General features: G+C 38.4%; 4 protein-coding genes and 1 long non-coding RNA gene across 10 annotated transcripts; 1 reads left to right on the top strand and 4 right to left on the bottom strand.

The window, feature by feature from the left end:
- Window positions 1-9,790: 9,790 nt before the first annotated feature.
- GJD2 (gap junction protein delta 2) lies at window positions 9,791-13,383 on the bottom strand. 2 transcript variants are annotated; one of them, XM_061463426.1, is made up of 2 exons: window positions 12,252-13,383; window positions 9,791-11,526 (listed from the first exon to the last, which is right to left on the bottom strand). In XM_061463426.1, exons 1-2 carry the CDS (start codon window positions 12,320-12,322, stop codon window positions 10,842-10,844), a joined length of 756 nt encoding a protein of 251 aa, XP_061319410.1. In that variant the 5' UTR covers window positions 12,323-13,383; the 3' UTR covers window positions 9,791-10,841. The 2 variants fall into 2 exon arrangements, with proteins under 2 accessions (XP_061319410.1, XP_061319409.1); XM_061463425.1 differs by having other exon boundaries at window positions 9,791-11,685; window positions 12,252-12,555.
- Window positions 13,384-38,074: 24,691 nt separating this feature from the next.
- ACTC1 (actin alpha cardiac muscle 1) lies at window positions 38,075-43,012 on the bottom strand. The gene is made up of 7 exons (XM_061463424.1): window positions 42,853-43,012; window positions 42,167-42,315; window positions 41,232-41,556; window positions 40,455-40,616; window positions 40,150-40,341; window positions 38,766-38,947; window positions 38,075-38,403 (listed from the first exon to the last, which is right to left on the bottom strand). The coding sequence occupies exons 2-7, from the start codon at window positions 42,293-42,295 to the stop codon at window positions 38,260-38,262; spliced, it is 1,134 nt and encodes a 377-aa protein (XP_061319408.1). The 5' UTR covers window positions 42,296-42,315; window positions 42,853-43,012; the 3' UTR covers window positions 38,075-38,259.
- Window positions 43,013-44,380: 1,368 nt separating this feature from the next.
- On the top strand, window positions 44,381-52,854 carry LOC133274766 (uncharacterized). 2 transcript variants are annotated; one of them, XR_009745245.1, is made up of 3 exons: window positions 44,381-44,504; window positions 46,561-46,758; window positions 52,778-52,854. It is a non-coding gene; the product is annotated as an uncharacterized LOC133274766 (long non-coding RNA). The 2 variants fall into 2 exon arrangements; XR_009745246.1 differs by lacking the exon at window positions 52,778-52,854 and adding an exon at window positions 47,553-47,607.
- Window positions 52,855-72,996: 20,142 nt separating this feature from the next.
- Window positions 72,997-122,399, bottom strand: AQR (aquarius intron-binding spliceosomal factor). The gene is made up of 35 exons (XM_061463427.1): window positions 122,220-122,399; window positions 121,287-121,343; window positions 120,072-120,112; window positions 118,981-119,016; window positions 117,313-117,433; window positions 116,634-116,774; window positions 115,890-115,958; window positions 115,311-115,411; window positions 114,582-114,658; window positions 113,339-113,403; window positions 110,982-111,098; window positions 109,906-110,019; window positions 108,972-109,075; window positions 108,063-108,165; window positions 106,813-106,933; window positions 104,488-104,629; window positions 103,615-103,793; window positions 101,614-101,781; window positions 101,017-101,186; window positions 98,571-98,812; window positions 97,430-97,576; window positions 96,790-96,859; window positions 94,083-94,193; window positions 93,141-93,250; window positions 90,369-90,504; window positions 88,593-88,802; window positions 87,654-87,791; window positions 86,787-86,858; window positions 83,207-83,394; window positions 81,477-81,648; window positions 79,075-79,245; window positions 78,275-78,360; window positions 77,321-77,495; window positions 76,080-76,193; window positions 72,997-74,050 (listed from the first exon to the last, which is right to left on the bottom strand). The coding sequence occupies exons 1-35, from the start codon at window positions 122,325-122,327 to the stop codon at window positions 73,802-73,804; spliced, it is 4,425 nt and encodes a 1,474-aa protein (XP_061319411.1). The 5' UTR covers window positions 122,328-122,399; the 3' UTR covers window positions 72,997-73,801.
- Window positions 122,400-129,644: 7,245 nt separating this feature from the next.
- ZNF770 (zinc finger protein 770) lies at window positions 129,645-138,166 on the bottom strand. 4 transcript variants are annotated; one of them, XM_061463429.1, is made up of 3 exons: window positions 138,031-138,166; window positions 134,150-134,394; window positions 129,645-133,617 (listed from the first exon to the last, which is right to left on the bottom strand). In XM_061463429.1, the coding sequence occupies exon 3, from the start codon at window positions 133,483-133,485 to the stop codon at window positions 131,308-131,310; it is 2,178 nt and encodes a 725-aa protein (XP_061319413.1). In that variant the 5' UTR covers window positions 133,486-133,617; window positions 134,150-134,394; window positions 138,031-138,166; the 3' UTR covers window positions 129,645-131,307. The 4 variants fall into 4 exon arrangements, with proteins under 4 accessions (XP_061319413.1, XP_061319414.1, XP_061319415.1 ...); XM_061463430.1 differs by having other exon boundaries at window positions 134,194-134,394; XM_061463431.1 differs by lacking the exon at window positions 138,031-138,166 and adding an exon at window positions 137,747-137,824.
- Window positions 138,167-144,179: the final 6,013 nt, after the last annotated feature.

Genomic DNA, 144,179 nt, shown 5'->3' with positions numbered 1-144,179 from the left:
GAGCATGATGTCTCAATCCAGGAAAGCAATTTAGCACATGCCACTGAAGGACAGAAGCTACTTTGCTGACTGAGAACTGGATCTAAGCCTGCTGACAGCTATTGCAGAAGAATCAGCTGAGATTGAGAAGTTGCTGGCCTCAGTTCTCAGTTCCTCTTCTCTGCAGGAGACTCATCAGGACTGAATTCCTTAAGAGATATGAAACCAACTTGCACTCAAGTTTCTTCGAAATACTTTCACTTAGTTGAGGAAAGAAATGGCAAAAAGTGATTGACTAGCTTTGCAAAATAAGAAAAAAACTTCCATATTCGCATTGCTCAGTTTCTTCTTTACAAAACTTACCATTTTAGTTAAAAATTCTTCTTCAGCAGTTTGAAATAAGTTACAGGACATTGCACAGATCCATCTGAGGCAATTCTAGAAGTTTCTTATCATGCATTTCTGCTCTAGGCTCTGACAGAATAGTAAAGTTTTTAAAAGATGCATCTATATCTTATTAAAGATTTGGTCAAAGCTCTTCTGCATACCCACAAAAAAGGACAGAAAGGGGACCAGGGGAGTCTTGGCCAGCTTTGGGGGTGTATACTTGCTCATTTGTGTGCAAGTGTGGGGTATACACCAGCAGCTGGAGAGGGGCTGCAACCTCAGGTGCTCCCATGTCCAGGTGACAGCAACTGGGGAGAAACCAGGATACACGGGCAGCTGCTGGGCAGACCGAGTGTTTGAGCCTAGCTGCCAGAGGGATCCAAGTTGCATGCATGTGTATATATACACATATATTTCCACTAGTGCACATCTATCCGCAGCAGCCAGACAGGGTAGTGGGGATAGGGTCCACTTGAGTGTTCTTGTATGTCTGTCTGATCCACGTGGCCAGGCATGTACACTCAGGATGTATGTGTGTGCACTGTGTGCATGTGCTTACTGCAACTACATGCTCAGTCTTGTTACAGGTTCGTTCTGGGGCACTGAGCTGAAACAGCTTCACCCATCTCAGGGCTGTCAGATCCAGCAAAACATGTATTCACCTAATAATATGTTAAATAGCTTTTACTGAGTATCTTAATTCACTCCCCCATTCTTTAAATGTTTAAATTAGTCTCCTCTGGCACTTGTTTAAAATTTTTCATGATAAATTCTATGTAGAAAACCGTTCAAAGTCCTTCTAGGGAATGCAGTCAACTACATATTTCTTCTTTCAAAAACTTTTCGAACTTTACGTTTTTTCACTTGTGGATATTTATGCATTTAAGTATGTTCATCTTCAGTGTTGAACTATCCTGGAGCTCTGAGTATGCTGAATGTCAGAAAAGGTGTTATAAAAAATAGTAAAAAAAAATATCAAGGGGAAAATTGCATATTATGCTCCTCAGAATTAAAGAAGGAAGATCTCTTTCATATTTAGTGGTTTATTTTAAAATAAAGGGGAACTTTTTAGAAAATTATGCTTTTTTTTTTTTTTACTCTTTCATATACATGTGGCATTGGCAGAAGTACCCTTGGATTTTCTTAGGTAGAATTCAACTTGAAATATGCTTTAATTTTGTAATATATCAGCATTTCTGGATGACTGATCCAACATAAAGAATTCTCTTATGTGTTCTTTTAGCAACTAAGACATTAAGCCTTAATTTCATAAAACTTTGTGTTTATTAAATCTTTTTTTTTGCACTACAGACTGAATGCATGGATTATCAAGCATTGCCTTGGCCATGATATAGGCAGCTGTCTTGCACAAGAAAAATGCTTGCTGTGTTGCTGAAGACAATGAAGCCAACCCAGCACAAGCAAGAACTACCAACTGCCACGGTCTTTCTGTTGCTGGACCCATTGTAGTTCCTACAAAGGCACCAGCAAGCAGGACAGATGAACCAGTACAACCACAGATCTTACCACAGCTGCTGGGTCTGGGGAACAACCACATATGCAAAGTGAGAGCTGCCTCAGAAGTGAGGACAGGGGTGAAAGCAAGGACAAGCTGCAATCACAGCTTTAATTCCCCACTTCTCCTTAGCAGCAGAAAACTGGCAAAGCCAGCTCTTCCTGTTCTCTCTCTCCTGTGGTGTTGCTTATGCTGCTGAACAAACCGGAGCCAGTTTTGCATTTTTTTTAGTTCCTGTGAGAATATGATCCACTGTCCTGGGATAAACTTAAAGAAAACATGGCTGCTTGAATGAGAGTTTTACCTCATGGTAGGTAATTGCATGGAGTCATGCTGTCAAAAAAATATTAAGAGGTTTAGCTCTTTTTAACATATACTCAAGCCATACAGTATCTTCAAGACAGGAACTCAACCAGTGGCCACTCAGGTGCTAATTACATTTAAATATTTGCACAGAGGAGTGGAGCAGCCTTACTGTAGCTGTCACAGCCTTGTAGTATCATTCGCAGTATTATGGCAGAATAGCAGGGGAATTTTCTGAGCAGAAGTCCTGTTTGACTAGGACTATCAAACACAGTTCCATTTCCGTATTTTTGTTATAGAAGATCACATATTTGTGAAGGAGAGAGCATGGTCAGGGACCTTATCATAGCCAGACCTCCCGACTATGCTATTGGCATGATTCCTTTTATTCTCTTATTCAAAGAAGAAGGTTATTGAAACAATCAGGGAGTGAATTCATAGACTTTTCAATACTGAGAGGATCAAATATCCAGTGCTTAATAGCTCTTTGGCACAGTGCATCATTATAAACCCTGCAATACTGCAAAGTGTAAGCTGCTATTCCAATGGTGTGACAGTTTCAATGTTTCAAATTTGACACCTTTTCAATAAAACAGGCTAAATTTAGATAACCATATGCTCATGCTGACAAGCTAGCTTCTCCCTGATATGTGTTTTCATGAAAAAAGTACAGGAGGGCCTCAAAGTTTGATTAGTTTAAAGTGAATTCAAAATATTGTATTAATTTACAGTAAAAAGGTCAAGTTGTTGAGCAAACAGCAGGGATGAATATTTTCTGCTTAATACACTATGATTCAGCTGTACAACTCCATCAACATTAATAGGAGTCATGCTGCCAAATTCAGAATATCATACTAAAAATATTTTATCCATCTACACTCTTACTGCAGTCTAATAAATCTTATGCAATTAAAGCCCCTTCACTCTCGGCTGTGTGCTAGTCAGAGTTGAAGAGTACATGTGTACAAGCAAAGCAGTCTCTTATCAACAGAGATGTATTTATCATTTGTGTTTCAGCAGCTTAAGAAGATGGGCCAATTTCACAGTTACGTTCCAATCTTTGCATCATATTAAGGGATTTTAAGTGATCATTTGAGAAATTTAGAAATTAATGAGTTTAGAACAAAAACATCTCAGTAGTAACTAACACTGACTTTTTGTTAGTAAGTCTGAAGATACGTTATCTATTCATTTATGTGTGATTAAACCTTGAAGACTGATTTCATTAAGTATATGTTATTTGTATGATCAACAGCGCTCTAAAATTCACTTCTTTTTTGGGTTTTTAATATATCCCACATAAAGAACAATGTGATTCCCTTGGTTGTTCATACACGATGGTCTTTGGTCTTACTGATATAAAGAAAGCCAGAATCTGAGATGTACACCATGTAGCTGAAGGCAGAGAAAATCTTCAGTCTCACTTACATAAAAATTACATTAATAAATGCAAGAGACACAATTTCTTAAAATGGAATAATAATTAAATAAAAACTTTCTTTTTTTTTTTTTAATCCACAATTCCAGTGATACATAACTGTCTGCCTGCCTCATTCAGATTTAACAAAACAAATACTGTATTTGCTGACACTCTTTAGAAATCACAATACCTTAAAATATGTGCAGAATCTTAGTTATGATAATTTTAAAAGAAAAACAGAAAATTGCACATATTGAAGACACAATCCAAATAATAACCAGAATATTAAATTGAAGAATACATGAAAAAAATTTGAACCATAAATGAAAACCTAAGAAAAACCCAATGTGAAATTAATGTAGAAAATTTGCATCTTCTTTAGAAATGTATTTCCACCCCTTTTATAAATAGAGAAAACTCAGAGTTTCAGGAAATAGAATTATGAAGTGTTTCACTTTGGAGAAATTAGTACAAATATATAGCGGATATATTTAAAATTATTTCCTTGCTCTTTCAAGTTATATTCCCACTTGCATGTGAGAAAATTCTATATGAGAAAATAGTGGTAGAGAGTTGAATGCATTATCTCTATATATACACAAACGAAATATTGCTCAAGTACACTAGCTTGTGGGCATTTAACAATGTCAGACATGGACTCTTCCCTCTGAGAAGCTGTACATACATAAACACCTGAATCTCTTGTATATCACATGCAGTGCAGATGTGAAAGCCCCTTTAAGTTCTTCTGACCATGCAGTAATTCCATTTATAACACATGTTCATCATAAGTCACCCTTTAATGTGAAGCTTTAAGTCTGATCACTCAAAATCTGCTAGATAACCATGTCAAGTACCAGATATGTTAAATTCACTGAAGTTGGGCATGGAGCTAGCAACATTAGTACTCATGATGGCTTTAGACAGTGTAATATACCAGAGTCTCCAAATAAAAGCTGCAAAATATTTGTAAACAATTTCTAGAATTGTTTTGCTTACATAGGAGATAATGCAACAGATCTTGTATATTTGCTCATGGATGTGTTCTAGATGTTTTTTTCTCCCTAAACTGCAAAATAAGTAGAAAAGGTAGGTCCATAGCCCACCTGTTTTTCCTTAATATCTACAAACCATTACTTTTTTCCTCATTTTTCTCTTATATATGCTTCCTTAATCTTATCTCTTCACAACCTGTGATTCTAAAATGTTATAAAATCCCTGCTTAATGTAAAATTTTCTAAAAAAAAAGTATAGATTTGACAAATAAAGCTTGTCATTGAAAAGGAAACCATCTCTGCCAGAGGCATTGCTGCTTTACTGGGGCAAATAAGTATTTACTTTAGAGCTTCTCCAAAAAAATATCTTTGTTAACAAATTTAAAGTATAGGATAAATTATCAAAACACTTGTTAAAAAGTAGAGGCTGAACCAATTTTAACCAGCAATCTTTTGACCTTTCTCTGAAAAAAAAAAAAAGAAAGTATTGATCATGATTACATCAGAAATGTCATAAAATATTTCAAGAATTAAATTTACTTTTAATGATGTACCATGAAATATATTTATAGCTACACCATATGCAGCAAATGATGTTTTCAGTGAAAGAAAATAAAAGTCCAAAATTGTTTAATCACTGCAGGATGTATTAATTATTCTCCAGTTACTGGCAACCTTTCTCTGTCCTTTCTGGCCACACCTCGTACACAAAAAGAGGTAGATGAGTAGAAAGTTGGTTTACTTTCACACTCTGTTGAACACAGGAGAAATTCTCACTTTGAGGGGACATCAGAGAGTCATTGTGGGTTGCCACAAGCTAGAGATCTGATTCATCCTGTATTTCAGTCACCACTAGTAAAAGCTGATAGATTTTAATGCAATGAAGACAAGTTTCTTGAAGTTTAGATACTGAGGTGCTCAGTTAAACTTGCTAAAGTAATTAGTTTAGCCATAGCCCTAGTTTCACAGGAAAAGGGTGACTGTTGGGGTTTTTTAGATGTCAAATATCTAAATTTATAAATTTAGAAACAAAAAATATACATAAATTAATATGTATATATATAAATAAAAAGAAATAAAAATAAATGTCTAAATATCATTACACATAGCTGTAAGAATACATGCCTGTGCATTACTTACAAGGTTTTTCTCTATTTTGTCTTCTCTATTTATATCTGAAATTCAATCTATAACACAGTAATATAATTTAGATAAAATTCTTTTAAATATCATGCATATATTTAGCTATATATATAAACATGTATATGTATGGTTTAGTATTAATGCAGCGGTATGGAATTGTCCATATCTGCACTTATTTCATGGTCTGTTGACTCTTCATTGACTTCTTAAGTACATTTTAATAGACATAATATGAAGCACTTCCTAGGGCAATTTTTCTTTACAGAGATGTTATCAGAGTTTCGTTGAGAGGATGGTGGGGTTTAGAATCTGACATTAGTAACTGGTACTAAGTTAGTACATTATCTGGAAGGTTACAATAAAATAGACTTTCTGGGAAATGTATCCCAAAATGTGCAGGGATGGGTGTGCAATACAGAAATAGTATTATCTCCTCTGTTAGTCTCATTAAATAATGGAACTAAAATTTCCCCCAGCTGGGAATTGACTTGGCCCTATGGGAAACAGTTTCATCCTTGAATTCATGATGAACAAGACCAGACCCTAAATGAGTAAAACCTATGCCTGTTTTCTCCTCAAATGTCTCAATTTTTTTATTCCCATTTCTGTATGTGTACACCAAATAAATCCTCTAACCTGTTTCACTGAAGGAATAAGGCAGAACATTTATATTAAAACAAAATAAAGCCAGAATTATGCAGGGACAATATCCACCTGGTCCATCCTCCTGCCCTACAAGAAATGTATTATTTCAGATGTGCATGAAAAGAGTTCTTCCTCACATTTAACCTTAAGATTTCACATGCACCTTTTCCTATTGTTCTACATAGCAACACATATGTCCTATCCTATTAGATATAAAGCAGGACAAGCACTGAGTCCACTTTGGTGTTTCCGAGTGTTTCTGGCTTTTCTAGTGTAAAACAAATTAAAATCCATATCGCCACTTCTGTGATACATTCATCCCAGTTGATCTCTTTGTTCTTTAGATTTTCCTTAAGAAATATGAAAACCCTCATATTTCTTAAAAGTCAACAGTCTCTGAAAATGAACTATTTATGGGAACAGTCAATTCAGCTTCCCCATATAAAAATTTATCTAGTTTTCACATTTTTTTTAAATCTTTTTGTAGAATTGCAGTTTACACATACCTAGTGAAATGGTTCATAACCCCTATGTAAATAGTTTTTTTAATTCACACAGGTTTGAGAAGCTCAAGATCAAGCCAATGAACAAAAGACATAATATCATTATTTTATGTAAATTTTAAAATTCCACAGAACCAATCATGTACTAGATTCTGTTGCAGTTTTCCACAAAAGCTTAGTGAACATAATTTTTATGTTTGCGTGTATGATGGCTTACAGTACTGTCCACCAGTACAAAACAGGGTATACAATGAACTCGGGTTTAATGTCTGATTCTTCTGTAGATGTTAATGAACAATTTATTTCACTGGAGCAGGAGCAAGTCCTAAGTACTGCATTTAGGTCTGGGCACTTAAGAAGAACGTGGAGCTATTGGACAGAGCCCAGAGGAAGGCCACGATGATGATCAGAGGTCTGAAGCACCTCTCCTGTGAAAACAAGCTGAGAGAGTTGGGGCTTGTTCAGTCTGGAGAAGAGAAGGCTCAGGGGAGATCTTAGAGCAGCATCTAGTGCCTAAAGGGGGCCTACAGAAAGGCTGGAGAGGGACTTTTTACAAGGGCAAGCAGTGACAGGACAAGGGCTAGTGGCTTTAAACTGTAAGAGGGGAGATTTATATTAGAAGAAGAAATTCTTCACTATGAGGGCAATAAGGCACTGGAACAGGTTGCCCAGAGAAGCTGCTGCTGCCCTATCCCTGGCAGTGTTCAAGGCCAAGGATGGGGCTTTGAGCAACATGGTCTAGTGGAAGGTGTCCCTGCCCATGGCAGGGGGATTGGAACTGGATGATCTTTAAGGTCCCTTCCAACCCAAGACATTCTCTGATTTTAATACACCCTTCAGCTTCGTGTTCACTCTGTTCTGTTCAGTTAACACACTCTCCATTGCTGTGACAATTTAGAAGCATTTATTCTGTAAATGAATAGTCAGCTTTGTGCAAACAGAGCATTAGCATTAATCATATGACTCTCACATGATCTCTTGACAAAAAATGTGTTTGCAATAATTTCCTTGGCCATGACAAAAAAGTAGTTGGTGAGAAATGAAAAATAACAATTGAAAAGGAAGGTTAAAAAAAGTGATCTCTTTATACCATTTAATTTCTCTACTGAAATATTAAACCCCTTATACTAATTAGTGTAAATATGAAAATGGTATTTCTGTTTATCAAAATGAGTCTTTGCCTACTTTATCACTGATCCTCTTACATAAACTAATATTTGTATTTCCTGATATATTTCTCCTTGGAAAATTCTGAAGAATTTTAACTTACCAGAGTCCAAAATGTGCAACTGCATACAAATAACTGAATAAACTGAATCATTGGCACTATTAAAAAACAAGAAAGAATACTTTCTTGGTCTTACCTAAACAGTTTTACGATATTGAAACTTTACAGCTTTCAACACATGCACTTTCACTTGAGTTTCACTGAACACTGCTATGCAGCCACTGGAACTAACTTGCAATAGAGCTCCTGCCTATCAGGAAATAATCCTGAATCTGAACCATAGCCCAGTGAATCCAATATGAGGTTTTTTCCTTCAACTTTAATTGGCACTGGATCAAGCCCTCTGCACATGATCTTCCATTTCTTCGATATTAAAGAGATGCTTATGACTGTCAAACAATGTTTTTCCTTTCAATATCTATTCAAAGGGAGATTTTGAAAACCATTCTAGAACTCTGCAAAATGAAAATGAGACTTGGATTTGTGTGTCAAATAATAATCTTCAGAAGCTTGTTATATTGCAGATGGAGATTTTAGCTGCCATGTTGTCCTTCTAAAAATAACATGCAGTTTTCCAGTGAGCATGCAGTCAACTAGCAAACCCAGTGTGCATTTATATCACAAAGAATCATCTGAGAAATCCATCTTTATAGGTTTCTACAAGCAAATTGGAAAAACTATTCATTTTATACATGAGAAAAATATTCTTAAAATCTTTAAAAACATGATACATCTCAAAGTCCTTTTATGTTTCACATTGGAAGAAAAAAAATACCACAGATGAAAGTGATAATGAATAAACTATCTAAGAACTAATTGACGTTTCTTTTAAATGACAATGCTGGCAAACCACAAGAATGGAATGTTAAGGAATTTACTGTAAGCCAAGAGGAAAAGGTTTATATGCATTATCTCCAAGCCAAAATACACAAAATCCATTTTCAGACTTTAAATAAAATACAATCAAAGGACCATTTGTGACTTTGAGCCCCTGCCTCTTTCTTATGTTATAAAGGAGCCCCAAATTTTCCAGCACCATTTTGGCCCTTTCCTTTAAAAGGCAGATACTGTTTAGTTAGGAAGGCACTTGTACAGTTTTTTAATCCTGATCCAATTCCTACTGTTGCCAGTGGGAAATTTTCTGTTGATTGTAATAGAAATAAAAAGATGGTCCTTAAATTAGACTTAGCATTCTATATTAAAATGGTTGCTGATAAAATTGATTAATCTGTGACTGTCCCAGTGGCTTATCAGTAAGTTGACGAGACACGGACAGTGTATTTTTTGAACCAGTTGTAAGGCAGAAAAGCTGAGGTTATTATTTGGATTCCCTGACGAAATGCTGTAATTGTTTCATGTATAGGTAAATGCATTCTAGATATTCCCAGAGTGACCTTGGCAGCCAACTGTGTTGCCCTTAGTGTCAGCAGAAAGAAGGCTGTTGGTGTCAGTGGGCTTTGGATCAGGCTTTAAGGACAGAGAAAGCTTGCTTAAGGAGGAGAACAGACATAACGAATAGTCCTGAAACCCCAGGTTTTGTCACTTACTTAGACTTTAGAATATCAACAAGACACTTTAAACCCTGGAGAATAATTGTTGTAAGTAAACGATTTTGACCTTGTATGTTTCTACAATTGTATACAAGAATAAAGAAGAACAAATCTCTCTGGCTTACAAAAAAAGCCAAGTACTTTATTTATCAATAGAGATTTTAGCTGCTTTTTACACCATTGCAATGACTAAACAAATAGCATAAAATAAACAAAGGAGAGTATAAAATCACTTTATTCCAGCTGGTATCCCAAGACAACCTTTTGATTAAGTACAGAGTTAGGTGTTTCAAGTATGGCACTTATATATAAATAAGAGCAGAGAGAAAGTGATATATTCACAGTTAAAAGCAATGAACTCTGTTCCTTTGGTATGTGTGTCATAGCTGATCGTAGGTAAATACATAACTTGGTTGGCATAAACCAACTCCATTTTATTCATGCACATATTAGGGAATAAACTGAAATGTACTGATATATTCTGCAGATCACAACTAATGTAAGATGATTAAGGTCTCTGGTGTGTGTGTGGACAGGCAAACAAATAAAATGGCAAAATTATATTCAGCGTTTATTGTTTAGCATAACTAATTGATGCACAAACTATGATAGAAAATAGCTAATAATACACACCAGGAATAAACTCTGTGATTTAGACAAGCAAAATAAGACATCTGTGAGATAGGTGAACGCAGATATCCTTATTGAGCTGTGGTCAGGCTCCTTACAGTGCGATTATCCTCCTTTTAAATCATGCTTACATCTGCACATTGCAACAGTTTCCCCTACCCCACCCCACATAGAGTATCCTTGCAGATTTTTAATATGAACATTCTACACATTTACAACAATTAGTCAGACAGTCCAAACTGTAAACTTATCCTAACAACGACCAAAAAGCTGTTCCACCGACACGTAACGCTGTCAGTCATTAGAAAGAAAAGTAGGAATAATAGTAGCTGTGCTGTAAGGCTAGATCAAGCATGGGTTTATAGCAGTTTTTTCAGTCTTTTACATAGCACTGCATTCTGCAGCTAGTTCAGTAAGTGCGGATCCAATACCTTAATGGCTTTCTTGGTGGTTTGATAAAATGCTTGCCTAAGCAATGTACCTTTCTCTAATGGTATCTGGGTCTGTTCCACCTGGCACAGTGTTTCAGTTCTGTCACAACCTCACACATAAGCTGAGTCACTTGACTGAGTCCTGCCAAAGTTGGGCATACTCATTCTTGGCAGATCCTTATTTCTGATTTCGTATATGGATTTCCTTTTTGCCTGTACTCCTCTCACTGCCATTTTGATCTTTCTCCAGCCCAAGTGGTTCAGTTCTGCCAAATTGAGCACCACACAAATCCCACTGACAGCAAACATGAATACCAAGAATACAGTCTTCTCAGTGGGTCTAGAGACATAGCACTCTACTTCTTTAATGCAAGGGTATCTGTCACATTCATACATGGAAGGGACATTGAATCCATACAGAAAATACTGTCCCACTAAGAATCCAATCTCTAGGGCATTTCGAAAGACCACTTGGATGATATAAAATCGAGAAATGCCTTCTTGCCTCCTCATCTTTGACTTTGTAGTTCTGATAGCAGGATTGGGGATTTCCTTCACTTCTAAGCAGTCTGGTTCTGCCTCTTTGGTGGAGTTCTCAGTGTTCTGCAGCACCCCATTGACAATCGTGTTCTTGATTTTCTTACTGTCCTCACGCTTCATGGAATCCTGGTCCCTCTCCAAGGTGAGGAAGACAGTGGAGTACCTACGTTCCCTCTGCTTAGCAGACTGGTGAACGGAGTATGTTATGAAGCAAAGGCTGGGAGTGCATACCATGATGATCTGGAACACCCAGTACCTTATGTGAGAAATAGGGAAAGCCTGGTCGTAACAAGCCTGGTTGCAGCCTGGCTGCAGCGTGTTACACACAAACATAGTTTGCTCGTCATCGTACACCGTCTCCCCTACAATGGCCACAATGAGTATCCTGAAGATCACCACCACGGTCAGCAGGATCCTGGAACAGAGAAGCCCGTCAGTGCTCGCCGCCGGCGGGAGCTGTCCAGTGCTGACCGGGCTCGGCTCGCGGCGCCCAGGCCCAGCTCGTCACACCGGCGGCGGCAGCCCCGCTGCCGCTCAGGAGGCGTGCAGCCCGCTGTAGCATCGCCTCGGCGCAGTCGTGTGCGCCCGTGCGAGTCCGCGCTGGCAAAAATCTGGGGCGGGAGTCAGCTCTGCCGCCCGCCCCGACCTCCCGCCGGAGAAAAATCAACCGCAAGGGCGGCGGTGGGGGGGCCCGAAAACACAGGAGGGAGCGGCAGGGGGTCGCTCTGGCCGCGGGACGCCGACGGCAGCAGGGTCTCCCCGATGCCCGCCCGCTGCACCGTGGGGACAAGGACGGCGGCATTCGCGTTGTCCCTAGGCCCCGGTGGCCTGTGCTGCAGACATAGATACACACACGCAAGGCGCACACCGCAGGAGCCCCGCGCGAAGGGTGCACCCCACAGCAGCGACCCGCGTGTGCCGCCGCCCAGCCCTGATACGGGGGGATCCCGCCCGTGGCCCCATTGCTCCCCGCCGCCTTACCTCCCGATCATAGTAGAATGCTGCTGCACGGCAGCTTCCAGTAGCCTCTCTAGAATAGTCCATTCCCCCATCGCTGTTCATCCGGAGACAAAGACTTTGGGAAGCGGAGGGGATCTCTTCACTTCTTCCTTCCTTTTCCCCCCGCCTCTTTTTGAGGAAGATCAAACAAAAGAGAAACGCCTCTCTACCGCCCGCAGTCCCGTGGCGGAAAGGCTGCTGGAGGCGGCAGCCGTGCCGAGGGCTCCCGACTCGGCTCGGCTGGGCCGGGCTGGCCTCGGCTGGACTGGGCTGGGCTCGGGGCCCCGCGGCGGCCGCCACCGGCCCGGCCCGCTCGGTTCGTGGGGCGGCGCGGCGCGACGGACCCGCTGCGTGGTGGGAGGAAGGCTGGCTTTTAGTGTCTTGCTGCCTCTAATCTGCCTTTAAGTACCCTCCGCTTGCGTCACTGACAGGTTGGTGGAGAGCAGCCAAAAGCAGCGCTCGGATTTTCTCATTTTTATTATTCCGATGAATGCAAATAAATAAATGTGATAAAACGAAATAAATGGAGGAGGAGGAGGAGGAGGGAGGGCGGAGGTAGAGCTGCCCCAGCCGGCACGAGGCTTGTCGTGCAACCGAGTGCCTCTCGCTGGCCGCAGCAGTCGGGACGGGCCCCCGCTGCCCCGCCCGCCCGCCGGAGCACAGCCTGGCGCTCTCCCGGCGGCACGGGCACTCCCTGGCCCGGGAGAGCGGCCTCGCGGGAGACGGGTGCTGCCCCTCGGCTCCTGGCTTGAAAAGCCGAACACCGCGGCCCCTCCGGCCACGAACGCCTGGCTGCCCGGGGGAGTCCCAGGGGCTGCTCTGCTTTGCAGCGACTGTGCTTTCTGCCGCTCACAAAACACCGGTGTCATACGGCAGTAACCTTACCTGTTAGAACTGCTTGTCCTTGGAAAGCGTAGGACTTAAAATTGCATCCTTATTGTCCCTCGATTGCAGGCGTGAGAATCACTCAGGAGAAATGAAGTGCATAGCTATTTCAGAGAATTCTGAGCCTGATACTGTGCTTAAGCTAGGAAAGACACCAAACCTTCATACAAAGCATCTCTAAACAGCACCAGAATTAAGTATCTCAAGTAAATCCCTGATTATAATCGATCCACATATTTTATTCTTATAGACTACTACACTGTGTTTGAAATATTTTTCATTTTACAGATACCCTTGAAGACTGTACCTGAGACACCACCAAACAATTTCACACAACATTGGCACCAACTGGAATCGACTGTTCTCTGGTGGAAAAGCATAAAATGTATTCTACATATTTCCATAAAGATCAAGTATAGCTTCCTACCTGCTGTTCATTTTGCTCAATTAATCTTATTTAAAAGCAACATTCTAGTCATTCTGATCATAATGCCCCTACTACTAGTAAAATCAGTCTCTTTCAAAAGCAGAACTGCTCAGGCCACCGTAAACAATGTAATCTTTTATTTTCTTTGCACCTCTCTTGTGAACTAATTCTGTGTTGCCTTAATGATGTGTTTTCTGAATAGATGGAACCACGCTTCATCTGTGCAGAGGACATCTGTGTGTTTTAGACACCCCAAGGTTTGCCATCTCTTCAGTTGTAGTGTGCAGATGGTCTCTGATTCACATGATATTGGGTAGGTTGCCTAGTTGGATCCCCAAATCTTTGACTTAGGAAAGTGTCAAATGAGAGAAGATCAGTGAATACCTCTGCACAGAAATTGGTGGATTTTTCATCCCTCTCAACCAAGAGTCTGTAAAGAAGCATTCAATAATCTGGATTGTTTTCTTCCCACACTGTTGCAAGTTACTGGTAAGACTGAATAATCACTGGTTTTCTCTAAAATTTGGCTGCATTTTCCTAAAATCTGGTTCTCACATTTCCTGCATTTGTGCTGCAGAAACACCATAACTAATAAGAAAGGTTGTTTCTTTTAAGAGGACTGTAGTATTTATCCAATGACCCTGACAACTGAGTGCCTCTCATATGGACCACAAAGTATCTGTTTGAAGATGGATATGAAAATGGGAGAAACCATACCAGTAAAGGAAGCAGTAATGCATGCGCAGAAGGAGAGAGGACAGGAAATATGCTAAGAAGCTAATGATGATAATTCTGTTTAGCAAACCAAACAGAGAGAGAAAGCCTGTGATTGAAATTATTAGGGAAAGAAGAATTTGGTTCATAGACAAATGTAAGAATTTACAAAGCAAAGCTGTTCTCTAGTGCTCAGACAGAAACCCCACTTATCTGAGCTTTTAGCACCAGTAAATAAAAAGGAATTAAATTCTGATCATATAAAAAAAAATGGCCTATTAATGAACAGTTAGTCAGTGTTTGCTGTGTGTGATAAATTCTATTTACTACTGACAGCCCAGCTGTGGAGACATGGAGGGGAAATACTATAAATGAATGCTACAAACATGTAAGCACTGTTATGAAATTACTTTTATTTTAAATATGGTTTAAAGTTAAACACTTTCAGGAGTTCATGCTTTTACAGGAGTTGCATCTCATTCTAAAATAGCTGGCCTCTCCTTTTTTAACAGTAACCTCATGCATCCCCCAACTGTATTTACATACAGGATACTTGGCCTTGGACTTGAAAAAGTTTAATGAATTTTAGACCTTAGTGAGTTTGGGGGAAAAAAGAATCGTGTCAGTGGGAGACTTCCTTTCATGATGTCAACATACATTTTAAGTGCCTGGAAAGCTCAAAGGACTTTGTTATATCTCAAACTTACATGTACAGTTTCTGGAACTATGATTTTCTATCCTTACTTTGAGCCCTGAGTTCTTTTCAAAATAGAAGTAATAAGAATCAATGTGATGTTCTCTGGTTAGTGCAACAGTGAAAGGTTTATGAAGAACATAATTATTTGCATTTCCATTATCCATTACATGTATAACAGCAACCTGTGGACTTGTCTGACAAATTGTCTAAATAAGAAAGTACTCATGTCATGTATAGTCATGATTGTAGACAGAGAATTGTAAACATAAGAAGATTTTCAGCTTCTGAAGGTTCATCTGAGGTTTTACACCATTCCCCTGAATGCTTCCGCCTATGATAAAGCCAGGATCTGCAGAGCAGAACACTGCCAGGAATGCTGTGAATGTGTATTACAGTGTGTGGTATTCATATTAAAAAACCATGCCTACATTTCACTCACAAGCATTCAGGATTATTAAAGCTCTCCTGGCTTACAAAGAACCATTTCCTAATGAAGCAGCAGCACCAGTTTGCAGTAGGACCAAGCCTGCCTTGTTCAATACTGTTATCAGTTGCATACAAAGGAAACAAAATCAACTTCCCACTCCACACATGGGCTTTTTGTGGGAGGGTATAATTTTAATTTGAAGAAAATGAGTATTCATCTACACACAGAATTCAGTATGAACTCTGTTGTCCCTAATAGGAGCTCAAATAAGCTTTGCAAAAAGAAATCTTCAGTCTGCCTGTGTTCAAAAATGCCACTGCCACAATATTAATTTTTGAGAAAATAATATAAATTAAGTTGATCTTGGATTAGGTCTGAGGAATGAGACTCTATTTGTCCTCAGTTTGGTGCCAAATTGAGGTTAATATGTTTCTAAGATGATGTAGGCCAGATTCTCTCTAAGAAGTCCAGCCCTTTTGCACTGGTCAGGTTTTGTGAAGGGTCCAAAAAGCAGTCAAATCTCGCAGGCAGCATATTCTTCAGTAGAGAGAGGATCAGAATGGGAGCAGAGATGCCACGCTTGGCTCTCCTCGCAGTCCCCCTGCAGCCTGGATGTAGATGGCATGATTGGGTGGGATGAAGAACTCACATGTCTAGTGCCATACCTGGTATAAGATAGTGTGCTAAACAATGTCATTTCTCTGCTTTCTTATTTTCTATGCTAAGGTTTACTTATGTTAAAACCTAATCCATACCTTGCACAAGCCTTCCCTATGTACAACCTCCTTTTAAAGTCATACATTTATCCTAAATTTATTCCAAATATTTTATCTTAAAATAAATCTACATATTTCAAGTACTATCCCATACGATCCTCATGACCTTCCTTGATGATCTTTTTCTGCAGTTGTTCACAATGGATCCATAATTGCAGCAAATAAATAAATATCATATTTAGATTCCAAACCTGCATGACAGATAACTATTTCATTATTTTATTATAAACCACTGTTTCCATAAATTGTACAAAACTGGGGGCAAAGGAAGAGCTTTTAATTAAAATCTGTGAGGTATTACTAAAGAAAATATTGGGTTTGTCTTTTAGAATTTTTTGTAAAACATGTTGCTTCATATCTGCTTTGTAACTGCATTTCTAGCTAATGCCACAGAAGATTTTTCAATGTTACTGTCATAAATCAGTAGAACTTTATTTGGAGAACTGATAAATTCTCCCTTTCTGCTAGTATTTGGTGTCATCCATGAAATCTAAGTCATTAACTACTAAACTGAAAATGCCTTTTTAAGACCTCTCATAGCCATCTGCTACTCTCTGTTTTCATTTGGTGCCATGTGTGTATTAATGAAATGATTGCATCAGATTAGATCTTTTATTCATAAAATCATCTAGGTCATCTGTTTCCACCTACACTTTCTCTCTCATTAAAATGAGCATTTATGCCACGTTCTCCCCCCACTATATGGGTACAACCCTAACTGCAGTCAGCTGCTATGTGGATCTTAATAAGAAATCCCTCTCGCTGTTTTTCTCTCAGATGAGATGCCTTCAAAAGACAACTTGAGTATTTTACACCACAGAAAGTGTATTTTTCCTACAATTTAAAGACTTCCGAAAAGGTAAGAGACCTGGATGTACTAATGACCTCAGTCCTTCACAAAAGAAAACAACATTTCAAAAATACTGTCATTTTGTTGCCAAGAAATAAGTAGCACACTCTTCACAGCTGGCCAACAGTGTTTGTGTCAGAGCTGTCAATAGCAGGGCAAGCACTTCTGTTCCTTGTTGCGAGGAAGAAATACAGCCTATATTTATACACTTCATGCTTGAGAATAGGAAGGTGTCAAGTGCACAGAACTGAGGACTTTCTGTAATGGGTAAGCAGACAAAATAGCCTAATAACCATATTAAGACTCGACTGTGTATCAGAGGTACGTATCTATGACTGAAGATTGCTATAAATGGAAAATTCTTTGGAAAATCAATGAATATTACCTGTAAAGAAGAATATATCTATGAATATTCACAAATTTTTAAAGTGAGGGCTTGTAAGTTGTATGCTGAATTTCCATAACTATTTTTTGCCAAGGTTGGCTAGTATAAGAAACGTTCTTGAGCGAGGCAGGTATTAAGTAAATATTCCTCTATGTTCTGAGCTAATGCAATTTAAAATATCTAAATGAAAATGCTTTAACTAGAAAAAAAAAAATGTGTATCATACTTTTCTAGTTACAGAATATTTTATTCCCTGGAAGACAAAATCGCTCAAGTTTCAAGGGGGACTCGTGTAGCAGTCCATGAAGACATTTTAATGCACAAGTTAACCACGCAAATCGATTTCTTTGGAAATATTTTGCATCTATATACTAGATAGCATTTGCATATACTTCTGGCATATATTCATGGGTATATATACACACACACACACACATATATATATATGCACATTCTTGCAAACTCCTGAGCATAAGCTCTGCTTATTTGCAGACAAGCTGCAGCTAGGAGAAGAAAAACATCATTGAATCAAGACTTTAGGAGCTGGCAGGCTTGGGAAAAAAATGTACAGAAGAATTAAAATATTCCAGTGGCCAAATCATCTGCTGCCTGTATCTTGATTTTCCCTTCTGTCTTTCACCATTTTCAAAAGAGCACTCACATTGTGCTAAAGTATCCATTAATGTAGCTTCATGGACTATGATGACTTACGTGTAAATTTGTGAGCAAATCTTATATGGATTCCCATTATAGTCTACTTTAAGATTCCATACTCACTAAAGAAAGAGCCTTTCAAAAATACCTTGGACATGGAAGAGTATGAAGGATTCCATATAACCAAATTTGGTACACACTGCAAGGATGCAAGGAAATATGCACATACTAACACACTAATAATGAATTTAATATGGGAATGAAAATGATCTTTTACTGATGAATAATTGATTTTTTTTTTCTTAAAGTCTTTTAAAGATAAATATTACAAAAGATACACAGCCCTATATAACTGATTAGAGCATTATGGTAAAATATGAGCCAATTACACAGCCACTATGTCAGAATCAATACAGAACACTGGTTAGACTCAGTTTGGCAAAACTTATTTTCATCTTTCCCTTACAATTCAAAAGGAGTTACCAATTGTAAGCAGAAGAAACTTAATTACATTTAATGATAATCATATATTTTTTAAAAAATTGTCTATATCATACTATTGTAGTAACTCTATGATAGTAATTTTTCATGGTACTAATGGCAAATCCCACTGACTTCAGTGGAGCTGGAATTTAAAGCCTTAAAGATGTTATTTACAACAAAATATTTTTAAATCTCTAACGGCAGAATACAGATTTTGAGAAAGTTACTGTGTGATTCAGAATACACAGAACAGAAAAAAGCAAGATCAAATAATAAGAAAAAAGAGTCCTCCTAGCAGCATTTTGATGATTCTTGTATTCCACAGGGAAAAAAAATATATATATTTTTGAGAGATCATGCTTCAATATTTCAGTATGAAGGCATTGCATGAAGGTGTTTTTTTGTTTTTTTTTTTTATTTTCAGACCTACTGCTTTGCTTTGGGTTGTCTACATTTGTCTTCATCTAAATGCTGAATCTCTGTACTCCCAGCTGCTTTCAGTTCAGTGTAAGGATTTACGGCAGAGTTGTTTTCCTTTGTTTTGATTGTTACACCACCATATGCCTTCAGTATTCCTGGTGCTCCTCATTCTCATCCTCTCCCTCCCTATCTCACCAGTCTCAGAAGAGAATTCACGTTACATTAAAGCATCCCTTCGGAGGTCAGGCTGAAACAATCCCTTGAAATAACTAGGGCAGTCAAATGATTGATTTGAAAGTAAACTATGTCAGTAAATAGGAGTGAAAAGCAGGATCTTAGTAAGAAATGCAGAGATTTTTTTTCTTTCTGTCAAAGATTCTATGGTTACAATAAAAATGTATGAAATATATTTGATATTAAATCAGTTACAGATAAGTAAGGTATAAATGCACATACACACATATGCATATGTGTGTGTAAATGCATGCATTTATGCATGAGTTATAATTGGTGTCTATTTGCATTACTGCAAAAAAAAAGAAATACGAAATAGTATTTAATAAGTAATTCTATAGTAACTCCTGTTCTCTAGAAGTCCTCAATAATCTTATTTGAGGTTATTTAAACAGCCTGTGTGGGGAGAATATATTTAAATTCCATGTGAATTTAGACTCAGGTAAATCCCTAGGTAAAAGCTGTTGAGCTATCTTTTCAGTTAGATTAGTATATGTGGATCAAAAGGGTATCTCATGGGTTTGAGAGAAGAATCTGACATATTTTGTAGACTTCATGGAATGTTAAAAAAAAAAAATCTTCTTGTGAATTTAAGTGTTATAAGCATTCAGAAGTGCCAATTTTTAGTCTAATCTATAGGTTTATATGCTCTCACTGGAAAACACCGATTCATAGACCCAGAAGAGTTTCCTGGAGCCATCCCAATCATGCACATCTGGAGTTTCACAGGTAGTGATTTAAACTGGCAATTTTTGTGAGTTCCACAACTGTTATTAACAAGCAGCATCTACTCAATGCTGTGGAGCATGCTTTCTTTTCAGAACACATTTTGTTAATCTTTCCTAAACAAAAAGTTTTCCAGGATGAGCTTTTCATTACATTTTTGTAATGTTTCTATACCAAAATGAAATAAAATCAAATTTGGACTATGAGAATTTTCTGTGAAGCAAAAGCCCTGATTTTTATAAAGTTGTGATTAGGATACTCATGGTTTTGTCCCACAGAAAGTTTAAGTAGTTACCTCCAGATTTTGCAAATACAATCATGTTCTGAAGTATTCAATTCATAACTATATTTTCCAGAATGTACTAGAGATGATGCTGTGGGAAAGAATTTGTGATACAGCAAGGCAAAAAGATAAATTCAGTCATTCATAAAACATTGTAGAAAACCAACAATTGTGCATGATCTCTTAATGTGCTTTTAAGAAAAAAAACTAAATCAGCATTATGCATAATGTTGCTATGGTACTGGAAGTTACAGTTTCTTTTTCTAGATAACAGTGAAACCCACATAATTCCTTGCACAGGTCAGAGATGCTCAAGGGCTACACTGATTTATACACATCTTATGCAAATCTGTCCTCATTTTAATCAGATACTTACTTTGCATTTTAGATTTAGAAATTCTGCTTTGTAGCTATTTGCAACCTCTTTCACACTTTCCTGTAAGAAAGGGAGGACTGTTTTCCTGTGAGAAACATAACCAAACTATCAGTGATTTATTAAAAAAAAAAAAAAAAAAAGAAAGAAAAAGAAAATTTCCTTAATCTAAAGCTGTGTCTCTTCTACTGGGTGGTAAACAGCATAGAAAGATGAGACTTTCATTACCCTATTCACACCTTCTTTAAGGCACTCCCAGGAGGCTCAGTGGCCCTGCGTGAACAGTCTGGTTCATTCAACAAGCAGATGTTTGAGTCATCCCTGGCTATCCTTCCACTGGTGCTTTCCCACCTCTACCCTGAAGATCAAGGGAAACTGAAAGGTTCCATTACCCACCTCTTGCAAGGCTGAATACCTAAAACAGACCCTGAACAGTAGAATTCACCATTTAAAATGTCTGTTGAAATTCGAAGGCTACAACAGAGTGAAAACAGTGTCATATATTTACACATAAATTCAAATGGATAAATATGTGTACATTTTAATCAACTATAATTTTGTATCAATTACTAAGATTAATTGCAAATACTACGTTTTCTGGTTGGGGTTTTTTTCAGGTTTTGTAGCATCTCTTATATTTGTCTGTATCTCTACCTGGGAACACAGTCAAAGAAGTAACAGAATTTTATTTTCTTCAGTCACCCCCTCTAGGATATCTCTGTTTTGCATGCACATACTTCAGGGATGTGTTCAAACCAATAAGGAGGTCATACCTTCTGACCCAAGACAGTAAGCATCTCTTTCCCCATCCATATTTACTGTCATTTTCCTTCTTCAGCATAGACCCACAATGAAACACAGATTTGCTGATGGAAAGTTGTAAGAACAAGTCAATGGAGGACTTGCCTTCTCACAGAAGCTTTACTTTGCCTAAGAAATCAGGTTACAGTGAATCAAGAAAACAGGACCACAGCTCCGAAGCTTTAAATTTAATAAAGGTTTTCACATGGTTAAAATAGATGAAAATCACACACAGCATTTTCTGACAGGAATTTCAAAGCCTCATGTCTCAGCATGGGCTATCTAATGTTTTCTCAAAACCAGACTTCTTTTGATGTTGAGGAATAGAAATGAGCAGATTTACAGCCCCAATTTCAACATAAGTATATCCATCTTAGATTTTCAGTAGGCAAAATACAGGCAAGTGACTTCAAATATTTACTGATCAGTACTTGACTTGCTTAAACATGAGGTCAATAATTAGTATATAAAAATACATGGATAGATTATTGATTTGTTTCATTAGTGTTGTTTGATGCATTTTATTATTTCATATATTTCCTTGAAGCAAAGGATCTGCCTTGGGGCAGAAATTGTGTTATAAAGAGAAAAAGCTTGCACAAAAGCTAGGGCAGCAGGGGAGAGAGAAAAATGATAGCCACATCCCCACAGGGATTTAATAAATATTTGTAAAGCATATTTAGTTTAATTACACCAACTAGTTATCAAAGTCCAGTATCATGCTACCTGAAATGTCAGTGCACACTGTTCTGGGCTTGAAGGCACTATGTACAGTGAAAATGAAGAATGTGTGAAATCCAAATATGACTGCCACAAAGGCAAACAAGGCCTGAGAGAAAACATGAGCTCAAAGATAGATCCATTAAACCGAAGAACACCAACTAGACAGGTGGGTGAGTCATACACACTGTGCAGGCAGAGTTCCTGTTGAACAGAAAGTACACTTAGTACAGCACGTTTCACTGTGAAAGACAATGTGGCCAACAAGCTATACTAAATTGAGTGGCAAACCTCCTGACTGTGCCATGATGATAGAAGCATCCTCAAGCAGAGAAGAGGGACTGAGCTTCCCCATTATAAGGTCCATCCTCTCATTCTTAGCCCTTCCTAATAATGTGATTTTCCTCTGTTTTAAAGAAGATTTTGGAAAAAAAAAAAAAAAGGATACTTTAAAGTAAAACATTGTTGCCAGGCTTTGAGAAACATGGTCTGGTGGAAGGTGGTTCCCCCTTGCCCATGGCAGGAGGGGGTGGAATTAGATGAGCTTTAAGGTCCCTTCCAACCCAAACCATTCTATGATATGGTTCTGTGATTGGTTTTGATGCAATAAATGGGAACTATCCTTCCTTTTCACTGGGAGTGTTGGTCAGAGAAATACATCAAGTGAATATATCAATATAATTAACTAAACATTATTTAATTGCTCTTTTCTCTGGAAGCAGAGGAAAAAAGTCTTTCCAAAACTGGAAAGTACCAATCTGCTTGCGTCACATTGTCCTGCAGAGATGGTATGACCTACCACAGCTGCTTCTGGAACAAATCAAGTGCACTGCAACCATGTCTATGAATAGCTTGTTAAAAAAATATTTTTGTTTTTTATTAAGTAAAGTAAGTGAATACGTAAATAGGAAAACTAAAGCACAGAACACATAGAAAAGGCAAAGCTAAACTAGCACATGACTCAAATTTTAAATGGTCTTCTGTGACTGCTTAACACTGCATTCTAAAGGGAGTACAAAAGTGCTTCTTATGTTTGATATTTAATATGAAGATCATCTCAGAAATCGCAGAGAGGAGTGAGAATATGTGAGAGAACCAACTCTGCAGATAGCAATGTCAGTGCAGAAGGAGAGAGAGGAGGTGCTCAGATGCCAGAGCAGAGATTCGCCTGCAGCCTGTAGTGAAGACCATGGTGGGGCAGGCTGTCCCCCCAGCAACAGAGTTCTTGCCAAGAATTGAAAGCAGGACTGACTGGTAACAGGTTTTTCATTATACACTCTTCAGTGCCATCTGCTGTAATTAGATGCATTCAAAAACCTAAGAGATAATCTAATAATCAGTCTCAAGAGCTCCATGACAGGGAAATTATCTAACTCTAGGTTTAGGTCTGTCCTATCAGAATCCCGTTAAGGTTTCAAGTGAGCATCATCACTAAAGATGAAGAACTTGGTTACAACTATGGCCACATTCTTTCAACTTTTTGCTAGACTTTCTTAAGGTGTAGCAAAATACCCTTTACATGACTTAGTACCTGTGAGAATTGCTGCTTTAGTACCACAGCACCTCCTCCAGCCAAACAGTGACAGAACTACACCTGTGAGTAAGACTTGAGAGCAGCTGACCATTTCATGTTCAGGTTGTGAACCCAGAGAAGTCAAGAAACAATATTTCCAAGGTCAGAATGGGAATTGGGTGCCCAGACTCCAAAACCCCAACACTGTAAGACAAGGACACAGGCTTTTTCTCCTCTATCACCGTTAAAGTTTTATTAGATTGAGAAAAAAAGTAGTTCCATTATGCACTTTTTTATCTTAATGTCTTTTCTGCAGTTATTGAAAATATAATAATGATGTTTTTTCTGTGTCTGAAAAGTAAATGCCCAATGTGATTGATTATATCCATTCTGTCCTCCGGGATTTAAACAGAGCTCTAGAACTCTTAAATTATGTCCTAGAGAACAATTTTCTGCTTGAGAAGCCATTTCTTCCAATAAGACTTGCAGTTTAGGTTGTTTGTCACAAGATGCATGGTATATTTTCCAGGAATATTTCCTAAACTTCGTGTACTGGACATACTTCTTTTTGCCTATGTGAATGATACATCATGATCTGGTTTTTATTAGCTTTAGGATACTCAAACTCTGATAAGGGCTTTATTACTCAGGGAGCTACAGACAGACACACAGAAATATTTCTTATACAAAAGACCTTCAGGTCTAAATAAGCAAAATAAAGGAAAAGCGTAATAAACTTTTTACCTTTCCATGCTGATGAATTCCTACCTAATAACATCTGCAATGCATTTCCAGAACATAGAGCGCTGTAGGTTTAGCAAAGTACCACCAGCAGTTTGTTGAATTTTGCACAGCATTATTTATCTGTTATGTGGCATTTGTGGCATTCTCTATATTTAGATTGGCAAATGCCACAAATACCATGACAAATTTAACCACTGTGAGTGATAAATGTCAAGCTTTTAATAGCACCCACTGTCTCTCTGTCACCATATGACCCTATTTGGAGATTGCTCAATCACCATCTCTGTATTATTACTTACAAACGAAATAGTCTTTTCAGCATTAAAGGGCAATATATTTGCTTTGTTTAATAAATACAGACAGAATGAGCAAAGGAACTCTGAATGCCTTTTGGCAGAAAGAAGAGCCTGCAGCATACTATTCCTGATAATTTCGTATGCTGTTTATTTACAAAAACCAAGGTCAGAAGGAGGTTTCCTATTTCTGTTTGGTGCCAGTGTAATGGGCAGAAGTCATGGTCTCAGTTGAAATGAAAGGGCAGAAACAAATTTGTCTACCTAGTTGATGACAACAACTAATGTTATGTTTGATCAGAGAGAAAAAACCTACAAAAGTCTTGCTGCAGCCATTAAATTACAGAATGTGACACCAGCCCTTGCAAACTTATTCTCCACATGACTTTGAGCACTTTTTACTCTTTCAGCAGTACGTGATAGATCCACAATATGTTTGAAAATCATACATTGGTGGCACTTTGACTGTACATTGTAAGAAGCAAAAATTATTTAACATTATCACTAAAAACACTTCAGTTCTGATCTTTTCCCAAAATTCCAAAGTTCTGAGGTCTTCCCTTGAGCAGAAAGCTAAATCAGAAATTAACTTCTCTCTTAGGAACAGGCTACAAAATATCTACAGTTTTGTATTGGTCAAATATCTCTGCGATGCTTCTGACATTGTCCTTCCATCTTCAGCTATGCTGATTTTCTAAGGGATTATTCATATGCTATGTCATACAGATGTGGCCTCTGAAACTTTAGATCAAGTCAGGGATACTCTTCTATTGCAAAGTTAAAGAGAAGACTGAGAGAAAAATATCTGTATGCATATATATGCACACATATGTGTAAATATATTTTTATAAATATATGTGTAGAATATATTTTTATATGTATATACAGACATGTACAAATACATATATGTTATACATCAAACACTTTGGAGAACCCAGAATCAAATTCAAGAGAAACTATCACCAGAAACAGGATAATCACTCATTTTCCTACATATAGTGAAGATACCAGTTCAAAGTAAGTCTCTTTCAAAGTCCATTTGATTTAGCTGCCAAAATACGTGGGCAAAAGATCAAAAGCTACTGCATTACTGCGGTTTGTCTGGTTGCCATACAGAGCTGAGCTACACAAGAGAGCTCCAATTCAATTGAAAATAAATCTAAATTTATTTCCACACTAGTAAGACTAGTAAGGCCTAAGAGAATTTTTGAAAACTCTGCATCACATATTAAAGGTTTTGTAACATATTAAAGGTTTTGTAACATATTAAAGGTTTTGGTTTTTACAATACACTACATTACATGTTAAAAGCATATCTGGGCATTGTTTAGTATCTTGTAATGGACTGTGATACTTAGTAATCCATAATAAACATAAATACCTACTATATGTTCATTTCTGCATATAAATACATTGCTTTTGAGAAATCATTGAACTTTTGTGAGAATAAAACAACAGATTGTGTTTTTTACAATTTGCATTTCTACATACCCAAACAAGCTGTCTGCTGTGAGTTCAGTGTTCCAACTATGAACAACACAATAATAAAAATGAATTCACAACCAATGCTGAATTAGTAACTGAATTGGTTTTTGATATATATCAATAACCATTTACTCAAATTGTCTTATTAATACTTCAGATAATAAAGTCAGAAGTTTAGCTCAAGAACGGTGTTTTCTGTTTAGCCTCTAACAGAAGACTGAGGAGGAGATGATTCCCTTTATTACACAAAGATTACAACCACAGAGTGCCCATGATTTAACCTGTGAAAAAAATTTTTTCTTGTAGGTGGTGTTCCTTGACAAGGCAGGATCCCCCAGCGTAGGTGCTAAATTCAAGACATAATTCATGTTACAGAAGTATAAAGTGCTTTTTCCTTATGACTTGTTCAGTGGTTTGTCTTTAAAATCTGCTGAAATTTCTATTTCTGCAAAAGTTCTTCTCCCTTTTGACTTACCAGAAAATCAAAGCATTGCAAACATACACACACATGCAGTCAGCTTTAAAACATTTTTAGTAACTAAACATATTTAGTAAAAAAAAAAAAAAACCCAAGGTACATATTTTTATTGCTTAAGATTAATATTTCTTATTTTATTTATGTTTGGGTTTTGGTTTTGGGTTTTGTTTGGGTTTTTCTTTTTTATAAAATAGAGACAGCTGTTGAAGACACAAGCCTGTGTCCTGAAAATAATTTATATAATCAAAATTAAAGAATTATCATGAAATTAACTGTCAGAACTCAGCTATAACATAAACATTAGAATATGGCTTGAATTCCCTAAACTTTTCTTTCATCCTTGATGACAGCTGCTGTAAAATCCCTGCACTTCTGGATGCTGTGGAAGCGGTCTCCACCCATACCGGCCCAGCAATTTATGTCTCCCAGTCCCTTTCCTCACAAGAATGAAATTAACTAGATTTTTCACCTGTGCGCATTCTCATCTCAGCAGAGTCAGCCACAGCCAACTACAAAGAGCTGGGGGAGAGGGAAGAGTATGCGGCAGCAGTTTTTATGCTGCTAGAGATACCCATTTCACTCTCTCTAGAAGAGCTGGAGCTGCAGGTCTTCACCACCATCCAGGAGGTCCTCATTTTCCCGTTGAACATTGCCTTTTTGTGACAGCATATCCACCATGTAGCTCATAACTCATTTGGGACCCCTTGGAAAGAAAGCTCATGTAGTCCTCATTATCACTGACAATACTCTTTCTGGTAATCTAAAACTGAGGGGCTTAGAGACTCAGAATTGATCTTTAAGCTCTTTCTGACTGCTGTATTACCTTGATTTTATTGGGCACCTTCCAGACTTAATATATTGCTGGCAGGTTATGAAGATCTACATCAATATAGCTTTATGCCACATCCACCTTTTCCTCTGCATATAGATATATATAGAATCATAGAATCATGGAATAGTTAGGGTTAGAAAGGACCTTAAGATCGAGTTCCAACCCCCCTGCCATAGGCAGGGACACCTCACACTAAATCGTGTCACCCAAAATACATATATATATATATATATATATGCACACATATCGCCTGCTAAATTAATTTTATCCAACATTACTCACATAGGACAACTTAATAACAAATTATTTCCATCTTTTAATTATATATCAGCATAATATTTTTTTTCCAACCATTAACATTTCTGTATGGTGAGTTTGCAAGTTTCAGCAGTTGTAATCATCCTCAGGAGTAATTGGTAGTACATTAATTGTCCAAATTGTTTCTTTCTTGAGGTAATGAGTGAGATTTCCTACTCACTCACTTTTATAAATGATTTTTTTTTTTCCTTTTACTTGTGTCACAGGATGCTTCAGGGTGGGACTGAGTTAAGCTCTTACTAGAAGAAAGTATCAGTCTCTGCCTTGTATTCAGTTTATCCAATCAGCAGAGAAGGGTTTTTTCTTTATTCTTTTTCTATTGCTGTGCTACAAATGTAGATTAATCTGTCACTTATATTTAGAGTCACCTAATAATTTTAAGTATAAAACTCTCTTATTCTACATTTTTAAAAAGGTTATCACTCTACAGAACTCAATTATTCAAGCTAAACATTTTTATATTGCTGCTTTACCTCAGGGTGACTTTTTTAAAGCTTTAGCTAAAATATCCTTTTTAGAGAAGATTAGTGCAAAGTAGACAACTCTATCAAATTTATGACTGTCTTACCAATTTTTTTGGAAGGAATGTTGAAGCATTAACAAGTGACTTCTGAAACATTTCCTTATTCCCTGTCAAAAACCCCATCTTTTAAAGCAGAATCACAGGATTTTCAGATTATTAGCACATACTCCATATAGATATTACAAGCTTTCTATCCTGATCATAATCCTATCCTTCAATACTCCTTAAGTGCCAGCATGCTTCTCGACCTGCAAGGAGAGTTTTCTGTAAGATCTGTGGATCAGGCAACAGTAGTAACACCGCAAAATGCTTCAGTCAGAAGCAGAAGTACTGGGCTGCCTTGTCCTGGCTACCAGAACAGATTTTGTCCCTGCTCGTCCCTGTTCTCTTAAGTATTTTTAAACACTTTTTAGACCTTACTGAATAAAGCCTCTTTCTGTAGCTTAAAATCATGCTAGACTGACTTTCACAGAATTATTTCCACTCCATTGTATGTAGAGAGCAGCAAGGAGCTGCAAAGTCAAACAGGACACTTTGGTATGGCAGATAAATGTTTTGCAATGTATCCACAATGCTTCTCAAAATCTATAAATTTGGCTAAACATTGTTTCCTTCTTCCATCCAAAGAGAATCTCATCAAAAACAATGAAGGTTAGCTGTGATCCTTTAGTCTCAAAATTTATGTCAATGTGTTCATTGGCTGAAGCAGTTCAGAGCTGAAGATTGATGATCAAAGCAGGGTTTGGGTACAGCTGAGTTTTAATTTGCCTTTTTGAAGAGAGTATCTGCAATAGTTTTACTTTTTACCAGATAAATGCTTTAAAGTTATTTTCTGCATCCTATTATATCTTCATTTGCCATACAAAATATATACTACTGTATATATTCTTGTAAAATGTAAACAGAGTAAAGTATAACAGTGGTATCTCATATGTGTTTTGAATACTAGCTTATGTGACTTAACACTCAAATTCCTTTCAGATTGATCAGTTGCATTATCCATATTTAAAAGGCCTAGTTTTGCTTCCATAAATAGTTATTAGTTATTATAATATTATAACTTAGGGCCACAAAGATGATCAGGGGTCTGAAGTGTTTCTTTTATGAGAAGCTACAGGTTGGGCTAAGAAGAAATCCAGAGCAGCCCTGCGGAGAAGGACATGGGGGTGCTGGTAGATGAAAAAATGAACATGAGCAGGCAGTATGCACTCGCAGCCCAGAAAGGCAACCGTATCCTGGGCTGCATCAAAAGGAGTGTGACCAGCAGGTCAAAGGAGGTGATCCTGCTCCTTTACTCTGCTCTCGTGAGACCTCACCTGGAGTATTGTGTGCAGTTCTGGTGTCCTCAACATAAAAAGGACATGGAACTGTTGGAACAAGTCCAGAGGAGGGCCACAAGGATGATCAGGGGCTGGAACATCTCCCATACAAAGACAGGCTGAGAAAGTTGGGGCTGTTCAACCTGGAGAAGAGAAGGCTGCGTGGAAACCTCACAGCAGCCTTCCAGTATCTGAAGGAGGCCTACAAGGATGCTTGGGAGGGACTCTTCATCAGGGGTTGTAGTGACAGGACAAGGGGTAATGGGTTAAAACTTAAACAGGGGAAGTTTAGATTAGATATAAGGAGGAAGTTCTTTACTGTAAGGGTGGTGAGGCACTGGAATGGGTTGCCCAAGGAGGTTGTGAATGCTCCATCTCTGGTGGTGTTCAAGACCAGGTTGGACAAAGCCTTGGCTGGCATGGTTTAGTGTGAGGTGTTGGAGGGGGCTTGGAACTTGATGATCTTAAGATCCTTTCCAACCCTAACTATTTTGTGATTCTATGATTCTATGAGGAGAGATTGCAGGAGATGGCCAAAGGGATCTCAAAGGCCAGGAGGATGGTGCCAGACTCCTTTTGGTGGTGGCCAGTGATGGGACAAGGAGCAGAGGACATAAACTAAAACACAGGAAGTTTCACCTCAACGTGAGGAAGAATGTCTTTATGTTTGATCAATTGCTGAGGTGAGCAGCTCGAGAGAGGACGCCTTCAACACCTGAGAGGGGGAGGAAGCTCAGGGTCCAGGAGTCTCAACTCATAGTGGCAACAGCCACCAAGGGAGCCTCAGGTCCTTGACAGGACCTGCCCAGGAGCCCTGGGACTAACAGGGGACAGAGCCAGGAGGGGCGGCATCAGCTGTGAGTGGTTAAAAACCTGCCCCAGGGAGCGCGAGTTGAGGCAGTTTGCGGGGCCAGGCTGTTGGGAAGGTAGGCATTCATCGTATGACTATGGTCCGGTCTGGGAGCTCTGCTCTGGCTGCCCCGGCGGTGGCCAGCGTAGGCACCCAGACAGAGCCGGTGAGAGGGGAGGCTGCAGTGCAGAGCTCGGGGTGTAGAGAGTGCCTGCACTGGTCTGGTGAGGGGAGGGTGCACAATGGGCAGGGCTGCACTCGGTGCTCCCTGGTGGAGGTGCTCCTGCAGCAGGGGCTGAGCTGCGGGACGGTGTCAATAGACTGCGAGATGTCAGGGAAGCTGAGAGGAAGCAGGAATGCTTGCTCCAGGCCCAAAATGTGCAGGGACCTCAAGCGTCCACTGTAGCTCATGGAGGGAAGAAATAGGCTGTTAACCTGGGAAGCTGGGAATTAGTAACAAAGAAACAAAAAAAAACCAAACAAAATATAAAACCCACCAAAAAAAAAAAAAGGAGGAAAAGGACAATTAAAAGCAAGCGGCTTCCTCCATAATCTGCTGTCCCCACCGCTTTGCTGTCCTGCAGGGGGCTGATGAGGAAACACGCTCGCACCAGAAACCGCCGGCTGATGCCCTGGTAAAGATCTCTACTGGTGCTGCTGGGAAAAAGCGGCGGGTTGTAGTGGGAGGAAACTAAAAAGCACAGAGGTACGCATCTGTAGGCCTGACCCATCTCAGGGGAGGTGTGTTGCCTACCAGGGGCACGGATCAGGTATGTTGCAGAGACACTGCCTGCTCTAGTAAGTCCCACTGACTACTACCCACTTGTAGTGATCGGTGTGGGTGCTAGTGATATAGATAGCAGTAGCCCAGAGAACATGCAGAGCCCTGGGAGAGGTGGTTAGGGGCTCTGGAGCTCAGATAGTCTTTTCATCAGTTCTCCAGGATACAGGGGAGGACCTGAAGAAAGCTAGGAGGATTGGCCAGGTTAATAAATGGTTAGTAAGGTGGTGCCATAGTCGGGGGTTTGGATATCTAGAACATAGGATGCAATTTAGTAGGCCAGGTCTACTGGGGGCTGATGGAGCGGCTTTTGTAGGAGGCTTGCCAGACTGGTCAAGGAGGCTTTAAACTAGATGTGTTGGGGAAGGGGGGCATCATTCCATTCCAACACACCCAGTCAGTTGCCAGCACCTATAATAAATGCTCGGAGCAATGTAGAGATATTCCAGCCACTCCAGCCAATGAGCCGGCTTCATTTCGAGCTCATCTCAGATGCCTCTATACAAACGCCCATAGCATGGGGAACAAACGAGGAATTAGAGATGTGTACATGTCTAGGGGGTATGATATAATAGGCATCACAGAAACATGGTGGGATGGCTCCTATGACTGGAGTGTTGGAATGGAAGGTTACAGACCCTTTAGAAAAGACAGGCCTGGCAGGCGGGGAGGAGAAGTTGCTATTTATGTTAGGGATAGGCTGGAGAGTATGGAACTCTGTCTGGGGACAGGTGAACAGTCAATAGAGAGTTTGTGGGTTGGGTTAAAGGGAGAACAGTGATGGGAGACATTACTGTGGGGATCTGTTACAGACCGCCTGATCAAGAGGACTCTGTGCATAAAACACCCTATAGACAGATAGGAATAGCCTCATGCTTGCAGACCCTTGTTCTCATGGGGGACTTCAACCACCCTGATATCTGTTGGAGGGACGGTACATCCTGGCACAAGCAATCCAGGAGGTTCCTCGATTGTGTGGACGGCAACTTCCTTCTGCAAGTAATAGAGGAGCTGACAAGGAGAGGTGCTGTGCTTGACCTTGTGCTCATCAACAGGGAAGGGCTGGTTGGAAATGTGACGCTCCAGGGCAGCCTTGGATGCAGCGATCATGAGGTGCTCGAATTCGAGATGCTCAGGACAGTCAGAGGAGCGTGCAGCAAGCTCACTGCCCTGGACTTCAAGAGAGCAGACTTTGGCCTCTTCAGAAACCTGCTTAGTAAGGTTCCACGGGACACAGCCCTAGAGGGCAGGGGGGCCAAAGACTCTTGGTTAATATTCAAGGATCACCTGCTGCAAGCTCAGGAGTGTTGCATCCCAACGAGGAGGAAGTGCAGCAGGAGGGCCAGGAGACCTCCTTGGGTGGATAAGGAGCTGCTGAGGAAAATTCAAAGGAAAAAAGAGGCTTGTAAAAAGTGGAAGCAAGGACAGGCGGCCTGGGAAGAGTACAGGGATGTTCTCCAGGAAGCTAGGGACCAGGTTAGGAAAGCTAAGGCTCAGTTAGAATTAAACTTGGCTAGGGATACTAAGGATAACAAGAAGGGATTCTACAGGTACATAGCAAATAAAAAACAGACTACGGAGAATGTAGGCCCCTTCAGGAAGCTCTCGGGAGAAGTAGCTACACAGGATTTGGAGAAGGCTGAGGTTCTGAATGACTTCTTTGCCTCAGTCTTCACTGGCAAAGGCTCTGACCACACCACCCAAGTCTTGGAAGGCAGATGCAGGGACTGTGAGAATGAAGACCTTGAGCCCACTGTAGGGGAGGAACTGGTTTGAGACCATCTTGAAAATCTGAATGTGCACAAGTCCATGGGTCCTGATGAAATCCATCCGCGGGTCCTGAAGGAGCTGGCAAATGAAGTTACTAAGCCGCTGGCCATCATATTTGAGAAATCATGGCAGTCAGGTGAAGTTCCCGATGACAGGAAAAAGGGAAATATAACCCCCATTTTCCAGAAGGGGAAAATGGATGACAGGGGGAATTACAGACCAGTCAGTCTCACCTCTGTGCCTGGCAAAATCTTGGAGCAGGTTCTCCTGGAAGGCATGCTAAGGCACATGAAAATCAACAAGGTGCTTGGTGACAGCCAGCATGGCTTCACTAGAGGGGAAATCCTGCCTGACCAATTTGGTGGCCTTCTATGATGGGGCTATGGAACTGATGGACAGGGGTAGAGCGGTTGATGTCATCTACCTGGACTTGTGCAAAGCGTTCGACACTGTCCCACATGACATCCTTGTCTCTAAATTGGAGAGACATCTATTTGATGGATGGACCACTCGGTGGATAAAGAACTGGCTGGATGGCTGCACACAAAGAGTTGTGGTCAATGGCTCAATGTCCGGCTGGAGACCAGTAACCAGTGGTGTCCCTCAGGGATCAGTCTCGTTCAATGTCTTTGTTGGTGACATGGACAGTGGGATTGAGTGCGCCCTCAGTAAGTTTGCTGATGACACCAAGCTGTGTGGTTTGGTTGATACCCTGGAGGGAAGGAATGCCATCCAGAGGGACCTTGACACACCTGTGAGGTGGGCTGATGCCAACCTCATGAAGTTTAACCATGACAAGTGCAAGGTCCTACACTTGGGTCAGAGCAATCCCAGGCACAGCTACAGGCTGGGCGTAGATGAGATTCAGAGCAGCCCTGCGAAGAAGGACTTGGGGGTGTCGGTCGATGAGAAAATGAACATGAGCAGGCAGTATGCACTCGCAGCCCAGAAAGGCAACCATATCCTGGGCTGCATCAAAAGGAGTGTGACCAGCAGGTCAAAGGAGGTGATCCTGCCCCTCTGCTCTGCTCTTGTGAGACCTCACCTGGAGTATTGTGTGCAGTTCTGGTGTCCTCAACATAAAAAGGACATGGAACTGTTGGAACAAGTCCAGAGGAGGGCCACAAGGATGATCAGGGGACTGGAACATCTCCCATACAAAGACAAGCTGAGAAAGTTGGGGCTGTTCAGCCTGGAGAAGTGAAGGCTGCGTGGAAACCTCACAGCAGCCTTCCAGTATCTGAAGAGGGCCTACAAGGATGCTTGGGAGGGACTCTTCATCAGGGGTTGTAGTGACAGGACAAGGGGTAATGGGTTAAAACTTAAACAGGGGAAGTTTAGATTAGATATAAGGAAGAAGTTCTTTACTGTAAGGGTGGTGAGGCACTGGAATGGGTTGCCCAGGGAGGTTGTGAATGCTCCATCTCTTGTGGTGTTCAAGGTCAGGTTGGACAGAGTCTTGAGTGACATGGTTTAGTGTGAGGTGTTCCTGCCCATGGCAGGGAGGTTGGAACTAGATGATCTTAAGGTCCTTTCCAACCCTAACTATTCTATGATTCTATGTTGAGTTTGGCAGAGCACTGGAACAGGCTGCCCAGAGGGAGCCATGGAGATGGAGACATTCAAAACCCTCCTGGACATGTTCCTGTGTAACCTTCTCTAGGTGGCCCTGCCTTGGCAGTGGTGTTGGGCTGGATGATCTCCAAACGTCCCTTCCAACCTTAATGGTTCTGTGATTCTGAGAATTCCCACCCCATTGAATTATTAAAGTTTTCACTGCACTGAGTGTGGACACGCATTTTGCATTAAAACAATACATCTGGAAGCTTACTATAAGAAGAGAAAAAGGTCATTATTACTTTTTAGTCATATGCTACGTATTTGCAAGCATATCACTATTTTCCACAACCCTTGCTGCTCATATCCATTTCCATAAATTACAGCCCCCAAAATATCTACAGAAGGAATTTTTCCACTAGTCATGCAGTCAGTGGCTTCCTTCCGTTCCCTCTTCGTGCCACAGCTCATGGGTGAGCTCCTGATGCCAGCCGTGAATGTGGTGCCAGCTGTACACCTGCTGTCCTTGACCTATCAGTCAGAGCCAAGCAGGCAGGCATGCACTGGTCCCGACTCAGCATGCCCTTTGCATACTCGCTTAATATTTTAAGCTCCAGTGGGTCGCACCCTATTAATTCACTGTAATACCTGAGATGACCTTTCTAACCAGCTGAATCTTTCACATTAGCAAGTGAGACCAAGCAAGAAAAGCATAGTAGTTCTGAACAACAACGTGCAAACATCACTGGCTAACATCTGAAGTCTTAGTAATTAGATTTGTGTTGGTCAGAAATCTGGAAATGTCCCCATGTTTTCAAACCATATAAAATTTCTTAATGGTGTGAACTTCAGAGTGATTCCCTACCCTGGAAACTTTCTTGAGGACAGTGGAGGCTGTTGACTTTGCCTTAACAGATTTATGGGTTAATTAATTTGTATTGTGTTGTGAAAAGGCTTATTTGTAGTAGCATGTTAAAATTTTGGTTTTGTATTTATCTAGAATGTTTTAATGTCTGTTTAATTTTTCATATTTATGTTTAAATTTAATTTATATTTAATGACTCCATCCACCTTCTCTGCCCCCCCCCCAAAAAAAAAAAAAAAACTTTTGAATATTTCATAGAATCATAGAATAGTTAGGATTGGAAAGGACCTTAACATCATCTAGTTCCAGCTCTCCTGACATGAACAGGGATGCCTCATCCTCAACCATGTTGCCCAAGGCTCTGTCCAACCTGCCCAGGGACAGAGCATTTATCACTTCTTTGGGCAGCCTGTTCCAGTTCCTCACCACCCTCACAGTATAGAACTTCTCCCTTATATCTAATTAAAATTCCCCTGTTTAAATTTAAACCCATTACCCCTTGCTCTATCTCTACAATCCCTGATGAAGAGTCCCTCCCAAGCATCCTTGTAGGCCTCCTTCAGATACTGGAAGGCTGCGATGAGGTCTCCATACAGCTTTCTCTCCTCCAGGCTGAACAGCCCCAACTTTCTCAGCCTGTCTTCATACAGGAGGTGCTCCAGTCCCCTGATCATCCTTGTGGCCCTCCTCTGGACTTGTTCCAACAGTTCCATGTCCTTTTTATGTTGAGGACACCAGAACTGTACACAACACTCCAAGTGAGTTCTCAGGAGAGCAGAGTAGAGGGGCAGGATCACCTCCTTTGACCTGCTGGTCATGCTTCTTTAATGCAGCCCAGGATACGGTTGCCTTTCTGGGCTGTGAGTGCACACTGAAGCCGGTTCATGTTAAGTTTCTCATCAACCAACACCCCCAAGTCCTTCTCCGCAGGGCTGCTCTGATCCTTTTCTCCACCAAACCTGTAGCTGTGCCTGAGATTGCCTCGACCCAGGTATAGGACCTTGCACTTTGCATGGCAGAACTTCATGAGGCTGTCATTGGCCCACCTCTCAAGCATGTCAAGGTCCCTCTGCATGGCATCCCTTCCCTCCAGCGTATCAACTGAACCACACAGCTTGGTGTCATCAGCAAACTTCCTCAAGGCGCACTGAATCCCACTGTCCATGTTGATAACAAAGATGTTGAACAGGACTGGTTCCAACACTGATCCCTGAGGGACACCACTTGTCACTGGTCCCCAACTGGACATTGAGCAGTTAACAACTCTCTAAGTGCTGCCATCCAGCCAGTTTTTTATCCACCAGGTGGTCCATCCATCAAATTGATGTCTTTCTAGTTTAGCAACAAGGATGTCATGTGTGACAGTGTCAAGTTTTCAGTTGTAAGCCAGTGGCAAGCAATTACAGTGACACCTCAGTGAACTGTTTTCTAATGATAAGTAAACTGGAGGCAGACGCTAAATATATCTTCATATATTCAAAGAGTAAAATCAATTCTACTTAATTGCAGATCATTTCTAATGGCCAAGTGCAATGCCTTTCAAGAAGGTAAAAGTTTTTTGTGTAAATGTTTGAGGTATTTTTAATTAGCTATTGAGAATAAAATTAGCATGAAATTTAATCATTTCAAACACCTGCAACAGCAGTTGCCTAACTAACTACATGCAGTTTGATAAACACTTTCATTGATATCCTAAATCAAGTTTAGGTAAACTCCATCCTGTACATAGTTCAAACTATGACACTGACTTGTTCCATTACCTTAATGGAAATAAGCCAGATCATTCTGTATTTTACCTTTTAGATATTACTTCTTAAAAACAAACAAACAAACAAACAAACCCCACCAAAAAAAACATACAACACCCCCCCCAAAGAGCACAGTTACAAAGTTATGGTGAGGAACAGTAAAGCCCATGCAAAATGTGCAGTTTATGATTGTCATATATGGGTCAAATAGCAACAAAGGATAGCAGAGATTAAGGATTAAAAATTGCCTAAAACATATGAATGATGATGTGAAAATAATCACAATTGTAATGGTTGTATGTTTATACAGTAAAGTTTTATTCTTGTGCATTGGTAAAATAAAGACTTCACTTCTCTGGCTTTGAAGAGGTGGGAGAAGATGAGTAGGTTATCAGTTTGAATTAATGTTTTGTGATAAATATTTATAGCCCACAGAAAATAATTGTATGGCTCTTAAGGATTGAGCTAATTAGTTATAAATCGCATTCTAAATGTATTAACATACTTCTTTTACAGCAGCTTTGGCTTTCAATAAATTAGTATTAAAATACTTGGGTTATAATAAATGCAAAGGAAGAAATGTTTCTAAATGCAGTAAGAGAATGTGAGGTTTCCTTCCTCTCATTCTACTTACTAAGCCTACCCTCAAGGCTATTTCTTTGTAAACTTTGATATATGATGCTTCCTTTGTTTCAAGTTTCAAAATGTAAACTACAAAGTATAACTTCTCTCTGATAGAAAACCATGGCTTAACACACCTATGTCAGTTAGGGCATGCATGCATTGAAAGGTTTGATGGGAGTTTTCAAATCTCAGGGTGGTTAGTCACATTTTTTTAATCAGATAATACTTATAACGAAACAGAAGACAAACATTTGTAGGTTGCAAGTCTCAGATCTTGTTTATTTATAAAGCAATAAATATTAGAATCACAAATAAATTGCACGGGTGTGTAAACAAACTGTACAATGACTGAAGAGTTCAGGAAGGGTTGACAGAAGACTTCAAGAAGCATATCATCATCATCCTGAGTGGGAAGTAAATTGAGGGGAAAAGTGCTTAGAAGCACTTGCGGTGGACAATGGATGGACCAGCTTCATCATACTCCTGTTTACTGATCCACATTTGCTGGAAGGTGGACAGAGATGCAAGAATGGAGCCACCAATCCAGACAGAGTACTTGCGCTCAGGTGGGGCAATGATCTAGAATAAAGAAAAGCAACAAAATCCTCATTTAACTGTTACATTTCTGAACAACCACAGCACCAATGTCACAAAACAGTAGGTATTTCCTTAAGTAAACAAAAAACTTCTCAATAATAGAATTAATCTTCAGCATCTGGTAAAATAGATGTAATAGTCCTTAAGAAATTCTATAACCGTATTTTCCTCTTTTCTAACACTTGCTTCTAAACAATATAATTATTCTGATTAAGTGGAATTTCTTCTCATTTTTCCACCAGCTGTTGATCTTACTCTTGAGTTGTTCCTATATACCAATTTAACAATGTGGATATTTTCTCCATCTTTATTCACATTTTATAGTACAGAGTCAAACTCCTTACCTTGATCTTCATAGTGCTAGGAGCAAGTGCAGTGATTTCTTTCTGCATGCGATCAGCAATACCAGGGTACATCGTCGTACCACCTGAGAGGACGTTGTTGGCATACAAGTCCTTACGAATATCAATATCACACTTCATGATACTGTTGTAGGTAGTTTCATGAATACCAGCAGATTCCATACCTTGAAGAAAGAGAATAAAGTAGGTCAGTAAATTATACAAGAGGTCTTCGTGAAAAGAAATCTTGGCATTTCTCCTCATCATTAATATGAACTTCTATGATCTCTTTGTTGCAAAATTATTTAGTGATCATTAAGTGTTATAGAAAAACAAACAGAATTACAGAACTAGCTTAGAAAATAAAATTATTTGTTAGAAAAGGAAAGAATCATAATGTATGTGGTAAAGAAAAGAGACTCAAAATATACAGTAAGAGAAGAAGTAGACACACAAGATAAACTCATGTATGGCAAGGGGAGAAAGCTTTATAGAACAGAAAACATGAGGATCAGATTATGTCAGTCTCACAAAAAGCACTAGTTGAATACAGTAAAGACAGCAACAAAGACAATGAAAAGAGTTGAAGTAGAAGTAAAGAATACAACAGTAACTTCATTTTCAAAATACAGTCTATACTGTTCATAAATATCAAGGCAAGACGTAACCAAGACAGGGACCAAGATAGCAGTACTTGGCTGTAAGAAAAAAAGAAACCAGGAGCAAGTGTTCGTAGGTTGCATTCCAATTTCAGCAGGTGCTTCCTGAAAGGCCTGACACTAGATCCACAGTAAGACGTCAGCTGATGAACAACTGCAGTACTGCTCAGGACTTGGAGTACAAGCATTTGTAATATCCGTCAGCTGCATTCACAAACAGCAAAGCTTACTATCTTGACCGTGACAATGTTCAATTACAGTGTGTATAAATATACGTGCACCTTCATTACATTTTTGTCTCCTTCCAGACACTTTACTCCTTCATGGAGTCAGATACTCTTTTAGGTGTAAGCCTTACAATTACAGCACTGAAAGCTATTCTTGCCATCAGTGACACAGAATCATAGAATGTCTCAAGTTAGAAGGGACCCATAAGGATCACTGATTTTGACTCCCTAATGATGATATTCTATCTGCTCATCTTATCACTAAAAAATTGTGACCCTCAACCCTGATCTAAACTTGCAACAAGAGCCCAGAGCTCAGCTGATTAGAAGTTGAGTTCACAGCAGCCACAGCTTAGAAGGTCCAGAGGATCTAAGCCATTATTTATTTATGTTTGATTTTGAGCCAAATTTAGATAAGCAGCAAGAGGAGCAGGACACCTTCTAGATCTTCTGTTTCATTTATACCTCCTACATAAAGGAGAATTTCCTGGGGACACTTACCAATAAAGGAAGGCTGGAATAAGGTTTCAGGGCAGCGGAAACGTTCGTTACCAATTGTGATCACTTGCCCATCAGGCAATTCATAGCTCTTTTCCAGAGAGGAGGAAGAGGCAGCAGTGGCCATTTCATTCTCAAAGTCCAGAGCAACATAGCACAACTTCTCCTTGATATCACGAACAATCTCACGTTCAGCTGCAGATAGATGGGAAATAAATCAAGGTTTGAATAAGCAAAATACTAGCGGAAGAAGATGGGCCAAGAGAGACATGAGGATTTTCACAGGAGGGTAAAGCTGAAGGACTGACCTGTTGTCACAAAGGAGTAGCCACGCTCTGTGAGGATCTTCATGAGGTAGTCAGTCAGATCCCTGCCAGCCAGATCCAGACGCATGATAGCATGAGGCAAAGCGTAACCTTCATAAATAGGTACATTGTGGGTGACGCCATCGCCAGAGTCAAGAACAATACCTGGGAGAGAAATGTCAGAGAGCAGTTGGAATCACCTAGAAAATGCTTAGAGCCCTCAGGTACAGTAAGCAGCAACAGACATCACAAAATATGGTATTTTTCAGGCATCTATCAGCGTCATTCTATTTTAGCCATAAAGATCTTTCACATTCCTTCCACCTTTGCTTGTATGGACATTCCTGTTTGGTATGAACTTTCCCTTAAAACAACTCTTCTGTACATATTGTAAGCTAATCCATAGGAGCAGTAACTACATTTGCAACAGTGATTGTCTTGATCTGATATGAGCATCTTTCAGGTCCAGTTGAAACTCTTAAACTGGCATAACACTTGTATAACTGCACTACAATCACAGGACTCTCTCCTTGTTTGTGTCATGACAAGTGGAAGGAGAGTCAGTGCCCCTCCAAAAGCAATGCACACAGGTCCACATTGTCCATGAACTACTTTGTAGGGGCTTTTCTGTTATTGTTATCATCAATCACTAAAAACTAAAAATACCTAGTTCTCTGTAAATTTGAATGAGTTACAGTTTGGTTTCTTCCCACTTGAAGCGGGAAGGAAGGAGAGTTCCTGAAGTGAAATATTTAAATAGTAGTTATTTGTTTATTTTACCTGTTGTACGACCAGAGGCATACAGGGACAGAACAGCCTGGATCGCCACGTACATAGCAGGTACGTTGAAGGTCTCAAACATTATCTGGGTCATCTTTTCACGATTAGCTTTAGGGTTCAAGGGGGCCTCTGTGAGCAAGGTAGGGTGTTCCTCAGGGGCCACACGGAGTTCATTGTAGAAGGTGTGGTGCCAGATCTTTTCCATGTCATCCCAGTTGGTGATGATGCCATGTTCAATGGGGTATTTCAAAGTGAGGATACCTCTTTTGCTCTGAGCTTCATCACCCACATAGGAATCTTTTTGACCCATACCAACCATAACACCCTAAGAGAGGAAAATACAGAAAAGCATTATTTGAGGGAGTCAACACCACAGAGCTCAAACTATTACATCATAGGCAACCATGCTATTTACAAGAAAGGCACAAGCAGTCCCACCACTAAAAGGTTGTTTAGGAAAAGAAATTAGCATTATTAAAATAATAGGTCAACAGAATTTGAAGTTTACTCATAAAATCCTCTTTCCTTTAACCAGCGGAAAGGCTTTTGCCCCCCCCCCCCCCTTTCTTTTAATTGACATCTTATTTTCAACTACTTCTTTCTGGTCCAAAACTTTGACTGAAAACAAACTGCACAGTATCAGGAGCAGGAAAAGACAGAGACGTACAAAAAGACTTTCTGAACGAGAAGGTACAGAGGGAAATTAGGCTTCTAGTGAAGGAAGATACTCCATATTACTATGAAGCCTCAGCAAAACTTTATTCATGATAGCAAAATACAAATCACAGACACGTGGAAAAGTGTCACTTGTACCACTGCACGAAATGAGAAGGAAGGGCAGGACAGAAGAACGAAGGAGGGAAGCGGCTAGTGGAGGCAACTCCTGGAGAGAGGAGGAAGGCTCTGTCCTGCCGCGGTGCTGCCTCCGTATTTACCTGATGCCTGGGGCGGCCGACGATGGATGGGAATACGGCCCTAGGGGCATCATCCCCAGCAAAGCCCGCCTTGACCAGCCCCGAGCCGTTGTCGCACACCAGTGCAGTGGTTTCCTCGTCGTCACACATCTTCGGAGGGAGGCACGGATCTGAAAAACAACGTGGTGGCTTGTCCAGACCCCCGCGGACAGCCCCTCCCGCCCCCCACCCCAGGAGACACCAGCGGCGGCGGCGGACTGATGGCGGGAGCGGGGAATGCAGCTCGTCCAACCAGGATGCTCGATGGCTCAGCCACGATCTTGGGCAGGGCTTTAGACGGCATCCGTCCGCTGCTTCGAACTGCGCCCCAGCTTGCAAGACGCTCACTAGGGCACCATTAGCAGTGCCATCGGGCAGCAGGTTTAAACGGGAGGGGAAACTTTTGAAACCACAGAGATCGGTCCTGCCCGCAGCCCTTCACCGGCGGCGAGGCATCGTGCCCCGTCGGGCAGCGGCGGCTGGCGGGAGGCGGCCGGTGCCGCCGCAGAAGTCGAAGAGGTGCACGCCGCTAAGCCAGGAGGTGCACAGGCTGAATAGCTGCGGTAACTGCACCACCGACATCGGCTGCCCGCCGGTGTGTCCCGTCCCGTTCCATCCCATCCCATCTCATCCCATCCCATCCCATCCCATCCCGCCGCCCGACTCACCAGACCAGCACCGGCGGCGGGGGTACTGCGGAGGAGAGCCTGGGTACCGGCACTGCGGAGGCGCCCCAATTTATACGGGCCGAGGGGCCGCGCCGGCCTGTCCGCCGAGGGACGGGGCAGCCACCTTCTCCTTATTTGGTCGGCTCCGCGCCACTGAGCGGCCGCGCAGCCATGAATGGAGCCCGGCCAGCCCGGGCGCACGGCCCATGTAAGGCAGGCGCGGGGCAGCGCGCCCCCGGCCCGCCGCATGGCCAAATAGGGAGACCCGCGCACCCCTCGGGGACAGCGCCGACGGGGCGGGGGGCGGCCGGGCTCGGCTCGGCTCGGCTTGGCTCCCGCGACCCGGGGTGTCAATGCCCGGAAACGTGGCGCATAACGGCGGAGCCGGTGTGTCCGGGCGAGGTCAGGGGGAGCCGCACGGTGCTGATGCTGATGCTGCCCGGTGCCACCCGCCCCGGTGAGCGGTTTTCCACCGAAAATCAGCCGGTCGGGGCTGCTTTTCAGCCGGCGCCCCGTGGGGTTGCTTTGACACCAACAACTGAAATTCTCCCATTGAGTGGAGGCAGCATCTGGGGCCCGTGCTGCCCCAGGATGGAGCAGCGCACGCTCAGGCTCTCTCAAACTTTGAGGGGCATGAGCAGCAAAAATCCTGCTTGTCTCTGGTTTTGGATGACAACTGTAGCACAAACCGGTGTCTGCTCATTTATGTCAATACGCACACACTTAAACTCCCCTTTTTTTTTTTAATGTATCAGTAATGCGGGGTGACATGTATGGGATGGAGGATGAGAGATAAGGAATAGCCTGGGCAAAAACCACCTATGATATTAACGTAATGTGGCAGTTGTTTTCCTGCTCAGTTGCTGAAACATCCACATTGATAATTCGTTCCAGCAGTGGAACCTAGAAAATCCATGCATCTTCAGGATTTTTATTTATTTATTTATTTATTAAGTTAAAAATAGACTAAAGAGGCATCCCTTGTGTGGGCTTGGACTGGTATGTGAATGCAGAGACTGTCCACTTGTGTCCCTGAAGGACTGTATTATAACATGTAGTGCAGTGTCCTTCAGGAAATCAGCGTATAAACTGGCCAACATCCATCTGTGTAAAGTATAGCAGAGGAAAAAGCATTGAGGTTTGGGACAGAAGGGAAGGGTGGGATGTACAAATCAAGAGGGGAACACTAGGTAAACTGGATCAACAGCTTAAGTTCCAGCTTATTAGATGGCAGCCATCACACACTTATATACATCTTCAACGAGGTGGAACAAAAGAGCTTGTGAATGCAATCCAGCCTCAGTTCGGAGGCTCTGGTGGGTGCTGGTGTAAGAGCTATCCTTGCGCTGTGGTTTGGCTCTGACAAAGGCGGCCAGAAGTGGAAGTCGCCGGCTACTCATTTCTAAACTGTATCTAAAGGGGGCGTCAGAGACCCTTCGACTTTTAATTTCTTCTGAAATTGGAGATAGCGGTATCAGTTTCCTCCTTTCTAGAACAATTACTGGGTGGTTAGCTCCACCCCAGGCGCAGTTTATCTGGACGTTGTGCCCTATTATGAGCTCAACTCTGAAGCAGATGTAGCAACAAATTTCTTGGCCATTGACAGCTTCTGCTTTTCTTTAAATGCCTTGAGGAGAAACAACCTGTTTCAGGTGAGAGACTATTTGTGTGTAAAGGTGTGTGTATGTATATTTCATACGTGTGTATATATATAAAAATATGCACATATCTGTTATATATGCATGTATATATCTGTGTATATATACATACGTTTGTATTACATTTTTTTTCTTAGCTACCTAAGAAAAGAAGGTGAAATACAGCGACCTCAAAAGGTCAAAGCAGGGAAAAACAGTGCTTCAGTGCCTCTGCTTTGGACAAATTTTGGCTCTTTGTTTTCCTGGTATTGATGAATACGTTACCATATGCTGCTTTCAAAAAAAAAAAAAAAACAAGTCAGCATCTCTTACTCCATGGTAAGTTGCCATACAAAACTTAAATCTGCTTCTTTTTTTCCGTAGAACATCTTTGCTCAGAAACCCTCTAATGTGAGGGATTGGCCAGCTTCTCCGGCACTAGAGATTGCTTTACAGTGTTATCTCAGCTGTTCCTCGGCTCAGAGGTGTTACAGTATTTACATAGAAGCCCGCTGCTGATAGCTGCATTGGATTCCTCCCCAGTCAGACTCTCCCTGTCACATCCTACATTCCCTTTGGCTAGAGAGGCAGACACTGCTGGAACTGAGACAAAGCCAGCTCCTGCTGCAAAATCTACACTGAACAGTCTGTATTTTCTTGCTTACTTCGTAAAAAAAATACTGGCTTTTTCTACTCTTTCCTCAAATTTTAAATTTCCAGGACTCACTTATAGGATCCTGGTAGACATGAGAGTTTATCAATCCACACGCACCCCTGGTACATTACAGGGTCAAATGAGAAGGGCACCACACAATGTATCTAAGTCCCAAATTACATCTGTTTCCTTGTAGCAACTCAAAAAGTACCCAGCTAATGTTATTCTGTTGGCCAAATCATTCTGCTTTCTGCATTAAAACAATATTACAGCCTCAAATAAACCAAGCAAGCAAAGAAGCAAAACCCTACTGAAGTACATTATGCAATGTCATCTACAGGGAAAATACTCCAGCATCTGACTGGTCAGTGTCCCTGAATGCTGTGTACGTCTCATGACTTAGCTATTGGAGTGACCCCGGAGACAATGGAAATGAAGGCAGTATGGAGTGTCAGGAGAGCAGAGAGATCTGCAGTGGACATGATCTGTGTGTGCCACAGAACAGCCTGAACACACAGGAGCATGTAGCCTCAGTGTGTACGCAATATTAATGGGGTAGTAAAATAATTTATGTATGTGTGGCACATGCCCACGGGTAAAAATGGACATGTTATTCAACCAACAAATTGCTGCTGTGACTGCAGCCAAAATTAGAACAGTTCTTGCCTCTGCATGGTTAAAATGTGAATTTAAAAAAGACACTGTGATCTTATGATGACCAGAAATCCTCATAACTGCTTCTCAGCTGTAAATGAAAAACATTCAGCTTAAAAATAAAGCTTTGATTCTTCAAAACCCGTAAAGCATAGAACACTTGTTACCAGTGACTTTAGATTATTTACAGTACTTAACATTGCATTCAGAAATGAAAATGTGTAGGATCAGGTGGGCTATTTTTTTTTCCTTATCCTTTCAGATTATTCTTTTACTATGTGTACATGTTCCAATAAAACCAACAAACTTCTCATAATGCACCAAACCATTTCATGTACAGTATACACTTACCTAGCAGGTCTTAAAGCAGACAGCTGCTCACTTAAAATCTTCTATTTCTAAGCCCAATGAATTATGACATATAAAATCTGTCCTAGCACAGAGCCAAATGTTACCTCTCTTAAGCCTCAGGCCAGCATAATCTTCAGAAGAAATTTTACTTTTTCAAGAATAAGAAGCAAATGCCACTCTGACAGGTTTTCTTTTGTCTCACAGCAGCTGTTTGGAGTTATAAGGGCTTTAGAAATATAAGCAGCATTGCAGCAAAGTCGTATTGATGGGCAGGAGTCTTGATGAGATTGGAATGCCAAACATACAGTGTATGATGAATATCACTGTCACAAACGAGTCACTGTCACAAAGGAGGCATACTTGGTTATCTATGTCTGTTGTAGTTGTGAATCTGTCTCTGTGTTCATGCAGACATACAAAGAGAAGTCAGAAAAGACAGATCTGCAGTCACAACCAACCTGAAGTTGTTCCCTGTGAAAAGCTCTGCTACACTTTTCCAATTATATTTTGAGCCTCCCAAGTGAGAAATCCTTCTCCTGTACTACTAGAGGACAGCTTCCCAATTTAATAAACACACTGTCAGGAAAACTTCTCCAGAGAATTTATCAGGTATTTCCCTTTCTTAATTATGTCTCATTCAGCCTAGTAGTAGCCCATGTTTCACACTTAATACATTCCCTGTCTTCTCAGCATTTAAACCCTTCACATAGCTGCAGTCTGTTATTATCTCTGTGTCTTTTACTCACTCATGTACTGCTGCACATCTATAATTAACCTAAAACATCTTAAGTGTGTGCTGAAATGGTGGAATCATGAGGTGGCCATTGGGAGTTAGAGGTGCAGCTGCAACATCTTGTTATGAAGCTGAATTAGGCACAAGCAACGTAAGTGGAGAAGGTGAGTGGCAGCAAAAAAAATTGCACTTCTCAGTCTCCGAGTCTCCAGAACCATTATTTGCCACATGCCACTTACAGAGAAAGGCTGTGACTCTCACTCTGCAGCAGAAAGAGAGCTCAGAGAGTGCTGAGAGATCCTAAAAGCACTGCGCCTGCCAGGGAGGAATGCCTGGCTTCCAGAAGTGCTGTGTGTCTCTCGCAAGCCAGAGCATGGCAGGCACAACAGGATAGGACTCCAGCATTCCATACTGTGAAGATTACAGTCTGTTCTGAAATAAAAGGCAGCTAGGGGAAACGGCTACAATTTAAGGCTCCTCAGGCTGTCTTATGCACTGAGGGACATGGAGTAGTTAAAGAGGGCAGAAATAAGTCCTGAGCACTTTGGCTGTTGCCAGCATGTGTTTCAGTTGCCAGTCCTGTGCAGTGAGAGATACCTCCTGTACATTAGAAAGCTGATTGACAGTATTTCAGTCTCATTTCTACTGTTTCTTTGGGGGTTCTTCCCAGTTACAAAACACATCAGACCTAAATATCAGAAAAGGTGGAACATGAAAAACATCTTTGTGTATGCTTGTTCATTATCACACAATCATCATTTGATACTTGATGAATCTCTGGCTGCTAAAACAGTATCAATGAATAACAATTCCAAAAGCATAATTCCTAGATGTACCAGAGACAGTATGACACTATCTTATCTTAGGTATAATTTAAAAAACAGTGCTTAAGGCTAAATTCTGACCGGTTAAATTAAATTTGTGATTATTTTCATTTAAATTATATTTCCTTCTTGCATGTGAGTGTAAAAAGCCCAGATTTGCAGGAAGCATAATGAAATGACATGGGACTTCAGCATATATTTCATTAGTATATAAATTATCTAGATTAAGACCTAAATACTTAAAGATGACAAAGGAGAATAGTGAGAAAGAATGTAAGACACAAACTCAGAAATTTGCAGCCAAAGACAGTTCCTCACCCTGATTTATGTCTCACTCCAGTTTCAGTTTCCTCCAAGCTCACTTCACTCTTGTTTCTTTGCCATAGATTCTACATCTGACATGTTCTATAGAAAGATATCAGGACTTCATAGCTGTCCTGGGTTCAGCAGTAGCAGTCATTTTTCTCCTTCTTGGTAGCTGGTGTAGTGCAGTGTTTTGACTTTCAGCTCGGGAACAGAGCTGATAGCGATGTTTTGGTTTGGCCAAGGACTTTGTGAGCCTCATGCTCTGCCAGGGGGGAGGGGAAGCCGGGAGGAAGCAGAGACAGGACACCTGACCCAAACTGACCAAAGAGGTATTCCATACCACAGCACGTCATGCCCAGGAGGTAACTGGGAGATAGCCGGAAGGGCTGGGAGACGGCAGGGTTGGAGGAGGTATCGGTCGGAGCTTGGTCGGGCTTGGGGGCCGAGTTATTGGTCAGCTGGTGCTGAGGTGTTGTATTCTGTTCCCTTGTTATTTCCTTTATCATTATTATCATTGGTGGTAGCAGTAGTGATTTGTGTTATACCTTAGTTACTAAACTGTTCTTATCTCAACCCGTGGGAGTTGCATTCTTTTCAATTCTCCTCTCCATCCCTCCGAGAGCAGGGGGAGGGCAAGAAAGGGGGGGAAGTGAGCGAACGAATTACCTGACTGGGTTTAATCCACGACAATAGCCTATCTATGTATTGTTTTTCAAATTTAGCATCACAATTGGTACCAAAACAGTGCCATGAGCAGATGTATATCAGTTATAAATAGTGGTGTTTCTAGCACACTTCTGTAACCTTTCAGTTTAGTCTAGTTCTCTGTAAGCCCTTCTGCAACACCTCTGAGTCACAACCATCTGTAGTAATCCCTGTCGAAGTCTGTAAGGACTATTCAGAATGTTTCATTCTAGGAATTTCTTTTTTCCATTCTTTACTGCTTCTAATGTCCCCCTTTTCATCAATTTCCTTTACTTTTATGTTATTATCACTTTCACACTATTCTCTGTTTCATTACCTTCCTTCTGTTGTAATTCCCATCTTTGTCTTCTTCACTACATATCTGTAAGTTCTCCAGTGCTATATTCTCCAGTATACATACATGATTGTGTGCAGCCACCTATATGCAAAACCAGCAGACACCAACTCTGTGAAAAGGAATCAAACTGCTGAAGAGTTTTCTAGAGAAACAAGAAACATACCTTTCTTTTTTTTTTTTTTTTTTTCCCCCCAACTAGCATACATTTATAGGAAGATGAAATCTTAGCACTTGTATTTTGTCATTACTGGCCAGTCTTCTTATTTATACCCCACTGCATAACTTTGATCTTACCAACGTACATGAGCAGGAGTCTACCACAATGAGCGGGGTTCAATAATTTGAAACAAAAGGAATCTGAATCTACCAGCTGCTGCAAAGCGCCGTGTGAGTTTCCAGATTGTTTCTCAGCTGCTTTTTATTTTTCAGAATCAGAGACATATGCCTCATAATTACAAGAAAAGCAACAATGAAGCAGTCTACTCTAATTGCATTCTAGCTAGGGAATTAACTTTTAATAAAGGAAGCCATCAAATGCTGGCTTTTCTGTTAACCTGTCTACATGCATTCTCTTTTATTGCATGTTAAGGCAGGAGCTCCTACATTTCTTAATCTGTATAAACTAAACAGAGAGGGAAGTGTTGCTTTACAGATGAGAAGCTAAGATTCAGCAGGATGAAGTGACTGAACTTACGCTGGAAATTAGCAGTTCATGTAAGAATTGAATCCTACTTCTGAAGACCAGTTCCAGCTGGTGAATGAGAAGCATGTCATCGTTTCAAGTATGAGTACATAAAGGCTCTCTGAATCTATGGTGTACATAGAAACAGTTTGCTCTGCCACAATTGATAGACATACACTTCCAAAAAAATATCATTTACAAGATTCTACTGCTGATGGATTCTACTGCTGCTATTAGGAACATAAAGATATTTGATGAGTCTCATAAAAATGTGATGATTCCAATCCACAATTTTGCAAAGTTGTACAATGATTTCAATAAAAGCATCTCAGTTATTAACAAAGGAAGTAGCTGGACTATGATACATGGAGAAAACATTGCAGCAAGTGAATTCAAGGGCAGAATTGGAGGATGCTGAGACTGGCTTGTAACTTTCTGGCAAAATTATTTCTCTTACTAAAAACCCACAGATTCCTCAAACTACATTTTACCCCAGAAGTTTTGTACTCCTGTGATAGGGGCATTTCTGAGTTACCTGTAGAACAGAATGCTTGATTTCCAATGTATTGGAATACTTTATTCTAGTTACTGTCATCCTTAACATAGGAAGCCCTGTTACTGGCTCAGCCAACTTAGTAATTATGTATGCTTGACACAAAGATGTTTAAAAGTCAAATTTAATTTAGTGTTTTGTATAAAGCTGTTCAACATGCCCTGCAGATAAATAGCAAACAGCAACAATGTACCCTTCCAGTTAAAACATCTCTAAGACATAATTAAAATTTTTGTTTATTGTCATTCTTTCTGTAAAGAATGGCCAGAGAGAAATTGTCCTGAACTTGGGAGCAATTATCCATTGCAGGTGGGGATTTGAATCATTACAAAAACCTTGAAAACTTCTTCAAAAATTGAAAGGTTAAATGCATGTTTAGGAACAGGTAATCTACCTAAAATCTCTGTGATTCAAGATCAGAGGAAGTACCAGATTGCATCAGTAAAACCTCATTGGCAAAAGTTCATCATTTAAGTCAACTGGGAAAAATGTTTCTGAACACAGAGTTTTAATTTGTTGCCTTAAGCATAGTAAAAGTTCAGGGGGAAAAAAAAGGTCAATTTGATGGTTCATAAAGCAATTATTTTCCCATAAAATTTCTTCTAAAATAATACACAAAACACAACCAAAGACAGCCACAACAAAGAAAATCTCAATGTTTTCCTACTTTGCAAAATAGTATCAAAAATATCAGGCCATGCAGTTGCCCTCAGAGAAATTACTCTCATGATAAGCAAATGTTTCCCATTGCACAGTGTCTTGCATAGACCAAGGTATTGGATAAACATTTGACAAAGCTTGACATGCAGAAAAATTAAAATTCAGCATACTGCTTTCAGAATGAGAAAAAAAAGGCCCTCAAACAAGGAACTCAGCAAAAATCAGTAAAAAAGAGAAGTTAATTGCTGAGTGAGGTTGCCAAGTCTCAAATCAGCCATCCTGTGCAGAGAATAGGGGCACACAGATGGGCTGGCATTGACATTATTGTCCAATAGAGGTAGTGAGTGAGGACCAAGTTTTCTAAGGATTCAGACTATATTCAGGCTGACTGACGGAGTAAAGGGAAAAAAACGCCATGTTTATTTAACTTTGTTTAACCACATGACATTTGGACACTGTATCTGCCAGGGCACTGAGGGTACTACAGCCCTGACTGTCCCTACCTGTCTACCCTGGGACTCCCCTCACCCAGCCCACAGCCCAGGACTCCATGTTAGCCGTGTTCCTGACCCCCATCTGAACCTTGACTTCTCAGCCTATCCTTGTCATTATGGACCTGTTGCCTACCCATGGATCTGGACCATGTTCTGTAGATTGACTTCCCAGGCTGACATCAGACCTGCCTCATCACCATGATGTTGCCTTTTGATCTGGACTCTCGGCCGTCATCTCCAGACCTGTCCTGCTTGCCTCACTTGGGCACTGTGGGACTGCGACCTGGCTGGTGGGACACCTGTAGCCCTGCTGTCCCCTGCCTGCTGTGTTACCCATCAGGGGATCCCCCATTTGCTGTAGAGAGGCCATACCAAGAGCCTTCCTGCTGATGCTGCAGGCTGCACTACCTATTCATTGTTACTCTTTGCTTTTCTAGCCAATATGTTACTTGCCTCTGCTCCCTTCACCACCATTCACAGAGGCTTTACATAGGCATTGGATTAAAAAAAAGAAAGCAGATACCCAAGATACCTTCAGTCAAGTAGAGCTAGTAGATTGCAGAGTCAGGTTTCATCTCTTATTTTCTCTCCTTTTGCTTTTTCATGACCAGAAATACATGCAACAGAATGAGACAGAATTTTATCTGTTAAGCTTCAAAGGCATTATGGTGCTTAGAATGCTAAGAGCTGAATAGAGCATTAAACTTGTATTTCACATCCCAGCAGAGTACTCTAACCTCTAATCTGTAATAAAAATGAGAAGGAATATCCTCCTCTACCTCCATGTCCTTTTTTATGTCTAGGTGGCGCATAAAAAGAAAACTGACAAAAGAAACAATAAAGAGTAAGTCCTATTTAGCTTCTCAGGAAGAAAAGATGCTCACAATTTTTGCAAGGATTTTGGGTTCTGGCTTCCAAGCAAACAGAGGATCTACCTCCTAGCTTCTCCTGTTCAAGAACACTAACTCCAGAAAGGAATGAAGTTTCAGATACATTGCAGGATTTAGCGTTTCCTGTGTATTATCTCAATGTTCCAGTGCCTAAATAATCTCATGCATTTTAGGTGATACCCACACACCTATGCCAGTCGTATGCAAATTTTCTAGATTCCTGTCTGAGTGACAGGCAACTAAGAACTAGGTACTGCAGCAGCTCCAGCCTTCCTTACATTTGGCACATTACATATATATTTTTTAAAGTAGCAATTAAAATCCATGGTGCTTTCAAAAATTACACCATTTTAAAGGTAAAGACTTTTAATGCAGAATCTCTGGTGAAATGTAAATTGTGTCAAAGCCTTTGGAAACAGAAGGAAACTACTTTGTCTTCTGTAGGACTCATCCGCACTGTTTCGTTTTTCTCTCACTGATGGTCACGCTGGTTCTCATTGAAGACCCTATGGCCAGTCAAGGTAAAATTATCTAAATGGATGCTGTAAGAATGAAACTGTTGCACCTATAACACTGTAGGGAATTCTAAGTACCCAAGTGCAAGAAAAATGGGAGTTAACTACAGCAAGTTCAAAAAAATTTTTATATGTTTGAGAGAAAATCCTTAGAAGAAAGCTTAAGGAGTTGATACAAGCTTCACCAAACTACTTCATAAACTTTCATTGACTTTATAGGCTTTGAAAGAAGCACAGGAAGAGTTGTCTATGTATATTGTTTTCCTATGAAATTAAGGACACAACTATCTATAGATAATAGAAGACATAAATACCCATGGATAAAGAAATATTTATTTGGTAGAACTATAACTAGCAAATTTACTTTGGCCTTTAATTATGAGTCACTGTGTACCTTACAAACCTGTTAATTCAGGTTGTCATCTTCAAAGGACACTGCAGGAGTTCAAACCCCAGCAAGAACTGGATTATTCATATTAAACTAAGTGATTGAAATATTTTGTTGATTCGATTTCATTAGTACCAGGAAGCAGGTGAAATTCCATACAAGCATAAAATAAATTCAGGATTAAATAAATAATAGGATAAATACTGAAAATTACTGTCTAAGCATATTCTGAAAATTAGGTCAGTTAGGCTGGAAGCATATAAATGAAGTAAGCCCTTAAAGCTTGAGACATTAAGAGAAAAAGCTAGAATGTGTACTGTAGTTAGTCTTGTGTTGTTGAACAACTTGCATCTATACTAAAGTCAGTAGCTTTCTAGCTCTTTAGAAGCCTTCCAATTTGGTATAACTAAGTTGTTCATATATATTAGTGAATTTTAAACTCCAAAAATTCCTGTGAGGCTTTTATTCACAAGAAAATGAGGTACAGATTAATTGACTTAATGATAAACAGGAAATTGAAAAATGCATCTTAGAAGTACCATTGCCGTGGTTTAAGAATCAGTTCAGCAGTCCTCAAATTTTCCACTTATCATCCCCACCCCTACTGGTGTTTTGGGGCATGCAATTTTACAGATTAATGTAATAAGATCAAATAGTTGTCATGATGAAGAAGTTGCTTTGCTCAGCCAGATTCTCCAGGTTGATCTGCTTGAAAGCTGTAAAGTTCTGCTGGTTTCAGCAAAGTTATACCCAGCTGAAGACACAAAGGAGTGAGATTCTGAGCTCAATTATTAACAACAAGGAAATTAAATCTGGAAGTGTTTACCTTTAGGAAAAATATCTGGACAGTATTCAAATGAAAAGAAAAAAGACAGTCTTGGAATTCAAATGAGCATAGAAACATATATGTGTTGAAAATCACAACTTTACATAAACTCTTGCTTCCTGCTTCTGGAACTGGTAGGAAAATGCAGGTGGGTATAAAAATGTCACCACTGCCAAAACAGCTAATGTGATGTCATAGGTGGATTAGTTACTTAACCGGGCATAAAGTCATGTGAGATAGATTGAACTCTAAAATGAAGAAAAGATCTAGGTCCTACATAGGTACCACAAAAATCTGAGTCAGGGAAAAGAATGCTACAAAGGTGACTGTTGGGTAAATCTGTCTGCAAATAGAATTCCAATAAAGCTAAACATGAGGTTATTGCTTTTGAATATTCATGAGTTTGAATGCCCTTTTATTTATAATGCATATCATTTATATGATCATATGTAGCATATTTATACATCAGGCTTTGTCAATTCCTATCTGTCATGCATCACTATGCTTACAGGGCATGAAAGAAAATAAATTTTAAAGTATTACCAAACCACGGCTTACTTAGCAACACTCTCTGAATTTATTGTGGGAGATTCTAGATATTTTTTATGTTCCTGTCATTACAGAATAGAAGAAGTGCAGCAGTACTACTCATCCTCAAGTATGTGGCACCATTCGGAATCAAGACCTATAACCAAGAGGACGTATTTCTCACTGTAGTATTACACACTAGCAATACAGACCAAAACAGTTTCCAATACTAGCACAGAACTGCATAAGAACTTATATTAGAATGAATTTAAAAGAACTTCTGTTGCAGCATTAATAATGAAGGGGGCTTAGACTGGTTTTAAAACAGGAATTCTTTCTATCTAGCAGCAGAATCGTATATGGGCTTGCATAAAAGGGTGACAAACTTGTAAATGAATTTCATTGTTTACTTTAAAAGGATGGGCAAAAAATAAACAAGAAAAGTCAGAAAATAAAGAAGAGGAAGATTAATTGGAGAAATTATTGTTTCAACTAACTTTATTGCTGTGCTAGCTTTTCTGGAGACATTGCAAAATCAGCTTTTATCAGTTATGGAAAAATATCAACAAACTAGATATAATTCTAGAACTCAGGTGCTCTTTGGAAGAAGTGTGTTTGGGGGTACTGATGCTCATTTTGGGAACATCTAGAACAACGGTTTTCAAGTGGGGTGCATGAAACCCAAAGGCTGCACAAGACAATCCATTGGGGTGGAGGAGAAAAATATTTTTCATAGCACTAACAAATAAAATTACAAAAAAAAAAAAAAGAAAATACTTTAAAAATAGTGTTTCTTTCATCTTTATCTCATTCTCTTTTTAATTTCTATCATTGTGTATAACATACAGAATATGTTAGTACAGTATTAGCTGTATATAATTTATACATTAATAAATACACATATATTGGGGGTACCTGTTCAAAAATTTTTTACTGATAGGATGTACAATCAAAAAAATTTGGAGACCACCAGTCTAGGATGCTTAATGCTGAAGGTCAACAATAAAAATAGGATGCAGTCCAAAATCTGATCAAGGGTGGCTGAATAAGTGAACTTAATAACATAAAGTTTAAGAAACAAAAAACACAACAGCCCCTTAAAACATACTCAGCACAAGGACTTCTACAACAGTTAAAGTCAGACATAAAATCAACTTTATAAATACAAAAGGAAATTCAACAAAATAAAGTACATAAAGGGGAAGGTAGAAAACATAATGAAGGAAAACAAAACCAATAAATGAAATCCTAAATCAAATAAAGATAAAAAAATCTCACAGGAAAAATATGAGGAAGTAAATTATGACTAACTAAATAAAAAAAAAAAAGCAACAAAAATAGGAAAAAATTAGGAAAGAGGTAAGGAGAATAAAGATGGACAATTAGATCAGGACTGAAAGAAAAGAGGGGAGAATGGAGGATATGCTGGCCAACATTCACATCTCTCCCTCTTGCTGCATTCCAAGACTCATTGCAGTCTAAAAGGGAGTGCGAGCAACCAGGAGCGCAGCGAGCAGAGCGGGACGAGGCAGTTTGTGTGGCAGTTCGCAAGGCAGGCGAGCGGGATGGTGAGCGCTCTGTATGACCAGGGCCCGGTCCGGGAGCTCTTCTCTGGCTGCCCCGGCGGTGGCCAGCGTAGGCACCCAGACAGAGCCGGTGAGAGGGGAGGCTGCAGTGCAGAGCTCGGGGTGTAGAGAGTGCCTGCACTGGTCTCCTGAGGGGAGGGTGCACAATGGGCAGGGCTGCACTCGGTGCTCCCTGGTGGAGGTGCTCCTGCAGCAGGGGCTGAGCTGCGGGATGCTGTTAATAGGCTGCGAGATGTCAGGGAAGCTGAGAGGAAGCAGGAATGCTTGCTCCCGGCCCAAACTGTGCAGGGGCCTCGAGCTTCACCTCTACCTCATGAAGGAAAGAAGGAGGCCGTTAACCCGGGAAGCTGGGAATTAGTGACAAAAAAAAAAAAAAAAACAACAAAAAAAAAAAAAGAAAAGGAGGAAAAGGACAATCAAAAGCAAGGGACTTCCCCGTAAATCCCCTGTCCCCTCGCAGAACCGCTTTGCTGTCCTGCAGGGGGCTGATGAGGAAACACGCTCGCACCAGAAACAGCCGGCTGATGCCCTGGTAAAGAAGATCTCTACCGGTGCTGCCAGGAAAAAGCGGCGGGTTGTAGTAGCAGGGAACTCTCCTTTGAAAGGAACAGAGGCACCCGTCTGTCGGCCTGACTCCGTCTCAAGGGAGGTGCGTTGTCTACCAGCGGCATGGATCAGGGATGTGGCAGAGAGGCTGCCTGCTCTAGTAAGTCCCACTATTACCCACTTCTAGTGATCCATGTGGGTGCTAGTGATATAGATAGCAGTAGCCTGGAGAACATAAAGAAGGAGTACAGAGCCCTGGGGGAGGTGGTTAGGGGCTCTGGAGCTCAGGTGGGCTTTTCATCAATTCTCCAGGATACAGGGGAGGACCTAAGAAAAGGCTAGGATGATCAGCCAGGTTAATAAATGGTTAAAAGGATGGTGTCATAGTCAGGGGTTTGGGTGTCTTGAACATGGGACCCAAGTTTGTAGGCCAGGTCTAGTGGGGGCTGGTGGAGCTGGTCTGATAAAGAAGTGAAAGAGCAGTTTTGGTAGGAGGCTTGCCAGGCTGGTCAAGGAGGCTTTAAACTAGATATGTTGGGGGAGGGGGGCATCATTCCATTCCAACACACCCAGTCAGTGTCCAGAACCTATAATAAATGCTTGGAGCAATGTAGAGATATTCCAGCCGCTCCAGCCAATGAGCCGGCTTCAGTTGGAGCTCGGCTCAGATGCCTCTATACAAATGCCCGTAGCATGGGGAACAAACAAGAGGAATTAGAGATGTGTGCACATCTACGGAGGTATGATATAACAGGCAGCACAGAAACATAGTGGGATGGCTCCTACGACTGGAGTGTTGGAAGGGAAGGTTACAGGCTCTTTAGGAAGTACAGGCCTGGCAGGCGGGGAGGGGGAGTTGCCCTTTATGTTAGGGATAGGCTGGAGAGTATGGAACTCTGTCTGGGGACAGGTGAGCAGTCCACAGAGAGTTTCTGGGTCAGGGTTAAAGGAATTATAGCTATGGGAGACATTACTGTGGGGATCTGTTACAGACCGCCTGATCAAGGAGAACCTGCAGATGAAACACTGTATAGACAGATAGGAAAAGCCTCATGCTCAAGGGCCCTTGTTCTCATGGGGACTTCAACCACCCTGACATCTGTTGGAGGGATAGTACGGCCCGGCACAAGAAATCCAGGAGGTTCCTCGATTGTGTGGAAGACAACTTCCTTCTGCAAGTAATAGAGGAGCTGACAAGGAGAGTTGACGTGCTTGACCTCGTGCTCACCAACAGGGAAGGGCTTGTTGGAAATGTGATGCTCCAGAGCAGCCTTGGATGCAGCAATCATGAGATGGTCGAATTTGAGATCCTCAGGACAGTGAGAAGAGCGTGCAGCAAGCTCACTGCCCTGGACTTCAAGAGAGCAGATTTTGGCCTCTTCAGGAACCTGCTTAGTAAGGTTCCATGGGATACAGCCCTAGAGGGCAGGGGGGCCAAAGACTCTTGGTTAATATTCAAGGATCACCTGCTGCAAGCTCAGTAGTGTTGCATCCCAACTAGAAGGAAGTGCAGCAGGAGGGCCAGGAGATCTCCTTGGGTGGATAAGGAGCTGCTGAGGAAAATTCAAAGGAAAAAAGAGTCTTATAAAAAGTGGAAGCAAGGACAGGCGGCCTGGGAAGAGTACAGGGATATTGTCTGGGAAGCTAGGGACCAGGTTAGGAGAGCTAAGGCTCAGTTAGAATTATACTTGGCTAGGGATACTAAGGATAACAAGAAGGGATTCTACAGGTACATAGCAAATAAAAAACAGACTGGGGAGAATGTAGGCCCCCTCAGGAAGCTCTCGGGAGAAGTAGCTACACAGGATTTGGAGAAGGCTGAGGTTCTGAATGACTTCTTTGCCTCAGTCTTCACTGGCAAAGGCTCTGACCACACCACCCAAGTCTTGGAAGGCAGATGCAGGGACTGTGAGAATGAAGACCTTGCGCCCACTGTAGGGGAGGAACTGGTTCGAGACCATCTTGAAAATCGGAACGTGCACAAGTCCATGGGTCCTGATGAAATCCATCCGTGGGTCCTGAAGGAGCTGGCAAATGAAGTTGCTAAGCCACTGGCCATCATATCTGAAAAATCATGGCAGTTAGGTGAAGTTCCCGATGACAGGAAAAAGGGAAATATAACCCCCATTTTCAAGAAGGGGAAAATGAATGACAGGGGGAATTACAGACCAGTCAGTCTCACCTCTGTGCCTGGCAAAATCTTGGAGCAGGTTCTCCTGGAAGTCATGCTAAGGCACATGAAAAACAACAAGGTGCTTGGTGACAGCCAGCATGGCTTCACTAGAGGGGAAATCCTGCCTGACCAATTTGGTGGCCTTCTATGATGGGGCTACAGAACTGATAGACAGGGGTAGAGCAGTTGATGTCATCTACCTGGACTTGTGCAAAGCGTTCGACACTGTCCCACACAACATCCTTGTCTCTAAATTGGAGAGACATCAATTTGATGGATGGACCACTCGGTGGATAAAGAACTGGCTGGATGGCTGCACACAAAGAGTTGTGGTCTATGGCTCAGTGTCCGGCTGGAGACCAGTAACAAGTGGTGTCCCTCAGGGATCAGTGTTGGGACTGGTCCTGTTTAACATCTTTGTCACTGACATGGACAGTGGGATTGAGTGCGCCCTCAGCAAGTTTGCCGATGACACCAAGCTGTGTGGGTGGGTTCATACACTGGAGGGAAGGAATGCCATCCAGAGGGACCTTAACACGCTTGTGAGGTGGGCTGATGCCAACCTCATGAAGTTTAACCATGACAAGTGCAAGGTCGTGCGCCTGGGTCGGAGCAATCCCAGGCACAGCTACAGGTTGGGCAGAGAAGAGATTCAGAGCAGCCCTGTGGAGAAGGACTTGAGGGTGTCGGTCGATGAGAAAATGAACATGAGCAGGCAGTATGCACTCGCAGCCCAGAAAGGCAACCGTATCCTGGGCTGCATCAAAAAGAGAGTGACCAGCAGGTCAAAGGAGGTGATCCTGCTCCTCTACTCTGCTCTCGTGAGACTTCACCTGGAGTATTGTGTGCAGTTCTGCTGTCCTCAACATAAAAAGGACATGGAACTGTTGGAACAAGTCCAGAGGAGGGCCATGAGGATGATCAGGGGACTGGAGCACCTCCCCTGTGAAGATAGGCTGAGAAAGTTGGGGCTGTTCAGCCTGGAGAAGAGAGGGCTGCGTGGAGACCTCACAGCAGCCTTCCAGTATCTGAAGGGGGCCTTTAGGGATGCTGGGGAGGGACTCTTCATTAGGGACTGTAGTGACAGGACAAGGGGTAACGGGTTAAAACTTAAACAGGGGAAGTTTAGCTTGGATATAAGGAGGAAATTCTTTCCTGTTAGGGTGGTGAGGCACTGGAATAGGTTGCCCAGGGAGGTTGTGAATGCTCCATCCCTTGCAGTGTTCAAGACCAAGCTGGATGAGGCCTTGGGTGGTATGGTTTAGTGTGAGGTGTCCCTGCCCATGGCAGGGCGGTTGGAACTAGATGATGTTAAGGTTCTTACCAACCCTAACTATTCTATGATTCTATGATTTGAACAATCACCTCCCAGTTTCAAATTTGAGAGATATGGTGAGGATAGATCAACTGAAAGAGATGCTCATAAAGATCATTTGGCAGTTAACTCCCATTGTAGCTCTTAGAAATCCTTCTGAGACCCAGAATCATGAACATAGCCCTGACACAACAGGTCCTCTGTGGTACCAAACAGATACATAATAGAAGCAAAATGAAGAGCAAAACCACTAATGTTCCAGTACACCCAGAATGTAGCTGTGAGGCTTAAGCAGCAACTAAAAATTGTTTGTGCATTTCAGGCTCCATTTTACCAGATTCCAAATGCGGTTGGAAGTCACACGGTAACTTTTATGACTGAGAAGATAATGTAATTATAACATTGATTTCAGAAAGCTTAATTCTGTGCAGAAATAAAACAATGTTACTACAGACAGGTATTCTGAAAATAGCTTTTAACAAAATCTGATTTTTCAGAAGTTTGTTTCAATTCCATTTTATTATTGCGGAGCTTTAAGAGAGGGAGAAAAGAGAAAGTATCCATGTCATTCTGTTTGTGCTGAATAAGTATAAAAGATATTCTTTTGTTCCAGCACTTAGAAGGCTCCCTACAGGGAGTCTGCATATGAAGCACATGCTATGTTTTGGGCTTGAGTTTGGGTACATATATTTCTGTTATTTTCATTTCTTTGTTATTTTCCATATCCAGAACACATACTGTGGTCAATCGAAAGCTGATTTTTCCACCTTTTATATTAACATGCATGAGAGATGAATGTTTAATGCCTAAGTTTTAGCTGCCTACTCTGCCCTAGCAAGGATTCACAGCTCCTGAGTTCAGTGTTAATTCACAGGGGAAGTTAAATGTTTCAGAGAACAGAATCAGCAAAAAATCAACCCTAAGCAGTGAATTACCTCAATCAGTGTTGTGTTTCCTCTGATCCTATCCTCTAAAATATTAAACATCTGTGTACCATCACCTAATTCAGCATAAGATGATGCTTGCTGTTTGAGGACAAATGAGGACAATGGTCTTTTGGAAATACAGTTTGTCTCCACAGCTTAGATGCCCCCTCCTCCAGTCTACATTCACACACTTTCTAAGGGCTCAAGCCCCTTGCAATTCTCATTGAAAGAAACAAAAAATACTTCAGTTATGGCCAACTTTATTTTACAACGACTTTTTAATAGCTGTAGCTTATTGGTAAATAGCATATGTAATCCTCCTGTGTTCCAACTGTGGTAGACATATCCCTAACTCCCAGAACAAAGCTACAGGAAATTCTAGGCAGGAGCTTCTACAAGAAGAAGTATGGCTAGATATAGACAAGATTGGATCTCTTGCTACACCCCGGTGATTAGGTGGTTACTCAAAATGAGAGATATTTTGGGGCTGTTTCTGTACCTCTTCTTCCCTTTCAGCACAAGTAATTGTTGTCTGTAAATTCAGTAAACTGTCTGTAGAGCTTGTTGTCTAAGCTGTAGGCTAGGAAAGACAGACTCACTGATTTCCTCAGGGATGTTGATGTAGCCTTCTTTACCACAGTTTCCCAAGGGTTCTACAGAACAAGACGATATCCACATATGAGAAACTCTGGAATATATTTGATGATATTAAAATCCAAAGCATCACACCCAGAATGATGCCAAGACCCGTGCTAAAGAAAATGCATGCAGTCATTTATTTTCTAGTTAATCATTAGAGCACCATTCCTGACTTTGGGTGCTTGACTTTGCAAGCATGATACAATTTGCACAAACATCCCGGGGAGGTTAAAACCCAGAAAGCTGATATTCAGTAGGACAGCATATAGCATCATAATGCCACTCTCTTTCCCCAGTGAAGTTGCTCTTTGCAGGAAATTAACACAAATGAGATGCTAATGCACAAGAGTTCTAAAGTCTATTGCAAAGGAACTAAAGAGACACTGAAATATCTGTATAAAAAAATACATACTGTAAAGACATCAGATCAGAATTTCACTTTTGTTATTACTCTGCAATGTGCACTGTGGATTAGAATATTATTCACAAAAGCCAATTTCCAGTTCAGTATCCACTCTTTACAAGCATCTTAATCAGAACCAGAAAGCATATTCCACCTCTAAACAGTATCTACAACTATTTAATTAGATTCTGACACTGAGCTCAAAACCCGAGGGAGGCTTACATAGCTACCTTCTCCAAGTACATGGTATCATTACTCATTTTGAAAACAGTAGCTATAACTTTTATCATATATTTTAGAACACAAACCTCTGGATTGTTAAGGCTTCTTAGACATGCTCAAGAGAAATGTACACAGTTAAAAACTAAAAGTTTGTTTAAAACTGAAAAATTAAGATTAACAGAGCAGCATAGAGTTGAATGCTTGTCTGATTCAGGGCTGTCTCCATTGCTTAACACAGGCGCTTGCCATTGCACACATTCTGAGCATGCTGCCTACCCGAACATGTACCCTTCAGCAACACTTCACTTAATTCATCTAGTCCTATTAAAGTAGTGAGAGAAGAAAAGAATCTATAGAGGGCACACAAGGCTATGCCTATGGGCCAGCCAAGAAACACCAGCACAATGAGCCAGAATAATCTCCACACCAAGCAGTTGCAGTCTGCCATCTGAAACCCAGTGACACAGAAAAGAAGGGTTAACTTCAACTGCAAGTCTATACAGAGATACATAGATAGAACTCTGTTTGAAAATTTCACTTTTGTGGGAAAAAAAGATATTTTCAGCCAAGAAAAATTTGTTTCCTGTATTTAACAGAAGTAGAATGTAACAAATACCAAGTCACACATGCCTCCTGGAAAACTTCCCAAGGAAGAGGGAAATATCAGATTCACTTTAATGAGTAATTTTCTAGGCAAGGATGACTTGCATGCAAGTTTTTGACATAGATCTACAAAGCTGCAATGTTCCTTCAATACATGAGAAAATATGGCTATCGATGAAGAATACAATTAATGTTTGGAATATAACACATGAAGAAAATCCCAAGTTCCAGACTACAGCTAGCCCAATAAATCTGCAGAAGTTCTCATGTTGTTAACAGACAATTTAAGAAGGACACTTCTGATTGTTATTCTCTGGCTTAATGAGAACAGGTGGCACACAACTAGTATTAAGTTAATTGAGTTTACATATCTGCTGGTCCTTTTCATTATCACCAACTCCCTGTGCTGAGCTTTGAGACTATGTGCTTTATTTAACAGATCCATCAAGCCTATTATCCAGGAAGACTATTAACAGTTATCTCCCCAGTGACTGAGATGTGCTGTGAGCTGTCAGAGCATTTTATTTCCACCTTGTTCATTCTTTCAGCAGTCTGGAAAATTGCAGATATATTTATATGTATGAAAATGCTACACAATCCAAAGCATAACCTGGTATTTTCTGCTAGTCTTGTGAGATGTCCAGCTGATAAATAAACCAAGAAAACTCAAACAATAGAAAAACAAATCGATCCTACTAAAACACTAAAACAGTTCTTATTTTTCATAATTTATAATTGAGATTACATGGTCAAAATACAAATTCCTCAGGAATTTCTTTTAAAATTAAAACCCAAGTGTTTACTATGCACACCTTCATTGTCAAAGGACTACTGTTAACCAGCCCTATATGGAAGGTGATGAAGTGGTTGAGCATCAAGAGAAAAAAGAGAAGTTAGGGTAGTGAAAAGCAGTATTAGTGTTAGCCTAATGAGCAATCCCTGCAGGTGGCACAGTATTACTGAGTTAAATGGGTTGCTCTAATTCAGACCCTAATAAAATACATGAACATGACAGCAGGCAGTGCTTTAAAATCATGACAGAGTAAACAGTGTCATGAAAAATAACTAGCTCTGGGTCTATGGACAGCCTAAACACTTCCATTTATTCCACGAAGTTCAGTTTATAAAACATTTAAAAAATGACCAGAAAGAATGTTTTCCTGAATGATATAACTCTACCAAGATAGCGTTTCTCATGGACTAATTTCATACTAATCACACTAATATTTCATACTAACATACTAACACTGCTTTCAATGTTCCTGTTTAGAAAATAAGACTGGGGCTCAGGGAAAAGACAGTGTGGATTTATTAGTTCAATTTATGCTGCTTTATGTGTACTGAAAAGTACAGAAATTGCTCAATTATCAGTAAGTCAGAAAAAATATACTGAAAACAGCCTTACCGTTATATCACAACTCTATGAACATTTTAAATTATCAGATTTTCTCTGCTAGGTGTTCACCCAAGCAGCAAAAGCGAGGTGAATATTGTTCACCAAAAGCCTTTTTCTCCTCTTTCATTGCCTGAACAGGACCAGCTACACTGTACCAACACACAGCTACACTGTACCAACACACAGACATGCCCACAGCTACGGATGTGCCCTCAGGCCTTGGGTGGGCCGCAAGGAACGGATGGATTGTTGCAAACAGCAAATGTCTCTCAGGAGCTGAGCCCACTGAGCCTGGCACTGCCTCACATTCACACCTGTAGAACTGCAGCCGTGGGAGAAACTGTCTTTGCGCTAGCTCATGTAAGCACAAAAGGGAGGCTGGGCTGGCTGGAGCTGCCGGGCAAGGACAGAAGTGTGCTGAAGTCACCAACATCAGCTGGAAACTACATAACTCAATGGGAGCTGCTGGCTGCTCTGGTAAAGCATGGAGTGTAACCCGTGCCGCAGAGCTGAAGATGCAGCTTCCAGCCCTGACAGCGGTTTTGGCAGCATCATTTTAGTTGATATGGTAACTATTGAGGCAGGGAAACTGAAGATAGGCACTCATGCATGTGCATGTCATGTTTTGGGGGAGAGACCTGGACTATCCTAGAGATATTAAAAATGTCTTCCCCTTCCTTCCATGACAGGGATAGACAAATAAGGATGGCTAAAAAGTTTCACATCTATCTTACATAAAACTCTGCTTTGCCCACTGGAAAAGACTGCATTTTGGAACAGGCATACAATAGAAACAGCACAGAACCAAACAGGGAGGAAAATGTGTCCCCAGATCCCTATGGGAAGGTTTCTTTTTGTGTCAGTTACACAAGCACTCCAGATACTTCACGAATCCTGCAATTTCCTTCATTTTGTGTTTTCCATCTTTTTGTTAGAAAATGAATTTTCAGTGTATTTTTCTGTTACCACATTTGGTAATTCTTTTAAAAAGGCAGCTTACAAATGCTGTTGTATAGGCCACTTTTTATAATTCAACTTTTTTACGCTTCAGAAAATTCTGGTAAAATCCACTTAAGCTACATTAAATCACATCAGAGTGAAATGCTAGAAGATATTCTAAGTAAATTTCTTGTTACCTAGATATCTCAAAGAATATGTCTTGATTTGAGCATTTAGTTTGACAGAGTTAAGATAAATACGTGGTGATCTGAATTATGTCAAAATTATGCCTGAGTCATGTCAACATTTTCTTCACAGTGTATATGAAGAATTGGGGCTTTTTCATAACTTTTTTCAGCACTGAAGTTGCTAAACAAATATTATGGTTGAAAATGTACGTATACAGATGTCATGATATTCACAGTTAGAATGCTGCTGGCAAGCCTGACAGCTTGCCAGCTGAAATTTTAAACACCCAGACAACTTAAGCAGAAGAATTAATTCAAATAAAGAAGCTGCTCAGGACATAGCAAAACAGTGGCAATATATTTCAGTCTTGACTTTGCTGCCCAGGCCCTTAACATTCAGTTGCAGATGGTTATTTTTTTTCTTCCATTAGAACACAAACAGGCTAGTCTTCACTCTGAACATGCACTCATTGAAATAATACTGTGAATCAGTGCTCAATCTCTGATTGCCTTTCATAAAAGGCTACTTAAATACCTAATTAAAACTGCCTTCAAACATCTCGGTTGCCAATGTATTTAAGATGTCCTAAATCTGGCTTCAAGCTAGAACATGATAAGGAAGTAGAGTCTTTGTTGTTCTATTGAATGACGCCCTTATTTTAAGCAATTTTTACTAGAACATCTAAAATATTGATAATCCACAATATCAATGTGCAGACCTGGAAGACAGAGGGTAGGGGAAGATTCCTGCTAAGGCTTTTCTGGTTGACTTAAGGATGAGAGATTTCCTCTGCAGGCATGAAGTGTGGTAAGAGTCAGAGAGACAGTTGCTTCCCTTCCTTCTCAAAGGAGAATGACAGACAAAGGTGGAGACAGGTGCCAATTAGGAAAAAAGTTGATCAAAGCAGATCTATTTATAGTTCACCTAAAAAAAAAATCTTGCTAGAAGAAACATGGAACTGTTTTTACATCCATAAATTAAAGCTGAAACACTAAGGTACGTATTTAGCTTACTGCAGACGTTTCTGCTTATCTCTTCAGAATTTGCTTATGACCCTTTATGCTTATTGCAACCCTGACCTAATGGCCCCACCAGTTTCTACCTATTGCCATCCAGGTCCCAAGTTACCCACACTTATATGAACCCTTATATAAAAGTTTGAATAGCAGTTTTCAGGACGGCTTTTTATTTGTATGTATGAAAACTTTGCATCTTTAGCCAAGGTCTAGGAAAAATAAGATACAAATTCTTGACCCAAACCCTCATTAGCTTGGTTGGAACATGCTGCCCTCTAATACTCTGTGCTGGCAGAGTTCAGAAACCTAGGAGAAGGATTGCCTTTTCCTCCATGGTACAGGAGCAATAGAAATAACTCTCATCAGCTCTTTATTCCACCACATTCATCTTGGAACACTCTAAGGCATCTTTTTTAAATTTAATAAAATAAATCCAAATAGAATAACTTTAAATATGCAGAACAAACCCTTTTTGGAAAAATTAGATGCCAAACCACCACTTAAAGGGCATTACACTGCTTACATTGAAAGCCTTTTCCTATATTCCCACAGGGAGAAAGCATGAGTATATATTCATTCATACTTCTGTATATTGAAAAAAAAAATTAAGTCCTGGCTTAAACTATTATTTATAGAATGCACTTCACCTTATATTAAGTAAAACAGCAGGTTTCATGCTGACAAAATTAAGCACATGACATTTGTGATTACAGAAGACATTCTCTTAAGAATCAATTTTCCCTACATAAACGTACTACTACACAAGGTGGGCTTGTTTATTTCCACCACCATTTGTGTTTCTAGAAATGAAGTTTAAAACACTAAACCTGCTTTGTCCATTTTTTCTTTCCGATTTTAAATGAGTGTTTCAGCTTAGAGCTGAAAGGTACAGAAGGTACTGTGCATAGGACTGGGCATCAAGATGAGTCAGGAACTGCAGCAATCCTCAGTGCCTCATCACTTAGCTCAGACTGACAGAATGCTGGTGAGTGAACACTGCAGGGAGAAATCTGGGACAACTGCCCCATCACTGAAGTATCTGTGTATAAAGGAGCAAGATTAGTTCATAGTACATTAGAAATCAAATGAGATAATGAAGCCTTTGAAGCTAATGAGCTACTCAGGAGCATTTCTTAGCCCCGAGTAAAACTCACAGGTGTCTAAAACACCTGTATAAGGAAGGAAATAATATGTTACTGTATCCTGTACCAGGATAGGAAAGCGAGACATTGAGGACAACTTAACCAGCTTGAACTTCATAAACGCTATAGTGAATCATTCACTTCTGTGGCCAGGTTGGTCAGTTTTCAAAACTGGAAATCAAGTGGTCCTGCAGGAAGTACCACTTACTTTCAAGATCTGAACATACCTGATCAGAGCTGCTCACAATTTCGTCTCAAATTGCACATTTTAAGATTTCCTGGGTTTTGGAACCAAAAATAATAATAAAAAAAAATCATAATTTTTAAACACTGAAATACTTTGGGCTTTTTTGGTGTGGGTCGCCGATTTTATTTTTTAATTTGGAATACTGTACCTTTTACTTCCTGTTTTATTATTTGACTTTCTAATAATGTATGATTTATGTAAGGAAAAACTGCATTACTAAACCAAGTGCTTGAACAGCTTTATTATTTTTAACTATGATACCTAAGTGCAACACTTAACTAACATTTGTGGAAAAGCACTGCTTTGGGAAAATTGTCATGAACTCTACAATCACATTATTTCCTAAAACACCCCACAAAAGTTTCTTAATTCCCTAACTTGTTTTCTGTTCTGAAAATCCCTAGTTTATCTCAAGGTTTATGTAAATCACATTAATAACAACACTTTAGATACAATGTTATTATAAATAGAACTGACCAGGAGGCCATGCGTTCTGGCCTTCCACTCCACATGATTTTCTGCTACTACACAGTGGCAGAGTTGAGAAAATCCAGAACAACACACAGTAGGGTACCAGTAAAAGCCAGTCTGCAAAATAAGAACTAACCATTTCCTAGAAGGTGGATATGTACTGTTCTCCTCTAGTATCTGTGTGAAAGTACAAAACTGCTAGTAGAGACCTCGGTTTCAATAAAGATTTCTATCAGTCAAAGAATAGTAGTTCTAAGCATATCTTGCTTGATGAGCAAACCCATTTTCTCTTATCTTTAGTCATTATTAGGCTTTAAATTCAGAGCCATCCAGAGGCAATGTTTGGATACGCATAAGTTCTATTCAAAGGTAATGTTTACAGACATTACAATACAGGAGTTACTTATTTAGCTTTGATGATGTTTCTAGAGGTGATCCGTGACAGGCAGCAAGACAATTCTGCAGCTGGACTTTTCTTCTTCCCAGTGAGTCTTGTTTCAGTGCTCTTGCACCTGCCCTCAGCACAGAAGATTATTGGTGAGGTGCTTTCTCCCCTCTCTGACTCAGCATGCAAAACATGGTATGTCTCATTTTAGAAAACACAGCATAGCCCAACAGGACATCGCTGCTGCTGCTGCCAAAAAAAAATCACTCAAAAACCAGGGCAAGTCTATACTGCGGATTAAGGTTTGAAACAGAACTTCAGTGCTTCTATACTGAGCTTCTCCCTATTCACTTCTGCTGGCCCTGAACTACTTTCTTTACAGTAGTTAAGGTATGTTATGTCCCTAATGACTGTCTCATCTAAAAATAAGTGCTCTTGACACATATGAGATGTCAGGCCAGCACAGCAGGATGCTGAAGCGTCTCTAGATGCCTAGCAGGGCTTCCTGACACTGGGTTGCAGCAATTTAGGAATTCACACTTGATAAATGCAATACGGGCGGCTTCTTTTTATCTCTTGCAAACAGTGCCAGGACTGATATATTCCTGACCCTTATTTGGCTCTCCAGCTTATTCTTTTATGCTGTTCTCTGGGATCATGAAATTCTAATGTTTCATTAGGCAAACACATGCTGTAGTCGCATATGCTTTTCCACTGATATCTATAGATGAGCTATGGAACTGGCAACTGGCTCAACTTTTTGCTTAGGTCTAAATTTTCTTAAGATACTGATGCGGAATTATACTGTTTGCTCTGATAATGTTTCTCAAGCAGAGAGATAATGCTTGAACTCTGGGAAGTTTCTTAGCTATAACTGAAATAACTCTTCAGCTTTTATTTTTATCTTGTTTTCTAGACACAATGATACAGCAACAGACTTCTCTGTGTCACATTTAAGCAATGCTGTTAATTGATTCAAAGATCCTTGTCCTTGCTCTTATTTTTTCCCCCAAGGTGAGTAAAAATCATAATGGAAGATAAATGAATCTTACTATTTTTCTTAATAGCACATCTTATCCTTAATATGGGTTAGACTAAAGCCCTGCCACAGCAAGGCCCAGAGAAATAACCTGTCCTTGTTACCTACCACAGGAATAGGAAAAGACTTTCTTACTACAGCAGTAGTATTTAGGCTCCCAAAATATTATTGTTAACAAACTGAGAGGGAGTAGCATTGCAGGTATAATTTCTCCCTCTTTCCTTGCATTCTCTTCACCTTAATAATTTTGTAAATGCCTGTGTTGGCAAGAGTTTTGTCAGTTTGAGTGCTGTGCTTTCTCAGAAATCTACCAGAAACCATGAAAATACATGGACTTACAGAGCATACTTAGCTGAAAGTCTTTCAAGTTCTTTTTCAACTTGCAGTGGAAACAGTAGTCTTTTAAAATGTGTTGATCAGTACTATAGCACATAAACATTAGAGTTATAGGGCTTTTTTTGACAGGTACCTAAGCAACCAGTCCTCTGAGAAAAAGGACTGTTAAGAGAACTATGTTTGAGAAACCACACAGAAAAGGAAGCAGTAAGAGCCATAAAAACAATCTCCAGGACTCTCCCTAAAGCATTCATTTTCTATTGATTGTTTGTACTGTGAGGATTACTATGTTTGGCAAAGGGAAACTACACTGCCTTATGTCGTAATGACATTCACAGCTTCTTGACTGCTGTGGGTTGTGATCCATTTGCTCACTAGGACATTTGTGTTTGTCTGCTTGTTTTACAAGATTTTTAAGTGTTACATAATTCTATTGAAACAAGAATTGGATGTCATCATGTTTATCCAGTATGTGGTCAACACCTCCTCTAGGTCATCTTTTTTTAAAGATGATAAAACTGGTCTCTCTTGTCCTGTCAGCAAAGCCATTCCATCAGCAAAAGTTAACTTCTGCTCCTCATGAAAATACTTTTCAGGACTCATAACCTTCTTATGTCCCAGGAAACTGCAGAGGTCTATTCTAAGGGGAGGAGAAAGGATCAGGTATTTGCTTCTCCTTTGAAGGAAGTTAGAACCTACCTTATCATAGAATCATAGAATAGTTAGGTTTGGAAAGGACCTTAACATCATCTAGTTCCAACCGCCCTGCCATGGGCAGGGACACCTCACACTAAACCATACCACCCAAGGCTTCATCCAACCTGGTCTTGAACACTGCCAGGGATGGAGCATTCACAACCTCCCTGGACAACCTATTCCAGTGCCTCACCACCCTAACAGGAAAGAATTTCCTCCTTATATCCAATCAAAACTTCCCCTGTTTAAGTTTGAACCCGTTACCCCTTGTCCTGTCACTACAGTCCCTAATGAAGAGTCCCTCTCCCCAGCATCCCTATAGGCCCCCTTCAGATACTGGAAGGCTGCTATGAGGTCTCCAGGCAGCCTTCTCTTCTCCAGGCTGAACAGCCCCAGCTTTCTCAGCCTATCTTCATACAGGAGGTACTCCAGTCCCCTGATCATCCTCGTGGCCCTTCTCTGGACTTGTTCCAACAGTTCCATGTCCTTTTTATGTTGAGGACACCAGAACTGCACACAATACTCCAGGTGAAGTCTCAACTGTTATCCAACAACACTGTATATCAAAATTACAGTTTTAGACTGCTGCACTTCCCCCACTTACTCTTTCTTGTGAGAAAATGTAAACAAAACACAAAAACTATTTTGGTAGAAAAGACAAAGTTAATCTTTGTTCAAAGACAAAACTCATCATGATGATTTTGGTTATCATCAAAATTCACTGCCAAAAATTACAGCTGAAAAGCTTTGAGGGAAAAAGCCCCAAACCACCAAACAGGAAACTTACAGCCACTGCTACAAGAACATGATTTTCGAGACTTTAGAAGATGTATTCTCCTAATGCTACCATGTCCCTGAAAAAAAGCAAAGTTCAGCATACATAGGATAATGAACCACTTGCTCAGCTCAAGCTGCCTCAACAATACCTTCATCTCTTCTACAGGTGGTGCTTGGTCCCTCAGAAAACTGTATATTAAGGCTGCTCAAGCTTTTGCAGTTGTTTGCAGTTCAATTGTCTCTTCCTGCACCTTAGCCAAAACCAACCTTCATTACAACTCCTCTCACCATTTTAGGGCAACACTGAAGTCTGGGATGACTCTATACTTGGCTGTTGTTATACAAGGACTGAGCCAGAAATGACCATGTACACCAGAGACCTGCACAAGGGAACAATCACCACACAGGCAGGCGTGTTCACAGTTAATTGCAAACTGTACATGACTCAAAAAGGTCTTTGCATCTCCTTTTGGCTTTGGGTACTTTTGTCCTAATTACTGGTAGAATCTCTGTTAGTTACATTATCCATTTTATAAAGGGAGTTTGAGAATACTTTTCCAATTCCTAAAATAATACAGCACAATAAATGATTGTCAGACCCAAATACTTACAGAAAATAAGCTGGAAAACAAAGATGAAAACCCACAGATGAGTTAGATCCTTGTGGCTCGAAGGCCCTGTATTATTTGAACCTGCATGAACAGGTGAATGCTACTGCATGAAACTTAACACCCAGGTGTTCAACACTATAATATTTGCTCTCCCAAGGTGATTTGGTAATAAATAGTACACCCCCCTTCCAATCAAAACAACCAATGAAAGAACACACATTCTATTCATAAGTTTTCTTGCTTGGGAAAACTTCATTTCAGCAAATGAAAACTGTAAGAGAACACCGTGTAGCTACAGCAAATATTAGGATTTGTTACTCCTGAGCTCCCCTCTAACTGAGGGGTAGAATGATTTCAGTATATGACAGATCTGTTTCAAGGAGCCTGGCTTACATTTCACTTTATACTATTTCTTTTTTCCTCATTATACTATAAAAATACAAAGAAAAATAACTTCAGTGCTATCAATAAAAGCTTATAAAGTCAATTTAATTATTCTCTAGTCAATTTATCGAGGAAGTCCTTCTGGTAGCTTCACAACTGCAGCACACCACCATTTTCCCTTTGCCAGCAGTAAGGGAAAGGGAAGGCTACTGCTTTGAAAATCCACTTGGAAATCCAAAAGTCTCTTTGAACCATTGAATAATTTGCCAAGATTCTTAATGAACCTGGGGAAAAAACTCTCTCTGATTACTTTATGAAAGAAGTACACTCAGAAGTCGCCCTAGAAAAACCACTCCACCATGATGTCATTAATATCAATATTGTATATTTTGCAAATCCTGCAGTTAGGGAATTACTTTGATTTTTCTTCCTCTTTGGCTTTATCCTGGGCAATTACTGTGCCCTGTTACAGCAAGAGAAATTTATTTCAATACACTAATTTAAAAAGCAGTGCTATTGAAAAGCTGAATCCTTACTTCATCTATGAATTACAAACAGCATCAGAAGTCAACAGTGAGAAATTGCTATAAGTACCTGAGCCTTATGAAATTTTGAGAATCTGCTGAGGTCACAATTCAATAAAACTTCTGAACATTTTAAAGTCCCATTGTAATTCACACGTCTCATAGACATACTATTAAATATTTTACTGAACTTGAGCCTATGCCTAAAATACCACCTCAGTGTATATCAGCACAGCTCTGTACATGGAATTCTCCATTACAGAATATTAAGGAAACTATAGAGTGTCTGACTAGTATTGAATATACTTAAACCAGTGAGATTTAATGGACAACTCAGTGACTGAATTAAAGGTCAAATATTCAAAACTGGTATAAAAAGCATCTTTACTGAATAGCTTATGAAAAGAAAATTGGAAATTGTGTATCATTTGAGGCCATCAAACAAATTACATTACTGATATTGATAGGAACTCAGTAGAACTTTTGCCAAATATTTTGCTTGTCCATAACGTGAAAAATATACCAAACAGGTCACACTACACAAGCAGACATTTTAAAAAGTCAGTGTAAAATTAGCAATTTTATTCCTAAATGTCTTTTCCCTTATCTGTTTACCAAAACATGTAGAGGACAAACATCATGTGAATCACTTTTCAGTCTCATTCTCGGGTTCACTGTCTCCACTATCACTGTCTCTTCCAGGGTGTTCTGGCATTGTTCGATGTTCATCCACTTCATCCACTTTCAATTCTCCTTCCTTTATCATTTCTTCTCCTGCTTTATTTTCTTCTGCTGCTGCATCTTCTTGCATATCTTGCACTTCATCTTCTATCTCAGACTCCTGAGTTTGAGTAGTTTCTGGTTCTTCAACCATGGCAGGTGGGGGCAGTAAACGCTAGATGATTAAAAAAATAAAGGATTTTCAGTTCTTAGAAATGCATCTATTTTGGCATATATTCCTTTTTTAGCTTGAACTGTTCACCTTGTAGTTAGGATTTTGCATTAGATAACAACTGAACAACAAAGACAATCTAGAATCCTTAATCACCTGTAGGCACTTAATTCCTATATGAAAACAAAAAAACCCCAGAACAGTCTTATTAGACATATATTTTTTGCCTGAAAGAGGATGTTAAAAACTCAGAACTTGCAATTAAAGGCTATCAAACACAGTATCCCAAACAGCCAGACAAGTAATAGGGTTATGGTAAATCCCTACTTGGAGCAACAATCACATTCCTACCGTAATCTCATCTATTACTAACTCCTAGATATGTTTAACTTGCTTTTTGAGGCCATTAATAAGCCTGTTTTCAACAAATCATTCCAGTAATTTCCCATTGAAACATCTTATAGGATGCTATATGAACATTATCTGTACTTAGAGTTGCACCGACAGCTGTAAATGTGGAACAACACAAGTTCCAGTAACACTTTAAGCAATGCTTAGGTATTTTTTCACATAGTACATCCATAAATTCGAAGTCTTTTGCCTGCAAACAAAAATTAGTTGGCAAAATATTATAAGCAGCAATGGTAGCTGTATTACAGATTTTGGAAAAAAAGTAATACCAAGCATACAGTTAGCTGAAGAGTATGGATGACAGCTATACAATTCCAGGCTGTACAGAAACCCTCATACTTCTTGCAGCCTTACATTATTTAATGACAGGATGGGTATTTCCTTGGAATACTATGAAGCATTTTAATGAAGCGAAAGCTCAATAAACCTCCTATGGATGACTGTTCAGTTTTGTTTTCCTTAAAGGCAACTTAGCTTCACATGACAAATTGAGTGTTTAATTACAGTGATGTCTTATCTTCAATTAGATGACACTAATATTACAAATTTCTGACAAGCACAGGCAAATCTTTGAAGCAATTATGACTACCAGCAGAGATATGAAAAGCATTTTTATAGACTCTGAAGTTACCATACTGTTTTTTATAATCCATCTGTTCACAGAAAAAGCGTATTTCAAAACCAAAGATCCTTTATGATCCTGATATAAACTCAAGACTTCTTCAGTGATTCAGTTAGATGTATGTTGTGCTTTGTGCCTACTACTCTTAAGTCCAGTGTCAAAGAAAAGGAAAAATACCATGTTGTACTATATAGGCTAAAAGAAATTTAATACCTGCATTTTCTTTTCCTATTTTTTTTTTTTGTTCACTTTTTTGGCTTTGCCTGCAAGGAGAATGTGATTCATTGCCGCAGTAGGAAAGCTGCAGTTTTGTAACCGATTTTAGCTAGCAATAGACAAAATAAGAAATCTAAAAAGAATAACTGGTATTAGCACAGGATTGGGTCCATATTTGATTAAGGTATCAAGCAAACCCATCTTTTAGTAAAATTTAGAGACTACCATCTGCTTTTCACGACCTTGTCTGTTTTGACAGGGCTATTAATTTGCATCTGAATGTGACCAACTGCATAGTCCGCTGAGGCTTCATCACATAAAATCTGCATGGTTGAAAGATCTCCAACTATATTAGATAAACTGACTCCAGGCAAATCTTGTCATAGGGCTGGGTTTCTAACAGAACAGTGTGAGCTTTCATACTTTAAAAATATACAATTACAAGAAGATGAGATTTTAGTAGTGTCACTCCTCTTTCCCTATCCCCTTTTCTTTACAGCAGACATAATTAGAGCACTTCCCCAAAATAGTCAGTATCCTGTCTACCTGGCAAAGGCTTTTTCTGGGTAGCAAAATGCTTCAAATCTGGCTGAAGCTATGCCTCTCAGAAGAGAAAAAAAAAATAAATGCAAGATTCACTGGGTAAGAACTGCAGAGAAAAAGAAATTTAATATCTGAAAGTTTGATACTGGGGAACAGACTCAAACCTCAACAGCATCTGTCACTTACGAGAAATCAATTTTATTTTAAATGCACACCTTCCATGAGTTAAAAGGTCCTTACCTGTTGATAGTGGTGTGTACTTTGTATCATGTGCATATACATATTGTACACAAAGTTAGCCATCTGTGGCATGTTCTTAATAACATGTACTTGGTGAGATGGCCCTTCTCCATTCTAAGAAGGGAAAAAAAAGTAGACAACAAAGCAAAACAACCATTACTCAAAAGTTATTTAACTATGTTAGAAAACATAAACCCCCTAAAATTAAAAAATACTTTTTAAAGAAAAAAAAACAAACAAACCTGAACTCTTTGGAAAGACACTAAGTGTCTTACTCTTTAGATTAATAATTGATTAATCATGATACTGCAGCCCAAGGGCTGGGGAAGGCTGGGTTTTGATTCTTACTCCATAATTCATTTTGGACTTGAGTCATTTAGCATGTTAAAGGCCAAATAGCTGACAATCAGATTAGGACTTGGCCTACTTGTCCACCACAGTCCAGCTCCTTCTGGATCACCCTCACTTACTATGCATACTTCATTCTTTGTTGCACAGTGGACCTCAAAGTTTCAAGTGAAGGGCTCCTTCCCAGACTTGTCAATAACACTTAAGACCAGGGAAAGATCTGTAATTGAATTTGAATTTTATATAGGCACTCCTTAAAGCTCCATAAAGCAAAGCAGATTTTCTTCTGCTTCCTCATTTAGCATCCTACTCTGCTTAGATGCTTAACAAAACCTTTTCCTTCAAGATCTAATGCAGTATTACAAATAATATTTTTATATTTATGAACCTAGCTCAGCAACAAAACTGTTTTGCAATTCTGGGCCAATAAAAATAAATTAACTGGTTATCCTGAATTACTCAAACAGAATTTTACCTCTTTCAATGAGAAATTATTAGCTTTGTGGTCTTTTTGAGAAGTAAGATTATTTTGTAACAAGACCAAAATTATGTAACACACTAAAAACCTACTTCTCAGAAGAGAAAAACATTGAATCACTTAACATAGGCAGAATTTAGGAAAAAGTAGGCACAGTTATATTGATAACTACATTTTGTGGAAAAATCAACTAAAACCAGCCTGTGTGTACTATGACAGCAGCTAACTCTAGGGACATAATTATCAAAGAGGCACTGGTTTAGCAAAGAACTAGACGATCTTAAGGTCCTTTCCAACCATAACTGTTCTGTGATTCTGTGAAAGAAGGCAGTTCCACCTCTTATAGCCCACTTAAAAGTGGGCAAACACATGCACTGCCATTACAGACCACAAAATTCAGAGCAGCTGTTCCTACCTTTCTTGCTGTTGGAAAACATTCCGTGGGAATGATATGGAGGTGAAGCGGTCGAGCTGTGAGTTGGCTGAAAGCTGGAGTTAGCTCGAAACAGTTCTGAAACAGTGATACCCTTGCAAAGATATAAAGCCCAAGCCTAGCTCTTGACATGGCAACGACTAATCGTCGGACATCCCTTCAGAAAACAAACAAACCCAATTATGTTCTTTTTTACTGATGACATAGTTGCAATAAAAATAACTAGAAGTATACAGAAGCCTTAAATAAAGGAAATATAAAATAATCTGCTAAAATACTACTCTGTCTTTAGTATTTTTCCTTACATTCTGTTTCAATAACTTCCAAATCCTAGAAACATTATATAGATCTCTGTGTTTGTATGTATGTATATCAGTTTAACACACTGGTAAAAGGAAAGGTTGATATAAAATAATAATAATTTAAAAAATCACCGTTTACTACTTCCCTAGACTTTACAGGTTAACACTGACAAATCACAATAGCATTTCTGTATCTCTGAATGAGTAAACATGAGTCTGATAACTCATCTAACTACTTAGATGATCTGTGTGACTGCAGTGATCAAAATCTTCTGATACAAAAACAAATTAAAAGCTCACTTACAGGAAAGCATCCATGAGAAAATTTAAGCCTGCATTTGTTCAACAAGTATTACGTTCCTATCGTTCTACAAGGGTGAAACCAAGTTCAGCCTATCAGCAGTAATATAATTATAGTATAACAGCCATTACTAAAGGATAAAGTGGTTGTGAAGAGGGTACCAGACAGTTATAAAAAGAAGTACGTCTGAACTTCATTCATTACGTAGTATTAAACTGCATTTCTACTACATATGCAAATAACTGAACATTCTTATGTAATGTATTATAAACAATCTTTCTGATACAGAAAACACGCGGTTTAATGACATTACAAGAGTATCTTGTCACATACCTAAGGTGGCCTACAGCTTTGGTACGCACTAGTGAAAGGAGAATATAATCATTTTGTTGACCTTGGAATCTGTCCACAGTTGTTACCTAGAGAATCAAAAATCAAGAAAAAAACCTCCATAGCTTAAATCTTGCCATTTCAATTAAAATGTGACACCAAAATTTTAATATCAACTTTGGACTGATGGGAAGAGAAAAGAAAATGGTTTAACTCTTTAGCTAGCTGCTAACCAAAAATCATCAGCCTGTTCCTTTTGGGAAATGCTGGGAGCAGCTTTTGTCTGACTGTATACTGTTTCTTTTACATTTTTATTCAACACAGATAGATAACAGTGGAATGCTAATATCAAAAGACTGTGGAAAGCCATCAGTTTTATAGAGTTTAAACCTTCATATTAGCACCAGATTTTTACAACTATACTTTTTGTTTCATCAGATTTGTCATCCATCATATGTTTTATCAAAGCATTTCTACTCTGGGTGGATCTTGTTAAAAGCTGTGGGTTTGGGGATTTGTGGGTTTTGAGAACAAAATAAATGACAAAAGAGTTATTCTGTCTCTGGTGGTCTATACCTTTTCCAACTTCATGGACTTCACTTTGTATGAAAAATTACAAACAGGCAGAAACAAGGGCACTACTTTACAAAATTCCATAGAATGTAAGTTAATAAATGTGTAGTTACCAGGGAATACTTGCACAGAAATCTGTGCATCTCACAGATTAGCCTGCTGTATAATATGACAATGTAAAACCAAACAAACCAGAATCACTGCAATGACCAATATATTTTCAAAGTCACCTTATTTGGCCGTCCAATCAGTGGATTATTTCCACACCGCTGATTAATGACATCACGGATCAGATGTTTCTGTCCATTGTATGTTGTCAGGATGCTTATCCTGTCTGCAGGATAACCAAGCAGGCACATATACATGAAGAGTGCCACAATGTACTCAGCTTCACCAAGATTCTTAAAGAAAAAAGAAAGGATTACTCAATCTGTAAAGTTGGAAAGAGTAATACCTATGACATTATCAGAAAAATCTCAGAGCTAAAATGTCTCTAGATCTGATGTTTCAAAATGGCTTTTATTAAGTGAGCAAAGAAAGGATTAAAGAACCTCAAATAGGTTTAATAACTTAATTCTGATTCCTTTTGAGACAACTGCTGAAAATATCTACATCAATATTATTGTTAGTCATTGATTGACACTTTCCAGTATTTACCCAGAAGCTCCCAGTTATTTCAACAAGTTTAAATTCTAAGTGTTTAATAATTGTTAAAGATAATAGTAATTGTTTAAAAATTAAATCATTAAATATTTACACATTAAAAATTAAATATGTACTTATTTATGTACTTATAGCCTTATATACAAAAGGAACTACCAACTTAACTGCATTACACAACTCAATCAACAGGAGTATTTGGTTTTTTCCTTCTTAAAAAGTCACATGCCAAAGTCCCACATTACGTAAAACTGTGAAATTATTATTTGTTAAAAAGTATTAGAAGATGGTAATGTGCAGATACCTGCATTGAAATACAAGGGTTTAAAAAACACTTAGCACCAATACAACATCATTTCAAGTAATCCTGAAAATAGCTGCAATGACTCACTCTCGAGTAAGCTGAAAGTAAGAACTAGTTGAACTAGAATAACTAAACTCCTTTTGACTATTAATTAGGAGACAGACATCTGGATTATCAAACCTGATTATTTCTACTGCAGGCCAAGCCTATTCAATTTCAAATGACCAGTTGTTATTTCACATTTTGTATACCACAATTTTTTCTGTGCCATTACTGATAATGAACAATGTCTTTCCCAAAGCATCACTCTACTGCCTATTTGAAACAGGACAAAACTTCCGGACTAAAGTTATTCACAGCCTGTTTAAATCCGTTTTCTGTCAACAAAAATTATCTTTCGTGTTAAAAAGTTGCTCTCAATTACTGACATTTACTCCTGCTCTATTTATACTGGGAATCTTATCCCTACTTGGCGTATGTTTGACTAGGCTATTTTTTCTTATTAAGTGGGCTCTGCATTAGTTGGAAAATGCAGTTGCCAGGCATATCAAACACCTGTGGGTGTAAAACTATTCTATAAATTTTAATCCTCCAAGTCTAGAAAGAAATGCCCAAATTCATAAATAAATAATACATGGCTGCAATCTTACCTCATGGAAAACAATGCAATGCCACCAACATACTCTACTAGTATCTCTCAATCCTCAAGACCACAAAAACAACCCAAAGTCCCTCTCCCCTGCAAAAACCTCCCAAAACCCTATAGGAAACATGAGAAGAGCCTGCTCATGAAATCGCTGCTGTAATGATAAAGGTGTCAGTGTTCTTCCATGAGCGTTCCCAGTCTTCTTTGGCCCAGGAGTGGTCTAAACCAGTGCTCAGACTCTCAATTATCAGAATCTCATTTTTAAGGCAGTAACTCCAGCTATTCCTGTTCCACAGGACAACTTTTTAACACTTGTACATTACAGTGTTAAAAACAAATATAGCATAAAAACAAAATAAAAAGAAACTCTTCCCTCCAAACAACTGTGCCCTCAACCTAGAAGTAAGATAAAGTGGATTATGGCTCACCACTGTTTTCTTCACTAACAGCACATTAGTTTGTATAACAAAAAAGTGGGAGGAACCCAAGCAAAACATACAGATACATATCTTGAAAAAAATACATAAACATAACTCAATGATTTTAACAGGGGAAAAAAATGACCATGAGTATTATCATCTTAAAGCACATTGTTTGCTTTTCACAATTTTAAGCAAAATTTAAGGTGTTAATTCCATGTTAATTTCAATCTTTGATCCTTCATGTACAGGGGAAATGCTACCACGCTATCATGGCGGTACAGCTGAATCACAGCAGTATTTAACTTGCTATAGGCCAAAAACAATGTTTTGTAACGAATTATACACCAAATCTCATTCCTCCTAAAACACTGAGAAAACACAGATCTCAAGCAAAGTCAATCACTTTGAGCAAAAAGCAAAACATATAATTTTCAACACTGAAAACTCATTAAAAGGAGAAAAAGAATCATGCACACACATGACTCAATTATCTGAGAACATGAATTAAAACATCCATTTACTGTATTTTGATTGTCTTCATGGCAGATGTAACATGTGATATCTAGGTTAAATGAAGTATATATGTAGCATTTCTCTTACTTGATAGAAATAAGGATTGGGTTCAGACTCTCCCACACCATTGAAATCTTCCACATTTATAAGCTGGAAGTCGTACAAAAACCCAGCATTGGCTGTTCTGAACTCTGGCAGAAGCTGCACATGAGGCAGGTTACCCAGGTTCTTGTAACGCCAGTTGTAAAGGTTACATAAACTGTTCAAAAACACACAGAGACAAACCCTCAATTCAACTCATTCAACACAATTCAAATGCACACACCTCATTACTTTCAACATTAATGTTTCTGCAGGTTTTCAACTGAAAAAATAATTTTGCTGGACAGCTATACGTATATAAATGAAAGCACTTGTACAAGCTATCCAACAATATTAAGTTTTTAAACTCTGTTTGGTTATGTCTCACAGAAAGCTTTAGATTTTACTTCAGTGCAGCACACGCAGCCTTGAGACTCTTCTACTTGATCAGACTTACGCTGAAGGGTACATATTGTGCAAAGAAATCTAGTAGGAATTTCCATGGGTAACAAAACTTAAGGAATATTAATGCTTCTTCACAAGAAAAAAGGAGTAGGAGAAAAAGGATTTTCAGCATTATCTGCTGTAAAGTTTCTTACTGCAAAAAAGAAATGAATTTTCTTATTTTGTATACTGCCATATATTAACATGGGACATGAAGGGAAGCTACTGATATCTACCCACTTCTGAATCACCTCTGGTATTTATAGAGACAGTAATATAAACAAAATGCCTCATTCACAAACATACAACAAAATCCAGACCAGGTAAAGTAGCAGTTAGTTCATGGGAAGCTACCTATGACAAAGCATAGGAAGGTATGGAAAAAATCCTAGATGATGAAATGGTTTATGAAGTGATAGAATTCTGCTCTAAGAAATTTGCAGAGATGTTGCAAAATAGCAGATGGCAAAATAAACTTAATTTATCACCATACTCAGCTATAATTTGCATTTTTAAAATCAGACTGAACTGTTTTTCATGACTAGAAAATAATATTCTACCCCCCCAACAATTCCTACATGAAAAAAAAATAAGTTCTTGTTCATTTTATGAAAATAAAAAAAAGAAAAATCAGGATTTAAAACTAAACTTAGAGTAGCAAGATTTTATATGGAGTAATTTTCTCTTTGGTTTTATTTTACCTTCTTACTACAACCCCGCAAATATGCAATTTACACAATAAATAAAACATCTACATTACCACAGTAAAGTGACAAATGCATGGATAAAAAAAGTTATCGTACTACAGAGATGCTGTATCTCTTTAAATATATAAAAAAGGCTTAACACTCTTGGGTGGACAACATGACTGTCTTCAATAAAAGCTGAAGCTCTGCTGAAATAGTACAAGAAAAGAACTCTTTTGCAGAATTTAAGGGAAATATTATGTATACAACTCTAAGTAAATAATGTATTTATTTGGCCTTAAATATATTTAATATATTAGTTAAGAAAAGGAAGCTTCTAAAAAAGTTTCAGCTGTAAAGAAAAAACCAACAAAATTTGACTACTAAAATTCCTTTAAATATGATTTTCATTAAAGTACTCATAAAATAGCAGAGTACTATTATATTATCAAAAAAGGAAAATAAATCTGATTGTATTTCAGCAAAGCAGTTTTGCAAACTCCTGTCCTAACAATAAAATAAAGTTTCCAAAAGTATATGTGTACTTTTTCTCTTTTTATCTTTGTATTTTCTTATAGGATAGGCATGACATTTTGTATGTCTCACCTTGCTCTTGCTCTTCCCTGAGCATCCAAATCAACAGTTGGCACTCCAACACGAACAAATCGTGTAAAAAGAGACTGCTCCATGTTGGAGTATTTTTGAAATGCCATGTTCTTAATGACTGGTGGCAGCTGATGATGGTCTCCAATCATAATCCACCGCTTCAAACGACTGAATCCATCCTGGGGGTTCTAGAATTAAACAATTACAGAATTGTAACTGTTACACTGTAACTGAGGTACTCAATTACAACACATTAGCAGTCAAACTGGCTTAGTCTGAGCACTAAATTTCAACATTTGTTCTTAAGCTACACTGAGCTGCAGTCATTTTAAAGACTATTACAGCTTCTTTCTAATCTACTACCAGAAAAAGAAGCAGTGCTTTACATAAACTCCTGTTTGTTATAAAGCAACAGGTAAGTTTATCTACTAAAATAGTAGAGAAATATCAGTATGCCATATTGCATTGTTTTAAAAGTCAAAGTTAACATGTCAGAACACAAAAGGAGGGGAAAAAAGCACGAATACATAGAAGTTATAGTAAAAAAAATCTGATTTCTACACAGTAGTGTTACCCTACAATAGTCCTTTTATTTTTTTTTTTTATTCCAAGATAGCAAATACGAACTACCTGCAGCATCTGAAACAGTTTTAGTGCTCATGTACCTGAGGTACAAACTGAGCCAACCTTTCAAGTGTCTCTGTAGTTTATGCGTTTCCCCTGTTTAGCTCTGGAATTCTCACATGGCCTCTTCCATGACCAGAACGAGCCTCTAATTAAATCCCCACCCTGGCCCTTGGACTGAATGCTCTTCAGTATGTTTGGTATATCTCTTTCCAGGTCCTCATCATCCTTTGTCTACCTAAATTACATACTGACAGAACTCAGCAATGACTGCTGAGCCCATGAGTTCTCTTTCACGATTTCAGAACTCATGGAAGAACATTGTAACATAGGGACAAAAGGGGAACAGATGTGTAGAACTGGAATTCTGAAATTTTCACCTGCAAGTTTTACAATTCAGAGCCATGTTTGTTATACACTTCTGTGATATTTCCCTTTCTCCATAGGAGCACTACTCAAGACAAAGACTAAAGTTCCTTTCCTTGCCATCCTGAAGTGTAAAAGAAATGAAGACCTCTCTGATAAGAGAGTAAAGAATGAAAACTGAATTCTGGACTGTCCAGCTCACCACGCCAAAAGATGCCTTACTAAGAAAGTGGATGGAAATTATTTTCAATGGCAAGGGAAAAGATTTTATTTTATCCCCTCCCAAAAGGCTACTGCTTTTGAGAAGACCAATTAGTCTATATAATTATTCTTCTCTGATCAGCCATTTCAATCACAAAGAGCTCTGCAAAGAACTCTGTTTTTAAAAATTTCTTATTCTGAATTGTAAGTGCAAGAAATCAAGTACTACTCTGTAAGCCTAGCTCTTCAGGTTTTGTTAAAAAAGAAAACAAAACAATCCTCAATTTTCAAGGTCTATTTTGACAGCTATTGTAAATAAGGTCACAGAATAACACACAGAATATGACCCTATGATGAAACAGTCAGCTTATGTATTGCTCATGTACACTTACTTCCCCTCACCAGCCTGATGCACCTGGTTATTCAATGTTCACTCAACCATTTAAAAAACACTCTAAGATGCTTATTTACTATGTCTAATAATTTCATAATCAATGAAAACCACTGTAAAAACCATACAGAATTTCATCATTACATAGCACTGCAGTACAATGTTGTGTCACAATTTGTGAGAAGCCTCACTCCAGTGGTTTGCTCTCCAGACACCCAAATGAGATGGGCAAGTATGTGTTCCTGTTCAGAGTTCAGGCAGTATTTGGGGTTTATAGGGTGAATTAGTTGCCTGCCTGCTCAGAATTATCAAAAGTCATCAGTCTTTAAACACATCAAGGTGTAAAGTACTACATTTTTATCCCTAAAATCTAAAAACCTATGGAGTTAAAACAGCAACTGAGAACAGGAGTTGGGCTTTAAAAGCAACTTAGACATGCAAATTTTTTTGTGTGCTACGCACATAGTTATTTTCCTGCAACTGTGTTCTAATATCCACTGGAACAGAGCAAAATGAAAAATTATGAGATACAATTACAAATATATCCAGTATTTCATGGAATTTCTATCATGCCTTTTTCAATACACATTTTCTTTTAGAATGAAAATCAAAAAGCTTGGATGTGGTTTTCTTAGAAGACTTTATTTATTGCTTTTCAATGAAAGTATCTGCTCCAGGCAAAGCTTCTGAAACGAAACTTAATTTTACAATATGAGAATATTAATTTGAGAATATGAAATGCAGACTGCATATTTTTCAGAAAGCCACTAGAGTAAGAATCAAATCAACAGTAGACTGTCTTTAGTTTTACTGACTTTCCACACGTCAAACTGATTCACAGGTACAGTTTGCCCAGAGCTCCTGAGGGAGGCCATACTTCCAGAGGTGAAATTTTATCTTACAATGACTGCAGATTACAGAGATAGCAGAGCGACAGATGAGCAAGAAGCACATTTTACTTACTTATTAAATCCCCTAGCTCTTAAAAGAGGAGTTGCTAGAAGCAACCACACACAATCCTTACTGGAGGCAAAAAAAAAAAATGTCAAGAAAGTCCAAGCATCTTGAGCTTAGAATGATCAGCACAAACGTTTTTAAGGAAAGGTACTCAACTTCAGAAGTAGCAGTGTTGGCCATCTATTACAAAAATCCCTTACGTAACAGAGCTATTGCTACCTGGCTTCTTAAAGACTATGCTATAAATATCCCCTGTTCCATGTTAGCTCCAGTTCCCTTCCTTCCTTCCCTGCATTAGCAGTACCTTTCCAGCTGCAAGACTTTCATTCAACTGTATCATATCTGCATTCCTTTATCTACTAATTGCTTGCTTTCCAAACACAGTACAAGCTGCAGCTTATTCCGGGCTAAATATTTACCAATTGATCAGATAAAAGGTATAATTATTGGGAAAAAGAAGAACCAATAATCATTTGTTTTCTTTCTGTGGAGTTGTAATGTCAATTAGAAGGTCTCCTCTCTAGCTGGCCCCAGTTTTCCTTGAAGTTGTCTGTGCTTGGTATCTCTCTCTCTTAATCCTGACTGAAACTGACCAAACGCCACAAACAGACAGATGACACAGAGCAATTATGTAAACCTTACGCTTTTGGGTAACAAAACCCATACTTAATAGCCCTTATTTAAAATTTAACAATTTTTACAATCAGAAATAATCACTATTAAATGACAAAGAATATAACAAAGCCAGGACTACTTTACATAAAGTATCTTCACTTTTTTATTTTCAAAACAAAAGCCTGCTAATCCTACTATTTAGTCAATAAAACCAATATATCTAGAACTATTAGCTTACTCCATATCATCAAAACCCAAGGATAAACAACTTTGTAGAGCAAAGTGAAAGTTCTTGCTGTCCACTCACATGGCAAGTATCAGTCCTAGGTTACTTTCTGCACAAGGTATTTTCCTTTAAATATTCTGTATTGTTCACAGACTTTCATTTAACATTTTTTGTAATATATTTTATGATTCAGGTCTAACCTGCAGCAGGAGAGGTATAAAGGTTTCTATCTCCAGAATCTGAGCAGACTCTTCCATTAAGATGTTGTCATACTGAGGGGAAAAACGAAACAAAGAGATACGTCCATCAGGCAAGTAATACAAATTTATAGTTATTCAGCCTGGAAAAAAGAAGACATCAACTAGTTATTTGATTTTTGACAGGTGGAACAGTTACAGCAGGATTTTACCTCATAGGCAAAATATCAGTATTACCAAAACTAAATGTCAGAGAGTGAAATCCTACCACATCAATAGCAGATCTATCTGTACCAACCAACCAGGGCTTACATTCAGAAGGAATCCATGACTGAATCACGACATGCTTCCCACATCACACAACCCATCCAGAAAAGCTTTCTGCAGTAGATCAAACTATGCTGGTACCCTTGCACTGAAGCAGAAAAAGAGTGCTTTTGTGATCCAATACAGGGCATTATCAGAGAAAAATAATACTAAAAGTTATTGGTGGTTGGCTACTGTCACGTACAAGTCTGTACTAAATTAATATCTATGGCTAATACTGCAGAGTGAGAACAGCATTGCATCATAGTACCTTTTCATCAAATCGTTCATTTTTTAGGTGAAGTTATAAGGGCCATTTTTTCTGCCTTTATTTTATTACTCAGTCATATCACTGCAGATCATCATCTACACTATTAAGCTTTTTTTTATATAAGTAACTTAGAAGTGATCTTATTTTTTACTTATTTTTTTCTTCAGTAAAATTAAAAATTGAAACACACTAGTACAAAAAAAGCAACTCAAAATAACCTAGTTGCCTAGATTTAGTACAGACAAAAAAGTTTATACAAGAGAGGGTGGGGACCAAAACAAAAAAGTCATTACTTTGAAACCTAATTCAACCAGGTCGTGTCGTTTCAGAGCAGCATGAGTACAAGTCATGGCAATGATTTTTGCTTCTTTCACCAACAGGTATTTGGATCTATCCAGGCCACTGCGGAGAAGTTCAAATGCTCTGAATTCCTATGCAAGAGAAGAAAATCGTGAAAGTCAGAATACAAAAAAATTTTCCTTATAAAATGTATTCACTTCAAGTATCTGGCCACTTTCTTAATATAAATAGACAAGTTCTGAAGGTACCTACTGCTAGGAATCCCATTTTGAATAATTTTTAATGCTAAACTTGGAAATCACAGTATTTCAAAAAACAATCTTTGAAATACACAAATAATTCTGCAATCTGTGGGCATATACAAGTTTGCAGACAATTATTCAATCAATTCTGAGGAACCCCCTCAGAATCCCCCAAAATTCTGTTGTACTATACCTTCTTGTTTTCCACTATAACACCACATCAAATTCAGTATTGGAAGACCATTTAAGTTAATACGACTAAATGATACACAGACCACCTTTACCCATACTTTTAAAAGCCTCTAAAGCAATTCTGGGAAAAACAGAAGACAGTCCATTTAAGTTACTTCTAGGTTACCTGATTAAAGACAACTCACTGGAAATGCAAAGACCCTGTGAGGATGAGAGGAGCAGTGATAGGCAAACCAACCCCAGTAACCTTATCAATGAAAATGGAACACCCAGAATGGCTGCTTCCTAAGATCAAAATAAAACAAATTAGACTTTTGTGCCTGTTGTGAAACATGCCAGTATTACCCAAAGGTGGAAATTCTCACCTTAGCAGCTAATAAAGCTGCCTAGAGTTACATACTCGTTGGAGGATACAGGGCAAAGGAGAATTTTGGAACTGTGTAAAGTTTTTTATAGGATTAGCCAGATCCACTTACCTTTAACAGTTTCATGCCTTACCTCAAGCTGAGTGAATATTTTCTTAACATGTCTAAAACACCCTTCAGCAATTTCCATATCTTCTTCATAGGATTTGCCTTTGAAAACTGGTTGAGGAGCATTTGCAAAATACTGGTGAAAAGGAAAGAAACTGGAGACATCCGTAACATCTGGCACTTTTCCACCCTTAACTTTGACTTTGCTGATATACTCCTCCCAACGAGACATTACCTATGACAAACAGAAGTGTCATATTGACATGTTTTAATATCAAAGTCATTGGCAAGGTGTAGCCTTGCACACACAATATTAAGAAAAATTATCACAAAAGCAAGGTATGTCTAAATTGGCACTTGAGCTTGTATCGGGACAGTGGTTTTGAAGCTGTGGTGCATTGACTTGACTTGGGGAAAACTGATTTGTTTCCAATTGCAAGTGGAGTACAATGGTGAGAAACATACAGAACCAAAACCACCTTTCTTCTCCGCCCCCTCTTTCTTCCCAGGTTCAATTTTACTCCTTCATTCCCAACTCTTCTACCTCCTCCCCACTCTGAACAGTGCAGGAGGAATGGGGCTTTGTCACTCAAGTTTGTAGCACTGCATCTTTGCCACCTCACACGTTTCCACTGCTCTGACATGCGCTTTCTACAGGCTGCAGCTTCAGGGCATATCCACCTGTTCTAGCATGGGGCCCTCCACTGGCTGCGGTGTGGCTATCTGCTCCGACACAGTCCTCCATGGGCTGGAAGGGGGCAACCTGCTTTGCCATGGTCCTCTCCATGAGGTACGGGAGAATCTCTGTTCCTGCTCCTCCTTTTCCTTCTGACCTTGGTGTATATGGTTGCTCCCCACACTCCCCTCTCTGCCCCAGGTGCTGCACAGTGGTTTTTGACTTTTACTCAAAGATGTTTTTAGAGAGGCATCGCCAGTGTCACTGATGGGCTCAGTTTCAGCCAGCTGTGGGTCCATTTGAGCTGGCTGTGTCCAGCACTGAGCAGCCCCATGCCTCTTCTCAGAGATTATACTTGCAGATCACAGCTGTTAAAATCTTGCACATAAACCCAGTACAGAAGGAATTTCCTGATTACCTCCACTTACAGTACTTTGGTTGAAATACCAAGTGGGACTCCTCTGGGAGGAAACTGAACCAAAAGACGAGCTCTACCAGTGCTCCTAGAATTCTCCAACACCTAATGTCCATTTAAGGCTTAGGCCCACGATACAGCTAGCCCGAGTAACTTCAGTAAAAACATACACCGTGTATGCATTTGATCCTAAGTACCAGTCTATAAATCAGTTTAAGCCACACCAACTGCTAATATAGATCATATCACTGAAAAATACATGCAAGGAAAATCACGGATATACAATATACAGAAAATGTGTTTTTTATACTGTGCATCTAATTTCATGCTGGCATTTAATGCCATAAAGCATTCTAAAGCAGGACCATCAAGTAACTGCTCTAATGCTTGTTCAAAATGTAAAGCAGACCACATATTTTTCCATCTGAAGGAGAAACTTCAGGTTAGCATCTCTGCCAGCAGCCATGAAGAACAGCACTGCTAGCCTTTAATTGGCGAGTCATCATGTAGGCGTCAAAACAACAGCAATACAAGTAACTAATGCTGCAATTATAGCTTTAGCTGCTATTGTATTTTAAATCACTGAAGAAAATGTGGTTTGCTTTAGTTTTTTTTTTAGACTCAATTTTGAAAATTCACTCAAATTTTCACAAACTGTTCCATAACACACTGAGGTCATACAGTCTTTGTAGAAGGATTTCAGCCCTTACTTGGTACAAGAAAAAGTGGCCAGCTGTTTCACAAGTGTAAGAAACATCTCCTGGGACTCCAAGACTCTCTTGCAATCGTCCAACTTCCCGTAAAAGTTCAAGTCTTCGAGCCAGCACATAATTAACTCTTCCATACCTACAAAACGGATTAAACAACATAATTTGTATTTAAATGTAGCTAATTCAAACCAGTTTATTTCAAGTATCATGAGAGCTCACACACCAAACACGATGCACCCTCAAAAAAAACAACCCACAACTACTAGCTAGTCCCAAAACCCAAGAATATGCTACATGCTAACTATTTCTATCAGTTGAGGCCTAACAATTTACAAAGCCATACAAGAGCCATTACTGTACAGTTCTTTTTATCCTATCACTTCAACAAAAGCTTCTTAAGTGTTAATAAAATATTCCTGCGATGTATCTGTAAAGTAGAAAAAGTATCACAGCGTACTGTTTAGGAGCTACCAGTCCACTACGTTACATAAATACAACCAAGTTATACAAGTCTATGGACCTTCCTAAACAGAATCAATACTCAGAGTTTCAGTATGGCAAGGCTGAATTCCTTTGACAACATACAAAATTTCTTCTAATAACAATTGGCCCACCCTAACAGACAGGTTTCCATCCACACATAGGATATGTACGTACCTGACACACCCTGTGCTCCTAGCTGCCTGCTGAACAACTTTTATGACTAGTCTGTAACTTACTCCTTCCATTCTTCCTCCTCTTACAAAATTCAAGGCCAATTTTTTTTCTTTATAAATCAATTTCCTTATTCCATGCACTCCCCCCCTCCCAGAAGCAGTACAAAACCAACAAAAAAATCTATGGATCACTTTTTCTAAAAAAGAAAACAGATTAAAAAAGTATACCAACAGATGAAATTAAAGAAATGAGAGGAACAGGACACTTTCTTTTAAAAATGCATACATAGTTAAAAGCTCAAATAAAAACATGTCAGTACGACACTTTCATGAATAAGGGCTAACTTTTAAGTTCTTATTAAGCTTACTAGCAATAAAATAAGCTTTCAGCACAAAAGCAAAACCCAACAGACACAATCCCTGCTAATCACAATGGGTTCTATTGTCTTATTTAGAAGGGTGAGAGTAGTTAAAAGCTGGAGATTTGAATTTACTAAGAAACAACTGACTATGATATTGTTGACAACTGGAATAAAACAAGTTTCTTTGGACCTATGACAGTTTACGATCCTTGGAGCACTAAATAGTTTTTTTCATCTTCAACAAATCCAATCCATTATAATTACAAGTGACTGCAACCGGTTGTTTGGGTTTTTTTCCCCCTCACACTTCCAGTGTCCTCTCGTTTCCCACAACATGTTCCTTTTATGGCACCCTCATTCATTGCTACAGAAGTTTCCTTGGCTGTGATTCCCTTTGTGTTTAAGTGGCAATACCAGTTTAATCGGCTCCCATCCACCTTACATTCTTATACCCCTGTTCTGCTTTGCTGCGCCTGCAGAAGGAGCAAAAAGGAACACTATGCTTGCAAGCAGAAGAAATTCTTTAGGCAGTATTGTGACCTCCAAAGCAGCCTGACTCAGGAAAAAATATGAAATCAGAAGCAAACAAACAAAACAAACAAGAGGCATATGAGAAATAAACTTCTCACAGTAGTGCAGCCCACCTTCATATATCTTGCTCAACCCTCATCCTCCCTCCCAAACTGCCAGAACCCTTAGAACTTGCAGTAATGTCCCATAAGTCTGGAGTTACCTTGAAAAGAACGAAAACAGACAACACAGAGTGCCTCAAAGAAAACTTTTTAATGATAAGCATTTCTGTTCCAGGAATACTAAATTCCGGATATTACTAAATAAATATCTTCCATGCCATCATTTCACTAAGATTTTGGCTATCAGATTTCTGGAATAATTTGAGCATGCTAAAGCATTCAAATTTATTAAAAAAAAACACAAGGTATTTATTTATTCATTTATTTATTCATTTTGCTAAATGAAACATAACTATGCATACGGGGGTAGTTTCTAGTCACTATATATAATTTTTACTACAGCTTTTGAAGTCAAAGTATTGCTATAATAATCCAGTACTGGACAGTTATTTCCAGTGCATGACCATTATATCCCTGCTTACATTGATGAATGTACGTAATCCTACTGACGTCAATTGGACTAACACATAACAAACATACTAATATTTACAAGCACAGGTTCTTAAGCCTTTGGACTGATAGAATTAATAGCTTTTCTTATATTTTTATTCTCCAAAGCATGTTATTTACCAATGAAATAAGTGACTCTGCATTAAATCAATACACTAAAGAATTAAAACCAGAAAGTTTAATTTCATGTTTATAGTTATTAATGGCATATTCACCATGCCAGTAGAAGTGATATATTGGTACAAAAAATTCGCAAATGCAGAAACCTACCTTTCTCTCACAAAACAGATTAATTCTATAAAGTGTGTAGGGGCCCAAGATATATTGCGCTACTTTTACTTAAGCAGTTGAGTTTGTGAACATGTCTGATTCTGCCTTTAGATTCTCAAAGGCAACACAGTTTCTCCACTAAATAATAACCAAAATTACTTAACCCTGTATTGAAAGCAGGTGCACTCTGCATTACTGGGATTCAACAATATTACAAGAAAGGCAAAACTTGTCAAACACAGCTCCCTGCTCATTTACAAGGGGGGGCAGAATGGATTCAGTGCATACTTCTTGCTACAATGCTTACGTAAATGAGTTTATCATTAGCACCTCCTTTCTCACCTGCTGAAATCTTTCTCTGTCTCTAATTCCTCTTCTCCATGACCCAGACGCAGAAGGTGGCGCTCGTCAATGTCTAGAGCCATGATTTTTTCAAACAGCTGGTTCAAGGCCTAAAGATTGACAAGAACAGGAGAAAAGGTAGTTTTTGTAAGTTCAGAGGCTCTTGCAGGGGAAAACTAAATAATTACTTGTAAGCCAGCTAGGAAATAATGCCTATTTTGGAATAAATGGGAGTAAAAGAAAACATGAAGTTAATACTGGAATTAGAGCTCTTAATCTTGGTAATAGGGAAATTAGCCTACCAAAACTCTTGCGTATTCATACTTTACAATAATTAAATTTGATTTTACATTTCTAAAACAATTTTAAAATTCATTCTATCCTGTAATTAATTTACTTGCTAAAGCTATCAGCTTTATAAATTGTCTCAAGAGGCACACTTTGCAAGCATGGATTTTGTGACACAACTAAACGACTCAACTTTTACAGTACATGAGAAAAGTGTGATCTGGTACTGACTGGCAGGTGCTGTGACTATTCCACATGGATAAGTAAATTTTGCTGAACCCAACTTTAAGATGCACTACATCTCCTGCCTTAAACTCTTCAATAAACTGTTCTTAAACTCTCCTCTGCCTTAAACAGGTTAATATCAACTGTCCAATTCAGTGTATTCCAAAGGAGTAAGTCTGTAAGCACTGGATCATCAAGTTATGAAGCAAACAATAAATATGAGCAACCTCCACTTGTACTTCAAGTCAGGACTACAAACCTGAAATTCAAAAAAAATGAATTTCACATTGTGAAATTGGCAAGACCACATACAAGCAAACGGAAGTTTTCACTGTTAAAAAGCAACTGCAATCCCAAACGTACTGATCTCAATACCTACTGGTTTTGATTTTAATTACAGGAAAACTTCATACATGACTGACACTTCACCTGATTAGAGTGTGTAACTATCAGAGTCCTTTGTTCTGGGAAATTATGATAAAGATTGGATATTATCTGAACTGCTACATCAGTTTTTCCAGTACCAGGTGGACCCACTACCTGAAACCAAAGGAAAACAATAAATTAAAAACAAACAAACAAACAAAAAAAAAAATCAACACACAATTTATCAGGGTATCGCAGAATACAGAAATATACCCAGCTGGGAAGAAAACACAACAATCTCACAGGACACTGACATCATACATTAACAACAACAAACAAAAATATCTTCTGTTTTATGTAAAATTGCTTGCTGGCTCCTATGATTTTCAAGAACATGTATAAACAACATGAAAGACTTAAGCTAATGCTGATTCCTGCCTGAGAGGAATACAGTAATCTAGCAATTAATTTCTGCCTTTTGTGAACTTCAAGAACAAATACAATGTATCATAAAAGACTTCATTCAGATTAGTTAGGCAGATTCCTGCCTAAGAGGAATATAGTAACCCAGCATCTGAAGTATTATTCTGTTTTGCAACCCATGAAAACAGACCTCAGAGAAAAAAAGGCTGTTTAGCCTCAGGTCAGAATACACACAGGGGAAACTTGGGAGGCAGGGAGCCTGGGAATAAGGTGAGGCAGATAAAAAGAACATGGGGAAAAAAGAAAGTCCATTCTTTTTATATACCTCAAAAATGTACAACTGATGACCAAGAAGTGATACTGACAGTTAATATTTTTATATGCTCAATTATACCAATGTTAAAAAATTGACACCTGAGACATTTTAAAGGTGTCAAAGCATTACAGAGCATCTCAGTGTAATTTGTTCAACATCAAGAAACACAAAACGGCAGGTTTCATATGTCTTTACGAAAAATTAGAAATTGCTACGAAATCACACTTGCTTTAAGGAATCTCACTGATCACAGGATTCAAACGCAAGCAGCACTGTAGTTGTCAAAAATATTACACAGAAATACATGACATAATGAAAGAAAATAAAACATAGGCCTGTATCACGTAACTGTTTTCTCAGTCTGCCTTCTTTCTTCTGCCTGCAAAATAGTGGTGAGGTAAAAAAAACAACAAAACACCACCAAAACCAAAAGGAATTAAAAAATTTCAGATATCCTCATAACCAAAAAGCCAACTTTGTCATTTGTTTTCCCTTGTGACCTCTAACTTCTTTAAACATCAACAAATGCAGTTTTAGTAAAAAGTCCAAACTATATAACTCTCAAGTATTTATGGAGTACCATGCACAGGAAGTTACTTTTCTTCTTTAAAGCCCTCCAAAAGTGAGGTAGATGGTAGTTTATAATCTATTATACACTTGCATTTGAAGGCCATTATTGGATCAAAAAATATTACATGATAATAATAACAGCATGCAATGATATTTAAAACTTAAATAAGACAAAAATAAAAACGAGGGGACTTGGAGACCTCCTCTCTAGTACTTTGCATGTTAATTATATACTACAAAATAGTAATTTAAAATTTCCCAGTTTTCTCTCCTATTAACAATACTACTGATATAAAACAATACTCCTATATATTGGCATGGGTATTCTTGGACAAATGCTCCAATTATGTAAAATCCAGCAGTTCAAATCATTCCAAAATACCACTTCCAACACTGTTTAATAACCAAATTTAAAGCATTTATCACTGTGGCATTTTCACAGCATTAAAAAAAAAACAAACAAACAACAAAAAACCCACAAAATGTCTCATTTCTGAATAGTCCTTAAAGATGAAATTCTAGTAACAATCAGAAAGTTCTGCTGTGCTATACTAGAAAACATATACTCAAAAACACTGCCAAGAATCAATACCATTCTACTGAAGTTTATTTTTTCCTTTGACTTGCATCTTTTGTGTGCTAGCTGAAAAGAGTATAAGGAGTCATAAAACATAAGGAGGAAGTGACAAGGAAGAGCATGATACTAATGAATACCAATACAAAATATAAAAATTAGCATTATTGCCGATATAGGTCAAGAAGAAATTAGAAGCATCCGAGAAAAGTCATTCAAATATTCCACTGCGTCACTACAAGGATAGACTGCACTTCATTGTGAGACAGGTACTTGTAGTCAAAGTCTAACTGAGAGCAGTGAATTTTAAAGACCTTTGCAGAAATTCACTGATAAGAAATTATTTTCATAACAAATCCACCACTTTGGTTTGGTTTGGTTTGTAACTTCTTAGTTCTAAAATTCAGTAGGATATAAAAGGATGGCACATTACACAAGAGAGCAGAAAACAGGTCCCTGAAGACAATTCAATGAATTTCATTTCCTTTAATGGAGACAGATGAAACTAAAAATGATGCAAGTAATCTAAACAAGCCAAAACTGACAGACACACAAACTCTGCAGTCTAAAACTAGCAATCCAACCACTGAAAAAGTAAACTCAGTTGCTGCAGAAAGCCTTCAGCTACTGAAACACAGGATACAGTTACACATTAAATATGTTTCTGTATGATTCTGTGAAGATGGGAGGATGTTGAACATTTGTATAAATGTTCAACATTTGTAGTATGTAAACAACATTTGTATGTAATTTTTTTGTATTTTGAAACTATTACTAGAAGTGACCCCAGCAAGGCTGCAGAAATAGGCATTACTGGTATTTCACTGCATGTGCCTAAAGCCAGAATCACATAAATAAGAGCATAAAATCCTTAAAAATATTCTTACCATAGTAAGCCCAGGTTGCATTCCCGCACGTATAGCTTCAATCTGAGTTTGGGTAAATTGAATAGTATTGCTGTAACAAAGCAAAACGAGATCAGAGAATTAACAGATTTTGCCAACTGTTTTGATAAGAGCAATTGTTTTTACCAAGTTTGCTTTAAATTAATTGGCTACATGTTTCTCCAGAACTGTACGCTTGCAAACTTATATAAGCTAAACCAACATTACAACTATCTTCTTTATAGATGTGATAAACCTGCAATTTTGAAGCAAGACAGTAAATCATATTGTCCACATGACAACAAAATCATCCCACCTAAAAGGCTGTCTGTCTTTAGTTTTTGTCATTTGCCAAGAATGCTGTAGAATTCTTTAGGTACGAGTCTCCTAGTATTCGAAGTCCTGACACAACACCAAAAGACAGTACGTCTCCTTGTTCTTCAAGGAAATTTTTTAACAGAGAAATCATAATAGAATAGTTTGATTTAAATGTGAAACAAAAGAGTCTCATATTCAAATCTTCCTTTGGTAATGAAAACAAGTAACATTTCATTTATGATCAACAATACTTTTCATGTATTCCTGAAAATTAACTACTATGCATGTTTTACCATTTGTAAATAAATTCTCATCTAATGATTACCGTTTTGGCTGATTATATGGATATGGTCCCCTGTTTGGAATGACATGAGGCTCTACAATCAGTGTTTTAGCTTCTTCGGGTTTTTCTTCATTCGCATCCTCTTCTTTTCTTTTCTTTCCTTTACCTCCCATTATAGGGAAAGTTATCCTGTAACATATAATTTAAGGCTATGCTTCAACACATTCACTATGATACCATACAGTCTTAGAAGTTTATCTCTTTACAGGACATATGCAGCAGTAGGAAGACTAACAGCTCTTCATAAACAGGAATATCTGTATTTTAACCTCTGAACTGCAAATGAACACTAGTTCATCATGGTAAATGGTGTGTGCTATCCTGTCTTAATACCTTCATATTATTTTTATACAATTACATACTGTTAGTATCTCCACTGCACATATTCTACATGCAGTGTTTCAGAAGCAGCATGGAAGATTACCTTCCTGTTTTTCTAGATTCAGTTTAACCATAAGAACTAACTGGTGCAGAGGGAAGAGCTGTCTTTTCCCTCGCCAGTCAAATCGACTCATTTAAAAGGAAATGTATTTCAACTTTCATTCAAGTATATGAGGAGGTCCACCAGGAGGGACAGAACAATCAAGTCTAAAAATGCTGAACAGCAACAATGAAACAAAATATGTAAATCTCATTTAGCGGGCACAAAGGTAGGCATCCTATTTCAGAAAGTATTTCTAACTAGAATAAGCAACATGGGATTTCAGATTTAATTCTTTATTTTAATTGAATTGTTTCAAAAAGCTGAAGTTTTAACTGATACTGAAATTGCTGTTCTTTGCTTGCTTTAATGAAACACATACAGAAGCTATGTAATTAAAAATCTTTAGGCTGAACTTGAAGAGGTTATATAGCATCATGCAGAAGTGAATACTATGTCTCTTCATTTTATCTCATACTGTTGCTTTTCCCATCTATTCAATCAATGCTCCAGAGAACAGAACAGAGCAGAAGCTGGTCCTGAGCCTCACTGTAGGTACAGTTAACCCTGTTATACATCTACCTTAAATATTAACATCTTTTCTTAAAACAAAACATCTCCCTTCAACCAGTGATCTCAATTCCACCTAACATCACTTCTGCAAGAATACCAGATCAGAAGAAACTGAAATTTTGAGATCACCTGAAGGGGGGTATTTGCAGAACTGGATTATCAACAGTCACTTTAATATTATATCCAGGAAAGCTAGCTTTTAAGTGATCAATGGACAGAAAAGTGTCATTAAAATCCAGAGTTGCGATCTGATTTGGCATTTTTGAATAGTGTGCACTACTTGGGTCTCCGTATCCGAGAATGATGTCATGCAGCCAGTCAGGAACCACACAATCTGTATTCATCAAATTCCTAATAGTCTCCAGAACAGCCTGTGAATTAGAAAAATGGAAAAACATGACTGGGGAGATTGACTTCTTACTAAGAAAACAAGACATAATGACAAGAAGACTAACCAAATCTATTCTAAATGCTTGCATATAACTGTCAGGTAAAGACTGTTGTTTCATCAGATTCAGTCAATATATACACGTTCTGCGTATATATTTTTATATATGGAAAAAAACCACCAGTGCCAAACATGTAATTCTTAAAATATTCAACTATTCTGTTAGTAAAGAGGACCACAGACATCAGTAAGATTTTCATTCCAGAACACTCAGAGGAGGGAGAGGAAAGACAATGACATAAAATACATTCATGCAGCTTAAGACTTCTCTATCAACCCTGTAAATTTTATCCTGAAGCCAGGTTAAATTTCTCTCCAAATTAATTCTTCTACTCGCAGTTATGTCAGTATTTTCTTTCTTTCCCCACCCCCATAAAAACACCAATGCTCCAGACCCTGGACATGCACAGAGGATGTGTATTTCAACTAAGAGGTAGCTGAACTTTAGTTTTTCTGTTAAAGGACTAATTCAGTGGGAAGTCTTCAACAAGAAATCTTACTTGAAAGTTGGTATTAGGACATCACACACCTGCTCCTCAACAGGATAGGAGATCTTTGCTGATTTCCATATCCTCCAACTTACCGCACCATCAAACATGGACACAGATGGCAAACACAGTGCATCAGCAGTCCACAACAGGATATAATACAGATTTTCCAAATGCTGATCTTGTAAAAGAACAATCAGCCAAGACAAAGTATGGAATTTTATTCAGATAGCATAAATTTACATATCTAGCTCCAAAGAGCAGGATTCTCTGCCCTTTTACTACTTCTGTTGTATTATTCAGGAATCAAAGTGATCATTATTTCTGCTTAAACAGTCAGCCTCTATAAAGGGTATTTTTATCCAGCTAAAGTTAGAAATATTTGCGAATAAGACTGAATTATCGCACCTAAATTGATAATAATGTGATAAATCTGGAAATATCTTCGTTTGTCTTGAAAAATTAATATATGAGACTTAAGTAAAAACCAGCATAGAATGGCTTACATTGTGAATTGCCTGTGAAATTGCTGTAAGGACACAGTACACTCTCATCTAACAGCAATTCTGACCAAACTTAAGTATTGACTTTCCTTCTGACTACACAAAAGTGCCTACATACGTGAATAAAATCAGGTCTATACTGCTAGCACACCAACTGGCTTTGCTGGCTTTGGCAGAGGGAGCTTGTGCTTGTAATGTAAAATGAACCTGCCAGACATACAACATTTAAGTTTTTAGGTTTGTTTGGTTGATTTTTCTTTTGGGGGGGGGTAGTGTGGGCAATGCAAAGTTATAAAGAACTCTCTCTGAAGTACTTCCAGTATACCAGTCCACAGCAGGATGGTACCAGAATGCTCTGTGCAGACCAAAAGCTACTGTTTTACACCAGAGGCATCTTTCCAGATACAGAAAAGTCTCAGGTTTCATGCCTCCCTCTGCATCCACCTGCAAAGGACATGCTGCAGAATCCTTTACAACGGAAAGCACCTCAGTTACACAATGCATGATTTTAAGGTACCAAAAGAAAGGCAGTTTGTCATTCATGCTGCATTTTCATAATGGAAAACTCAAGGAACATTAAAGATTCAAAGGTCTAAACAGCAAAGAAACTGAGCATGCATACACGAAACATTTTCAGGAAAAAGAGGCACCATTCACTCTACAAAGCTCCAGTTCACATACAATCTCTATCAAATATATCAGTGCTAAAAACCTCACCTGACACCGTCCAAAGCCCAGTAAGAATCCAGTGATGCTCCCAAAAGGTAACAGTTTTCTCCAATTTGAATCTTTTGACTAGTTACTCCTCCTTTTCCTGCAGTATACTATCACCTCAGGTAACAAAAACATTCCACATACTCCCTTAACCCAAAAAGCCAAATAAAATTAATCTGTAGGCTACCTGTTAAAAGACTGAAATGATAAACCACTCAGGTGAATTCGGAGTGGTCTGCTTTTCAGTTATTTTCAATGCTTCTCTGAAAGGGGAAGTCATCAGCACCTGACATGCTCCAAATTCCTGCAGTGATCAGATGTCACTAAAAAGCCTACCTACATGCATCTGAAATGAACATGTCTCTATTGCTGGCATATTCAGACCAACTCTCCTCCTAAGAGTTAATGAGCAAGCACCTTACCTTGAAATTGTTTTCTTTGGGCTTTCTTCTCATTATTATATTAAATGTCTCATAAACATCTTCTGCTCCATTCTGGATTGTATTGGTCATGTCTTGTTGATACTGGTTTGGATCCAGAAATACTCTGTATGTTCTGCAATCCCCTTTAAGTCTTGGTTTGGGCTCAGGTCCTGCCCATAATGAAACAGTAAGAACAGAATTTGAGTTAGTGCTAAAAGCAGATTATCATTCAAATAAGTGAATCCTAAAATGAAATTTAGAAAATTCATACGATGAAACTCATTTCGGCATGGCATTACAAACATTCTTATTTCACGTTTTCATCCCATTTCGAACAGATTTTCTAATTATAAGCTATTTTATTCCTAAACCAGAAATGCACTGAATTTAATTAATCTAATTACAACAGATTTTACCAGAGGAAACTAGTTCACCTTTCTATGGCTGCTTATGGAATTGCTTTGTTTTTTTTCAAGTAGGTAATGAATTCAATGAGCACTGGTTAAAAGACAAGCAAGTCAACAACCAGGCTGTTACAACAAAGAAAAAAAAATAAAAGGAAAAAAAATATTTCAAACAGGTTTTGGTATATCTTACCTTCTTCAATAACACGTCCTTTCTCATCCAACATGCCCTGGATTTCACAGCCTCTGACATACACCAGGCCAATTTGCTCAACAAAAGGCCGTCGTCGATCAAACTTGGTGCCGTAAGGTTGTGTAGGACGTACCGTGATCAAAAAGCAGACATCATGCTTACGCAGACCTGATTCCAAAGAGGAGCATTCAGTGGTTTGATCAAATACCACTTCCTTTCTCTATTCCTTTATACATACACACACACACACACACATATATACAAACACACAATAGAATCCACAAAAATTCAAGTAAAACCGCACCTGTTTAAAAAAGAATGTGTTTTGTTTCAACATATGCCTTTAACTTAGAGGATACAAAACCACAGGATACCGTCATCTTTTCCACACTGATCTCAGATATGAGAAGGAGAAATTGACTACTTTCTTCATGACAACAGACTTGTCTTGAAATAACCTCAGTTAGGTTACACACAACCTAGGTATTTTCAGTCTTACCTTAAGTGTGCCATTAATCCCTTATTCCATTTTTCTGTACTAATTTTTTTGTTTGTTTTTACGATTTAAGTGCAGTACCTAGAACTAGGGCAGAAAATCCTAAAGTTTAGTTATCTACTTAGAAAGGTAAAAGATCACTTAACCAATTACTTGTCTTCCAGGGTACACTCCAGTTTATGAATCCCAATATGACTTGGTTTAGCGTTTTTATTTTTCTCCTCAGTAATAACATGTTCTTGTGGAGCCACATTTGCTTTTGAGCAATTAGGACCTCGGACTCTTTCCATTCTGCAGAGCTACTGCCTAACAAGCCATTACTACAACATGCATTTGTGCAGTGACTTGTTCTTGCTTAAGTTTAGTATCTTAATATTCACCATGGTGAACTACACCCTACTTTTAATATGCAGTTTCTCCAATTCACCAGCATAAACACTAATCTTTTTCTCCAGTATATCTACAGTTTCTCACAGATCCAAGACACCTTCAAAATTAAGTAAAAACATGCTGTATTTTTTATACAAGAGAAATAATTTCTCACAACACACAGGATATTATTCAACCTAAAGCAGTTTCATCAAGACCCTGTTATGTCAGGAAATGATTCATGAATTCCTCATTAGGTTTGATGAAGTTAAAGCATTACTGCTTTTGAGATCACAGAGGCTGTTCTAGTATTTAAACAGCCAGGTGCGCCACTATATAGATACCTTCAGCATGGTGAAGTCTGCTGCCATCCTCCTAGGCTTCCTACTTTAACAGAAATCTACATTCCCAAACTTGTATCTGCTTATTTATGATATGCTCCAAATTTAGCATTTGTGTATGTGACCTGTAATCACACTATGCAGCTACAGCACATTTAACAGATTTCTCTAACAAAAGGGAGTGACATTTACTGATAATCCAAGTAAAGTACATGTTTCTATGCCACTTGCCAACACAGTCAACTAAAGTTCAGTTCTTCAAGCGGAAGAACCGTCACCTGTGTACACTTCTAAACAATGGTATTTGGTACTAACAATACAATCATCACTTCCTAACAACATTCAAATATACTGAAAGCTACTAAAATGCACTGGCTTGAATTTAATCACAATTTGTCCTTTCTGCTTGAATATGAGACGGGTATCACATTCCCCACTATCCTTCCAATATGACATTATTAGCATGCATATTAATTTAAAATGCTAACTTACTTTTCCACATTCCCTGTAAAGGGCAGAATTTTCCATTAAGAAACTGTATGACATCAGGCTGAAATAGGAAACATTCTGGTCCCAATGAACATGCAAATACTTTAACACTGTCGATATTATCCTCATTTTAGGAAAATATAAACTTCTTAGACTTGGAATTTGAGTATCTAACTTTTAAATACTGTGTAAAGATCGGCAAATCTGCATCTCTGATTAAAATAACCGGTCTTACAAATAAGATTACATCAAAGTGTATTTTGATGGGCACCTATTTTATCACTTTATTTCAAAGAACTTAAGTACCTTCCCATTCATCTTTGATGTTATCTCGGACATTCAAATTAATAGTAACATCTGCTCGTACTCGCATGGGCCAGTTTTCACCAATATTGGGCTTTGCTACCTCCACCACTGTGAAAGAGACAATGGGCTGTGCCATCCTAGCCCATCCACCAAAGACCACACCTCCATATTCAGATAACCTGTAACAAACAACAAAAAACCCAAACACAGAAGTTTTAAGTGATTATCTGACAAAAGATTCAGTTCTTTTTCTAAAGTGTGAAACAGTTTACCTCACAGTCAGCTCTAAGACAAAAAGTAGAAGCCTTAATTTTACATGCTACTGATGCAGATTCACGTACTCCTATATTTTAGAACTGAAGCATAACATGAACTGACTTATTTTTCAAGAAACTAAAGCAACTTATACTGGCATTATAAAAAAAAAAAAAATTGTACTGACTTTAAGAGCTATGGCACCAAATGATCCCTTGAAAACTAAAGAGGATCAAAACGTGGCAGATGGCAAATTCAAGACTACTCAGTAACACCTCCCATAAACCAGAAATGTTGGTGGCAAGATTCCAGATTTTGTAATGTCAGCCCAGGCTTAGTCCTTTTGAAAAATTCATCTGCCTTAACACAACAAAGATTGATTGCTAGCATCCAACGTATTGTCTTAACACATCTACAGGGATACATATAAACACACCCCTATAAAATCATCCCACAGGGTTGCAAAACCTTATGGATGAAGCAGTACCTGTGTAATAATTTTAAATACGTTTGTTACTATGTATTTAGTATACACACAATATAAATTACTCATTTTCAAATGCACTTTGATTACAATTGAAGCTGAATTACTGGTTTGCATTAGTTAATAAATATTACCATGGTTTCATCCTACTGACACTATCTTCGATGTCCTGTCTGATCTCGTAGGTAGACTCTAAGCGGAAAAGATTGAAGTTCCTCAGAAGATAGTCATGGAGAGTGAGAAACTGCAGATTCAGTTTAGGTAGTGCAAGACAGCCTAAGGGGGTAAGGGTAGAAGGAGAGAGGTATTTGATGGATAAACTACATAAATTAATATACTGGTTCTAAGAATTCATACACATGTTACTTTATAACTACCATGACTGTTATCCTGGGAGATTCTATGAACTACCCCCTTTTATAAATACAGGCCTCTTAAAAAGCACACATTTTTCATGTTTTCTTGAAATGAACCTGCTCAAAATTAATTTTCATCCTTCTGGCAGTAATGCCATACATAATGACATAAAGACTGAATCCCTCCCTGTATTCAGACAACAGAACTGAATTTATAAAAATCAAACAAAGGGCAAATTAACAGTTTTTTTGGGGAATGGAACAATTAAGCCAGCATTAAATAATAATGAAAAAGGTTCATTAACTAATAAAACCTATGAATTATCCAAAAATTCCCCAACTCCAATCATTTATGCTTATTAGAAGCCACAAAAAGCCAGTAATGTTGAAAAAAGTTTTAAACCAAGAAATCAGTTTTTAACACACAACTTTCCTCAGAAGTTTCTGTTACTGATCATAGATTTTTTTATTTTTTCTTTTTTAATGAGAATGAAAAACATGGGAAGATTAGATCTAACTAAACAAGGAGTATTAAAATTCCTAGACAGGTTCTAAAGCTTGCACATCTTTATGATAGTTTTTATTATGGAAATTTTGCACCTAAAACTATTACATGTTACTCATTTAACAATACTGGACTAATGTTCCAGCTTCACATCTATGCTCAAGACCTGTGAAAACATCAAGCTTTGGTAACTCGCAATGTTATCCTTGAAACATTTCACTGGTATATGTACTTCCTATTAGCTTTCACATGCACTAGAGATACAATGGGAGTGAAAAAAGATGGTAGAACATGGCAATTTTTATTCTAAAAAGTCTTATAGTGATAAAATATTTAAACTCATTTCCCAACAAGAAGTAACAAACCCAGTCCAGTAAAGCTAGTTATATGCACAAAGGGTAGGGCCTGCAGCAACACCTCTTTAAGGTTGCACAGCATTTGTCAGACAGACTTTTCGTCCCTTATTTCTTAGGGGAAAACAGAAGCAGTACTTCTATCTTTCTTGGGCTAAAATAATTTTGCTACTTTTAGCAAGACAAAAAAAACAAGACCATTAAAATAAAACTTGTTGGAAATAAGGGCTGGAGAATATGTGGAGATTAAAAAGAGAAACAGTAAGCTGAAACTAAGAGAAGCAAAACTGAAAAATACTTTTAACAGTCTGCAGACAAAATGCTTCAAAAACTATCTTTCTTGTCAATAATATTTGCTCACAGAGAATTTATAAAAAAACAAAAACAAAAACAACCCTAATTTATGCTAAGCAGCTGAATTTAAGGCTTATACCTACACAAAAAGTATCTCTGAATTAAAACGGTATGAAGGAGGGTATGGAATACTTTGTGCTCAAACCAGAAACATACTTTGTACTAGTCTTTAAAGATATATGTTGTTATTTGGAATCTCCATGCTCCAAATTAAAGTTTTTGTATTCCTAATGAAAATTCTCAGGATCCACATCAATACATTTTTTTTAAAAGTAGCTAGACAAAAATAAGCGTTGTTCATTGAAAAGCTTAAAACTACCTAACTCCTTGTTTGCAATACGTGGAGTTTGCTTGGTCATGAGAACATCGAGCAAGAACACTAGGTTCTGAATTTAGAGTGTATATACTACATTTCAGTGACTGTGTACACAAGTACCTTAAAATAAAAGGAAGATAATCAGTGCTAATTCTACCACTTAAAAAAAAACCAAGAAAACCCCAACAACAAAAAAAGGGCTTTAGTGAACATACTTAAGAGACAAGTACAGACAACAGCTTTTCTGCTGCATGTTTACAACCTCTCTCAGGTTACAGTAACTACCTGTGCCACAGCTGGTAGTATACCGTATCTGTTATCCAGATTAGAAGCAAATAAATGTCTTTGTAAATACAGGCCTTTGATTTCTCAAAAACTCCACTATAAATTTGCTAATAATTTCACCTTAGAGTTCCTGACTCACAACTCATAAAAGCTAACCTCACTCCAATATACTGGAAGATGCCAAAGTACAGCACGTAAGTTCCAAAGACAGAATGAACCTAAACATTGGAACTGCTTTTTTCTGCAGCATCTACTGTCCTCTTCAGCATTTACTGAACTACTAATCATACCTTCTCCAGAATAATATTCAGTTGGTACAATATTTTCATCCCAAATAATCTTCTCTGTGGGATAGAGTGGCATCTGGTTGAGTTGCTGAATTTGAGATATTCGTCGCTCATGACGGGAAACCTAAAGAAAGGATGCATTTTAAACTTCTGTAAGTCAAAAAGGGAAAATAAAGCTATTTTTGAAATATGCACATTGACCCATAAGACTGCTGGTGGTCACTTGTCATTTTCTCTCTTTTAATACATTTAGGTTTGCTTTGGTTCTGGGTTTTTTTGTTTTTTTTTTTTGTTGCTGTTATTAGGGGGCTTTTTTGTTTGCTTCGTTTGTTGTTTTTTTTTTAATAAAATATAACTAAATACAAAGAGTGAAACTAGAACATGAACATACACCTAGTCCAACTATTGGTCATAGTACAGGAGTCAACCAATCATCTGGCTACTCAGCAGACCCAAAAAGACACAACCAAACTGAACACATTCAGTCAAGGCTTAGCAGAAAATCAACTTAAGATAAAATCTATTTGCTTCTCCATTAAGCATGTGGTCAAAAGTTAATGCTATTAGCTCACACTGCTCATTCAGCAACAAGTAGTCTTAATTCCCTGTTCAAGACAGAAAAAAAAAAAAATATCCAATACTACAATGTCATCTGAACAAATACGGCATCCATAAACATCATGTCTAAACCTTAGGAAGCTGTGCAAACAAATTTTAAAGGAATTAACAAGCATAAAATAAGCCTAGAAAAAAAGATTTTTAAAACAGCTATGCCATTCTAACACTGATATCAAGAGTAGAATCCCACAGTAATATCATTACACACTGAATATCCAAATAACCATGACGTACCAAAATGGTACTTCAAATGGGTTCAAGGAATCAAATAGGTACTGACTATCTAGATCTACTTTAGAAGACCTCTTTATTTCTAAAGGGGACAAACAGGTTACTACATAAACTTTTCCAGAAGAACTGTTTCTGAGATTCTGGTTTCTGTCTATACCTTTACAACTACACCAAACATACACATCCTAGTTTCTCAGGAAAACTACCTCTATAAATAACCATTTTAATGCTTCATTTTTATGATATTAAACCCCATTTTAGTATTACTACTAAAACCCTGCTGTGGTTCACAGGCAGTTCAGCTAAAGGTCCTAAATGGCTACTTTACCACAGTGTAGTTGCTGGATTTAGCTGCCCTGAGTTTGCAAAAGAAAAAATGCAAGCAGTATTAATTATATTTTTACCAGCAGCTCCAGCAGAAACTCCTTTTCATAGCTTGAGTCTTCCCCTTCTGGAAGGGATGGCAGCAGGCAGAGATATGATGCCACCTGGTGAAGAACATTTGAGCTGCACAGCAGAAGAAAAAACAGAAGCTTGGGTCATTGGTCATTTGCAATAAAACCAAGGACAGCACGCACCATAGCTTTCTTTTTTCTTAAAAAAGAAAAACAAAAAAACCCCACAAAAATCCAACTATTAATTTCAAAGACAGATCAGTATTTTAAGTGAAGTTTGAGATATTTAAAATACTTCTGGAATTGTTACAAAGTGATCTACAGCACTTCCATGGGGGAAGTGTGTTCAGGCACAAGTGTAAGCTGAACCACTCACCCACAATAAACAAAGCAAGATATGAATATTTTTTATTGTTTCAAGATGTGTACTTGAATGCAGAACCAAACAACAGAGCAAACATTGCCTTTGTCAAAATACAGACTGCTATCCTTTTAATCACAGCATAACAATACAGCACAGTTAATACAGTGGCATACTTTTATAATTTGTTGTATTTTTTGTACAAAACAGAGTAAAAAAAGCCAAATTAAAAAAGTCAGAGGTTAACTACTGCAAGTTAATTACTGCTACAATTACTTTAAGCAGCTAGCTGTTTTCCAGAAAGTTAGAGCCTTTCTACATTCATACATAAAAAAAGGAAAATAGAAGCCTTTTTTTTTTTATACTGGAATTCTAGTACTTTGCTACTAGAGGACACAAACTCTCCCCATCTCCCTATTTTAGCAGATATAAAAGCACCATGGGAAGTCAGAAAGACCTGAGAAGTCAGAAAGACAAAAGGCTAGCAATTTGTTAAATTAAAACCTACTGAGAACAAAGAACTGCAGTTTCATGTTAAATTCATATTGGTAACTTACCTCAGGGGTCCAAATAACTTCACCAGGGAATCACGAGTATCCACCGCAGCTACATTTGAGAGCGCAAAGTCATATAACTCCGGGAAATGTGCAAACGCTGCCCTCTACAAAAGAGCCATGCCCCAAAACAGAATGTAAGCATATTAATGAAACAATTTAATAACAATCTAAGTATTAATAAAAAAGCATACCTTATGATTCCTAACACATACCGAGATATGGACATTATCAGAACAGAAACAAAAACCAGGGAAAATCTCCATTTTTCTTAGTCAGCACCACTTATCTGTTACCCCTGTGCTTCTGACACTATCCTTTTTTATACACTCTCCTATCAGCACTTGTTCTGTCACTAAAATAAAACATAAGGGGCAGGCAACTAAGAAAAACATGGACTGCTTCTTTTATTTTTTTTGTTAAAATCGATGGGGGAAATTCTGAAAAGTGTAGCTATCTTTACATGACTACAAGTAATGTGAATTTTTGTCTGTTATGTACAAGGGGCCGCTACTGCTATCATCATATGTACGTACTGATCTTGAAGAAATGGTGCCACCTGCTGCATAATCATAAGTTAAGTTCCTACTGATCTTGAAGAAATGGCGCCACCTACTGCATAATTGTAAGTTAAGTTCCTACGGCACTTAATTTTCCATTCTGAATGGAATGGGAGCAGTTCACCTTGACAATATCAAATCAAAAGTGGTGGTTCTGCTGGAGCATAGTAATTAGCTATAGTCACACACATAGTATTGAAGTGTTAAGCTTATTCAATATGGTACAGAAAGTCAAGTTAAAATTACTCCTGTAACTCAACAGGAAAAAGAAGGGGTCTGCTTTGGATATTAAATTAATGCCTATTCCAGACACAAATTGGACTAAAACAACAAAACCAGATCCTTCCTCTCCCATAAATGCTTCACTGTCTGCCTACCTGTAGTGAAGTAATTCTGTCATAGTGAATTGTTGTCATCTCATTCTCTGTCAAAGCATTTCCAGTCTGATCATTGATTTCAAAGCCAGTGTAGAATTTAAGCATATCTAAAAGCTGAGACATTATCCATATAAATTAGTGCATTAAGAATAAGAGATACCCTACCACAAACAAAGAAACACAATTTAAAAGGACAAATCTGGGCACTATTTACAAAAAAGAGCTCCTCAAAGTTCTAGGAGAAATGGACTAAGAAGTTATGTCTAAGTTTTATACTTGGCTAATGCATAAAATAATTTTGTTATCTCATTTACAAGCCATAGGAATTATAGCACTGCCCACAACCAATGCAGTTTCTTTTACATACTAGGACCTGAAACTAATCACACTACAGTGATCTAGCCAGAGGTTCACTCAGACACTGAACCCCACTTCTGGCTTGCTGCTACTAAAGAAGGGAAAGGTCTTGCTCCCTCTTACCCTCTCTGATGTCAGCTCTGGAACTCATCCTACCTTTCAGTAAGATTACTTAACTTGGGAAAATTATTTAGATCTGCTACTGGCTTTGTGTTCCATCAGTACTGACCCTCAGAGAAACTGAACAAATGCCAGTGACTGGGGACACCAAGCAGCAGGAAAAGCAGCTGAAATGCAGGAAATGGGACAGATCTTCAGCTCCTGCCACAAAAAAACCAATATACTGTATATGGACTAAGTAAACTGAAGGACAGTAGTGAAACACAAAGGCACTGTTAGGTAGATTAGTCTGAGGTCAGAATGAAGCACAGAAGGATGCACTGGTGACAACTTCTGCAACATGTGGGATAAAGCATGCCAGAAGCTGCACTGTTTTCTAGGTTGTACTTCAAAGAATTGTTCAAAAACGGAGCCAGAAATGTAAGAGCAGTCACACACACAGGTACAGTCAGGAAAGAACTACCATCTGAAGGATTTAAATCAACACGTAGTTTGCACAAATCAGAAAAAACTGCCTTAAAAAATACAAAACAAAACAATTGAAGAATTTAGAGCTGCATCAGAATGAAAAAGTTATTTTCAATAATTTTGCATTTCACCTGACAGAAGAGATGACCCTCCTTCTCTCTTTTAGCAAGACTGGACAGGTAACAGTGAACAACAAGGTGGGAGTCATCCAACACTGTATTAAACCAGCGTCGTGTGGGAAGCAAAGCCTGTGGTAAACAACCTCACATTAATACAAGCAACTCTTCAAAATGCAAGAAATCCTGGTTCTTCATGGTTTTCTATTTCAGGAAGGCATACCAAGATGGACTGCTGCAAAGCTGTTTACATACCTAATACCCTACAAGAGGATCTCACATTAAAGAAGCAAGATTGATTTTATGCAGGTAGGCTACTGTCAGCACAACTTGTTGGATGACTGGGAGCAGGGCACAAACTTGCCATTAGTGCAATTGCATCCTGCCAGTAATAAAAGTAAATTAAACAAAGCAATCATTCTGCTACTGAGTGTCTACTTAATGACTGTGCGTTACAAAAGGCACGTCAAACTCTGAAATACTACTTTAAACATTTGTTTTCTATACTCATTGATTTTAAACATGTCTTTCTCAAAACTACAAACTTTAGGATAGATATAAGGAAGAAGTTCTTTACTGTGAGGGTGGTGAGGCACTAGAACAGGTTGCCCAAGAAAGTTGTGAATGCTCCATCTCTGGCAGTGTTCAAGGACAGGCTGGACGAAGTCTTTGGTGACATGGTTTAGTGTGAGGTATCCCTGCCCATAGCAGGTGGGTTGGAACTATACAATCTTAAGGTCCTTTCCAACCCTAACTATGCTATGATTCTGTGAAACTGTGTTTCTTCAAAATATTGTATGGCATCTCTATTCTTCGTAAGATACTCAAATTAGAGCTAAGATTTTTTCAAATCTTAATTAAAAACCTACAAAAGATTTTTTGTAAAAACAAAACAAACAAACAAAAAAAACCCAAACAAAACCAAAACAAAAAAAAAACATAAAACCAACAAAAAATACCAAACAAGAGAACATGCTCTACATAGCACCTGTTCAATAGCAGACAGCAGTACATCTCAACAAGTGGATAAGAAAAAGTGAGTTGCTGTCAATGGAATCTACAGACTGAACTTAGAAAGGCAAAAAGTGTCAACATGGTGTTTAGAACTAAGACAAAGAATATGTAGTAGAAAATGTTAATTGTTCTGCACAACAATTATATAAAAACAAACACACACACAAAAAAAAAACGCTCAGAAAACCATAAGAACTTTTCATGGATTCATTCTTTTCAAATTATCAAATCACCAAACTTTTATGGCAGTCTATATATATGGTAATATGAAACTGGAATATTCTGAAAAAAGCATAGGTAAAAGAGTCCATTAACACAGTACATGCTACCAAGGAAAAAAAAGACTTGGATTTATAGTTAATTTCTCATTTGCTTGTTCCAGTCACTTAAACAGGCTTCATAAAACTGCCTGAATTCTAATCTTCCTGAAATACCTAGCAAGAACCAACATTAAACGTACTACCTGTAAGCACTTCATCTAACAGCCAGACTAAAGTTTAACTTCAAATACATATGTTGTCTTAGGAGAGCACACTATATCCATAAGACAACAAGCTCTAACTTAAAAAATTCATTCTATGGCAACTACAAGCACAGACAACTTCAGCAATTTAGCAGAGGACAGTTAGCCCATATGAGTCAAAGATCATGCCATTTTAGAATTCCCTCTTCTTACTGTTTCAGAAAACAGTCTTATTTCAGAATGTCTTCTAAATCCCAAGTTACTTTAAAGAAACTGCTACTCATGTGAGAAATTATAAATTAACGTATTTTAGTTTTAATTCTGGTACAAGTAAAGCTTAGAATTGTCCCACTTTCTCAGCACCTGCTTAAAAATTTTACAAAACCTTGCCTGGCCTCCTGTTATGTAACAAGCCTAGGTCACCAAAACTGTTACTTCTAAATACTGAATTCTACTCAAATAGAAATTGATAGCATTTCAGAACTAGTGATGCTTTCTGGGATTATGCCCTACAACACAAGGTACCTTTAAGTGACCTTTTGCACACTGAAAAGAATACTGGGTCATTCCTAGCAGATTAAAAGTGTCACACAATCAACTGCCAGAATTACTACCATCACCCCAATTAACAAAGTCCTCTTCACTGAGCAATTCAGGATCCTAGCTCTCTCCTAACAATTCATCAGGTTTATAAACCTTACTAGTCAGTTCCCAGTGTGGATGTACTGCTAAAACCTCCAATTTACAGATTGAAAACAACTGTTAAGCAACCATATGCACAACTGCAACATGAAGACCTGCTAATTGGAACAAGGCTGAAATAATTACTTTACGCATTTAAAATCTGGAACATTAGAACACCTGGAAATAGGTTGAATAATTTACAATAACTTACCTCAAGATCTAGCATAAGTTCAATGAATCTCTCACAATAATGAACTTTGTCCATAGAAATAGGACCTACATAGAAAAAAAGAGGTTTTTTCTGCAACTGATCCACACACTTGTATTAGAACTATTCTTTAGAAATGTAACAAATGCTACTAATATACTATAATATACTGATATAAGTTTTAACAAGATTAAAAAGTTAACTAACACATTCTTCTCTTTCTGAAACAATCCTTTCTTTCACTGCAAACCAGAAAAATTTTGGATACAAGAAAGTAATGGAACCAGTTTCAGGAGTTATTTTATCCACTCTGAAAAAAAAACAGCAATGTGAAACAAAATGAACACTTCCACAAGATACCAATGGCTTGCTAAGCTTCTTAAGAAATTTTAACTCCACGTACCCAAAAATACCTATTTTAAAGCCATAATCATGGTGTGTGCGAAAGGCCTTGACAATATTCAAAGGTACTCAGTGATGACTGCTGAGGAGCCTTTAGAATCATGTCAAAACACAAATTAAGTCTGCTTTAACTAATACTTCCAAAACCCCCAAATAACTGTTCATATAAGTCTTCCTAAAATGGGTCTTGCATAACTGGAGAAATAGAGAGGATAGGTATACTTTCTGAGGAAGCTACAGTACACAATTTCCCCTTACAGCTCAGCTAAGAGCTAGTTCGCCGAGTTTAAGCGCAGAAGCAGAACTCTAGGAAGTGATTTTACCCAAACTGTGCTGTGCTTGGAGCATACTAAGCCTTTTTTGTCAAAAGGCTAACACTTTCCTTTACAAACACTCTTCCTTTCTAAATCAGGCAAGCATATAATTTTGCTTGTCACAATGACTTCTAAATCAAGAGCAGTCAAATCTTACAGAATTTCACTTAGGCTTTTGTTCTTACCTTAAATCAAGAATATTAACAGAACAAAGCCTTATTATACGTATTTAAACTACCTGTTTAACAAGGCATCTAAGTATGTAAGAGATGTTTTAATGCTGTAAGCACACAACAAAAATATCAATTTCCAGAAATACTTTTTAATGAAGTCCATACAGACCAGAAGAAATTTAAAACAGCTTTCTGCTATTTCATTTTTAAAGCATATACAGATGCGAATACTAATTTTGACATGATAAGCATGTATTTCACTAAAACCCTATCCAGAGAAGGTCTCCAACCTCAGCAACAGGAAAAGAATTCAAGACAGATTACCAGATAACAAAGCAACATAAGAACCACAGCTACCTGAGACAGGTATTGACTTCAGCACAGAAATGAATTTCTGGATGAGCTGTGAAAGAAATCTTCTCTCCTGATATGCTCTAAAATCAAACACATGACAAAATCATTAATATTCCTTAAATGCAGACCAGAAGTACATTGTAACTTTCACTAACACAAAGTCAGCTGCTTTAAAATTTATATAACAGTAGCAGGCTGCTTTGAAACACATGTAAAATGTTTAGATTATAACTTTTCTCTCAGGCAGACAGATTAATAGTGTACACTTTTAGGCACAGAACTGCTTAACAGCCTATGCTTATATTGAGCCAAAAAGGAAACGTATGTCACCACCTACACCTTGCCAGATTGTAAGACAAAAGTACTGGAACGTTTAACTTTGGTGATATACACACAAATTTATTCAAATATTTGCATAAGCTATATGCTTAAAAGCTAAACATTTGCTAAAGGTCATGAAAAAATATGAGTAACTACATGAACATTATTTTATGGCTTTCACCCTACAGCTCCAAGATTTCGTATCACAAATTCACTGATCAAATAAAATACTAAGTTCTATAACAGTATTTTCCATAAAGAGACCACATGATTAATCCTTATGTGTCATCTTTGTAGTTGTTTAAAAAAAAAACCACACATTTTTTAATTGAAAAAATTTATTTTAGCTGAAACACAATGAATTCATTAAGGGCTTTGGAGTTATCAGGAAAAAAGGCTTCTGTAACATACCGTGTTCTTGCCTCCTCATCCATTTTCTCATCATTTTTCTTAATTAGATTCCAGAATTTCCTTAGTTTTGGTGTCTTTTTCAGCTCTTGCTCCAGTCGTTTCTGAAATGTTACAATGTTATTCAGTCATCAAGAATCCTTGTTTTCATGAGAGATAAAAATACAATCCAGTCTTTTTATTAAAAAGAAAAGATATACAACAAAAAAAAATAGCTGTCTCAGATAATTGAAGTATTACTGCAAAGCAAGAACATAGTACTGCTAGAGAGTAGCTATGGCTAGATGTCAGCTCCATTTCATGGCTCCCGTGATTTCGTGGCCTTGTCTACAAATTATAGCCTGAAGAAGCTATAAGCAACAAAGCTTAGTTTTATGAAAAATTACATCATTAATAATTACATTGAAATTAATAATAAACAAGAAAGATAATTCTACCAAGTACACAAATACGTAATTCTACAGCAAAGCAGGCAGCTTTAAATAATCAGACTTCCACAACAGTGCTCCATAAGAAGTCACTTTACAGAACCTGAATAAATGCCTAGAAGATTGCTTTGCCAGTTTACAGTGTTATGCTTACAGGTTGTAGAGCCATCCACATCGGTAAGGAAATGAGCTGCTGCACCTGTGCTCTGATCAAATCCACTTCCTGTTAGAAAGTTACAGACAGAAAATATATTTTAAAATTCTTATGTTTTCTGAGGTGCCTTACAAAACACAAAATACCCCAATGTATACTATCTGACAAAACCAAGTACATTATTGCATTAAATTCCACAATTTCCTAAGAGGAAACTGCACAGCAGCCCCTCCTCAGTAACACTTGTAACTGTTGAAGACTTCTGCATTTTAGGTTCTTTTCATGGATTCTGTCAGTTCTTAATACTTGAGCACGGGCCCCTTCCAGGCAAGTATTTTTAGTATAGAAGACAATGAGAACTGATGTTCCTTCTTCAGTCATTTCTTCTTCTTGAATTGAGCTGTTTTACTGTGCTTTCCCTGTTTTCATGCTTTCTTCTCTCCTGAAGCCTTATCAAGCTTCTCCCACTTCATCTACACTCTTCCCATTATCCGAGATAACTAATTTTCTCTGTAATTCATGTCATTTCAACTGTCATTTTAAATGTTTTCTCTCCAACTCTGCCTGTGATCTGGAACCATACAGCAAGAGCCAAAAACAGGGGTAAAAGCCCTTTGGTACCATCTTTTCTTAAATAGGAATTTTGCTTCATCTGTCTTATAAGGAGGGATTGCTCAAACTAAACTGTTATTAACACAGAATAGCATAAACACATTGGAAATATTACAGTTACTTTTAATATACCAAACTGTTGAAGCAGTGATCAAGGAGAAGCAGCAGGACTGTCTGTTCATGCAGAGAGTATTCACTGTCATTTTCGACCAGTGATGCTTCCAGTATGCATTTGAAAAAGAAGGGAAAGTGTTCTGGCTTCTTTTGGAATATCTAGAAATAGAAAAGGAAGTTGATTTTAAGTCAGATTGATACAAACCATTTTACTCTTCATTCACATAACGTAAGTCCTCTAAATCCATTTATATCTCTAAAAGGAAGGCTTAGTTTTTCTCTTTTTCATTTATTCTGACCAGGCAGCACAAACAAAACTGACTAATGATCTTCTCCTGATCATTGATTCTCACACTATGGCAATCCTTTTTTTTTTCTAGTATCAGAGCAAGAACTCTGCAAATGCCTGACTTTTGTCAAGCGCCAAAAAAATCAAATGCTGCTGCTGATGTAATGGCATCACAGAGCAGAGCAAAGGAGTCATGCTTCAGCAGGAATCTGGTGACTTTTCGTACGTCCATTGCTTTCTCTGAAAAGAACACACACTTTAAAACACCACTATGTGGTATTCCAGGTGAGGTACCATTTACTTTTAACACTACAAGCTTTGCTACCTGCTGTCAGTATAAGCAAGCATACTGCAAAAGCTGCAACTTGTGAATCAAAGTCAATTCCAGTTGTAATCGAAATCGGTTACCTCCCATGCAGGGACATTCTCTCTAAACTTCTCGTTCACCATACAGCAGATTGACATTAAATATGCTTTACTGGACACCTCTGGAGAATAATTAATCCATAGGTAGTTTTCAAGGTACTGGCTGTGAAGAGACAAAGAATATTTCATTAGTTGCTGCCACCTACATCATCTGTCACTCATTTAAAAGAGCAGTTATGCACAAGGTTTTTTTCCTCCTTCTCCTTACACCTATCTTCATAGTTTGCAAGCAGTTCCTGACGCTACCTCTCATTTACGTCACTGTAGCAAAACTTGTTAGACTCCATAACTGCTACAAAGAGACAGAGGAGTTTCTTATCAGGAAGACACATTTACCAGGTTTTCATATGTAACAAGTGTCCATAACCCAATAAAGTCCTAACACAAATTCATGTTAATTTTCCAAAGAGAGAACAAAAAAACAAAAAAAAACAAAACACAAAAATGAAAAACCTTCACTTGTCTAAAGAACATCATGCAACATTTCCTAGCATAAAATGCAAACGACAACAACTGTTGTCCCCCTAAATCCACAGAACTCCACATATCATCTCACCTAGGAATTCTAAAACCTTCAAAATATTTTAGTAAAAATACTATTATGCCCTCAATCCAGGATAAATCCTACATGAGCAAGAATGAAGGACAGGAAAATCTCATGTGTGTGAAGACAGGAGAGCCTGACAGATAGATGGAGGGAGACAGGAGAAGAAGAGAGAGAACATGACTTAAAGGACAAATGGCAATAAGATCAGGCTACAGTCCAGAAAGTACTAAAGTTAAATTACAGGCTGGTAACACTAAGAATGTTCATAAAAAGAACAAAAACCTCTAACTCCATGGTATTGCTGGTATACAAATTCCAGAATTCATACTACCAGCAAGCCATCTGTTAGTGTCAAAACCCAAACATAGCTTCTATTTTCCTTTCCACCTTTTCTAAAAGAGAAATAAAAAACATACGTAAGTTTGTCCTACTTTTCTAGTTAGTGGCACTACTTATATATTTCAGGCTTTTGAAACAAATAATTTATCTCAACCAAAACCCACCTCATTCTATCTGTTCCTAAGATTTGTGAAATAAAACAGAGCCAACAAAACATTAAATATTGTGGTTTAAAATATGTAAATATTGCCAATATTTATTTTACATCATTTTATACATGCTTTATAAGTTCTTCCAGGAAAGTCTGAAGTAGATGTAAGAATCTTCTAAACAGATTTCCATTTATTTTCAAATGGAAAAACATGTTAGCAATGCTGCTGCAGCACATTTCACTTTTACCCTTGCCTAAGAGACTTAACCTAAAAACTTCCTCTGACTTCATCGAGTTCTGATTTCAGGCTTGATAACACATTCCAAATTACAGACCCAAGCTTTTTTACCTATTGCATTCATACCCTCATCTCTGGCGCTTCACTTACACTAGAAATTCAAGATACTCTGATATGTTACTTATGCTTATGAAATTAACCCCTCCTTAAATTAAGCTCTCCTCACTTCATTTTTCTAGGCACACAATTCAAGGCTTTAGTAAGTAGGAATAAATGAGAATACTAATTAAAACTGACTTACTGCTCTGCATTTGCTTCTTATCTTTACAGGTTCCTATGGAAAAATAACTCGGAATTTCATTCCAATTAGCTTACCTGAATTCAAGAAGCATTATCTTTCTAATAGCAAACCTAAAAAGGAAAAAGTAATCAATTAAAACACGTAAGAAAGCCTCCCATACACATCACAGCTGCATGGGAAACAGCTGTGTTTTCCCTTATTATATAACAAAAGCTGTTGAAACATCTAGGAATTATTTCTGCTTCCCCCTCCCCCTTTTTCCCTTCCTCCATTTCCATGCAAGAGCACTTGAATGCAGAAGTAACTGTTGCAACACCTTGGAAGCTAAAGTTAATGCAGCTTCATTAAGCAATCAAAGACACATTAACAACAAAAAAAAAATTAAAAAAACCACCCCAAAACATGATAAAACAAAAAACCATCTAGATCTTTTAAATATGAAGACACCACTTCTAATAGCCTTGAAGACACAAACTGCTAGAAGCCGAGTGTCTTCTGAAAAACCACAACTATGTATTTCATCAGTTCATAATGGCATATCTTCTGACTGGAAACTGAAGCTTATTCTGATCCTATATGGCAATTCTTAGACTACTTTCATAAAGGAATCATAAAGAGAATTCTCTCCAGAGCCCAAACTTCTCCAGAAAAACTCCAAACACCTACAGTTACAACTCTTTTCTGCACACAAAGCTACAGAATGCAGTTAATCTTGAATTGTCTCCACCATCTAACATCACATTTCACTGAAATAAGATTTCCTCTTTACAAACCAGGTAACAATAACCAGTGAAAAAGCAAAGAGCTAGAGGCAGCACACTCCTCAAGTGTTTTTTTTTTAATTTACACACCTTAGTGACAAAAGAAGGGGTCAGCGTTCTATAACCAACACAACAAAGCCAATATAAACCTAAGCAGACTACCAGAGCAAGGAACCAAACAATATTATGTCCAACCATCACATTTATGAGCTCAAGAACTTTCTTTTTGCCTCATTCAGACTTTGAAATACCATAACAATTAAATGACTCGCATGCACTGGAGTAATTTTCATCTGCTTTAAACATGTTAATGCATTTTGAAATTCTACAAGACATTAGAAACCACTTCAATACAGATAATGTTGGAATGCTTGTCTGCAAGTGAAAGTGATTAGCGTACTTACTTGGACCTGACAATTTCTTTTGTATACACATCTTCAATAACCTATGGGAAAGAATATTTTAAAAAACTGGTTAAGAATTTTATATACCTCAAGTGATTAAAATGTATTAAGACACCTTATGCACTGAAAGTTTCTCTGAATTATTTACTCTTTGCTCACTGCTATTTGATCAAAAGTGTTGTAACAATTATGTCTTGGCTCTGAAGAGTCCAGAAGCTTCACAGATACATTCCCACAAAGAAGGTGAACCAACTTGAGGATAAGCACATGACAGAGAACTGACTGGACCTTCATTCAAGTTATTCTGAAGGAATAATCAACATCTCGCTGAGATTTTTATAGAAAAGTCAAACAGATATGCAAATTCTTTTATTGTTAATCTTTGGCTTAGCGTTGAATTTAAAGAACAGTCGTTGAGAGTAAAGCCTGCAGCAACTCTGTCATCTGTTGTCACTCTTCCTTTTAACTGACATTTAACTACATCCAGACACTATTACGTAGTTTTTCCAATAGGACTGAAAGAATCTGCATTATCTGTTGCAACAGGCTCACTCTCGCATCATACGACATAGAGATGCAGTTCAACTGCTTATGTACATCCTAGTTCTAACAATAACAGATAAATACTACCACAGATACTACAAAGAGAGAGAGTAAACTGAGACTGGAAAGGGAAATTTAGCCAAATATTCACAAGGGAATGAAACCAGATATTCAAGAACCCCATCTACAGAAAAACAAACGCATCATGACAAATTTTTGACATTCAAAACACACATATCCACCAGAACAGTAGTAAAGTTGTCTGATCAAAACTCTCTCAAGAAGCTTTTAGAAAGAAGCATACAGTTCAATAATACCTGCATCTTTCCTCCTTCTTTGATTTCTAAGAGTAGCTCCTCCTTAAGCACCTTTTGACTGTAAAGCAGATGCCCAAAAATCTTTCACTCTCCTAAAGTTCTTTACCAAAATGAACTGAACAAATAGCAGGCAGGAGAACTGCACTGTTATAGCACACCACACACCTTCGTAACACTGCCTACGTTTATAAACTACAAATACATTAACAAATTACAGAGTGTTAATCAGCTGCTGACCTTCCAAGCAGTCTGCTATACTCTTATATAAAATAAGCACCACAGGAGTCTGGCACATCAGAAAATGGTTGATCCTCATTCTTTTACACCCCAACACAATTTCAGTAGAAGTATTTACCTTTGAATCAAAAGGCAATTTTTTCTTCACATGTGGAGCCCAGTATTTATTTGCTAACTGTATGGGGAGAAGAAAAAAAAAGTTAAATATATACATTTTCAGTTGTATTGATATAACAGCTCTATAAAAGATTCCGTCCCAAACTTTATTTCAGTTATACCTCACTTAATTTCAGCTTATGGTAACTACAGGTAACAAAATTATGTTTTCCAACAGCAAGGCTTTCAACCATTGAAGGTTTTATACCTAAACCTTTTCCAACAGAGTTGTGATTCTCTGTAAAAACTCCAGCTGTACAGGCTGCTATATAATAGGGGTTTAGAAAAGCCTAAGTTACTTCTAGCAAATCTCTCAAAAATGTGCCATGATCTTTGAGGGACAGCAACCCCCAGACTGCACACGATTACTCTCCCACTGCAGAACTTCACAAAGAACTACAGGCTATAGATAACTAAAATAGATAAGGTCTAATACCTTAAGGGTATGCGCTGTAGCCACCACTTCAAAACTCCTGAACTATGATGGCAAGAGCTTCCTAACCCACTTTACTCAACCTTTTTTTGGTTGAAGAGGAAGGAAACCAGCATTTCCAGCATAAAAACAATAAAATAAAATTGAACACTTGCAGGAAACCACTTAAACTATTCAGCTACAAAGAACTATCAGTAACCTTTCCCGTGTAACAACAAATCTGATATACTGGACAGTACTGCTCTGGTAAATTTCTCTAGTCAACAAACGCTGGGGGCACACACCTCTTCCTACGTAACGCAGGCGCTAAACCTCTCTTTCGTTACGCCAAAAGGCTTTTCCCCTACCACCGACATGCCGCAAGCACTACTGAACCCCGGGCACCGCCACTACCGGAGCCGCCTTGCCAGCACCCGGCTCCAGCAGCTGGAGCCGCGGCCCACAGATCCCCACGAATCCTACCTGGGTCACGTACTCCGCGTTGATCTGCGACACGGTGGGAGCCACGATCTTTTTCGGCTGGGCCGAAGAGGAGGAGGAGGACGACGACGACGACGCTGCCGCCGCCATGGTGCCGCCGGGATGCGCCCCGCCGCTTTCAGCCTGGGCTCTGCCACACGCACCGCCGCAGCGACGGCCGAGCCGTACCGACCTCCGGACGAGGAGCAGCAGAAAGAGGAGCACTTCCGGGGACCGGCGGCTCTGGCGCCACCTGCTGCGCCCTCCTTGCCACTGCCGCCGGCGGGTGCGGAGCAGAGGGGTGGTGCCGGGCCTCTCCAGCCTGTCCCGGGGCCGGCCGCAGTAGCGCGCTTCCTGCCAGGCCCAGCGAGCTCCCAGCAGCGCACCCGGCCTTTGCAGGAGACGCCCCGATGAGCAGTTAAGGAGTCTCTGAAGTCTGAAAAAAGGACGCAGCGCAGCAGGTTGCTTCTCACCCAGCCTCCAAAACGCTCTGTGAATCCACTTAGGATGACTCCTTCTATTGTATTTGTCATTTAGGGCAAAGGTTTCTGTCCAAAAACATCAAACATCCACCACCGAGAGTGGAGTGTGGCTGTGTTAGTTGTGCGATTCACAGCCCTGAAATCCAGGAAACCCATAGGGGACAGGCACAGTGGGGAGGGGAAATAGCACGTTCACACAAGTCAGGGTCTTGGTAACGATTTAGATTAGTTTGCGATTAACTCTATTTAGTAAACCGATTAATTAAGGAGGAAATGAAGAGCCTCCCTAGAGAAGTTCTGGGCTTTGTTTCTGCAGTCATCCAGCACCTGCCACTCAACCTACTTCAGGCTCCAGGCAGGTGCCACTGAAGCTGGTTTGAGTATGACCTCCTTTGTTTTGATATCAAGGTGATCTCCATTTCATCTCTTCAAGCGGAGGTTAAGCTAAATATTCTTTTTGAAGTTGAATTAGAATGTACAATGGGAATGGGAAACATAATGACAGTACCTTGAACAGGATCAGACAGCAGCTGCATTCAAATAAATACGCCTGCTGTGTGCCGTTGCTTTAAAAGGTCCAGAAGATTTATGTTTTGTGTATGAAAACTAGTAAAATCAAAAAGTTAACAAAAGCACCAGTAACAGCTTAAATAAATAACAAGGACTGAGCATCATTTTCTTTAATGATTGAAACCTTCAGTGAGATCTGTATTTGATGAAAAATACGTGAATGTAAAGCACTGAAAATATACTTAAACCAATGTACCCCACCTGACATTTAAATTTTGGTAAAAATCAGATCATTGAGAGGCTTCGATTGAACTTAATCAACCTAGAGTCTGTGGCTGACTTGGGCTTACTGAAATTATTCAAATACAACTACTCCTTTTGATGTCTGACCTTTCTCCATAGCCTGCATTCATGGACAGGTGTAGAAAATACAAGTAAAAGTTACCTAAGCTCTGAGCTGGGTGGCTGAGCTTTATTAGCATGTTGCTCCATCTTACTGAACTATTTAAGCTGCAAATCAGTGATAAAAAAGGACAAAGAAATAAAAGTTCATTCATTACAAGAGGCTGAAAATAGGAAATCTTCTGAAATTGGCTTTCAAATGGGAGCCCAAAGTTTGACTTATGTTTAAGATGGACCATGAGACAATTAGGAGAGGCTATGGTGGCTTGGTATCCGAGTTCAGAACAGCAGAGGTCATTCCAGAGGGCAAATCAGAACTAATTCTCTGAAGTAGCTTCTGATACCGGAAACTAGTATTAGATGCCTAATGTTAGGCAATATGATTACATCCCTCAGTGGCAATGTCAAATAAAGTGGTAAAGATCTCCTCTCTATAAATAATGCATTAAATACTTCTCTGTATGGAGTATTTAGTTACAGAGTGCTGGGACAGTAGGACTACAAATGAATAGCTGAAGTATAAATTAGTGCTTTGGCAAAATACATCGCTTTCAAGCCTCAAGAGCAGCTGAAACTTTAAAGAGGAGTTGTGGTAAGACTGGGCATAATGACACCCAGAGTTGTACTTACATCCCTATGAGCAACTCTCACCCTAGCTTGCAACACCTCAGCTTCCAACTGTCTATTAAGACTGGTCTCTTGAATGCTATGCTCAGTTTCCCCCGGAGTGGAGGCACATCTGTCACTTTCCACCCCAAACTGCTTTGTAGTTGGGGGAAAAATAAAGTCTTGCATCCCATTGTCCCCACAGCCTTCAATGAAGTTCCCCATCTTTCTATACTCATTGACTTAACACATCAAGAAAATCAAATATTCCCTCTCTTCAAAAATCTGTTAATTCATTCATGAAGACATGTATTATTTAATAAGTCACACATTTCAGTAGATGCAGTTTTCAAGAGTGTTATTCATTTCTAGGCTACATACAGTCCTGGTCAATTTATATTCAATGCTGCTTTCTTGCTTAATTAGCTCTTTTTGGTTTGAATGCTTGCCCTTCTATGTTCTTGTAGCTAGGAAAAACTCTTCTTTGTAAACTGTACAAGCCAAGATCACCACTAAGCTGGACATGGCTTTATCTCAATGACACTCTGGAACACAGTAGGTCAGGAAGCACCTACTGATAATCAGGTAGTGTTGTTTCTATGTTCTGTCCTGTCTACCTTTTAGATTAGGTTCTACCTAGAGTCACAGAAATTATTAATTTCTAGCAATGAAAACTCCAAACAATCTATAAGTATTTCTAATATTAATTGATCTTAAGGTTTATTATTGTTTCAGGGTCTTCAGTGAGACATGACCACAAACTAGATTCAGCAGCTACATATTTCTAATACAGAATTTCACCTTTTACTGTTTCTCTTTCACACACACACATATATTTATCCTTCAAGTCTTTTATCTTTCAGCTTCTCAGACATAAGTAAACTCTGCACTGAGATGCAGAGTCAGTATGGGTATTATCTTGGACCTATGTAAACTCTGGTGGGAAAGCTTTGTTTGAAGGATAAGCTTTATAGCTTATCCTTCATAGCAGTTAGCATTCACATAAACATTCAGCCTGTTCATTATAGCTTTAATTCAGTCACATCACATTGCTTTTACTATTTTCTTTATATGCATTCTTCCAGTGCAAAACTTTATCACTGTATTCATCTCATTAAATATGGGTACTCAGTATGTGTACTTCCACTCAGCAAATATGATGCCTCAGTTTAGTAACAGATGCTTCTTAAAATATTTAGAATTTTACAGTGTAAAGAAGCCATCAGTAGCATTCTGATTTGTGTATAAATATTTATTTAGCACACGTTCTGGCCAATGTACTGCCCTTGATTTTTGTGCAAAACTCACAGTAACTTCAATGGAAATTCTCAGCTCATGACTAGAAGAAAATATGGCTAATTGAGCAACCCAGCTGCTTTTACATCCCAGAATAGCAAGCACTGCCTCTAGTGAAGGAGGTGGGGAAGTAAGAGAGTTTATGTCATTCTTAGCTTCCTGTAGCTGGGCTTACATTTGGGTAACAGCTCAAGTTAGAGCAGACTCTGGGCTATTCTAATTATCTTAAGAGACATCTAGTTAGGTTCATACCAACTGGAGGAGAACAATGGTATGAAGACAAGAGACTAATGGCCAGTAAAGCTCTAGAAATATTTGCTAAAAATCCTGCAAGAGGCTGTTATGTGGCAAAATTTCTATGGAACAAAAAAATTAATGTAAGAGAAATCTGTTTGATGGAGGAATAGGTCTTCATCACTGAAATGAGATTCTAAGGCAAGTAACGGCCTTTCTGCTAATGCTAGGGAAATGCTGTGGGAAGTTGAATCTATTTGCAGCATCATTGTGAAAGCAAATTCTCAATCACATCCTTTCTCACAATGTACAAAAAAAAAACAAAACACAGATTGCAGGCAAAATTGATATGTATCTAATACACAGCATAAAACTTAATCAGGAGAGAACAATTCTAAGATGCTGAGAGCTAGCTCTAGTCTCCCAAAGCTTTCACCCGTGCCTTTCTCCATATTTTCTAGGCTTTTGGTAGTCATTTCCACTAGCACGCCAGGATTTTAAGAGAGGATAAAATGACAGGAGTCTCCTACATTGGGGATATTCAAGGCCTGCCTGGACAAGTTCCTGTGTGATGTACTCTAGGTTACCCTGCTCTTGCAGGGGGGTTGGACTAGATGATCTTTTGAGGTCCCTTCCAACTCTTGGGATTCTGTGATTCTGTGTGACAGTAAAACAGAATAGCTATTGAGAAGACCAAAACTCACACTGGTGTAATACTGAAAAATAATTTATTAACTTTTAATATTTTACTAAAAAAAAAAAAAAAACAACCCAAAACCAACCAAAAAACAGCTTCTATTGTGATACAAACTATTACATGACAAATCATTTTAGCTTACTGGCAAATTCACATTTTTCCTCTGCTAATTGCACAACATCACACACACTGTTCAATGCTGAGGGAATTCTTACAAAGCCATTCTCAGTACCCAAGTAACTGCTACTAAACAGACCAAGAGTATAAAATACAAGATAAAGTGCACTACGGGAAACAAGGTTGCCAAGATACTAATCCAAGATTGATCCCAACGTTATGGAAAAATCGTAACATTCTGATCTTAAAAATTATCCTCAAATTGACTGATAACACTTGAGGAGTCTAGATGGCTTAGTAGATTTCTACTCAGTTTAGCATGACTATTGTCACTAACAGGAATCTCTTTGCTCAGGATCCTCTTATAATCAAAATAAAAGTCAAAATTGCAGAAATCATCTGAGTTCCTGTAACTAAGCAGGCTACTTTTGCAAGCACATACTAAGCATTAAAACTTACACTTTTATAAAAAAAATGCAGCAATAAAATAATACAAATTTGCATACCAGGAAGATAGCGCTTTCTTTGACTCCAACATAAATTGAGTGCAAAGCATTAGCACTACAAATGGGAAACACCATGGGTAATTTATTATACAGTAGTGGCCATACAGTAGTGGCCACGTAATTCTCTGTATTTCCTTCACTATGTGAGCAAAGTACACTCCAGTGCCATATCTGGAGAAGCAGCCATAAGCAAAGCTAGATAGCCACCATTTCCATATGCTATTGCTATCCTACATACCCAGACCACTTTTCAATGGCGAATGACCAGCCACAGTGTTCATCATAGCTAGTCAGCTGCTCCCATCTTCATGCACTCGCATCCTCAGGCACCATTTTGCATGCCATGGCAGCACATGTGCAATAACCAGCTCCATGAGCCTCTGCAAGTCACATATGGGGTTTCACGGGTCCATACAGATTTGGACCAGGGACACTGGAAGGATTCCAGTGAAGAGGAAAAATTTCAGTGGCACACCCAAACTGTGTCGGGTGTACAGCAGAATCAAGCCACACATTAGCATATCCTAGAGGCAGACAGGAACTGGAATGGCAGAGTACAGGAGTAAAACAGCATTTAAAGACTTGGAGTAACTCAGGACGTACAAAATGACACTTTCATGTTAGAACAGCAATTTTTGAACAAGGAAAGGATCAATTCTACTTGTGAGTTATTTTGTTGGCATAAGGCCGACTTCTTCACTTGCACAGACATTGAAGATTCACTTTTTTAACACACGCTAAGAAAGATGCTATTTAAAAACTACTTGAGAGAACTAGTCATTATATGAAAAAGTACAATTAATTTGCTCAACCTGGAGAAAATAAGGTATGTGAGACCATAGAAAAGTCACTTCTGTAACTTCAATTTTCCTTATGATAACTGCCTCTCAGACACATCTCATCTATAGCCATCAGACCATAAAACTAGGCTATTAAGGTAAAACTTGCATTTTAAAAATCCACAAAACCTTGTGCTAGGAATATGAACCGTGACCCCTTTAGTTATTTAGGACATCTAGACATTTTCAACATTATTACAAGGGGCCATTAGAAAGACTGAACCCATAGCCTTTATTGATTTAAGTCATCCAACTGTACTTAGATAAGTGTTACTCAAGAGAGCTACTGTTGTGAGATTATGACTTTCAGAGTTTTACATTTATACTAGAAGGTAGCCAGGAAAACTAAGCATTAAGTCCAGCACCTAAATTTGAAGCCTCAGGTCTCATTAACTTCAATTCCATTTCTTTTGTGTTTGTCTCCCATTTGCCTCACTAAGTTTTCTTCTTGGCTCTTGGTATAAGAGTGAGAGCAGATCAGACAAGTGAAAAACCAAACACTCTGTGAGAAGTAGGTACAAAAGTGATTAAACAGTTTTTCTGTGGTTTATGATGGCTTGTCTTCCTTTCTGAATTTTCCCCTAGACATACATAGGAATACTTACATATATATTTTGCAATTTTTCGTTTTCTGCAGACACTGCAAGGATAGCACAGCAATCAAATCATAAATATTTACAGTTATCCATAGCCACATTTCCTAGATAGAAAATTATGTGATCAGTTGGTACTGCAGTTCCAGTGAATTTACTGTTGTGTACTTTGTCTTAAAAGTAGTTTTACCTTTTTCTGTTTGTTTTAAAATATTTGACCTTTTGTTTGTTCACACAAAACTACCTCAAAGCTGTATCTGCATGATTTGAGAGGTTCTCCTCGGGGAGAGCTCAATACTAACACATGAGGACCCACTGTTTTCCTGTTTACAGGAATATTTGCAGGAATATGCATTGGTTCTGCATATAGTCTTTTAAAAAAAATAATCCACTTCAGTACTATGAGATTATTGCTATATGACATCAGCTCATTCTAACAAAACCACAGGCAACAGCTCTGCCACCAAAATATAATTAAAAAATTGATGGCCTGAATTTGCCTTGATTATGAACAACACAAAGTGTTACTGTTAACACTGGGAAAACCATTCTAGCTCAAATTCTCAAAGGTACTTGGAGAATTTTACTGTTAACTTCAAAAGAGACAGGATTTCAACCTTAGGTTTTTTTTCTCCTTCTGCTTTACCTTTTCCTAGCTAGTTTATGCTATAATCCCCTCAAAATAATGAATTTATACTGACACAGAACTTCTCATAAAGGGACAGAGAGCCAGATAAACAAAGTGGCCCTTACTGCCCTTCTGAAATCCCATGGAACCCAAATATTACATTAGTTTCAAAATTAATCAGACAGTAGCACCTCACATACATGTCTATTCATCCCTGAAAAGGAGCTTTTTATATATTTCTTTTCTCTCATTTTACTCAAATTGAGTATTTTCAAAACACACCTAGTGTTCTCTGAACATCACTCTCAAACATAGAAATTTTTTTAAATGAGTGTGACTCCTTAAGAAAGATCTTACTATCTTTAAACATATTTCTATTTGATAACAAAAGAGATCTTGAAGCCTATTTCTCTAACATGCAAAGTTAGTTATTTTAATATGTAGCCTTAAACTTCTTTGGAAATTGAATATTACATAGTTTCAAAACTGACCTGCACATACAGTATACAATTAAAGTCCAGTATAAACAAAATAGTTTATTACAAGTATTTTAAAAGCTCTACCATACACTTTCAAAACATTTTAGACAGTATTCTTTCAATATGAAACAATTCACATATGGAGAAAAAAAATCTCAATATATAAGTGTAGTCATTATTAATGTACTGAAATTGTCTGTCATACAAAAGTCATAGTTAACTACAGACTGCTTCTGAGTACCCTTCCTGATTTTATTCTCTCTGAAAATAGGAAAGAGTAACAGGTACGAAAATAAAACCTCCATTTCCTTTATACCAAATACTACAAAGCTCATGCCACAGCAAAACCTGGATAAAACACTTCAAAAATTAAAACAGAACCAAAAAAAAACATTTTACTTAAATAAATACGGATCTATTTAAATAATGAAAAGAATGCCATGGATCTTACAGATGTTAATTTAGAAACAGGATTAAAAACTTAAGGTTTCAAGTTGCATAACAATGTAAAATATCCTAAAAGGTAGTTTTTCAGTGAAAGAAAAAAAAAAAAAAGACTTAATTCTTCTTCATAATGAATAAATCTCCACTGCACTTTCACTTTTTGCCAGTCCCACAAGCACAGCAGCTCTCTACTTACCAGAAAGTATAACTACAGATTCTATTAATACAAAATCAGAATTACCTAATTGAACTAAAAGTAATTTTCAGTCTCTTATATTTAATGTAACAAGAATATGACTTCCTGACAAAACTGCTCATCTGAGTTATTATCACATCTTAGAGAACATTTCTTGTACTGGTGCAATATGTATGCTAGGAGACTGGAACAGATGGTAAGCCTGTTTGTAATGTTAATGATAATTTCTTGTCCTCTTTTTTTTTCTGAAAAAATAGTTCACTATTGTATGAATTTGAAAAAAAAAAAAAAAAGCTAGAAAAGGCAAGGAATATACAAAGAACTGGAGATAATGAAATGGTAGAATGGATTAACTGATTATAAACCCTGCTATTTTAGCATTGCCTACTTACATTTTAAGAAGGGGAAAGATCTAATTCCTTATGCATAGATCTCCAAGCACATTACAAAGCAGTTAAATTTTTTTCTATTAACTGTTCTATAATGCCACATCTACATTTTTTCTCATTAAACTTCTTCCCCCTTTTCTACTCAATTCTTCTTTGCTTCTTTTATCTAAACATAACTATGGGATTTTTTAATTTTTTTTAGTATGAAATATACACAGCAAGTATCCTTTGCTTGCAACATACAGGGAGCCAAAAAAAAAGTAAAAGGACCATTTTTTCTCCATTCTGGACATTAACTTTTTAGCTTTATTTTTCTGACCGTTATCATGGGACAACATAATGTCATAAAATATTATATAAAGGTTTAACTTTTAAAATACGTGACTTCTGGAGGACTGCAGATTACTGCAACATTATTAATATGGTAAGAATGTGTATTTATAAATTAACTTAGGAAAAGAAATGCAATAAAAAAGCCACTTTGCTTTTTGTTTGTTTTAAACATCTCCTCACATTTTTCACATATTGTATCAGGTAGACAGTTCTGAAGACAGTACATTAATTCTTCAACAGATCATCTCCATAACAGAAAAGGATAATCCCTTTCGGTCAGTTGTTCAGTCTAACATATGCCTTTTAATAATTATGTAACCCAAAATTTCAACATACAGTTTCATAGGACATTATTCAGTTTTGATAAAAACAGTATGTTCTCTGGCTGCTGCTCAGTAGAACTCAGCTTTAAACTCTCTTTAGCATGAATAAGGTGATGCCTTTTCAAATGTGGGGCCTGCCTGAAATTTTTACCACAAACAAAACATTCAAAGGGCTTCTGTCCAGCATGCATTACGTAATGTCTTTCAAGCTTAGAAGGTGATTTAAAAGTTTTAAAACAGATACTGCATTGATACAGTTTGTTAGCAACTTTGCTTTTTTCAGTACCTTCAGAAAAATCGTGCCAATAGCCATAACTGCTTTGCTCCATTTCCAACGAATTACTACACAAATACGGCTGTACGTTTCTACTGCTGGTGTCAAGGACAAAGTCCCCTGACTCAATTTCAACTTTGATTTCAGCTGCTTGGTTTGATTGAATCAGCTCAAATTCTTGAAAGCCAGATGCCTGTGAAGGTGTTTGAGAATAATCCAAATAACCCACAGGCTGAGAAGACTTAAATTTAATGTGATCTCCCTGATGATTGAAAAGTTTGTTCAGGTTTTCAAATTCTACCTGGCAAACAGGGCTTTTATGGGGTTTCTTTTCAGTATGGGTGAGCTGATGTCTTTTTAAGTGAGCTGACTGTCTAAATGTCTTCCCACAAACATTACAGCCAAAGGGCTTCTGTCCCGTGTGTATAAGATAATGTCTTTGAAGTTTGGATGAAGACGGGAAGATTTTTTCACATCTGTCACATTTACACACTTTGTTACGTGTATTTTTAGCAGAAGCTGAAAAAGCACACTTAAGTACTTCCGGATTATCAAAGACACCATCATCTGAGGAACCATAAAAATCATTCTTTTTATTATCCAGTGAATCACCGATGCTTAACATGCTTTCACCAGTAAGCATACCTTTTAAATCAATTCCAAAGTCGTGAGGTTGCAGATGCTCTTCCCAAGGTAACGGCACAGAAAACATTCTTTTCAACCGATTACTAGGTGCCTTGTGTATGTCAAGCTTGCGATGGCAACTCTTGAAAGGTTTAGTGGAAGCATGCTGATCAGAGCCCTGATCTCTAGCTGCAACCAGGTCATGACTTTTAAAGTGACCTGATTTTGATTTTTTTCCGTCAGTCAGAGAAAAATCTGTTGCCTTTCCACCAGTACACTTCAGCTTCTTCAGGATCTTACTTTTCATGCTGACTGAGCGGCTGCATGCCGTTATACTATTATTTGAACTTTTGCCATCTCTCAGATAACATTTGTGCAAATTTAGGACCTGCTCTGTTTCAAAACACTGCTTGCATGCAGGGCACTGAAAGGGTATGATATAGATTAACTGAGCATCACGTGGGTCATTCTGTGACTCACAGGTGTCAGCATTCTCAAAATTATCCATCTTCCCTTCCAAAAGGTTACATGTTCTGGGATATTTAAGAGTCTTTGCTTTGTATACAATATTGGGAAAAATCCTGTTTCTGACATGAAGCTGTCTGTGCTTCAAGAGTTTACTCTGTATTTTAAACCCTTTCTGACAAAAGCTGCATTGAAAAGGTCTTTCTTCTGTGTGTGTAAGCTGATGGATTTTCAAGTGTGTTGACTGTCTGAAAGATCTGCCACATGAAGAACACTTAAAGGGTTTCTGGCCAGTGTGAATCAGGAAGTGTCTTTCTAGCTTAGATCTTGATGGAAATGTCTTGTTGCATGATTCACAAGCATGACTTTCCTTTCTCCTTCTAGCACCATGTAGAAAATTTGCCTTCAGACACTGATGCAGCATCCAACTCTCTTCAGTTGTAAAAGATTTCCAGCACACAGAACATTGAAATATGCCACAAGTGACCATGTCTTTCTCAGAATTTACAAAGCTTTCTGCTTGCTTGGTATTCTGGTAATTTTCATTATGATGCTGCTGATGCTCTAACAAAGTGATTAAGTTTCTGAAGTTTCTGTAACAAACAATGCACTTAAAGGGTAGATTATGGGTTAACTGATGCCTCTCCAGGTGGACTAGCTGCCTAAACGTTTTATGACATACATGACATTCAAATGGCTTTTGACCAGTATGTATCAGATAATGCCTAGCTAATTTTGACGGAGTTTCAAACTGCTTATAGCAAATGTCACAAATATATGGCTTTTTCTTGGGTATCCCATCAGCTGTTACACACTGCTGAACTTTCAACATTTTTGAAAAGCAATTGCACTGTGCCTACTGTTCTTCAGTATTTCAAGTGAAATCATCAACTGCACACTAAGATGGAAGGCTGTAGAAGCAGCAAATTTTCTTATGAGAAATATTCTTAAATCCCACAGGTCCCTAAAATAAGAAAAAGAGCATTATTTTAGCCTACATTCCTACATAATTGCCTAAATTTGTCTCATTTTTAATGAGACCAAAAGCATCCAATTAGAATACTCCTGATTTAGCCTTGCTTAAAATGCTTAAAATTTCCTTGTAACAGAGCAGTCACTCATTATATTAACATGATATGGAAAAACTACACTGTTTTCCAGAAGCAACAAACAAGTTTAAGTCAAGCTCAAGCTATACTTCCAAATATACAGTTCAGCTACATTATGATATTTCAGGTTATTTACAAATAAAGCACATTCTTAAAACAAACAAACAAACAAAAACAAAAACAACACCCACAACAACCAAAAAAAAAACTCCAAACCCCCCAAAATACAGGGTTTTACAATAATTCACTGTAATTGTTTTAGTCTAAACCAAAATCATGAAGTAGTTTTAATTTTAATTGAATTTTCAACAGAAAGAACACACTTAGGGAAGTTACTGTTTCTTAGCTAAGGCATAATGACTGACAAAAGAATGACTTTGCAAGTACCATAGTTCATGAAATGTTATTAAAATATTTATAGGAACAACAACCATTTAGTCCAAGCCCTCTACTGTGAGGCCAACTCATGTCTAGACAGTTTCCAAAGCAGTCTCAACTTCTGCTGAAGGAGATTCCTTAATCTCTGCAGGGCTCCTGCTCCAATGTGCCACCCTCTCATGAAGATTCTCCTTGCACTCAGCTGAGCCTTTCTTCACTACAAAGTTATTGTAATTGTCTTTTCCCCTGTGAACCTGCAAAATAAATAACAAGTGTTCTCTGCCACCGACTGTGTATTTAAAATCTCCTTTCTCTTATGTGGAGTTTGTTTTTTCAAAACTAGAAAAACTCTTTTTTTTTCTAAAGTACTGGTTTTAGGTCAACTAAAAAAAACCAACAAAAAAAACAACCCAAAACCAAACAGATTGGTCTTTTTAAGCATTTCTAGACTTACTTAAATTGGTCACATCCTTCCTAAACTGTAGTAAACCAGACCCAGTATTTCAGCAGTATGAACAACAGAATAAAAATATCTCTATCAAATTACATATATCCCTTTACAAAAAAAAAAAAGACAAAACAGATGGGGGGAGCGACCTTTAAAGCAACAACATAATAGCTAGGACTTGTAATAGCTTTAACATGCACAGGACATTTCTACTAACCCCATTTGTGGTATTTTGATACTACAACTCACAAAATATATTCTTTCTACACACCAGCAGAATAAAAGAAACAAAAATAATTTACTCAGTATCTCCAAGAGCCCCATCTCTTCACAAAGAGATAATGTCCCTAGGTTTTAAAAATCCAGAACTATTTGGAAACTCCATTTCAAGTCATTGCAAAGAATAAATGCCTACTGCAACTTACAACAAGATTCAAGACACATGCACAAAAGACTTAAAATATATGGTGTACCAATACTTCCCTTAACAGAGAGAAACCTGATCATCTGGTAGAATCATTTCACTTCTAACAGGTGTTACGAGGAGGAACATGTTCCTATGTAATTGTGGGCCTTATTAAATAACATTTGGACATATGCCTTAGATGTAATTGTCACCTAATCTCACTGAAGTAGTTCAGGATAGCATTTATCAATGCTGAAGCAGTTCAGAAAGTCAACTTTACTATTCTCTCTTCCTGTTGAATTTTAACAGCTACTCAGTTTCAGTCTTCTTTTGAAGATGTAAGAAAACACAATGCTTTTAGGAGACCCCCTTCTCCTCCCAGTTATCACATCATATGAAAACTGGAAGTTTAGAGAGAGTAAGCATGTGACACCAAATGCTTTCCAGTTTGTGCTACTGTGAAACTAGAGACAGGTAGGCTGAGAAAAGCTTCTCTGCTATGCTGAAAGTTTCTGTACTGCTCAAGGCACCCTCCATTATCAGGGAAGAAAAACCTCTTGAGAAAGAACTGTAAAGAGTGATGAATCTTAGTTAACATACTGTCATGCAGTTCTAATTTACACATCAGGAAAACGCTCAAACAGCATAGTGACATGCAAAGAAAAAAAAAGTCCAAAGAGACAGCTGTGTCATATTACACAAGGGATTTTGTATTTAGCTTATAAATTTTTTAAAGATTCTATCTGGTGAATGAGAAAAATGCTCTGTAGCACAAGGTGTCAAAAGCAGAGTAGAGCTTGCTGCAGTCTTTGTGCCCTGTAAAACATGGAAGGCTCAGATAAGGTAAACTGAGTGAATGCAAGGGAAGGAAGAAGGAGCTAAAATGGACATTACAGTGTAGCCCAAATATATTTTCAAATCCTATTTACTCAGGACACACTTATTGCACTATTTCAGGGTGCTCTGTGACTTGCATATCTCAGGAATAAACATGCCGCTGCTAACCATCAAAGAGCAAAAGACCATCTTGGAATATTGTCTCCTGCCAGGCCTGGAAGCACTCAAGCTTGTCCTAATTAAAGTCAGAAAATGTACTTCCCTACGTGATAAGGATTTAGTTTGTGACGTAGGTCCAAATCCAATTCTAAATTGGCACTATTTTTCATCTTGGCTGTGAGGTGATGCAGAAAAACAGAATCAAGAAGTAATACAGGCCATTGAAGGTCCACAGAGAACCCTCCTAAATCTAGTGTTATTTAATGTTTAAGTAAATATTTATGTTTACTAATATTACAGGTGGCAGCAAGCTGCAACAAAATGGAAACACAATGAAAGAAAATTCTAGATTCTAATCTAGTCTTTACTATTTGGAGAGTTGTTGTTTTTTTTTTTTTTTAAAAAAAAAGGAAGTGCACTTTAATAAGAATAAATACCAGGTCTTCAATTTAGGCAAGAATAATCAGCTGGAAGGGAACAACATGCTGGGTTATAGTTGTGCGTAATAGCCCTTGAAGTGTAAGCTAGAACAGAAGCTGAGTATGCCAGCAGCATGCCATCCATACCAGGATGCGTAAACTGAAGTAAAGTTTTGATGGCACATAAATCTTCCATACTATTCACTACTGCGTAGAATTCAGCTGGAATACTCTACCCAGATTTGAATACTGTCCTTCAAATTGAGACAAGCATATGAAGTAATTAAAATTAATTCAGAGAAGAGGATCAAGAATCATCAGAGCTTAAATGCATAACGTACACGAAAAGTTTAAAGTAATTGGGAATGTTTAAGGAACAGACCCGAGTTAAAAAAAAAAGCCCCAAACAAAACCAAACATAAGAGCCAGCTTTAAAGAAAGTTGTTCCCCATGCCATTTATAGATGTGACTAGAAATGGCTTTAAATTACAGCAGGAAGGATTCAAGTACATTACTGCCCTTACAGTTTCAGAGTTTTTCTTAGTGAGCATACAAGTTGTATGGGGAGATTGCTCTACCACCAACACTGGAGGTCTCTAAAATTGGTTGTACAAACACCTCTGAAATTCCCACACCCACAGAGCTGACCCTATACAAGATTATTCTGCCTTGCTTTCCTATGGCTCATTAATATAATTCAAAAGAAGACAATAATTGAAAACTTAATATATTTCCAAAGTTGTCACTGAAGAATCCTTCCACATTATTATTAGTATACCCTCAGATCTTCGAGATAAGCTAACACTTAGAGCTTTCCTGTTAAAAGAAAATTAATTGTAACAATGATCGTGTGCAGAAAAGTAACGTGCCTCTTGCAACATTAACTACAAATCAGACTGTGAAAATCTAGCTGCTGATACACAAAATGGATAGCTTGCAATAGAGGTAGGAACCTAAGCGCTGAGGCAAGCACATCGCAGTCTAGATTACCTCACCGTCTTCCCCTAGGGAAAAGTTTCCCGCGATGGGGCAACCAATCACACCAGAAACGTACCCTTCACCTGCAAGTCACACAGACATCAACATCTCATTTATGGATCCTCAAAACTAACTGCTCTCATTCTTACACACTTTCCCTGTATTTTTGAAAGCATTTTCTGAAGCAAACAGTACAAGAGACACATGACGGCCCGGCAGGGCCTATACAAGAACAAACCCAAGTTCTGCCGAAGGGACCTGAGACCCCCGGGGCAAATACCCACCCCCCAGCAGAATACACTTAAATCCAGTTAGAAATTTAAAAGCAACTGGTGAGGTGGCTCTTGCAGCAGGTATACCGCCAACTGGCACACGGCCACGCTCGGAAAGCGGGCTCCCCGCTGGGGCCGCACCGTCCCGGCCTGCATCCCGTCCGCCGCGGCTTCTCCAGCCAACAGCGACACACCTGCCCGCCGACTAGCCGGCACTGGCATGGCTCTGCCCCGACGCACTGCATTGCCGGCCGGCAGCGCCATGCCGGGGCCGTAACCAACCCAGCAGCCCTGACCGCGGGCTGAGGAGAAAGACCGTAACGGAGGATCGGGGCAAAGAAGGGAGCAACCTACAGAAACAGCTACCGCACCTCCACCTTCCTTATCGTTAACAGGCTGCTGCCGCCTAAACTCTTCCCCCGGATGGCACCGGGACGCGGGGAAACCCGGGCCTGAGCTTTCCGTTCCCCCGCGCAATCCGGCCCCGCCCCCCATCGCTTTGAGGCCGGGACGGGTCTGGGACAGGCGCCTTCCTGCTTTATGTCTGTGCGGGCAGAAAGTGCTCCATGGCTCTCCTGATCGATTATCAGTCGCTGGACACACGTTATGCCCTATAAATAAGACACTTCTTCTACTTCAGCTTCCTAAAAGCAAGTAACCGGTTCCCTCTGGTTGTGGGGTCTGCACTTAAAGTATGCTGGTAGTGTTACCCTGTAGTGTGACAAATCCACTGTTAGGCCATACCCACGGGCCTAAAAGGCCAATACTGTGCTTATCACTCATGGGGCAGAACTCTTACTACTTGCAATGAAACAAAGGGAAAGCCAGAATCATAGTAATTTATGTCTCCTTTTTTTAAAGAATTAACCTGGAAATCAGTGGTCTCCTCTGATGTGTAGCTTATGTAGTACAAGCCATTGCAGTAGGATACCAGTTGATTAAACAATAACAAAACAGACTTTTACAATCAAAATTCCAGTTTGGGATAGAATGTACACCAAATCACCTCTTCCACATGTTGCGGGTATATATATATATATATACACACACTTTACTCATGAATTTTGTATACATCAAGGAAAAAGAAGTTGACAGCACTCACAGGCCTAAACATAAGATAATTTTCAGGCCCTGGTATCTCTGCAGATCTCTCCTGGAGATACACTTTTTGATATCCAGAAACAACTGTCTGTAGAACAATCATTACTTCTTAGTTTAGAAGTATGAAAAATCAAGTCTCATCACCAGTGGTACTAAATAATATCCAACCTAGCTTGCAACACATAAGCTGAATTTTAACATTACAGAATAAAATTTGCTTGAAATTAAGCTTAAATGCTCAGGAAAAACAGCTTAAATAGCGTTGATTGTTACTTCAATTGTGTGCAATCATTTATTAACCCCACTGGAAGACAGCCAACTCTTGTACTCAAATTGGGGATTGGGACAGCCTATAGCTGAAGCTTGGTAACCCTGTATGATCGCAAACAGGCCACTTATCCTTCTAGATGTCATTTCCCACCTGTACAAAGTGAATGATATTGGCCAGATGAATCTCATAAAGCTATTCAGAAAAGTTATGAATAATTTAAGAATTGCAGATCAGCTGATTATATATCTTTTCTTAAAAGCATCTCTTTAAAGTATATCCAGCCTTACCAGTCTGTTCTTCATGAGGCCGCTGACCTGGTCTGAGGCAAGATGCACAAGCAGCTGAATTCTGCTTGTGCCTGGTAACTAACGTAGCAGTTCCACAGCTGGTGTAGAGTGTCGTAGCTGTCCTGGTTTTAATAAATACCAGCTGAGGATCTGTTTGTATAGTTCTGGGAGTTAGCAGAGAGCATAATCAAAAAATACTAAATTCAGTCTTGGCCCAGATATACCAAAACAGGTGAATTGATGCAATATGTTTTTGTAGGAAATGCTGTGAACATACAGAATCGATTATTTGCTTTTATATGCTAAACAATAAAATACGCAGGGTTTGTAGAAAATACAGTATTGCAAAATTGTAGCGACAACGAAAGACTTCCTAGGGGTGGAAGGTGCTGATACCTAAAATCTAAACTAACCTCAGTCATCTGTTTATGATCCAACCCACATCTTGGTTTTGGATATGGCTTTTTGTAACCTGACCGTGATTATTTTCACCATTCCGTCCCACTTCCAAAGTCACTGGGACTTACTCATTGCCCTTTGCCTCCTGATCTGGGTGTCCTGCTAAACTGTAGGTAGATATGTGCTAAGATCTTGATGCTACGTGCTATGAATACAGACCATTCCTGAAAATGTTCTCCAGCTGCTTTTTCCTTCTGATGTTTCCGCACCCAGATACTGCTATTGATTCACCATACACACTGATCTTAACATTTCTGTGACAATTCTCTACATACTGCAAATGTGTGTGTTTTGGTATACCCATTATCACTGTTTCATTTATCTAGATTAGGTTGTATTTAATAGAGAAATAAAACAGGAGGATACTGAAACAATCTGCATAGTTGTTATCTGACTTGGCACTCAAGCTGCTAAACAGATCTGGTTCTTGTGATACCTGCAGTGTTATACGTTAAGATTTTTTTTTTTTTTACAGTTTTTCTTTCAAAGAAAAGAAAGCCTAAAAAATAAACAGTGAAAGAATTACTAAATTTTCCTTAAAGAAAAATTTGACAATACTATAGTCTGAATAGCTAGAACTGAATTTCGGGATCATGAAATGCTGAGTTGTCTTCATTTCTGAAAAGACAACTTTATTTGTTGCCTTCATTTGTGAAAGAAAACTGTATTTCCCACTTGGTACAACAAAATAAGCTATGTAACTCTTTTACCCTACTATTATAAATGCATATTACTCCACTTCTTATAGAATAGACACTGTTTGGAGTAAGTATTAGCTTCTCAGTTTTAATGTTTACAAAAATTGAGTGATTACAGTTTTTGTGGGTGTATGCTATAGTATATTGATATGGAAAACTGGACCTTGTTCAAATAAATTTAAATTCTTTTTAATTTTTAGGAATTATAAGATTTTGCCTTAAAATATGGTAAAGTTGCCTCTGCAAATTCACAGTTGACAGTTCAATTACATGAGCTGCAGGGGCGGTCTGTGAGTTATCTGCAACACTTTATCGGTAATATTATGTCTGCTCTTGTAAGGTATTCCCTACTTTAAACATGTGCTGTATATGCAGTGTTTTGCAATGATTTCCCTGGTGTTATATTTATTGAATTCTAGGCTAAATAGGCACATAACAAGTATATAACTTGCTAATGCCACCTTGGGGCTGAAGTAAATTGGAAAGATGTTTAAAACTGTGAATATGCATTTCAAGCTTATCGGTTTCTCCCTTTTTCTCTTGTCCTATTTTCTGCCTTTTTTTTTTTTTTTTCCCTCTAAATAGTCCATCATAAAGCCCTCTGGTGCATAACAATGAATTGCCTTGAGGGGAGATAGTTGTTTAATGAATCTCAGAAATACGTATTCTACACGTGAAAGTATCATATTTTGATTAAGCACTATGCGTGGCAGAAGCTCTGTAAATTTTCTCTCTATGCTCAAAACAAAAAGCAACTTTTAATGCCATTTTTGAGGAAGGTAAACTTGATTCAACTAGACTTATAGAAAACTAGAGCAACATTTCAAACGAGAAATTTCAAGAGAATTTGATGACTTTTTTTTAGGTAGCACATTCAGTTCTGTGAAATGTAAGAATAATTATATTTAAATACCTTTAAAATACAGTTGTGTCTAGATACAGTCACTTCCATTAACTTTTTGGCTTTGTCTAGCAGTATGTCTTGCTTTGTCTAGTAGTATATTTCAAGATAAGTTTCCTATCTGGTATAGTGTATTTAGAATTAATACGTAAACCATTTTATTTAGATGCTCATTTGTTGAGTAAAAAAATCCACAATTTGCTGGCTCACAGCCCTTAATGTCTAGAATCCCTTAAGAATCCCTGTTTTCAAATTAGTTCCAGGATCTATTAATTATATCTGTTTAAATGGACAAATTTAATTACTACAGAAGAGCAATTGATTTTTAAATTACCACTGATTGCACCGTGGGTATCTCAGTGGGACGACAGGTATATGCAGTCTCTCAAATGCAATCAATGTATTAATTAATCTACAGACTGACATACTCTATAGAAACTTCTCCTCTTCACCTCCTTCCTGTAGATTCATCTGTTTCAATTTAAATCAATTTCTAATGATTTAGAAGTGAAAAATTTCAAATGCAATATCAAATCACACATGCTGTGTATAATACGTAAGTTTTTGTTTCTGACTTTGCACATTTGGTGCCATTTCTAGCCTAGGTGGCCTCTGTGGTATAAAGCATTTTTCAGAACACTGAAATATTAAACTGTGCCATACCATGCCAACATATATGTATGTATGCAGGAGTGGAGCTGAAAATGGCTACAGAAATTAATTCCTTTTGTGGACCCAGTAAAATGAACGTAAGCAAAAACATGTCCTCAGTACTGTGTCCACTGCTGGGCTCCCCAGTACAAGAGATGGACATGATGGAATGAGTCCAGGAAAGAGCTGCTAAGATGATTAAAGAGCACCTGTTATATGGGGAGAGGATGTGAGAGCTGGGACTGTTTAGCCTCAGGAAGAGCAGACTTAGTGGTGATATCAATGTGTATAAATACATAATGGGTGTAAAGAAGCTAGAGCTAGATTCCTCTCCATGGTGGCCACTGAAAGAACAAAAGGCATAGTTTAACATACAGAAAATTTCACCTAAAAATTAAAAAAAAAAAAGAAAATCCAAACAAATCCACTTTGTTTTTTGCTTTGAGTATGGTAAATCGTTGGAAGAAGTTTCCTTGAGAGTTGGTGGAGTCTCCATCGTTGCTGATAATCGGTACCTAGCTGGACCTACCACTGAGCCAGCCACCTGCTCTAGCTGGCTGCTTTGGGCAGAGGCTTGCACGACATGATTTCCAGAGGTGCCTTAAAGCCTCAGCAATATCCATGGAATCCCGATATTGCTATTAGCTTTAAGGTTTATGTAAGGACCTTGTAATACTTCATTTTAAAAACTGCTTTCTATTCGTGAAGTGTGTAGATTCTTACATTCAGAAGTAGTTAATTTCTGAGGCCTATTTAGTCAAGGAAGCAAAAGCATCTACCTGCCGATGAATGGTGCACTTTTAGAGTAAGACATGTAATCCAGCTATATTATATTGTAATTGTATATTCTTAAACCTGTGGTTTCACTGGGAATCTTGACCTAAGGCTACAAAGGACTTGAATTTTCCTGAATTTTCCATCAACAAACTTTTATATTTTTTTTCAGAGCAGAGCTTTTTATTTGTCATTGATTTTTCTGAAATGGTTTTGTTAAAGTTTTGAAAAGCACTGGAACTAGAACAAGTGAGCGAAAGGAAAGGATGGAGGCTTGAAAAACCAAAGGAGCTAGCAATTAAACTGGCTTCTAGTTCTGTGGGGCCACAGCTTGAGTTAAGGAGAAATAAATTAGCTGAAAACACAGTAGTCAAAATTACTCATGTACAGTTTCTGTGCCACTCTCTGGGAAACAAGTGTCAATAAGAATATTTGGAGCCAGTCATTCCTGGATATGGTTGACAATACTGAATGACTACTGAATCAGTTATAGTTGACTATATTTTAGAATTTATTTACATTTGGTTTTGGCAAGCTGTGGGTGCATTAAAGAACAGTTGGTTATAAAAAAAAAAACCTTCTTTTAAGTGATCACATATATGTTACATTTAGGTTAACTGGAGGATTAATAGAGGTTGATCATTAGGTTTTTTATTTCAAAAAAAAGGATGAACTTCAAAAAATTAGGAGGATTGATTAAATCAAATAGTGGTCAACAAGTAAAGCTAAACCTCAGTGATGGGAAGTAAGAAAAGACTTTCCAAAAGTCAAATGTTACGAGTCTTAAAAAATATATAGCAAAAGGTTCTTCAGCCACGTAAATTTAAAAGAATAGTAAGTGAGATCGCTGTGCACTGAAGATGAAGGACCAATGGAGGATAAATTATGCATCATTCAAAATGTATTTGAATATTTTACTGTGAGGGTGGTGAGGCACTGGAATGGGTTTCCCAAAGAAGTGTTGAAGGCTCCATCCTTGGCAGTGTTCAAGGCCAGGTTGGAAGGAGCCTTGGGTGATATGGTCTAGAGTGAGGTGTCCCTGCCCATGGCATGGGGGCTGGAACTAGATGATCTTAAGTTCCTTTCCAACCCTAACGATTCTATGATTCTATGATTTTGCCTCAGTTTTCAATATGGATCAAAAGACAGGTGAAAGGAAAGGGAGACTGGAAATCTCAAATAGAAGCAAAACTTGAGATTAGGACAGTTAGGAAAATTGTATGTATAGTTTTCCAGAAATATAATGGAAGTAGTATGTGAAACACCTGACCACCTGTGACAGCAGGAAATTGGATTTGATGAGCCAAGAAATTCTTTTTATTAATAAATTATGGTGCCTCTGTATTGACTTGCCCAAAAACTCTTGTTCATTAATGCA

The sequence above is a fragment of the Pezoporus flaviventris genome, unplaced genomic scaffold (genome assembly GCF_033815535.1).
Source record: "Pezoporus flaviventris isolate CSIRO_AGI_PZ_B2104156 unplaced genomic scaffold, CSIRO_AGI_Pfla_v1 ptg000036l, whole genome shotgun sequence".
NCBI classification, from domain to species: domain Eukaryota; kingdom Metazoa; phylum Chordata; class Aves; order Psittaciformes; family Psittacidae; genus Pezoporus; species Pezoporus flaviventris.
Note: the sequence above shows the minus strand (reverse complement) of the source record. Positions and strands in the feature narration are given on the sequence as shown.

Bases quoted from the DNA above. Each gene is read 5' to 3' on its own strand.
- GJD2 (XM_061463425.1), bottom strand. From the start codon at position 12,322: ATGGGGGAATGGACTATTCTAGAGAGGCTACTGGAAGCTGCCGTGCAG. The intron at 11,686-12,251 runs GTAAGGCGGCGG...TCTCTGTTCCAG, and splicing joins CATTCTACTATGATCGGGAG to GATCCTGCTGACCGTGGTGG.
- ACTC1 (XM_061463424.1), bottom strand. From the start codon at position 42,295: ATGTGTGACGACGAGGAAACCACTGCACTGGTGTGCGACAACGGCTCG. The intron at 41,557-42,166 runs GTAAATACGGAG...TTCCTCTCTTAG, and splicing joins TCGGCCGCCCCAGGCATCAG to GGTGTTATGGTTGGTATGGG. The intron at 38,948-40,149 runs GTAAGTGTCCCC...TCTTTCTTCAAG, and splicing joins ATTCCAGCCTTCCTTTATTG to GTATGGAATCTGCTGGTATT.
- AQR (XM_061463427.1), bottom strand. From the start codon at position 122,327: ATGGCGGCGGCAGCGTCGTCGTCGTCGTCCTCCTCCTCCTCTTCGGCC. The intron at 103,794-104,487 runs GTAATATTTATT...TGTTTGTTACAG, and splicing joins GTCAGTAGGATGAAACCATG to GTTATCTGAATATGGAGGTG. The intron at 83,395-86,786 runs GTTAGACCTGAA...GTTTAATTCTAG, and splicing joins TTATACCTCTCCTGCTGCAG to AACCCCCAGGATGGATTCAG.
- ZNF770 (XM_061463429.1), bottom strand. From the start codon at position 133,485: ATGTTGAAAGTTCAGCAGTGTGTAACAGCTGATGGGATACCCAAGAAA.